At 50.6% G+C, this 137,944-nt stretch overlaps 8 protein-coding genes across 14 annotated transcripts; 4 read left to right on the forward strand and 4 right to left on the reverse strand.

Moving 5' to 3' along the window:
- Positions 1-4,226: 4,226 nt before the first annotated feature.
- ARF6 (ADP ribosylation factor 6) lies at positions 4,227-5,140 on the reverse strand. Its single transcript, XM_050336157.1, has one exon. It carries the CDS (start codon positions 4,807-4,809, stop codon positions 4,282-4,284), a length of 528 nt encoding a protein of 175 aa, XP_050192114.1. The 5' UTR covers positions 4,810-5,140; the 3' UTR covers positions 4,227-4,281.
- An 11,805-nt stretch (positions 5,141-16,945) lies between these two features.
- On the forward strand, positions 16,946-21,514 carry LRR1 (leucine rich repeat protein 1). The gene is made up of 4 exons (XM_050336133.1): positions 16,946-17,146; positions 17,221-17,319; positions 17,983-18,710; positions 20,632-21,514. Exons 1-4 carry the CDS (start codon positions 16,946-16,948, stop codon positions 20,882-20,884), a joined length of 1,281 nt encoding a protein of 426 aa, XP_050192090.1. The 3' UTR covers positions 20,885-21,514.
- A 1,649-nt stretch (positions 21,515-23,163) lies between these two features.
- MGAT2 (alpha-1,6-mannosyl-glycoprotein 2-beta-N-acetylglucosaminyltransferase) lies at positions 23,164-24,952 on the forward strand. The gene is given in 2 exon segments (XM_050336130.1): positions 23,164-23,334; positions 23,336-24,952. Coding segments are annotated over 2 exon segments (1,341 nt in total). The 3' UTR covers positions 24,506-24,952.
- An 891-nt stretch (positions 24,953-25,843) lies between these two features.
- Positions 25,844-39,363, reverse strand: DNAAF2 (dynein axonemal assembly factor 2). Its single transcript, XM_050336108.1, has 3 exons — positions 37,393-39,363; positions 28,947-29,093; positions 25,844-27,088 (listed from the first exon to the last, which is right to left on the reverse strand). Exons 1-3 carry the CDS (start codon positions 39,361-39,363, stop codon positions 26,591-26,593), a joined length of 2,616 nt encoding a protein of 871 aa, XP_050192065.1. The 3' UTR covers positions 25,844-26,590.
- A 647-nt stretch (positions 39,364-40,010) lies between these two features.
- POLE2 (DNA polymerase epsilon 2, accessory subunit) lies at positions 40,011-54,183 on the reverse strand. 4 transcript variants are annotated; one of them, XR_007631511.1, is made up of 19 exons: positions 54,087-54,182; positions 52,298-52,398; positions 50,809-50,884; positions 49,759-49,836; positions 48,911-49,004; positions 48,451-48,525; positions 48,116-48,199; positions 47,878-47,934; positions 47,427-47,475; positions 46,449-46,521; positions 45,808-45,980; positions 44,154-44,243; positions 43,910-43,964; positions 43,532-43,591; positions 43,372-43,449; positions 42,862-42,974; positions 41,287-41,463; positions 41,096-41,163; positions 40,011-40,291 (listed from the first exon to the last, which is right to left on the reverse strand). XR_007631511.1 is itself a non-coding variant. In XM_050336127.1 (19 exons), exons 1-19 carry the CDS (start codon positions 54,152-54,154, stop codon positions 40,273-40,275), a joined length of 1,584 nt encoding a protein of 527 aa, XP_050192084.1. In that variant the 5' UTR covers positions 54,155-54,183; the 3' UTR covers positions 40,011-40,272. The 4 variants fall into 4 exon arrangements, 3 of the variants coding, with proteins under 3 accessions (XP_050192084.1, XP_050192086.1, XP_050192085.1); XM_050336127.1 differs by having other exon boundaries at positions 42,866-42,974; positions 54,087-54,183; XM_050336129.1 differs by lacking the exon at positions 54,087-54,182 and having other exon boundaries at positions 42,866-42,974; positions 49,986-50,884; positions 52,298-52,370.
- A 3,397-nt stretch (positions 54,184-57,580) lies between these two features.
- On the forward strand, positions 57,581-76,221 carry KLHDC1 (kelch domain containing 1). Its single transcript, XM_050336137.1, has 13 exons — positions 57,581-57,830; positions 60,090-60,160; positions 61,114-61,231; positions 61,927-62,045; positions 62,944-63,022; positions 63,904-63,987; positions 64,782-64,865; positions 69,592-69,650; positions 71,100-71,212; positions 71,629-71,701; positions 74,265-74,349; positions 74,890-74,942; positions 75,299-76,221. The coding sequence occupies exons 1-13, from the start codon at positions 57,729-57,731 to the stop codon at positions 75,471-75,473; spliced, it is 1,215 nt and encodes a 404-aa protein (XP_050192094.1). The 5' UTR covers positions 57,581-57,728; the 3' UTR covers positions 75,474-76,221.
- A 921-nt stretch (positions 76,222-77,142) lies between these two features.
- Positions 77,143-87,237, forward strand: KLHDC2 (kelch domain containing 2). Of its 3 annotated transcripts, XM_050336135.1 has the most exons (15): positions 77,219-77,235; positions 78,276-78,369; positions 78,577-78,761; positions 79,462-79,541; positions 80,380-80,497; positions 81,510-81,625; positions 82,746-82,827; positions 82,916-82,999; positions 83,913-83,993; positions 84,070-84,128; positions 84,320-84,429; positions 84,879-84,951; positions 85,597-85,684; positions 86,049-86,101; positions 86,577-87,237. In XM_050336135.1, exons 3-15 carry the CDS (start codon positions 78,588-78,590, stop codon positions 86,698-86,700), a joined length of 1,242 nt encoding a protein of 413 aa, XP_050192092.1. In that variant the 5' UTR covers positions 77,219-77,235; positions 78,276-78,369; positions 78,577-78,587; the 3' UTR covers positions 86,701-87,237. The 3 variants fall into 3 exon arrangements, with proteins under 3 accessions (XP_050192093.1, XP_050192092.1, XP_050192091.1); XM_050336136.1 differs by lacking the exon at positions 78,276-78,369 and having other exon boundaries at positions 77,143-77,235; XM_050336134.1 differs by lacking the exon at positions 77,219-77,235 and having other exon boundaries at positions 77,910-78,369; positions 78,458-78,761.
- Positions 87,238-87,937: 700 nt separating this feature from the next.
- Positions 87,938-97,544, reverse strand: LOC126650829 (maestro heat-like repeat-containing protein family member 6). 2 transcript variants are annotated; one of them, XM_050336099.1, is made up of 8 exons: positions 97,250-97,544; positions 89,792-89,887; positions 89,364-89,543; positions 89,088-89,243; positions 88,829-88,930; positions 88,616-88,718; positions 88,423-88,479; positions 87,938-88,145 (listed from the first exon to the last, which is right to left on the reverse strand). In XM_050336099.1, the coding sequence occupies exons 1-8, from the start codon at positions 97,523-97,525 to the stop codon at positions 87,949-87,951; spliced, it is 1,167 nt and encodes a 388-aa protein (XP_050192056.1). In that variant the 5' UTR covers positions 97,526-97,544; the 3' UTR covers positions 87,938-87,948. The 2 variants fall into 2 exon arrangements, with proteins under 2 accessions (XP_050192056.1, XP_050192057.1); XM_050336100.1 differs by lacking the exon at positions 89,792-89,887 and adding an exon at positions 97,017-97,112.
- Positions 97,545-137,944: the final 40,400 nt, after the last annotated feature.

The raw sequence follows: 137,944 nt of genomic DNA on the forward strand, positions 1-137,944 counted from the left end.
CAGACCTCGAGTCCAGCCGTTCTGACAACGTTTTTAGAGCAAGACACATTCCTTCAGGAGGACTTGGATTAGCAGGGGTAATTTCACGTTAGGAAAGGCAGGCACACTTTCCCCAAGCCCTGTCCACGAGGAGCAGGGCCCTGGGAGTGGGGGCAGAGCCCTGAGTGAGTCAGGGCAGGGTTGGGAGTCACGCTCCCCGCGGCCCGATAAGCGCCGGCATTTTGAGATGTGACTCACTACTACAGCGAGAGAGAGACACGAGTTTCCTCCTCTGGAGCCCTGTCTCCCGACTCCGAGGAGCTTAATTAAGCCAGAGTAAGTTCATTTACACAGCCACACCCTGAGCTGACAGCCAGGTAGACACAGCCCCAACACCCTGGAAGGGGAAGGCTTGGCAGGGGATCCACCACCCCGAGCCAGGGACTCCCACCTGGCTGGATAACCATGGGATGCTTTGGGTGGGGAGGCACCTCAAAGGCCATCTATTCCCAACCCACTGCCCAGGTAACGATGCTTCCCGAGGATTCCCAACAAGGAGACAGTTCCCACACTCGGCCTCGCACCTGGAGCTGTGGGAGCCACCTGGGAGGCTCTGCCAGCAGAGCCCGAGCAGCCCAGCTCCAGGCTGTGACCCCGCTGCCTCTCCCATGGGATGGCAGCTGTCACAGGGTCCGTGTCCCACTGCGCACATCCCGGCCCCCCCACAGCCCCAGCACCTGCCCAGGTCCTTTCCTGGGCTCACTCGTGTCCCGCTCAGGCACCACAGAGCCCCAGCGTCACATCTGTCGCTCCACGAGCACCTCGAGTCACTCAGCAGCCCTTCTGTCCATCCCTGCATGTCCTGCACCGGCCTCCAATCCTCCCTTTCCAAGCAATCCCCTCCGTGGGACGTGGCAGTGACAGCCCTTCCCAATTTACGCGGGGCTGGATCACCCTGACACTGGAACTGGCTCCCGATTATCAAACGCCAAGTGGGAATATCAAAGAAGCACCATCCTCTTCCACTTTATAAAAACAGTCCCTCATCTAATTCTCCAAGGAAATCACAGCCAGGCTTCCAAGCTGGGAGATCCAGAACAGAGCCCTCTTTATCTCAGCACAACGCCACCAGATTGCCCCTCTCTGCTTCTCTCGTCATTAAATACAAGTGACATACCAGGAGAGCTCCGCTGGGTAATCGCTTTATTTTTCTGCTTATTAGTTCTTTACCAACACTACAGCCATATTGAGAACACAGAATTCCTGGTTACTCCAGTCGGGAAGGGGGGGGGGGTGTCACAGGCCACAGACTCAGTCACTGGTGGGACAGGATTTGACGCCACACTCAGAGCTCGCTCCACGGAACTCACACGGACACGACTCGACGCGCTTGGAACTCCGGACGGGTTTGGAAATCACCGGGTCTCGTCCCAGGATTCCACACTTTTATCCTGCCTGTGAGCCACTACCTCGTGGGGGAGGTCCAGCTCCGGCCTAGAAAGGACGTGTTGGGAGTGAAACCCGTGGGGTTCGTTCGGTACCGACGGCCCTTTATTTCTGACGTCTCCGCCACATCTTTCAAAAGGAGCTTTTTGCCCCCTTTCTCCCTCCCCATCCATTCCCCCCCTCCCCCAAAAAACCCTCAAACCGTCAAAAAAAATTCCAGAAGCAAAAGCAGTTTCCTTTCACCTACAAAAACAGAGTAACAAAGTCACCAAAGGGGATACAAAGTCGTGAAGTCAAACTCAACGCAAAGGGGGAACCAACTCGGACGAGAAACGAAGGGACTGAAGTTTTCGTGGTGACCCAGAACAGGTTTAAGAAAAGTTCAAGAACCATTAACAGAGCTTCAAGTTTTCCAGTTTAGGCATTTACTTTTGTGCTTGGCTATTTTTTATTTGATGCTCCAGAAGAAAACAGTAACCATACTCTTTGTTTTTGTTTTTTTTTAAAGTTTTTATACCACCACACTTGTTTTGTTAAGTTACAGCAACAGGAAAAAAGAAAAAAAAAAGAAAAAAAAAAAGAGAAAATAAAAGAAAAGCTGGAAAATAGAGCAATGATTTTTTTTTTCCAACGGCAAAAAAGCCTTGGATTAAAGTAAACTAATCCCACTTCCTCTTCTTTAGGGCTGAGATTGAAGAGTGATTTCTACCTTGAGCTTCTTCAGACTCCCTAACTCCCAAAGTCCATCAGTGCTCTATCTTCTAGCACCAAGAACCCATCCAGTCCCATTTGCAAACCCCACATCCAGACAAGTCTTTTTGGAACCACATTCGAAAAGGACTTTGAGCAAAGCATTGGATTTCAGAAGCGAAATTCAGGATTTTTTTTTGTTTGTTTGTCTTCCCACACACATCTTTGGTAAGAGCTCCATTAATACAACGTACTCTCCACGCAGAGTCACCACTGCAGCAGTGTAGTGTAATGCCCCCAATTCCATGTAAAACTGATATTCTTGGAAAAAAAAATAATAATAAAAAAACCAACAAAGAAATTAAGGAGAAGGAAAATAAGAAAAAAAAAAAAGGAAAATAAAAGCCATTTTCTTCTGGTTTAGTAGCATACATTCCTAGAATTCCCCACCGGAGTTTTAACTCCTTGAGGAAATCTGAAGTTAATCCTTAAGGCTGAATAAGAACCAGCTGCTTGAACAGTTTGTGCACCCAGCGTTAATTAACACTTGATTGAGTTCTCTATGCAAATACTCGCCCTGGGTGGGGTTTTGGATTGGCCAGTGGCCCCTGCGGGCTGTGCCGTGGCTAACGAGCTGCTTGCCCTTTAAGAACTAATGATGGAAGTTTACATTCAGCGTCGATTCTCTCTCTCTCTCTCTGTCTGTCTCTCCCCTCCCCGCTCTCTTCAGTAGTTCCTCAATGGGCTCCGCACACCCAGCACAGTTCCCTTCCCACAGGACCTCCGGCTGCCCCGCAGGAGCTCGGCCCGGGCTCGGGAAACGAAAAGCAGAGAAGCGATTTCCTCAAAATGGCCATAACTGGTGTCAAAAGCACCGGGCTCGAGCCTCGGAACTCGCCCCCTTTTCCTCGAGGCTCCAACACGGAAAAAGTAACAACAACAACAACGATTTCCTTCTTTCTGTTGGAGGGGATCAGGGATCCTTTTTAGGGTAGAGGCAAGTCAGGGCTGGATTTCTGCCTGAACAGCTGCGATTTACAGCAAAACTCGCCGCTGTAACGTTTGTATCTCGGCCTCGTCTGCTCGGAAGGAACTTCCCCGCTCGGGGGACCGAGGAGCGAAAAAAATCCTGCAGCTAAACGTCATTTTAACAGCCCAAAAAAAAAAAAAACCCCAAAACTGACCTGGAACTACGGGCCACGGTTCGCTCCGTGGTGTGGGGAGCTGCTCTGCATCCCTCCTGCCGCGGGATGTGCGGGGGCAGGGAGGGCTGCCCGGCTCACATCCCAAAAGCAGTTCCTACATTTCCCGGCGCCCGAAATGCACCTCGAAACGCGGAATTCCCACTCTCTCCGCCACTGCGGGCAAGAATTCCCCTCGTTAGCCCGAGCCGTGGAGCCAGACTGAGTCGCTGTTTAGTTACAGATTAACAGATCTTTAAAAAAAAAAAAAAAAGAAAAAGAAGAAGGAAAAACCAAAAAGTCCTTAATATAAAAAGACAGACTGCGGTTTGATTTTAAGCAATAATTTTCAGTTTACTAGATGAGGAGTCGACCTAGCAACATATCCTGCAGGAATGCAAAAAAGTAGCAATCTACAGCAAAGTGAGAGAGAGAGAGGACAAAAATAAAATAAAATAAAATATATATATAATCAAAAAAAAAAAGTAGACCCAGAAAGCATACACTGAAAAATGGACCCCCTCCCCCAACATCCCCCCGAAATAATTCAAACCAGCAAAGGGCTATCGAGAGGAAACAACGAAAAAAAAAACCAACAACAACAACAACAAAAAAAAGTTACTTAGCAAGTCTACAATGTGTCCTTCCCCTGTTTGCTGGAAGTCTGGCATAGCATCTAGTGCCTGTGTTCGTGTCCCATTCCGAAGTTAGAGCATCCTAACGCCAAGCAGGAGGAGTTAGAACAGGAATCCAGCCAAGGGTGCGGGAGGAAAGGGTGGCAGAAAGGTGATCGTAAATCCTATGGATGCTTTTTATTTTCATTTTTTTTTTTAATTTTTTTTAAAAATTTTTTTTTTACTTTTTCGGTAGAGAATCATTCTTCTGGAAAGCCACGTGGGTTATTTTTTTTTTCCGTTTGTTTTAAATTTGTGTTTTTTTGTTTGTTTCTTTAATTCTTTGTAGACTAAAGAGTTCCTCTCCCCCATTAGGATTTATAATTGGACGTTAACCACGTCAGCCCTTCGTAGAGTCCGTCCCCCGTGGTGGCACAGGAGGGCTGCACATACCAATTCCTATCCCTGATCCGGGTCAGGCCCAGTTTCTCCTGGATCTCGTGGGGTTTCATGGCGTCGGGCAGGTCCTGCTTGTTGGCGAAGATGAGGATGATGGCGTCCCGCATCTCCCGGTCGTTGATGATGCGGTGCAGCTCCTGCCGCGCCTCGTCGATGCGGTCGCGGTCGGCGCAGTCCACCACGAAGATGAGCCCCTGCGTGCCCGTGTAGTAGTGCCGCCAGAGGGGCCGGATCTTGTCCTGGCCGCCCACGTCCCACACGTTGAACTTGACGTTCTTGTAGGTGACGGTCTCCACGTTGAAGCCCACGGTGGGGATGGTGGTCACCGACTGGCCCAGCTTCAGCTTGTACAGGATCGTGGTCTTGCCGGCCGCGTCCAGCCCCAGCATCAGGATCCGCATCTCCTTGTTCCCGAAGATCTTGGACAGCACCTTGCCCATCGCGGCGGCATCCAAGGGCGGGCGGCAGGGCGAGCGCCGGGCCCCGGCGGCGAGAGAAGGGGGGCGGGCGGGGCTCAGCGCGGGCCGCGCATGGGGCGCCGGGGAGGCGGCTCCCGCTGCTCCGCCGGGCCCGGGGCGGCGGCCGTGCTGTGCTGGGTTGGGCGCAGGCAGGCCCGGCTCAGCTCATGGGTGCCCCGCGGGTGGCGGTGCCGGTGCCGGTGCCGGGGGGGTCGCTCCGGGCCGCGCTCCCTCAGCCGCCGCCGCCGGAACAGGGGCCGCGCGCGCCCGCGCCCGCTTCCGCCCCGCCGCCGCCGCCGCCGCCCCCGCGCATGCGCCCCGCGCGCCGCCGCGCCCCGCCCTGCCCGCCTTCCGCCCGCGCCTTCCCGCCCGCCCCGCCGCGCCTGCGCGGGAGGCGCCGCCACGCCCGCGCGGCGGGAAGAGGCAGGGGAGGGGCGGGGCCTCCGCGCTGATTGGCGGGGGAGAGCGGGGGGCGGGGCCGCGGTGGAGAGAGGGCGCCACGCGATCGCGCGTCAGCGCGGGGCGCGCGCGGGGGGCGGGGCGAGCCTTAAAGGGGCAGGAGCCGGCGGGGACCGCGCCCCGCACCGGCCCCGGGGAGCGGGAGAGAGCCGGGAACGGGCCGGGATGGATCCCTGTGCGGGAGCGGGGAGGCCCTGGCACAGCGTGCCCAGAGCAGCTGTGGCTGCCCCTGGATCCCTGGGAGTGTCCCAGGCCGGGCTGGACGGGGCTCGGAGCGAGCCGGGAGAGTGGGAGGTGTCCCTGCCCACGGCAGGGAGTGGGACGGGATGATCCTCACGGTCCCTTTCGACCCAAACCACTCCGGGATTCTGCGATGCACCATCGGGTTTACAGCCCCGCGTTCTCTCGGGGCGCTCCCTGTAATTCCAAGCGGGGAAACTCCAGCCCCGGACAGCCCCTGTGGAAGCGCCGCGCTCGCCCCCGTCCCTCCCCCGCGCTCCGGGAGCCGCGTCCCGGCACGCCCGGGTGACACAGAGAGCAGCTCCTGCTCGCACACGTCGGGCCGGTCCCGCAGCCGGGACCTGTCCCGGCCCTGCGCTCCCGGGAATGTGCCAGAGGGGCTGGCACTGGGATCACTGCGGGAATGGGACAGGGAACAGTGCGGGAATGGGACAGGGAACACTGCGTGGCTGGTCCTGCCAGCCCGGGCGCTGGAGCAGGGGGTGCCACACAAGATTCCTGCTGGCAGGAAAGGAATTCTGGCTCGGTGTCTCCTCCCGAGCTCGTGGAGCGGCCAAGGGAAGCGGCGTCCGGAACACAAAACCAGGATCGTGGAATGCCAGAATCCCAGAGCGGTTTGCACTGGAAGGGACCTCTCATTCCACCCCTCTGCCATGGGCAGGGACACCTCCCACTAGGACGGTGATCACTCCGGGGTCTCCAGGGGATGTGGTCCCTCTTCTCCCGGTGTTTGTTCCCCTCGGGATCGTGTGTGGGGCTCTGACTTCACCAGATCCCGCCATCCCATCAAAAATACCAGATTTTGAGTTGATTTTTATGGCGGGCATGTGGCACATGCAAAGGAACCCCTCCTCGGAACAGCCAAGGGAAATGGTTTGGTGTCTTTAGAGGAACAGGAGGTTTCCTGGACCACAGAATTATTAAGGGGTCAAGCTCTGAGCTCTGGTGACCACTGACAGGACCCGAGGGAACATCTGGAGCTGTGTCAGGGGAGGGTTAGGTTGGATTTTAGGGAAAAGTTCTTCCCCCAGAGGGTGGTTGGCACTGAACAGGCTCCCCAGGGCAGTGGGCACAGCCCCAAGGCTGCCAGAGCTCCAGGAGGGTTTGGACAATGCTCTGAGGGACAGGGGTGGGATTGGTGGGCCAGGAGATGGACTGGCTGATCCTCGTGGGTCCCTTCCAACTCAGGGAATTCTGTGATTCCACAATGTCAGTAGGAGTTCCCAAGGAAGCTTTTGCTCTTTCCAGCAACGAGCACAGAGGGAGGGTGCCAAGGAAAACACGCCATCCGTGGCCTCTCCTAATGAGAGGCAGCGCCAGGGGCACGTCCTGCCGACCCAGGGCTCAGGAGCGTCCCCGCTGTGCCAGAGTTCACGCTCTGGTGATTAAAACAGCAGATAAAACTGCTAATTGTTGAACTGGATCGGGATTTACAGCGAGCCCTGATCCCGCTGGATGCAGCTGGCTCAGCCTCCTCTCGCTGGCAAGGGATATTTATCTAAACACGGGGCTGGATACTTGCAGGGCTAAAATTACCCTCAGGATGTGGATGTCAGTGGGTTTCTGCTTGGCTCCGCTCCCCGTGGCCGTTTCCGTGCCGGAGAGCACCAGTTCAGTCAGTCAGGCAGCACGGGACCACAAGTGCTCCTCAAAATCCTCGGGAAAGGTGATGTCAGGAGCTTTAAGGTCCTGCCTTGCCCGTGTCGTGGCATGGACGGCCCTTCCCGCTGCCTCAGAGCAGCGTTTTGTGCTTTCAGGAAATGACTTTTTGGGGCTTTTGTTCTGACAGCGGGAGGCGTTGAGGGGAGGGTGTGACCGCGCCGAGGTCGTTCTGCTTTCTTTTTTTTTTTTTTTTTGAGTAGCTGGGAGTTTCCTCTGGGGCTTTCTTCTTCACCAGCTGGGAAAGGTGGATCTCAAGCACCCAGCCAGGGGAACGCGGGATGGGTTTGGGGATTCTCGGCTGTGGGAAGGGCTGGCTGTGCCTGTGTGGGTACCACGAGGCACAAACCCCAGCGAGGAACCAACGTGGGGAAGTGCCTTTTCCATCATCTTCTCCACGTTTTGCGCCCCGACATAATGTTCCTCAGGTCTCTCCTCTTGAATCGTGGCTTTTTGGGGTCTCCTGGAGTGGAGCGTTGTCCCTCGTCCTTCGGGATTGAGGGCAAACAGGGCTTGGGCCATTTCACAGCTTTCCAGAACTCCTCCTCTCCTTCTCCTCCTGCTAAACTGGGAGTGATGGAGCTCGTGGAATCCCTGCAGGTGTTCCAGTGGCAGCTGCTGCTGCGCTGGGGCTGCTGTGGGGCCGATCCCTGGGGACAGGCCCTTCCCATGACTCAGCGGGCGCTTCCTGCCCGGCTCCTGCCCCTGCAGGGATCCTGCCTGCCTGTGCTTGATATCAGCGAGGAGAGGCTGCTCCAATCTCTGCTGTCCCTTTGCCAGCTCAGACCTGCTCCTTTCCTGCTGCGTGTCCTGCCCTGGGTGGGCCCGTGGCCCAGAGTGTTTGCTCCGGGCTGTGGTGGCACTTCTGCCACCCTGTGACCTGCTGGAAGCGCCCAAAAATGGCCTTCCCATCGTCCGTGTCTCAGGTCCTGGCAAAGAGGAGCGATGGAGCTGCACATCTTCACACACACAGGAAAGCCCGAGCTTGGCTGAGGGTGTGGGGATGTGGCAGCGTGTGGTTGAATCCCAGGGTGGGTCAGGCTGGGAGGGACCACAGCGGGTCATCTGGTCCAACCTCCCTGCTCCGGGTCATCCCACAGGGCTGTGCCCAGGGGGTTCTGGAATATCTCCAGTGGGGGAGACTCCACACCGTCTCTGGGCAATCTGTTCCTGTGCATGGTCACCCACGTAAGGAGAGAAGTTTTTCCCTCAGAAAAAGAAATGGGATTCACTCAGGCAAATGCTTTTCCACCTGCACTGGGGTTTGTTTCCGAGTATCCTCCCTGCCCTTCAGGAAAACTTCCTGTCCTTACTGTCTGTGCACCAGAGGGGGGTTTTACACGGCCTGGCACGTGGTTTGAAAGTAAATTCTTCATGCTCCTTGGGACGATGGAGCAAGGAGACATCTGAGAACTCAGCACTTTCGGGAGTTAAGATCTCAGATTAGTCACTCATAAACCCTGTGGACGTCAATCCCTGCAGCTCACGGTTACCAACCCCGCAGGGAATGGGGGAGAAGCTGGAGAGAGAGCACCACCTACTTTTGGAACATTTTAGTGTCGAGTCCCGTGGGTTTCCGTGAACGAACAGGAAGGACGGGAAACAGGAAGCAGAATGGAAATGGCATCACTTTGGTGAGGCAAATAAAGGCTTCTCTCCGTGAGGAATCCCGGTGCTGTGTCCCTGCAGAGCCACTGCAGCTCCTCCTGGAGAGCCAACACAGCCCTTAAAATGGGAATTTTCAAGTGAGGATCCTTTAAACTGGGAGTTTGTCCCGGCATGGGGAGTTTTGAGAGACAAGTTCTTGTTTTTAAGGTAGCGACTGAATTCTCTGTGGGATGGGAATGTGGCTCCACAGATGAAGTGTGATGGTCTGAGCAAGACATTCTTCACCTCAGCGCTCAGCCTGAAGAAAATTGATATAAATCTGCTCCCTGTGACCACCCTCAGGGAAAGAAATGCATCTTTGGGCACTACATGCTCGATACAGCACAGGGTCTTATGATGCTGATTGATTTTTGAGGTCAAATACCCAACAAAAGCACTTAAAACACCTGAAGGTGTTCTGGGTTACCCAAAAAACATGAGCTCTTAGAAGGGGTTCCAGTTTCACCCACCTGCTTAAGAATTAAAACCCTTCTCGGGGCCTTGGTAACCCCCAGCCAGTTACTGGGTAGCCTGAAGAGGTTAAATATTTCAAAAGTGAGTTAAATATTTTAAAAGTGAGTTAAATGTTTTAAAGGTAAGCCCCGGCTGGCAGCGTGTGGCTGGATGGAGTGCCTGTTGCACGCTGTTGATTTACAGCCTGGTTATTAAGTAATTACGGTTATAAAGTGATTAGGGGTCAAACCTCGGGGGAAAAAAAAGATAAATATCTGTGGGACCTCACCTGGGCCTGGCTGCTCCTTATCTTTCATTATCCCTGAGGAACTTGTGGGCAGGGTAGGCAACAGGGTTTACATTTCTTGTTTTCCGTGGATTTGTCACGGTGAATTCATCAAGCCTGGAGGGAATGGATCGATACCCATCCATGTTTTTACCTCTTTGCATGGGAATCAAATTCCAATCAGTTTGGATCACCGGGCCAGACCTGTCTGAAGGAGGTGTAGCCCATCTTTGCCTGCTCTTTTGGCAGAGGGAGATGGGAAAAGCCTCTCCTGCACTGATCCTTCAAAAAGGCCTTTGTGGCTTTCCAAGGAAGGAAGAGGGAATATAATAAGGCTTTGGGCTTAGTATCTGTGCTAGATAAATTCTCCTGTGGTGAAAAAACAAATGATATCCTTGCTGTAACAATGGCATTCCAGGGGTAGATCTGTCATGGAGATATGGGACACAATGGGCCAAGTGTCCTCTGATGGGGTGAGTCAGGGTAAGAGGCACTTTCTGAGAGCACTTGGCTGTGGTCACTCCTGCCTGTGGACAGGGAGGGGTGGGAATTGTCCCCGTGGATGTCTCGACCCCGTTTCCTGCGATTCTGCAGCGCCTGTGTCTGTGCAACCTCAGCTGGGGGTGGCAGGAAACTAAACCTGCAGCCTCCAGAAGTGCCTGTTCTGCAGCAGAGTGGCATCAAACAGGTCCTTGGGATCTTCCCAGAAGGTCAATGGAACAGTTAGGGAAGGAGCAGAGGTGGGGAGGGAGTGTTGGAGGGTGTTCTGGCTGCAGCAGGTCTCTGTGAGTCTGTGTGTATGGAAATAATCCTGAAGAATCACTAGAAATCCCACATTTATCACCAGCCTGGACCTGGTCTCCCTGGTGTTCCTCCAGCCTCCTGTGGAAGGAGGGAAGAGCTCTTCCAAAGTGGCCTCCCAGCAGGAAAGACACCCTGGAGAAGCCTGGAAAAGGGAAGGCTTTTGGGAGACCTGACAGCCCCTTCCAGGGCCTGAAGGGGCTCCAAGAGAGCTGGAGAGGGATCTGGGACAAGGGATGGAGGGACAGGACACAGGGAATGGCTTCCCACTGCCAGAGGGCAGGGCTAGATGGGATATTGGGAAGGAATTCCTGGCTGGGAGGGTGGGCAGGCCCTGGCACAGGTTGCCCAGAGAAGCTGTGGCTGCCCCTGGATCCCTGGAAGTGTCCAAGGCCAGGTTGGATGGGGCTTGGAGCAACCTTGGATAGTGGAAGGTGTCCCTGCCCATGGCAAGGGGGTGGAACTGGATGGTCTTTAAGGTCCTTTCCACCCCAAACCATTCTGAGATTCTCTGATTCCAGGCTGTTTGGGGTTATTTTGTATCTGAAATACATCAGAATGTCTGAAGTTACTGGCAAACAAACTGGGCCCTGTTTCCCAGGGTATTTTCAGGAGGAGATAGAGGAAGTTTGGTGGGGGGGATGCTGCCTGACTAAATCTCTATAAGCCAAAATCCTGGATCACCCCTGTGGCAACATCAGCCTGAAAAATCCTGAAGCCTTAACAAGAGTAAAACTGATTTCTGAGGCACAGGTTGTGATTTTTGGGGTGTCCTGTGCAGGACCATGAGCTGCACTCGCTGATCCTCATGGGTCCCTTCCAACTCGGGGTATTCTGTGATTGCCTGGCCCTCACAGGGTGGGAGCTTTGGGGCTCAGTGGGGTCCCCAGGCCGGTTCTTTGGGAGGCTGGAGCTCAGCTTAGCCCTAACTCCCTGCACAAAGCCACAGCTCCTGCGAGCAGAGGCTCAGCAGGATCCTGGAGCAGCTGCTCCCGCAGGGCAGGACAAAGCAACCGGCTGTCAGAGCAGCTCCACGGGGCAGAGCTGAGCTCAAAACGAGCACCTGGGGTTTCCCCAGCTCTGAGTGGGCTCAGTTTTTATTGCAGGTGTTGCTTTGGTGCCTCACCAGCAGCCCAGCACCGCTGCCACACCTACACCTGCGTTGTCCTTGTCCCTCCTCAGTCTGCCCAGCTCCTTCCCACCGGATTTCCTCAGGGAAAACAGGGAGTTTCACGTCCCTGCTCTCCCAATTCCCTCCTGCTCTGTTTTTCACCTCATGTTAAATGTGTGTATTTGTGGCACAAAGAACAAACCCCGGGTGGGAGATGCCTGGGTGTGTTCAGTGTTATCTCCGTGTGGATGGCTCTCCTTTCCCCCTGGTTTGTGGATGCCGAGCCTCCACCTCCTCACACCCATGACCCCTCAGTCATTATCCTAATGCCTTTAACCAAAACTCCAGCTGTCACCCACAGCTCTCCCTTAAGGAGATAATGGGAACCCAGAACAGGATTTGGGATCTCTCCCGTGCAGCCCTGGAGCCCTGAAGGCTTCAGGCTTGTGCAGCACAGGGGGAAAATCTTGTTTTTCTTCTCTGCGATGGGATTGTCAGGTGTACTTTGGCCCTGGACTTTGCTCCACTGAGGAATGCTTAGACACCTCCCGAGTGGGTCCGGCAGGGCAGGAGGTGTCCCTGTGCCTTCAGGAGGAGGCGTGTCCGTGTCTGGAGCCGAGGCACGTCCTGCTCGGGCAGGACACCCTTGCCTTGACCTCTGCACTGGAGAAATGCGATGCAGACACCATCCTTCGAGCCCTTCCATGGAACCAGAGAGGGGAGGTGACCCGCAGCACCCCCACTCCTGACACAGTTATTCCCATGGGTTGCCTGGGGCAGGTCTCTTTGAGACCTCCGAGAGAGGCAAAACACCCAGTGAAGATCAAAAATACTCTGTGCAAGTGTTGCTAAACAGCTGCCTGTTGTGGCAGGGGATGGGTAAAAGCAGGAGGCTCCTGCATTTGACCCCTTTCGTTAGATTTTTGTTACTTTTATATCCTTCTCTGAGAATCAGTCAGCTCATTACACCTGCAGTGAACAGGCTGCCTCTCGGACCCTTTTCCTCAGATCCCTCCGAGCTTTCACTGGACACATCCAAAAGAAAGACCATGAATTTAAAGTTTTGGCTTAGAACAGCTTAACTTTTGCTTTCTAAACCGAACTATTGCATTGAATCTTCAGTTGGAAGAGCTGAATTTTGCCTCCCGTGTCCGATGCTCCTCCCCTGTGTTCCCACCGCGCTGCCGAAGCGTCAATTCATCCCGCTGCCCGTTCCCAGCTGCCGTGGTGAGGCCGGAGGAGCTGCAGGAGCTGCTCCTGGGGTGATGGAGAGCGGGGGCAGCGGCGCTGGCCAGCCGGGCACGGTGGCTTGTGCCTGTAATCCAAGCTCCGGGGAGGCTGAGGCTGGAGGACGGCGGGAGCCCGGGGGTTCTGGGCTGCAGGGGCTGTGCCGAGCGGGCGTCCAGGCTAAGGCCGGCATCGATATGGTGGCCCCGGGGGAGCCGGGGGCTACCAGGTCGCCTAAGGAGGGGTGAACCGGCCCAGGTCGGAGACGGAGCAGGTCAAAGCTCCCGTGGCGGTCAGTAGCGGGATCGCGCCTGTGAACGGGCCCTGCAGCACAGCCCGGGTGACAGAGCGGGACCCAGCCTCTTTTGGCACCTTTCTCCCCGGGATCCAGCCTCTTTTGACATCTTTCTCCCCGGAACCCAACCCCTTTTGGCAGCTCTCTGTGCCAGCGAGCAGCCACAGAAGGGCCAGGCAACGCCGGGGAAAGGCAGGAGCGTTCTGCGTTCCCAGGGATGCTCGACCCGGAGGCGCCGCCCCAGCCTCGCTCGCCCGGGCGCGCTCGTGTTTTTGTGGTGGGTCGCGTGATTTCAAAACGCGGCAGACTTGCAGGATCCCAGCAGATGGAACTCGTAAACTGGGAAATGCCAGGCAGCAGGATTTCCCACCGTGTTCCCGGCGCGGTTCACATCTCTCAAACAGCCGGCTTAGGCAGCCCGCTCCAGGCTGAGGCGGCATTCCAGCTCCTGGGCATGTCATTAGTCTGCTCCGCCGGGTATTTACTGTCACGGCTCATTTGTGTCCTCGGCTCTGAGCTTGACACTCTTAGGAGAACCCTAGCAAATCAGGAAGCTTTGCTCTCCGAGGAGCGTTTCAAAGCAGGGAGTGGGACATCCCTTATCTGCTCTCCTGCAGAGCTGTCCTGGAGATACAGCTCCGTGAGGTGCCTCACTTGGCTTAAAATGAAAATAAAGCGCCAGGATGTGCCTCTTCTGGCTTAAAATGAGAAATTTGCGCTTTCTCAGCATTTTAAACCTGCTCAGAAATGTTTCCTGCCTATCCATCCTCCCGTTTCTGAGCAGTGAACCACCGGCAGCCCAAGGACATTCCATCAGTTCCCCACTGCCACTGTGTGGCCGGGCAGAGCCTGCACAGGACGGATGCTGAGGATTCTGCAGAAGCCTGGAAAATAGCTGGATAGGGTTGTTTGTGCCTGTGATGTGAGTGCTGGGAGGGCTGAAGTTAAACCATGGCTTGACAGCAGGGATTTGGGGCTGCAAACAAGCTGTGCTGAGCGGTGCCCGTGTGAAGTTTGGATATGGTGATCCTGAGGGAACTGGGGGCCACCAGGTCACCTAAGGAAAGGGGAACTGCCCCAGGCTGAGGTGGAGTAGGTAAAAATTGATCCACATGATGGTGAAGGTGAATATTCCCTGTAGCACAGCCTGGGAATGAAAAAGAAACCCAGTCTCCTTTTCCGTAGGGAATGGATCAGCAAGGTATGGGGATCTGCTAATGCTGAGGCTTGAGCAGCAAGGACACACTGGGGAATTTCAGCCAGGACAGTGAGGAATCCCAGCCAGGAGAGTGGAGAATCCCATCCCAGAGAGGGGAGCAGGGATCTCACAGCGGGTCTGCAGGGGAAGAGAGGGAACCAGAAAATGAGATGTTCACAAAAGGGGAGGGGGAGGGCCTGAAGAATTTCTGAAGAAATTCCTTCATTGGAGAGATGCCCCTGATCCCAACTGTGAGGCTTTGGGAACAACCCCCAAAATATGTAAGAAAGGAGGAACTGGTATTTGTGCTGAGGCTTGGCTGCCTCCTCAGCTGGGAAAAGGGAGTGTGTGCTGAGGGTGAGAAAGGAAGGAGGAGAGGGGGAAACAGGAGGGAGAGGGAGAAGGGGTAAGGAGAAAGGGTAGGGAGGGGAAGAAGGGGAATGAGGGGAAGGAGAAAGGGGAAAGGAAATAGGGGAAGGAGGGGAAGAAGGAGAATGGGGAGGGGAAAAGGGAAAGGAGAAAGGGGAATGAAATGGGGAAAGGAGAAGGGGGAATAGGGATGGAGAAGGGAAATGAAAGGGAAAGGGGAAAGAAGAAGGAAAAGGTGGAAGGAGGAAGTGTGAGGGAAAACAGGAAGGGCAAAGGGAAAATAGACAGGTGGAAGGGGGAAGGAGAAAGAGGAAAGGAAAGGCAAAGGGAAAGGGAAAGGGAGAAGGAGGGGAAGGGGAAAAAGGTGAATGGGAAGGGGGGAATGAGAATGGGGAAAGGAAAAGGGCAAAAGGGGAGGGAGAAAGTTAAAAAGGGGGGGGAAGGGAAAAAGGGAAGGGGCGAAAGGGAAAAAGGGGAGGGGGAAAGGGATAAGGGAAAGAAGAAAGGAGGGGGAAAAGGGGAATGGAAAGGGGGAAGGAGAAGGGGGAAAAGAAGGAGAAAAGGATGGAAGGCGAAGGACAGGGAGAAGGGGCCGAAGGGAGAGGAGGAGCACGAGGAGGAGGAAGAGGAGGAGGAGCGGTGTCAGTGGGAGGGCCGGGGGCCGGGCCGGGGGCGGTACCGGGCGAGCGTCAGCTCTGTAAGGTCTCCGTTTCAGCCGCTCCATCGCCGGGCGCGGTGGCGCGCGCCTGTAGTCCCAGCTGCCGGGGAGGCTGAGCCCGACGGATCGCTTGAGCCCAGGAGTTCTGGGCTGCAGGGCGCTGTGCCGAGCGGGCGTCCAAGCTAAGGCCGCCATCAATATGGTGACCCGCGGGGAGCTGCGGGACACCAGGTTGACTAAGGAGGGGTGAACCGGCCCAGGTCGGAGACGGAGCAGGTCAAAGCTCCCGTGGCGGTCAGTAGCGGGATCGCGCCTGTGAACAGGCCCTGCAGCGTAGCCTGGGCAACACAGAGACACGCGGGCTCCCTTTTGCCCCGCACACCCCCTTTTACCCCACACACGCCCCGCTCTACCCCACAAACACCCCCTTTTACCCCCGCACACAGCGCCTCCCCCTGGGCCCGCGCGGCACCGCAGACACAGCGCTCGGGAAAAAACTCACAGCGCGACGCCAATCGCCAAGCCAGAATCCTGTCGTTAAATTATAAACGTGGTGAAACGGCGCCGAAAGGGGTCACCGGTTTATTTGTTTTCCCTCCCAGCCCTGGTTAGCGCGGTGGGAGCCGGCTCGGGGCGGGGCGATGGCCGCACCCTCCTCGTCCCCTCAGGGCGGACACGGCTACACTGACACCGCTCTCGCCGCTTCCTCCTGTCAAACCTGAGCTGTCAGCACACCCACTATCCCTCAGCTCCCCCGTGTCCCCTCACACCCCCTATATTCCTTCACACCACCCATATCCCCTCACACCACCCATATCCCATCACCCCCGTGTCTCTTCATAACCGCTGCCTGTCACAAACCTATTATATCCCCTCACCCCCCCCCTATTCCCTCACATACTCTATGTCCCCTCACACACCCTCATGTCCCCTCAAACCCATATCCCTCACAGCCCCCATATCTCCTCACAGCCCCCATGTCCCCTCACACCCTCCATGTCCCCTCAACTCCCCCATGTCCCCTCAGCTCCCCCATGTCCCCTCACACCCTCCATGTCCCCTCAGCTCCCCCATGTCCCCTCAGCTCCCCCATATCCCCTCAGCTCCCCCATGTCCCCTCACACTCTCCATGTCCCCTCACACCCTCCATGTCCCCTCAGCTCCCCCATGTCCCCTCACACCCCCGTATCCCCTCACACCCTGTATCCCCTCACACCCCCGTATCCCCTCACACCCTCCCGTGTCCCGTCCCCTCCCTCTCCCCTCCCCGAACGGTTCCCGCCAACCCGCGCCACCCGCCCCCGAGAGGGGGCGCCATCGCCCCGCACTGAGGGCTCCGCGCCGAGGGCCCCGCGGTCGGTCGGCCTCGCGCTGCCGGTGCTGCCGATGCCGCCGGTGCCGCCGGTGCTGCCGGTGCCGCCGCTCTTCCCTCCCGCCCCCCCGGCCCGCCCGCCGAGTGTCCCCGGCCCCTCAGCGGGAGCGGGGCGGCGATCCCGGCGGGCACACACCGCGGCGGGCGGCATCGCGGCGGGCGGGCAGGCAGAGCGGCGGGCAGCTGTGCGCGGACAGCGCGGGAGGGCCCCGCGGCTCCGCCCGCCCTGCGCGGGCCGGTGGCGGTGCCGGGACCGGGACCGGGGCCGGGATCGGGGCTGGGATCGGGGCCGGGGCTGGGATCGGGGCCGGGATCGGGACCGGGATCGGGGCCGGGATCGGGGATGCGGCTGCAGTGCGAGGTGGAGGTGCTGAGCCAGCTGCTGCCCAGCTGCGGGCTGCAGGGCCGCGGCCGCGCGGCGCGGGCGCTGGTGTCGCTGGGGCGGCCGCCGGGCGGTGCCGGTGGCGGTGCCGGTGGCGGTGGCGGTGCCGGTGTTTACCTGATGGTGTGCACGGCGCGGGACCGCTCCGGGGCCCGCTACAAGGTGGGCACGGCGGGGCCGGGCCGGGCGGGGCGCGGGGAGTGCCCGGGGCGGGCGCTGACCGGCTGTGCCCGCAGGTGCAGCAGAACGTGGAGCGGCTCTTCACCAGGTTCGTGGAGCAGGGAAAGGCCACGGTGCGGCTGCGGGAGCCCGCGGTGGATCTGCGCCTCAGCAAGGTGCGTGCGGGACCGGGGGGACCCGGGGGGCTCTGGCACCGCGGGACGGCGAGGGATATTAAATCCCATCTCCTTCCACCCCCTGCCGTGGGCAGGGACACCTTCCACTAGCCCAGGTGGCTGCTCCTGCATCCCTGGAAGTGTCCAAGGCCAGGTTGGACAGGGCTTGGAGTCAGTTATTCACAAATAATTTCCCTGCTGGCACAACCGGAGCTGTGTGTGGCCAGAAGCACTGATTTAACCTGCCTTGAAGCCTTCCACCTTCCTTTTGTTGGATTTAACCCCAGCTTCCATCCTTTTCCTTCCTAGCAACTTCCAGACACTCTCTTGGCTTTTAGTGCTCTGATTTCCCCGTGTGTGCTCACAACTGTCCCTGTATCCTGTTGCATTTTAGGGAGATCCCAGCGCGTCGGGTCTTTTTTCAGTGCTTTATTTTCAGCTGTGAATTCAGTGCTTTGTCCCTCTCCTGGGACAGGATCTCCAGTTTGATCTGGATTATTCCAAGAGGTCATGCTTGTTCTTAAACACTGCAAACAGGGCCGTTCCCTGTGCCGTTCCACTGCCTAGCTGAGTTAGCAGCTCCTGATGCACGCAGGGAAGTGTCAGGAACAAACCAGCCGGGGGATAATGAGCTTGTCCCTGCCCCTCTGTGTTCTCCTGCAGGCCAATGCCAGCGATCTGAAGACCTTCCTGGCAGCCCTGAGACTGGCTCACCAAGGCAGCGACGCCGGAGCTCTGCCCCTCTCCACCCTGGTCCCGGCAAAGAACTCGGAAGTGGAGAAACCCAAGACGAAAATGATCATAACTTCCAGGAGGGACTACCCCCTCACCAAGAGCTTCCCTCACTCCCTGGAGCACCTGCAGGCCTCCTACTGCAAGCTGGCCCGGGTGGACACGCGCGTGCTGTGCCTGAGGAAGCTGCGGAAGCTCGACCTGAGCCACAACCACCTCAAGCAGCTGCCGGCGACCCTGGGGGAGCTGGCGTGCCTGCAGGAGCTGGACCTGCACGACAACCACCTGGAGTCCTTCGGCGGGGCCCTGTGCCGCTCCGGCCTGCGGAGATCCCTGCAGAGCCTGGACCTGAGCCAGAACCGGCTGCGGGCGCTGCCGCTGGAGCTCTGCGAGCTGCGGGGGCTGCTCAGCCTCAAGCTGGACGACAACGAGCTGGAGCGCCTGCCCTGCAGGGTGGGGCAGCTCGGCCGCCTGCGCTTCCTGTCGGCCGCGCGCAACCGCCTGCCCTTCCTGCCCAGCGACTTCAGGAGGCTCTGCCTGGACAGCCTGGACCTCTTCGGGAACCCTTTCGAGCAGCCCAACCCGCTGGCGCCCAACATCCAGCTGAAAATCCCGCTGACCCTGTCGGAGTGTGCCGCCAGAGCCACCATCAATCACAGGTGAGGGGCACACCCTGCCCTGCTCCCTTCCCTCCTGGCCACTCCCACCTTTCCTCGCTTGGCTGTTCCTTTTCCCCTCGGTGCCTATTGCTCGTCACCTGTTCCGATTCACAAGGTTCGAGTTCCTCCGAATTCCACTTGGGAAATCGTCAGGGCAAGGCAGGAGGTTGGTGCTTTGGAAGCATTCAGACAAAGCTAGGGGTTGAAATGTTTTTACCCCACCAGAGGGGGATAAACAGAGTATTTTTGGCCAGCTCTGGGGAAGGGAATCAGTTCTCCAGCCCCGACCCACTTCTGCTGCTGGCTTCTCCCTGCCAGAGGTTCTCCTGAAGCTCCTGATTTCCTTTGGTGTCGGAGTGAGGGTGTTCTGGCTTATTCAGAGAATCCCAGGTCTGAGCTAATTGTGGAATTATTATTTCACCAAGTAAATATCACCCTGCTGGGCTGCTGTTTGTGATCAGCTCCCTCCTCTTCCCTCACACCACTTCCACAGCTCCACCCACGATCCTTGGCATACCGGGAACCTTCAGGTGCCATCTGCTGCTGCTCCCACCCTGTTCTGGGTGGAAAGGGAGCACAAAGACGGGAATTTGGCACAGAGGAGGGTGAGAGACAGGCTTGAAGTGTCCCTGATCTCCATCCTGTGCCCGCTCCTGCCTTGGGGGTGGGGAGTGCCCCACAAACTCGGGATGATTGCACAGAAATCTGCACCAAAGGCATCCACGGGCACACCCTGAAGGGAGCTGAGCCACCACATGTTCTGGGCCAAAAACACCCACTTCTGACCTTGCTGATTTTATAACTAACCCCCACGTGTCTCCTTTTCCCAAGGTTATATAAATTGCAGTGGGTTTGAAGTAAATGTTAAGGCTGTTTCAGAGGTTTTCTGGAGGATTCAATCCCTCAGCACTGGTCAGGTTTTAGTGCTCAGTTCCTGTGAAAACCTTGAGAAAGGGACAAAACAGAAGGAGGGAAGATGCAGAATAAATGTTTGGAAATCAGTTCTCCATTCTGGGAAAGTACCAAAGCTGTGATTATGCTCTTCCTGACGGGAAAAAAGGGTGTCCAGAAATTAAGGTGGTGAAAAAAACCCAAACCCTCAGGAGTCTTAGCTGGTATGGGGAGAGGATTGGGAATGTGGAGGTGTAGGCAGGATGTGAGTCAGTGGGATCTGAGCCTGGAGTGCCTGCTGGGCACTGCTGATACCCACACTCCAACTGAACTTGGCAAAATACTTGAGGGGAATCATTTCTTTTGCACCCCAAACTCGCCCCTGCTCTGCTGTGGATTTAGGAGGAAGCAATTCCTGCTCCTGACTGTGGATGTCATTGCTGACACGGCGGATGGAGAGAGCTGTGTGTGTCAGGAGATCCTTCCTTTAAGGCCTGCAGTGTAGCCCTGCTGCAAAAAGGCTCATTTTGTCTCCTCTTTTCTCTGAGTTGTGTTTTTTTCATGTTACTACCACGTTGTGGAAGAGAGGGAGGAGTAAACTGGGGGTGCTGTGTGAGGCCAAGGGTGGAACACAGTGAGCTCCCTGGGTGGTGTGAGGGAAGGACAGAATGTGCCCAGTTGTCTCATTGTTCTTAATCTCCTTTTAATTCCCTAATTCTCATTCCTAATCTTCTCTTTAATTCCCTGACTGGCTGCGCCCCAGGCTGTCAGGAGTGCTGTTGTCTCCCTGTTTGGTGTCTCCAGGGAGTTCAGTTCCTTGGCACTCAGGGCTGGGTAAAGGGGGTGCGTGTTTTCAGTGACTGTCCTGGGAAGTGGTATTTAATTCCTAACCAGTCCAAAGTCCCAGATTTTCCGTGTCTGTGCTCTCGGAATGTCGTCTCTGCCAGCTGGTGCCTGTGGCCTGTCACTGTTTTTGAGTGACACGGGTTCCTTTTGCAGTGAATTCACACCCGCTCCTCTCGTTCCACAGAATCCCTTACGGCTGCCACCTCCTCCCTTCCCACCTTTGTGAGGATCTGGCAGTGGCTAAAACCTGCCAGTGTGGAAGTGCCTGCCTGAGCAGCTTCATCCAGATCACGGTGACCATGAACCTGCACCACGTGGCTCACACCGTGGTGCTCGTGGACAACATGGGAGGGACGGACGCTCCCGTCCTCTGCTACTTCTGCTCCCTGCACTGCTATTCCCAGTTCCTGGACAGGCACCTCCAGAGCAACAGGTGACACTGCTGGGTGCCAGAGCCCTGCCCAGCAGAGATCCAAGCTCCCTCTGGCAGCGAGGGGACCCTGTGCCTGCCTCTCCCTCCCCCCGGGATGTCCGTGCGCTGGGAATGCCGAGCACGCGGAGCTCCAGCGCTCCTTCCCTGCAGCGTCATCTGCTTTCCTTCTCCCGTTCCCAGGCTTTGCTCGGAGCGTCCCGGCAGATTTCCCAGTTTTGTGGAGTAAGGGGTTCCTTGTCGGGAGCTCATCCCAGCCTTACTCCAGGGGATGCCCTGAGCTCTGCCCGTGCACAGTGACAGCGTTGGCTGCGGCGCTGGGCTCGGCTCTTCCCGACTTCTCTCTATGTGGAGGAGAAATTACGGCCCAAGCCGGTTACGTAATTCCAGGTGCTGCTTTTTTTTTAAAAGGTTCTCTTACAACATTCCCACTTCCAGCAGGGACCAGCATTGCTGGTTTTTTTACCAGAGCAAATGGTTTTGTTTTTTTTGGGGGGGGGTTATCTCTTTGTGATACGAGAAACGTCTTTTTTTCTAAGTACGTGCCAGAAACTTTGTTCCTTAACTCTTTTGTTTTAACAGTTCTTGAATTTGTTTCACTCTGTCGACTTATTAAATTTTGAAACCCTTCTACTGACTTGTGGTTTGTGATTTCTCTGAGGAGTTTTTATTCCGGGGATTTCCCTGGTGAAGTCACTGAAATAACTGGGAGTTTCCACAGGCCCTAATTTCGTGTCTGGTCCATGGCTGGGGTTGGAACAAAAGTCCCTTGAGGAGCTTTCAGGCATCCCCAGGAGTTGTGATGGCTTGGAGGGAGCAGGGTGCAGTTATTTTTGAAGTGGTGTTCAGTGCCTACCAGGGGAGGTTTAGATTGGATATTAGGGAAAATTCCTTCAGGGAGAGGGTGGTCAGCATTGGATCAGGCTGCCTCCATCAGGGAGGTGGTGGAGTCCCCACCCCTGGAGGGATTTCAGAGCCCTGTGGATGTGGCACTTGGGGACAGGGGTCAGTGGTGGCCTTGGCAGTGCTGGGGGAATGGTTGGAGTCAGTGATCTTAGTGGTTCTTCCCGATTTTAATGATTCCATGAATTACTTCCATCTAACCAGATGCCCACCAGAGCTAACCCCTGATGCTGCTGTGAAGGGAGAGAGCTCTGACTGCAGCAACCTGGAAATCACTCCGGTGGAAAAGCCCCTTTAAGGTGGAGCACGTGACTAAAGAGGAGGAAGGTGGAGGAGGCACAGAAATTCAGCCCCCCGTGGGACTCCTCAGGAGTTTCATTAGCAGATGTGGGGGGTCTGTGCAGAGGGCTGGAGCCTCCCGGGAAGCCAGGGGTGCTGGGAGAGGAGGAACCCACCCGTGGGACCCTCCCAAGGGAACCAGCTGTGCTCCCCTGAAGGGAATGTCATCCCCAAGCTGATCCCTGGCTCACAGCCCTCACTCCTTTTTATGTCATACATTATTCTTCCCGACCCAGGAGGATTTTCTCACCTTGTTCTTACAATTCCAGAGTTATTTTATTTTACTGTATATTATTCTTGCCAATCCAGGATGGTTTCCTTACCTTGTTCTTGCAATTCTGGAATTATTTTACTCTTGTGTGTTACTCTTGAAAGCTCTGGATCGTTTTATACTTGCGATTCTAGAATTAATTAATCTTAGCCTTGCAACCCTGGAGCGAATGTCTCAATTCTTGCCATGCTACAACGTTTTTATTCTCTTAATCTTTCAAACCTACAATTGTTTTACCTTATTCTTTCTGATCCCACAAGGATTTTAATCTTATTCTTTCAATCCTGCAGTGATTTTATCTTATTTTTAGAATCCCGGAATGATTTTATCTCGTTCCCGCTGTCCTGGAACCGTTTTCTCACCTTATGCTCGCCACTGCAGCACGATTTTTCCTGGGTTATTTTCCAAGCACAGAATGAACCGCTCTCGTGGATCCCTCTCTGTGTGCAGGCCGGTTTTTCCAGAGTTATTCCCGCTGTTCCCCCCCGATCCCTCAGGATTTCTCTCCCCCCCCTTCCAGCTCCGCCCTCACGGCCCTGGCCCCGCCCCCTTTTCCGGCGCCGCCCAATCGGAGCGCGGCGCGGCGGAAGCTCGCGCCGGGTTGATTGACGGCTGCGGCGGCCAATGGCGGGGCGGGGGCGGGCGCGGCGGCGGCCAACGGTGCGCGGGAACGTGTGCGCGCGGGGCGGCGGCGGCGCGCGCGCGCTGGGAGCGGGAGCGGCGGCGGCGGCGGCGGCGGGAGCGGCGGGAGCGGGGCCGCCGCCGCCGGGAACATGCGGCTGCGCGTCTACAAGCGCAAGGTGCTGCTGCTGGCCGCCGCGCTGGCGCTCTGCGCGCTGGCGCTCTGGGGCACCGGCGGCGGCGGCGGCCGGCGGCGGCAGCAGCAGCAGCAGCAGCAGCGGGGCGGTCCCGGTAGCACCGGGGAGCCGCCGCGGGTCAGCGAGCCCGGCCCCCCCGCCGGTGCCGCCGCGCCGCCCCGCCAACACCTCCGCCGCTGCCGCCGCGGTGGCGGCCGCGGTGCTGTCCGACAACGCGACGCTGAGTTACCGCTCGCTCGTGTACCGCCTCAACTTCGACCAGCCGGTGCGCAACGCCGAGCGCTTCCCGGCGCGGCCCGACCTGGTGCTCGTGGTGCAGGTGCACGACCGCGCCGAGCACCTGCGGCTGCTGCTCGAGTCGCTGCGGCGGGCGGCGGGCGTGGAGAACGTGCTGCTGGTGCTCAGCCACGACCTGTGGGCCGAGGAGCTCAACCGGCTGGCGGCCCGCGTGGACTTCTGCGCCGTGCTCCAGGTGTTCTTCCCGTTCAGCATCCAGCTGTACCCGCGCGAGTTCCCGGGCCACGACCCCCGCGACTGCCCCCGCGACGTGGGCAAGGCGGCGGCGCTGCGCCTGGGCTGCATCAACGCCGAGTTCCCGGACTCGTTCGGGCACTACCGCGAGGCGCGGTTCGCGCAGACCAAGCACCACTGGTGGTGGAAGCTGCACTTCGTGTGGGAGCGCGTGCGGGCGCTGCGGGAGCACGCGGGGCCCGTGCTCTTCCTGGAGGAGGATCATTACCTGGCCCCCGACTTCTACCACGTCCTCAAGCAGCTCTGGGCCCTGCGCCAGCGCGAGTGCCCCGAGTGCCAGGTGGTGTCCCTGGGCACCTACAGCCCCGTGCGGGGCGGCTTCGCCGGCCGCGCCGACAAGGTGGAGATGAAGACGTGGAAGTCCACGGAGCACAACATGGGCATGGCCTTCGGCAGAGACACCTACCAGAAGCTCATCGAGTGCACGGACGCCTTCTGCACCTACGATGACTACAACTGGGACTGGACTCTGCAGCACTTGACTGTCTCTTGTCTTCCAAAGTTCTGGAAAGTGCTGGTTCCCGAGATCCCCAGGGTTTTTCACACGGGGGACTGTGGCATGCACCACAAGAAATCCTGCAGACCGTCCACCCAGAGTGCCAAAATCGACTCTCTCTTGAACAGCAACCAACAGTACCTGTTTCCCGAGACGATGAGCGTCAGTAAAAGGTACTCCATGGCTCCCCTGTCCCCTCATGTCAAAAACGGAGGGTGGGGAGACATCAGGGACCACGAACTCTGTAAGAGTTACCGCAGACTCCAGTGAGGATCCTTCTCTTGCAGCCTTCTTTTCTTCTTGAGTTGTCCCATCGTGTCTTTTACAGGCACACACGTGTATAAACAGCATTTATGAGTTGGTTTCTGCTTTAATATGAATAAACATTCTTGTTTAAAGGTGTCCCAAAATAGTAATCTCTCATGTTTGGCAACCACGTTTTGGAAATGGGTGATGTGCTGCAGCCCCTACGCAAAAAGTGACCTGCTGCTGAGTTTGCTGGGAGGAGGAGGAGAAGGAGGAGAACACTTTTTAAGTGCATCTTTTTTGGTGCTGAAGCTCTGGTGGTGCCCGTGACACCGCGCCAGGGGGGCCCTCGCGTGCTGTCCCACCCGGGGTCACCTCATGCCCGATCCCCGTGTCCCGGCTCGGTTTGCGATGACGTGTCGATGAAATATATGAAGGATGGAAAAAATAAATTCATTGTTTTTACTACAATGTAGATAAATATATGATTTTTTTAGTTCTGCCGAAATAAAAAGTCAGTTTGTTTTGTAATTGCAGAGAAGTCCTTGATTGTCACCCAAAGGATGATGTCATCTCGTGTTCCTAAAAAGTCAGGATGGGGTGGGAGGGGAGTTTCTCTTTAATCCTGAGGGCTGAGCACATGCCATGACCCCTTCTAGCAGTGTGCATCTAACTTCATTACATTTTTAATGATACTCATTAATTGAGGCAGAAAAAAAGTAGCAAATTGGTGGCACAACGCTGCTTTTGTTTGGATTAAGAAAAATTTAAAAAAAAAAGTTGTTTTCAGATTAGCCGTGTAAAACCACGAGTGAAAAGTGCTGCTGTGATCTGGGCTGATCTGCAGTTGGGAGCTACAGAGCTGTTTGTTGTCACTCCAGCTGCTTTCGTGGTGCCGCTCTCTGAAGCACAGCTGGGAACAGGAGCATCTCGGCAGCTTTTTGTAGAACAGGGAAGTGTGTCAGAGAAACAAAATGTCTTTTTTTTTTTTTTTTTCCCAGGGTTATTTAACTACTGCAATTTTGCAGTGTACTTGCTCTGTGTTGTTTCCCCGGGTCAGGGGTGATGATGAAGCTGTGCTGATGCCTCAGCCATCAAGAGACCTCCCCAAAAAAAGCTGAGGGGGGTTCAACTTAACCCAGCAAAGCCCTCGCCCTCCTCCAGCGGATGTGCTACCCTGGAGGGCAGGGCAGGTGTTTTTGGCAGCTGTGGCTTCACTGAACTCAGAGCCACACTCACACCACACACCCCACTGCACACACTCGTGTTTCTCACAGAAATGTGACAGTAATTCCAGAGCAGCCCTGAAATGAGGCAGATTTAACTTTCCTCTCAAGCACCTCTGTGTCTTGTAGAGCTCAAACAAAAACAGAAGTTGGTTCAGCACCAGTGAGAAAGGGAACTGGAAGTTTATTATTAGACGTGTTCTTTCGGTTATGGCACTGTAGAGGTGAACCAGCAACAAGCACATGGAAACTCGAGGGAAACTGAACATAAATCTGGATAAAGGGAATCCATCTCCCAAACTGTAAATACTTCAGAGCACACGTGCACCCAGAGGATGTCGTTACTGTGCAGTGGAATTTGTTCAGCTGGGGGACGGCTGGGTGCTGCAAAGCACTGCACTAGGATGGAATACAGGGTGTAGATGTTGATTATTTCTAGGAGACTAATTAGAACTTCTCCGGGTAATTAGAAATTTCATTTGATTGCTAAAAATCACTGCGAGTCTAATCCTGCAGTTATCACAAAATGAAAGGTTTGAAAATGATGAATACGGCTCAATTCCCAAGGGAGCCATTAAACCAAGGATATATACAAATAATCCCTGAAATCTGGCAAGAGAATAAAAAAGTTATGTAAACAATGAAGATACATTTTCTTCCAGGAGCTCGGATTCACTTCCAACTGCATCTTTCCTGTAATAAAACTACTTCAGCCCATACATGTGATTAGAAAACAGATCTATTAACTGCAAAAACTGTAACAACGTAAGGTTTTGATGTTGAAAGGGTTCCAGTGGGGACCTCCGAGCCCTGAAGCCACCCACCAGCACGTGGAAGTCACAGTAAGCATCAAACAACAGAAGGAAATCCTAAAGCCATTAAGCTAATCCAACTCATACAGCAAGGAATTCTGAAACACGACGGGGCAGCGCGTTACGTGATCCCTGAGGACCCGCTCGCTCCCGTCCTCAAGGTTCACTTCTCGTAGGACAGGGGAGGCTGCCCTGCTGTCCAGCCCTGGGGGTGCAGCCTCCTCGTGCCCTTCCACTGCCTCCTGCCCCCCTGGCAGAAGCTCTCCTTGTTTTCCAGAGCCCGGGGCTGTGGCTGCGGCAGCGTTTTCCAAATCTGGTTCCCTTCTCCCAGATTCCCCAGTGATCACAGAACTGGTGTCAGGAGGTTGGTGCTCCAAACAATGGTGTGAACTACAACCTACTTTTCCTATTGTTTCAGCTGTGGGAGCCGTGTTGGCTCCTGCAGCACGTTCTCCATCAGCTGCGGGACAGTTTGTTTGTGCCTTTGTTTTGGGGTAGTCACCGTTGGTCTTTCCAGCAAGGTCTCCCCCTGAGCTGCCAAGTGTTCCTGCTCCATCACGGTCCTGTGGCTGTCAAGGAAATAAATGAGTTATTTTGCAGCTGAAACAAACCACGCACACAAAACTGCTGCAAAGGCAGCACAGACACTTGTTCCTCCAACAGCTCAGCAGCTTGGACTGGTGGAATGCCCGTGGCAGAGGGACACAACTGGATCATCTTTAAGGTCCCTTCCAACCCAAACCATCCTGTGATTCTGTGATTCTATCCCAGGGAGCCAAGCGAGCCCAGTGCTGGGGTGTTCCTGCTCTCGTGTGGCGCGTGGGAATGAGTGGCAGGGAGGTTGTCGGCTTCCCGAGGGTTTCCTCTGCTCTAGGAAAAGCTGCTGGGCAGCGGCCAAGCACCACAGCCACCCTGGCTGCAGGATTAGGAAAGGCCTCTCACCACACCCAGCCTGTTTTCCAGATCTCAGGGGCCACAAAATCAGCCAAGGGATCTGAACTCTCATTGCAGGAGTGTGTTTGAACCTTGCAATTAGGGAAATTACCGGCCTGTGGAGCTAATCCAGGAATTGCCGTGGTTTGCCTCAGGAGAGGAGGAGCTGAGAGAGGTGTTGTAAAAATGGCAGTTTTCCCCATTTTCAACATTACTGAGTGTTTTTGCAAAAAACTGCTGGTAGCTCATAGGTCCCTATCAGTGGGCAGTCAGGATCAGCAGGAATCTGTCCAGGAGCAGCTGGATTCATGGATTCAAAGACAGAGCTGCTCTCCCACACACCCAGCCCTCTCCAACCCCAAACCTCTGCTCACTCCAGCAAGAGACAAAAGCAAGAGCAGTAAGTCCTTCCATAAACTGGATGATTCTCCCACACAGACACAGAATAATGGAACACCCGGAGTTCGAAGGAACCCACAAGGCTCATCAACTCCCAGCCCGGCACAGGACCAGGAGTGTGATGATTTAAGATATCCCAGCTGCCTTTTCTTCGGCTCCAAAACACACAGATCTGCTCTCCAACACTTTGAATTTTAGATTTTTATGTACAATCCACACTAGCTGCACAAGTTAGGCCTGGCAAGTAAAGCCACTACCTTTGAAAAACTCCTGGGGCCTCCAGCCTGGTTCCAAAGGCCATGTGCTTTATCTGAACTTGTGTCCAAACATGCCACCTACACATTAACTCTGCCTGCAGAGGTCATGGCCACAGCAGTGACGTGACTGACTCTGCATTTCATGTTTCCTTTAAGAAAAGCTTAATCTGCATTTCTGATGCAGTAAATGCCAAGAAGTCACAGTTAATGTCGAGGGGGCTCTTTGCAAAACTAACATTTTGGTTTCTTCTTTTGTCCACCTGTTTTGCAGCAGGAGGACATTTGAATCCCGAGGCAGATCCCAGAAACAGCCCATCTTACATCCTCTATCTAGACAGGGTGGCTGAGGAAGAAGAGTGGCCTGAATGAGGCCTGAAACATTACAAATGTGAATTTGAGACCAGTGTTTAAGATTAATAGCCTCATGTTTAATTATCTACACAACAGGAACCCTGCAAGTATTCAAATACTTGGACTGAATAAAGATAAGGAGACATGATTCTTCCCAGATAAAATCCTCTAGGATTTCTCTACCTGTACAAGGCTGAGAGAGTGAAGTGTTCCTGCAAGGAGAAAGCACTCTCTTTAAAGACTGGAGCACAGTTCTCCTTCTTTCCAAGTGAAATATAGGAGGTTTCAATCACTTGGTGACGTTAAATGGCACAAACACAACTCGTGTTTCTGAAAATTGACATTTCTACTTGTAAATAACCCCACTCCCGGTTTTTCCCACTCTATGAAGACAAAAGAGGAACAGAGCGGTATCAGTGGGATTTGATAGCATCTTGCACAAGAACATAAATCAGTCAGAGCGTGTGCTGCTCCCAGAGATCCTCACCTCCACCCTGATTTGAATTCTGTCCTCAGAAACATCCAGCACTTCAATTAATGGCTGGCTTTCCAGTGCTGATTGGGAGCAAGAGGAAGGGCATAAAGCAGTGCCTAGAAATCCATCAACGTTCTCTTCAGTGACAAACAATCTTTCCTAGAGAAAAAAAAAAAAAAAGAGAGAGAAAGAGCAGGTTATGTTCTTTTTGTGCTAAACTTTAGTGATACTTGGGCTAAAAACTCCCTGCAAAGAAAGCCAGGACAGTTCACAAGTTTCACAACTCAGTCATGCCTTGACAGAGAAATCCTGAGCCAGACATTGAGAGTGAAGAGGTGAAATGAATGAAGAGCAGAGCTTACCTCACATGCATTGAAATCCCAGATCAGCATCACACCAAACAGAACAGGAAAATGCTTTCTCTCTCTGGACACATGATTAATATATAGATTTAGACTCTATCTGAGGGATAATCTGCACCAACATGGTTCCACTGTCCTCACCTGGCTGAACAGCAGGGAGGGGTGACACTGTTATGGGTTTGTTCCATGTGCTCAGGGAAACACAAACACCTCCTGGGAGCGGCCCTGCGGGGTGGGTGAACCCTCAGCTGCAGGATCAGATGTGGAACACGCAGGGCTGTATCCATTTCACACCCAGCCACGCGGGCTGCTCAGATCTCCACCAGACAAGGCAGTTGGAAAACACGGAGAGGTTTCTCCAGAGGCAGAGGGACAGCCCGGGGGGTGTTTCCAGGCTGTTGTATGCAGTTCATAAACAATGTGCAACGTGTTGCTACAGGTTTAAAGGTTTAAATCAGGTACAGGTAATTAAAGGTCCTAAAACACGTCCTGGAGGGGTTGTTTCATAAGAACTGCAGAGCTTTCCCTGTGCTTGTGTTGTTCCTAAATCAGCTGTGTGGGCTGAGGGTAAGGAGAGACTTTGGCACAGTAAAACTGATCTGACCGAGAGGAGTGGTTTATGCTCTGGGAATTACCCTTCCTGTTTAATTGGAAGTAACAGGGAGAAGTTGCAAACCTTCCACTTTAAGTCACACTTTTAAATTTCTCGGTCCAGTTCAACCCTCTTGTCAATCCAATGAAAGTTAAATTCAATTATCACTGACATCTTGCAGACTGAGAAGCAAAAAGGCAATTCTGCACATTTTTGGCCCCCTGTGGACGTAGCCTTATGCACAGCCAGATGTCACATTGTGTCTGAGGTACAAAATTTAACTGTCATCTTGGAAAACAAAAAAACAAACACTATAGGAAAAATAACCCAGCGTCCTATTTTTTCCACTCTTTAAATTAGAAATCACAATATGGAAAGTCATAACATAGATATTGTTGGTGTTCCAAGCCAGAGGATTGAATTCATTTTCTATCCAGAAAGATTACAATCCAGGCAAAGAGCCAGCTTTGGATGCTGAGACTGTTTGGGGGAAGATTAAAGTACAGCAGGGCTGCCCTGACACAAACCCCTCCCATAACCTACTCCTTGCATTTCTGCCTGCAAAGCCTAAAATACTTATTCCCTAATGTTATATCCTTTCCTACCTGCCAGAGAGGGACCTGCCAGCGCTCCAGGATTGTGGGAATACTCTGCAGAGTCCAAGAGAAGGTGTCAGAGTATAGAAACAGGGATGCCCTTCCACTAGACCAGCTTGTTCCAAGCCCCATCCATCCTACATTTCCTACACAAAATGGGGAAAACAGTCTATTTTCCCTCTGAAGCTGCATCTGGCACATGTGGTTGCCCGAGGGAGGGACAGCCGTTCCTCCTCCCCGACACAATCAGGACTTGGCATTTTGGCAACAAACCCAAGAAATCTTTCTGAAGATTTTCTCCCCCATTAAAAGCAAAAGAATTTGTTTTCTTCCCAGTAAATACTGTTAAAAACAAAAACCGAATGGAAGGTCTGTTATCAGGACAAGGTTCTCCCCCCAGAGGGTGGTTGGCACTGAACAGGCTCCCCAGGGCAGTGGGCACGAGCTCCAGGAGGATTTGGACAATGCTCTGAGGGACGGGGGATTGTTGGGGTGTCCTGGACAGGGCCAGGAGCTGGACTGGATGATTCTTGTGTGTCCCTTCCAGCTCAGGGTATTCTATGATCAATCAGTACCTAACACGAGGATAAAAAGTAACCACTCATGATGTTGTTCCGTGAATTCTGACCGATTGCTACAAACCAACTTTACCAAGTTCCATCCCAGCCCAACACCGCACTCCCATAAGCATTTAACATTTTATCCCAGTCCTACCCCATGGGCTGCCATAAATCACAGCCCCACGGATGTGTTTGTTGTCAATAAGGTGATTATCATTAGCCCGAGACTGTAACTCAGACTCTGCCTTCCCGTGGAGCACACGCCGAGGCATTTCTGTTACTGCAGATGTTATCCAAGCCTAGACCTTGGAAAAAAATTACTCAGGAATTTATTCTAAAGCCTGCTCTGCCTTCCAAGCCAGAGCAGAGGACAACCATCTGCAGATGATTTCAATGACCCTGTAAAATAATTCGTCAGTTCAAACTGTTTATTTTCTGGTATTTATGATCCTCTCTTAGCAACTTCCAATTTAATTTGTTTCTCCCTGCACATACTGTCATCTGCTGTTTGGTACACATTCATTTTTCCCTGTGACTAAACTGAGAGCAAATTAACATAAACGTTAGCAGGAAGGACTTGGGTTTGCAGAGCACTTCATCATTCAAAGGAATCCTTGTCTCTCTCAGCACCGCCGGTGCAAAGCTGGGCCCCTCACGGCTGCCCTCGGCAATCAGATGGGTTTATTCTGCCTTAATTTAGCCAAATTCGGAGCCAATTTCCATCCAGAGTTACCTCCCACGCAGGCTGCAACAGTTTTAAAAGCAGGTTTAAATTCTTTGTGTGCCTCCTGTAACGAGACGCTCAGAGAACCCCAGAATCATGGAATGCTTTGGGTGGGAAGGGATCTTAAAAACCATCTCATTCCAAACCCCTGCCATGGGCAGGGACACCTTCCACTGCACCAGGCTGCTCCAAGCTGGCCTTGAACACTTCCAGGGGTGGGGTAGACACATCCTGGATCTGTGGATCTCCTGGATTCTGGCTTTGTAGGGTCCCAGCACAAACCAGCTCGACGTGAGAACGTGGAGCTCAAAGTTTTGGTACCTGCAGTGGGGTGAAAACTTTTCCAAGGAGCTCGTGACTGCAAAGATTAAACAGCTCAAAAGGAGCTTTGATGAGCTTAATCAGTAGGTTAATAATGTTTCCTGACATAAATGTTTTGTGTAGACACGTTATTCCCAAAATGCAGCTACCAATTAAAGGCTATGCAGAAATTAGTTTGTTTTATAGCAGAAGCAAACTAATTATGGTTCTTAATGCAGCTTGGGAAGGGAGATTACTCTGAAAAATATGAAATAATAAGTTTGTTCTGTTCTCCTTCTCTGTCCTTCCTTGACCTCCCAAAAAACTTGCCAAGAGTCTTGAAATGATGAGCACAGAATTAACTGAACCAAAAATAAACCGTTGTCGGCTTACAAACAACAGCCTCATGTTCTTAGAAGTGACCCCTGACTATTGTATTAAGTCCTTATAGTAGCCTGGAAATTGGAAATTATAACCCTGCCTTTCAGAGAAAGCATGTAACAACTCCAAACAGCTTGGAAACGAGGGCAAAAGAGCTCTCTGGGATGGGTTTCTCCCTGAAAGGTGGCAAAGCTGTAAAACATCCCTGCCTTACACTTCCCAACGTGGCTCTCTGGGTTTCATGCTTGGTTAACTCTCAAACCAAAAAAAAAACATCCACAAGGGCCCAAATTCCGAGATCCCTGAGCACAGGGACAGCTCCAGCACAGCCCCAGGCAGTGAGCCCACAGGAGCACATCCAGCCCACAGCCTCTTCCACGTGTCCCCTGTGCTGGGAGCGACAGAACTCTGCCACCTGCAGCCACACACAGGTGATTTACATTTGGATGGGATACTGGGAGGAAATTCTTCCCTATGCAGGTGGTGAAGCCCTGGCACTGCTCTTGGACACTTCCAGGGATCCAGGAGCAGCCACAGCTTCTCTGGGCAACCTGTGCCAGGGTCTCACCACCCTCACAGCCAAGAATTCCTTCCCAATATCCCATCTAAATCTACACTTTTCCAGTGGGAAGCCATTCCCTGTGTCCTGTCCCTCCATCCCTTGTCCCCAGTCCCTCTCCAGCTCTCCTGGAGCCCCTTTAGGCCCTGGGAGGGGCTCTTGGGTCTCCCTGGAGCCTTCTCTTCTCCAGTGAACTTCCCCAGCTCTCCCAGCCTGGCTCCAGAGCAGAGGGGCTCCAGCCCTGGGATCAGTTTAGTGGCCTTTTCTGGACTCACTCCAATGGGTCCACATCTCAGTTTACCAGCACCAAGAGCTTCCAAAACATCTCCTTCACAAGACACTGGTGGCTGTGACAAGCAGAAAAAATCACACCCATCTAAAACATCCTCCATGGAGGCCTCAACACCCACAGAGAAGTTAAACAAAGCTTCCATGTTGCTGTGCAATTCCTGTTTGGATACCTCACAAACAGCATAACTCACGCTCAGCTCCAACCATGAACTCCTCAGGAATGTTCACTATTATATTTTTCAGACTGTAAATGTTAAAAAAACCATAATGCATAGGAAAGCAGAGGAAATATTTCTGTTTTCCTCTGCTCCCTTGCTGTTCTCTGGAGCCCTAGGGGGTTTACATGAGTTAAATTTTAATATTCTCCCTAAGAGGAGATGGGGGTTTATGAGGAAAGGGATGGTCTGGCTGGGATTCCCTCCCCAGTGAGGGGCTCCCAGGGGGAAGCACTGACCAGGGAATGAGCACACATCCTGTGAATTAATTCACTCCAGGCTGCTGTGAGGGGCAGGAAGGGTGTGGATCAGCATGAAAGGGAATTCCTACGTGACCCAATCTTTCTCTAATCCCATGAAAATGAGCACACCCGACCCCAAAAGTGTCGGCAGAATTAATTGGCTACCACACGTGTTTCACACGCTCTGATAACTGAGCCTCCAAGTCTCAGGAGTTCAATACACCCACTAGAAAACTGCTTTTTATTTCTGTTAAGAATTGAGCATTTAACCCCAGGAGGCCAAACATTCCAAGACAGTGCTTTCCTAAGGCACGATTTCCATCATTGCCCAACTCCTGCTCCGCTATTAACCAGGACACACTGGGACATGTTGTTCTCACAAACCTTGCCTGGCAGGCTTACAAATTTTATTAATGGTTATTTAGCTCTCAACCATTCTTTCTTCATCATTTACTCTCCAGGCTGTGTTGTCTTGAAATGAAGGGCAACTCTGTGATGCAGGAGTTTCCCGGGCCTGAATTTAAGGATTTAAGGAAAAGATGGAGGAGGTGTGAGTGGATGAACCGCAATGGAGGGAGCACAAGCAGACAGTGATTTTGGCAAGGGGGAAGCCAGGAAGCTTCCTCAGGTCATTCCCTGGGAAAACAGGGCCTGGAGCGAGCCCTGCAGAAGGATCAGTGCTGTGTGGTCTCTGGTGCAGTGACTGAGCACCAGGGCAGTGACAAAGGGTCACTTTTAAACCCCTGAACAACGTGACCCTGGTCCACGATGCCCAAAGTTGTGGAATCTTTATTCTCGTCAACAAGTCACAGAATCATTTAGGATGGGAAAGACTTCCACAATCATCAAATCCAACTGCTCATGGACATTATGGTTTGGCCAAGGAGTGAAACTACTCACAGTTAAAGTCCAGGGAAGACCAAGGCATTGTAAAGATTTCCTGAAAAGAAACAAGGGTGGGACATTCCAACTGTCCTTGCAATTCTGTTTCCAGCGTGGTGTCCCAAGGAGAGGCTCAACTCATTCTTCTCCCAGTGTCTGCATCAGACCAATTCCCAAGAAGAAACTGGCAGTTCATGGGAGAGAATTGGGAGCAGCCTCACAGGGGTGGAAGAGCCACTGTGGGACAGATTTCCAGTGAGGGGCAGGTTCTGAACTAACCCAGAGGAATTTGTTCCATGAAACAACACAGCAACCCTCGGTCTCCAGGAGGAAGCAACTTCCCAGACGATAGAGTAGGAATTCTATATCTGTTAAAAAAAACACTGGCCAAACTGGATGGAGCTCTGAGCAACCTGGATTAGTGGAAGGTGTCCCTGCCCATGGCAGGGGGTGGAATGAGATGTTAAGGTCCCTTCCAACCCAAACCATTCCGAGATTCTCTGATTCCATGGCTCACCTCTGCCATGCACTATCCTCTGGCAACCCTGCTGTGGGAGAGGAGATGATGAATAAGCACACTGAGGGGTGCAGGATAAAGTTCCTGCTCCCCTCAGCCATCAAAAGCTCCTTGAAGGGATCAAACAGGGCACAGCTTTGTGCACTCTGCAATGACTGATGCAAGTCCTCACAGGTCTCAGTGCAAGAACCACAGCTCTGATTTATAGAACAAAAGCCAAAGCAGAAAACCACCCAAAATTACATCAGACAAATTGAAGAAATCAACGTAAGTAGAAAAAAAGCGACCAGGAGCAAATAGTTAATGGCCAGAAAACATCATACAATAGTGGCTCTAATTAAATATTCATTTTTCTCCCTTCACTCTGAGTGAGTGCAGCTCTCAGTGCTGGCACAGGCACTTCGGGGAAACATCAGTCAAAAAAAAAGCAAACAGAACAAATGACTTCAGTTTTTTTCGCCTGCTTCAGTTTGCAGGCCCAGTGTCCAAAAGGACTCCGTTCCAGGAGAATCCTTTGGATGAATGAATGATTGGGAAGCCTGTGACTAATGCCCAATCTCATCCTCCTACTCCACCCAAAACATTTTGCAACATATACTAAAATCAGCACATTCAAGGGTTGGGTTTTTTTTTAACTCACAAAACCAAGCTGTCGTTACTGGGTGGCCTTTTAGCAACTCCCAATCCCAAGATGTTCCCCCGGTCGTAATAACAAACGCACACACACAAATCATTAGTGCAGCCACCAAGCCAGCAGCACCACCGTGTTCAGCACTAAACCACGGCCTCAAGTGCCACACCCACACGGTTTTTGATCACTTCCAGCGATGGGGACTCCACCACTGCCCTGGGCAGGCTCTGGACCTGTGCAGAAAACAGGCAGCAGTTTACACAGTGGCTTATTTGATGTGGTAGCAGCACCCAGTGCCCGATTCCAGCGACCGACAGCAGTGCTGAGGGCTCTGTGGCCCCACTTGCACAGACTTGCAAGGCTTCTGCTCCGCTAAAAGCAGAGGAAATGCTCTGCAAACAGCTCAGCGTGGGTGGTTCTCCATAAATTCATCATCTTTGATACTTCCCCGAAATGATCAGCTCCTCCTTCACAGGAATTGCTGTTACAAAAGGTGTGCAGCTGCTAAATGGGACATTAAATGTGATGTTTCAGCTGCACAAACACTAATTGGATAAATATATTTCAAAATCATGCACAAGCAATTTCTAGTGGTAGGGAAGGAGCAATTAAGCTGCTCCAAGGCAAGTCTATCCCAGTGGACATGCTTGAAGCCTGCCAGCTTTCTGGACTTGCACTCCCACAGCACATGATCCAAAATGCAAAGGATTTTATTGCTCTAAAATCGAGCCAAACTTCAAATCCCATGGCTGGAAGGTTACACAAGAGCTGTGCAGCCTTAATCCCTCCTCGTGAGAAGCTGTTTGAAACTCTGAGCTTACACAATAATGTGGTTTTCCACAAAATTTGCGTGAGTGCCTCTGGACAGTGGGAGTGCCACGAGGTGGGCATCCCTTTAGGGACACTGCCAGCTCCCAGATGGTACTGTCACCTGGATGCAGCCACCCCCATGGGAGCATCACTGCCAAACGACCCATAAAATCATAAACCACTAAACTGGAGTCATATCCAGTCAGGGAAGAAGAGAAGGTGAAGGTTTATCCCAGCAAAATGGACAGTTCACAGCTGCTGTTTGCTGTTCTGCTCTGGTCTAAATAATGGGTATTCCCATGGCTGTAAGTGGGAATTCTGTCCCAAAATACAGACACAGGGACCCTCCACCCACTCTTCATGACAGTGTATGCACACGAGTGTATGTCTAGTGTACCATAAACAACTCCTTTCTTTGTGTGAACAAGCTGCACAAGCAGTTTACTTGGGTTAAAAGTGAACGCTAAGGGACACAAAGGTCAGGGCAGGCTTTGTTTACACTTATCACCACAATTTCCCTTAGAAAAATAAGTCGGCGTGGGAGGCAGAAGTCATTCCAAACCCAAGGATGAAGGTGTCAGCTCCATGATGTGACCTGGTGACAGATCAGGTCACTCCACTCACATCTGGGAGCAGCTCTCGGAGGAAGCAACTTCTGTCTCCGTCAGCTCTGAACTCAACCTCGCACCTTCCCGAGCCATCACTCACCAGCGCAGCCAAACCCCAGCCACACCCGCAGCGGAGCAGGGCTCTCTGGGGAGGGGACACCCCAAACCTGCCCCTTTGAAGCCATTACCTGCAGAGCCGAGGGGTCGAGGCCGAAGCTGAACTTCTGCCAGGGCCCGGTGCTGCCGGGGGCCTTGGCCAGCTCCACAACCGCGTTGTGGGCAGAGACGCTGACTCCGGTCTCGGGGGACACGAGCCTGTTCGCGGGAGGGAACTGCAGGAACAGGGCAAAGGCCCCGCTGTCGCTGGAGAAGCGCAGGCTGTAGTGGTGGGTGCCCACGTCCCCGCAGAGGCTCCGGGGGTGGATGCCGGGCACTCTCAGGAGCAGGGTGAGGGACGCCTCGTCCTGCCGGGCCTGGAAGGGAGGGCACGTGGCGCCCATGCCGGGGCTGTGCTCTGCGGCCCGCTCGGGGCTGGCGGTGGGGGGAGCAGCGCCAGAGCCTGGTGGTGGGCTGGGGGGCTCAGGAGGTGGTTCAGGGGGTGGTCCAGAGGGGGGTTCAGCGGGCGGTTCAGTGTCGGCGAGGGGCTCGACAGGTGTTTTTTGGGGTTCAGCGAGTGGATCAGCGGGGGATTCAGTAGATGGTTCAGTGAGGGGTTCTGCGGGTGGTTCAGTAGGTGGGCCAACCAGGGGTTCAGCAGGCTCAGCGAGGAGTCCAGCGGGGGGCTCAGAGCGGAGTTCAGCGCGGGGCTCGGTGGGTGGGTCAGCGGGTGGACCACAAAGTGGTCCAGCGGGGCGTTCAGCGCGGGGTTCGGAAAGGGGTTCAGCAGGTGGATCTGCGGGGAGTTCAGCGTGGGAATCAGCGGATTGTTCTGCGGGTGGTTCAGCGGGGGGCTCGGTGGGCGGGTCCCGGGGTGGATCCCCGGTGTCCCCGCCGCCCCACGTGCTGCAGGCCGCGCCGCCGGGGCCCGGGGGAGGAGCGGCCCCGCCGCCCGGCCCAGCCTCCGCCGGCTCTCCCGGCCCCTGTGCCACGGGCTCGGCCCCTTCGCGGCGCTGGCCGGCGGGGGCCGGCGGCACCACGGGCAGCGTGACCTGCAGCTGCCGCTGGGCCCGGCTGAAAGAAGCGCGGCCGCCGCTCTCGTCCACGTCGTAGGGCAGGCGCAGACGCAGGCGGTAGGCGGGACGGAGCGAGTCGAGCCGCAGCTCCCGCCCGCGGATCTCCAGCTCCGCCTGCGCCGCCGAGCGCAGCAGCGGCAGCTCCACCGTCACCACCAGCTCCCGCGGCACCGGGCTGGGCGCCGAGTCGCGGCTGTGCCGGTAGTCCTGCAGGTCCACGTAGGAGCGGTGGCGGATGCTCCAGCGCGGCGTGGTGGGGCCGGCGGGCGGGGCGGCCTCGGCGGCGGGCGGGGCGGGGCAGGGCGGTGAATCCCCGTTGTCGGCCGGCGGCGGGGCGGGGTAGGGGAAGGGCGGCAGCGGGGACTCCTCGCCGTCGGGCGGCTTCGCGGCGCCGCCGGGCAGCGGGGAGCGGATGACGGGCGCCTGCGGGACGCCCTTGTAGCGGGTGCCCCGCAGCACGGCGGCGTTGGCGCGGTCCAGCCGCACCCCGCAGTGCCGCTCCACGGCGTCCAGGGCCGTGTCGCAGAGCAGGCGGCGGAACGGGGCGCTGCGGGCCGCCAGGCGCAGCGCGGCCGGGTGGAACACCACGTCGTAGAGCAGGCGGCGGCGGCCGGCGCGGCGCAGCTCCTCGCGGCCCGGCGCCAGGCTGTAGGGCAGGGCCCAGCGCTGCCCGCCGCGCTCGGCGTGGGCCCGCGGCTCCGCCAGCGTCGCGTTGCTGCACACGTTGATGTAGCAGCGGCGGGAGCCCTCCTGGCTGGTCCGCAGCACGAAGCCCGGCGAGGGGTGCACGAAGCGCACCTCCACGCCGCGCTCCCGCTCCAGCGCCGCCACCTCCTCCTCGTACAGGCGCCGCTGCTCCGGGTCGGTGAGCTCCGCCGCGTACTCGGCGAACAGCGCGCGGAACTTCTCGTCGCGGAAGGCGCGTCGGAGGCGCTCCGCTTCCTCGGCGCTGAGGTCCAGGTCGTGCAGCCGCCCCGCGCCCGCCATGGCCCCGCTCGGCCCGGGCGGGCGGACGGGGGAGGTGCTGAGCAAGATGGCGGCCGTTGCTGTGGTAACGGTAAACAATATGGAGGGCGTTGCTGTGGTGACGGTAAACAAGATGGCGGCGCCGGGCACTTCCGGCCAGTTGCTATGGAGACGGCAAACAACATGGCGGGCTCGCCTTCAGGGTAGAGGCCTCTCCAGCCCTGAGCTCTCCATCGGACCTTGCTGAGCCTTTCTCCGCCTCTCAGTGGCTCCCTGGTGGCTCTTGGCCCTCGTGGTTGTCTTCAAGAGGGCTGGTTTTCCACCATCACCTCCTCATCCCTCTGAAAAGCACATGCTCCCCACTGAGCTGGCAGTGCCATCCTCTCAGGGAGCACATTCAGAAGTGCCAGTGCAGCCTGTCCTGTGGTTTGGGTTTAAATCCTTGGCAAACCACTTCATGCCTCTTGTACCCAGCTGCCATCCCCACCCCGATGGCCCCTCAGAGCCCAGATCCTGCTGTCCCCTCTGGTCCTGCCCCTGAGCTGTTCCCAGGCCGGGCCAGCACAGTGGGAAGGGCTCTGCCAAACACAATTCCTTTCCCATCCCAAGACAAATCCTATTCCACATTCCCATTCTCCTGCAGATAACCAGCTCTCAGTCCATCTCAAAGTTCTCCCTGTCCTTAACTTCTTTTTTTAAAGACAGATCTTTCCTATTTTATACACAGTTGCCTTCTTTTATGCTTTGCCAATTCTCAACTCTTGACTCTACACTTTAAACTGACACCAGTGTCTTTTCCTGTAAAAGTTTATTTGTGTACAAAATTTGACATTATAAAAAGTCCATAATACATCATAAAATCAAGACACCTAAAAAGCAAGAGCTGGAGTTGGCTTCACATGGGCTCACTTTTTGCTGTCTTGCAGAAATTCAGAACCCCTGAAGCTTGCTGCAAATACCAAAGAGAAACAGTATTTAGGGTTTTTTTTTCCTAAAGATAGTTCACAATACTATTCTGTGTCTTGATCTATTGAAGATTTGATAATGTTTTAAAACTGTTTAAAGAGCTAAAGTATGGTATTTTTTTATATTCAAGTAAAGGTTACATGGGCTGATCCATTATCAATTCCCTTGGAAGGCTTCTGCAACAAGGGATGGAACAATCAGACAAGATAAATTTATGCTTTTCCTACTGGGTTATACCATCATCATTTCAAACAGGCAAATTTTCATCCACTGTAAGGCCTTTGATACTTTTAATACTTTTAATACTTTTTGGTGTGGCAGCTGGTCTTTTTCCAGTCAGTGGAATGCCACAGTTGGGATGAATGAGTACAGATTTAAAAACATGTGAAATAAAAGAATGAAAGTGGCTTCTGGGCTTGAAGATGATCATAAAACGAACGAATTTTGTTCCTAAATTTAATAAGTTATGTAACAAGCATCATCCCCAGAAACCAATCTGTTTCCCAATCAGGTTTCAGTCGTTGAAAATCATACAGTACAGTCATCTTTCCTTTTTACTTCTAGATTCTGCTTCCCCTCATTGATATTTGACTGCAATTTCTGAATTTATTACTTTAGTTCTGGGCATTTGGATTTCTTACCCTGCCTGAGTACGAACCATAAGTCAGTTAAACTGCTAGAACATCCACACTCTTCATATTATCAATTCTCTGTGTTCCTCCTGACAGGCAGGAAGTCAGAGCATATGAAAATATTTCATTTTTTATGAGAAAGTGAGTAGATTTACCTGTCTTCAACTGTCTTGTTGGAGGGGTAGAACACCTTGAATGAAAACCCGCTTCTTGGAAACGAACCCTGTGAAGAAAAATGCAGATTTTACCTACCACGCTCGTGTAAGTAAAACACCGAACAGATGGCAAGAGAGGCACTTTGGAACACTAGTTTTGATTTGGGAGGGGGCCCCAGGGAGGATCTTACAGGGTTGATGCAGAGGCAGTCGGTGTTGGTGACGGTGAAGGGGTCGTATTTATCGGCCACCACCAGCACGTCGGGCACGGGGTAAACGCGGAGGGCGAAGTCGTAGGCCCAGTACACGGGGCTGACGTACAGAGGGAGCGGGCTCAGGTGGGCCTGGGACAAAATGCTCCTGACAAACTGCAAGGGAAACACAAATCGCTGGTTTGAGCCCTTTGCTACAAGGGAAATTCGTCCCTGCAGGCGCCCATGATTGTTAATAAATAAAGCGGCTTTGAACGTGGAAAGGTGGTTTTTTTGTACCTGATTTTGTATCCTCTGAGTGTTAATAATTCCTGGAGTGAAGGAGCAGCTCCCCTACAGCATTCAGCTGCTCTTTCATTTTTGTGAAAAACCCCCATTGTGTTTTTTTGTTAATACACAGTGTCCTTTCTAAAGCATATCAGGCAATATCTGAAGATAGCAAAACTACTTGATTGTTCAGACTCCCCAAGAAAATCTACTTAACCTGTTCCTCCAGCCTAGGCAGTACCAAGAACGTCATAAATTTTCATTCTATAGGTTGGTTTTTTCCCCCCTCATGGCTTTCCTTACAGTATTAGTTAACGACAAAATCCACACTTTAAGTCTTTCCCCTGAACTGAGGAAATCATTTGATTCCCAAATGATTTCGATTCCTTTCTTAGCAACAACATTTCCCCTCTCATTTTCTAACACAGTTGAATTAAAAAAAAAAAAATAGTGGGAGGCCAAAAAAGGCAGAGAAAAAGTGGAGTATGCAAAAGCATCTGCAGAAAGGGTTGCAGTCCATAATCCTGCATTTGTTTTGTGATTCCCTCCTGGAAAGGAAGCCCTCTGGGAGCACAGGGAAGTGACAGGAATGCAAATGTGCACACCAGAGTCAAGGTACATCACTGTCCACTGTGGGTTCACAAAGACACCGAGCACTGTTGTGATGAGGGAAGAGAGAGCTAAAACAAGTTTCTGAGTCAAGCAAACAAAAAAACCACCCTGTGAAATAAATAAACCCAGGCTCCATCCATCACTGCAATGAGCCAGTACTGCCTGCTTCATTCTCATCCAATTATATCAGTAAATCCCATCCTGCTGAGGGTTCATTAACTAGAGCCATAATTTAATGTATAAAAAGCAGGATCAAGACTTCAAGTGAGAAGACAAAACAAGCAGATGAATTTCTGGAAAAGTGACAGGCTGCTTTACGGCAAATGGCACCAGATAACCAATCAAATCTTTTAAAAAATTATTTTGTGTTCAACTTTGCCTTTAGGAATCAATGTTTCTTGGTAGACATTCATGGCTGGTGCACAGAGTTGGCTGCTGGGAAGTTTGGTGTTCAAGGGCACCTGCAGTGTGACAGAATGACTCAATACCACCTGAAAGTACCATGGTTTGAGTTATTTTACTGCAAAAATACTAAATGTACAGATCCTCCTCCCAGGCCCTCTGGGTTCCTCTTGCAACATGTCATGAGAATGAGGATCAGAGCACCCGAAATCCAGACCTGCTGACCAACAAACAGGTCAAAAAGCTTGGCCAAAGGTGCTCAGCACGACTCACTCACGTGGTTGGGAATGTCCATGTTGCTGTTGGGGAATCTGACACAGTTTCTGCACATTTTGTTGACCAAATCTTCCCGAAAGATAATCATTTCTTGGGTGCAGTATTGAATCCTAAAGTGGAAAACAGTGATGAAATTAAATAAGATGAACCTAAAACCTAGGGAGCTGCATTATGAAGTTGATCTCCCTCTAATATAAAAAAAAGCACATTTGAATTAAAATAATATTTTCCCATCTTCCCCGCATTTCCTCCAGATTCAGAAAAAACATGATGCCTTTGAGCAGGATTTGTAAACCACTGTCAAACTTCTAGTTTTATTGCCTTTCATCACTGATTTATTTATGCCTTCATGTATTTAGAAGTAGTTACAATTCACGCATGTGAAGAATTCCATTGGTTTGACAAATTTAAGACCGACTTTTCCGAAATTTGTAGGTTTTGAAAATCACATAAAGCAGTCACTTGGTAAAATAAATAAAGAAATACAATTAGTACTTGCACTGTTACCTGCAAGGATTTGTGGTGAAAACTGAAAATGGCACCAGCTGTCTGAACTCCTGAGTAATGTTTTCAGCAAGGGGAGGTCTAAAATAAATAGCAGCAGATATATCAACAAAAACTCTTCCCTTCTTCCACTATTTAACTCCAAATTCCTGAGCAAACTGACCTTGGTAAGATAGGACCAGGACCAGGGTCTTCAGGGCCAGGGACAAACACAAATCGACTACTGTAAAAAGTTAAAAGGCATCACTTTTATGCAGATTCCAGAAAGGAGGTCTAATGCCAGGAATTCAAAGATCAGGAACCAGGAAAATATTCCAGGGAGAGACCTGGCCTCCCTCATTAGCAGTTTCCATGCCCCAGCTATTTGAGATAAAATCAAAGCCTCACGCTGCTCCCAAAACAAACTTGCAGGCCTGTTACAAAACCAGCTTGTTATCTGATCACAGCTGGCTCGCAGCAGAGAGAAAATACAAATATCTCTTACTTTCCTAAAGCAATTAAAAGGTTTCACAAAATAAACAGCTTTCCCTTTGCTCTGTACCTGTTATGAATGCTGGGGTGTTCACATATGATATCTGCCAGAGCCTTCAAAGAGCCTGGGGTCAGGAAAAAATACATCACCCGGTTAGATAATGAACACAAGCTGTATGAATCACCCCCCACACTCGGGTGCATTAACACGTGTCACTTGGAAAATAAGGGCTCATTTTCTGCTCCCCTCGTTTGTTTGCCATCGTTATTTTCATTCAGGGCACACGTGTGAGTGTTTACCAGGACTCCCCTACCTTTCAGGGACTGAATTTGATTTTTTCCGTACGGCGCCGACGAAAAATTTCCGCAGAAGAAAAAGCAGGTGGGAGGTGCCGAGGAATAACCTGGGAAAACAGAGGATCTGTGACTTTGTTCCACTCACTTGGGTGTCTCTCAGCACTCGGCTTCCAGCCCCTTCCATGAAAGGCAGGAACTGCAACGGCACTTGAAGCTCTGCTGCTATAAATACACATGAACTATTTTCTGGATACAGGCTGGTTTCAGCTCAAAAAGGGCCATGACAATGTACAAATGGCACTTCAAGGGAGCTCAGTTTCCACATTGTTTTTGTGCATCCAGCTGCTGTACCAGTCCAGAGAATAATACAGCATGCAATATAATAAATAATACCATTTTAAAATGTACTAGTTCCTTAAAGAGAAAAACCAGCAAGTAGGCAGCAATGGATTGCTATGAACCTCCATGATCACTCTAATTCAAGGCTCTACCAATATTTAATTCATTCTTTGGTATTATAAAGCAACAGTAACTGGGATTGCCTGAGCAGTTGAAGGATCTGATGAATCCTGACAATCTCACTGATCACCCCGAAACACAGGGCTTCATAGCAAAGGGTGAGAGAAGAAACCTGATTCCCATCCCTGAAATAAAAATAGAAACATCTACTCAGGCATTCATCTCACATCCCAGTTACTCTCCATTTTCCTCACATGCAGGACCAGACTTGGATTTACTTCAGTGGTTTTCAATCGGGTTGGTAAATAGAACAGAATTGCTTGTCCCAGAGGAACGGCTCATCGATATTTTCCTTGCTATTCCACTCAGCTATTCCTTTCAGGTTATAATTATGAAGGTAATCACTTGCCTATTAAAATCCCAAAATAGGAACTGCAGCGTCTGCACCTTTGCCGGGTGAGTTCAGCACACGAACCTCACCCACCCAAAGTCCCCCTGTCACCTCAGCACCTGAGATCTTGGATCAGGTCCAAGTTTGCTTCAAGGATTTGCCAGCTTTGATCCAGATTACTGGAACTGGATTTGTAACTTCTGGATGAGTGTGTTAATTTGTGTCCAGTTCTGCTCAGGTGAGGAGCAGTTTCCCACTCTTAAATTGTTTATTTTTAAAGCAGCCACCCTCTCACACTTCCATTCTATCTAAGGCTGACAGGACAAGCTGTTCCTAAACTGCTCTGGAATACAGAGAAGCAATTCACAGATGCTTTGTTATCCCAGTGTTGTCAACATTACTAACCACAGAATCCTGGAATGGTTTGGGTGGGAAGGGACCTTAAAGCTCATCCAGTTCCACCCCCTGCCATGGGCAGGGACACCTTCCACCAGCCCAGGTTGCTCCAGCCTGGCCTTGGACACTTCCAGGGATCCAGGGGCAGCCACAGCTTCTCTGGGCAACCTGTGCCAGGGCCTGCCCACCCTCCCAGCCAAGAATTCCTTCCTGAGATCCCATCTAACCCTGCCCTCTGGCAGTGGGAAGCAGTGCTCATCTCACTGAAATAAGAGGTTTTTTTAAACTAAGCCTAGGAACAACTTTGAGGAGAAAGAGAAACGTTCTTGTCACAGCAGATAAAGTGGCTGCTGGCCAAAGCAATGTCAGTACTATGAATTAGGGAAAACAAATGATGAAAACGAGTCAAAGCAATTCTCACCCACCTGAAAACATCATGTGAAGCTTTTCCAGCACTTCTGCTTGGTCCAGCCACACATCAGAGAGAAACACAAACATGGCATCTTCGTTTTCTTCCTCCAGCTGCTTTAGCTTGGCAGAAGCCTTTACTGACGATGAAGAAGGGCCTCCAAAGAAGTTTATATTCCCATAGAAGGCTCTACATCATTAAAATATTCAAGTTAGGATCATACAATCCCAGAATGGTTTGGGTTGGAAGGGATCTTAAAGCTCATCTCATTCCAACCCCCTGCCATGGGCAGGGACACCTTCCACCAGACCATTCTGAGATTCTATGATCCACTCTTCAAGCAACAAGGAATTTGTTATTCCCATGTTATTCCCTAGTTTTCCAACTGAGAAGGGCTTAGATCCCAATTTCAATTAATATGCAGAGCCCAAAGGCCTTTGGAAGGCTTTTTCTGCCAACACTCCAAGCTTTAGTGCTGGTCCAAGCAGAGCAACAAGTCCCAGAATTGCTTCCTTAAAACCGTATTTATTTTGAAGCATCTGGGGAGGAGGACGAACAACATACTTGAATGTCACAGAAATTTTAAAATAATAATGATCTTACTTAAGAAACTCTGAAGAAAATAAGGAGCGAGGCTGCCAAAAGCCAGTTTTATACCTCGTGGTAGCAGAAGGCTCAGTGGGCGGAAATCCAAAAGCATTCACATGAAAAACTCCATCTTCGTACCAACCTAAGGGATTTTGGAACAGCAAAACAACCTTGAGCCTTTCTAGCAGCACCACGTCCCAGACATTAGTCAGAGGGTTGGCAGCTGTGCTGCACAGCTATTCCCAGCCTCCATCAGTCCCTCCTGTGATCCCAGAACCAGGCCACGGCAGGATCTGGCTGGAAAACAGGCTGAGCAAGAAACCAAGCGTTTTGTTACCCCCCCCCCCACCACCACTTCTCGGGATGGATTTGCTGCACAGCCACAAAAACAACCTCCTCAACCCGAGGGGGAATGCAGGGGAACAGGAATCATTTCTGCCCTGGAAGGGTCCCCATCACATGCACTCTGTCTCAAGGACTGTCCCACTTTTTAGAAGGAAGGGGGTGATGCTTGTCCCCACTATCATTTGTGCTCCCCACTTCTATTCACTCCATGCATTTTAAACATAGAACACGCTAGAAAGCAGGCTGTGATTGTGCATATTGCACAGAGGGACATTCTGCAAACAGAAACAGCCGAGGCTCCCAAACTGCAAAGCCTGACATCATCTTGAGGAGAAGGCTCTTCAAAGCCCTTGAAGGACCAAGCTGTGCCAACACAAAGCAGGGTTTCCAGATTGTTGAATCACGCTGTTTGGATAGTCCAGTCTGTCCTCCCAATCCAGTCATAACTCCTGCAATGTTGGAGCCAGGCTGAGGTGAACCCTCAAAGCTGCTACAGGTACTCAACACCCTAAAACCCTCAAATTCCTGCTCTCTGCCTCCAGACCCCACAGAGCAACAGCTTTATGGCCCAAAATCTCAGCCACAGACACATTTTACGGTCAAGCCTTGTCAACACGAGACTTGTCTGCTCAGCCACATCTGGCAGTGACAGCCTGAACAGAAGAATTAATTACAAGCTAAAACCAATGCACTCTGCTTTACCTTCTGCCAGAACAAAGCAGGATTCGGTGTATAACCCACTGTGGAACTGGTGCAGGAGGGTTAAGGAATGGATTTCTCTTAGATCAGGACTCTTAAAGCAGGTTCTTTGGCCAAAATCTGCTTTCCAGCTGGTGGAATGCATTTGGATGCTACTGGAAGTTCACAGGCTGCCTGAAGAGCCTGGAAATTCCCTGGCATCTGAGCAGGTAAGTCCATAAAGAGCCCAGAACCAGGAACAGGCTCTGCTTCCACAAGAAGAAATACTGACCTTGTCCTAGGAGAAAGGGCAGGGAGCTGCAGCAGCCAAGGAATTTGAAACAAAGGAGAAAGAGAGCGCTGCAATTCTCAATATATATATTTTTTAGTGGTCAGTATTGATTTACTATTCAACTTAAAATTCTGCAGGTCTACAGAAAATTCCTTCAGCTCCTCCATCACAGAAAAAGGATATTGCTTTACTGAGGTCCAGCTGGACGACTCCTGTGGGGTCTTCTAGGAAATATTTCCCCTAAAAAACAGATTTAATAAAGCAAAATATACCCAAGAGAAGACAAAGGCACTTCCCCCTCTCACACTGGCACCAACTGCTCGTGGGAAAGCCCATCAGAATGGATCCAGTGGTGAGATGTTTAGGTGTTCTCCTTTCCTGCCATATTATAACTCACAAATAAAAGGAGGAAGGAACTCACCTCCTTAAGCTGAGTGATCATCCCAAGCACAATCACTTCTCCCACTCTGGCTGTATTGCCCAGGAGAGTTTCTACTGTCTTCAGCTGGAAACAAAGGCAAAGAATCAAATCAGAACTAAACCAAACCCTCCAGGGGCCTGTTCTTAGGCAAGACACTCAGCACATGTTTGACATAAATACACAAATGAGCTATGAGAGGGTACAGGCTTGTTAGAGAAATCAGGGGCATATGTCTGAATGTAGCACAGTTTAGGAAAAAGGTTTCCAGGAGTGGCTGCTGGGATTGTTTTGCTTGAAACAGGATTAAAACTGAAAAGAACACGATTTTTTTTTACCTGGAATTTGCTCTTGCTGTCATCAGGGTGAGCCACAATCGGTGAGGGGGTGAACAGCTCGTGTCTGTGAGTCCTCTGCACAAACCAAAATGGAAGTAACTCAGTTTGAAAACAAATGAGCAGTGTCAGGAAGCCAGTTCACCACAACCACTGTGCAAAACACTCCATAAAGTTCTTCCCCTGTTTTATCCAGCAACTTTTAATTAAGCACTTCTTTTGACAAGAATTTGCCTCTAAGAACTAGATGAACAATAACACTGGGTAACAAAACCAAGCCTAAAAAACGTACTCTGTGATGCTTTCAGAAAGAAGGGATTTCTGACTAGCAGGAGACAAGAGAGTTTATGTGAAACCACGAGGCAAAGAGGTGCAATAGCACAGTGTATTTTTGGAAAAGGAGGATTTAGGCTCTGTCCCTGAGGACAGCTCTGCTGCTCACAGAAAGGCAGCGTCTCCTGACCTGCTGTAGGATGGAGTAGCGTTCCCGGAACAGCTCCGCTTTATCTCTGGCACTTCCAAATAAATTAGGTGCAGGGAGGTTGGTCATTGACAGACTGCAAGAAGATCAAGACAGCCAAGGTTTAAAAAAAAAAAAAAAAAAAAGGCACATTTCACACACAAAAATTACTTATTGATCCAAAAGTTCTGGGAGGCCGCAAAAGCTACAAATGCTGCTGTGTGATTCAGTTACTCCACCAGGAACATTCCTGCTCTGGATCCCGTGTTTCTGCGTTTTGAAGGCTACATCCATTTCATTTCCTAACTCCCAGGCCTGGAGATTTATCTCTCCACCCAAATGGGCCTCTGCAGAAATCCATTTTTTATGAAAAGCAGTTATGCCTTTTAAGTGGCCATGAACAGGAGTATTATTCCCCCAGTTTCTCCAGCCTCCAGAATCACCAGCTGCTCCTAATTTTTCTTTTTTTTTTTTTTTTTAGCATTTGGAGTTCTCCTTAGAAATCCCCCAGGGCTTCAGGGAGCTGCAAGGTACAGACTAGAGAAATACAGTGCAACAGACAGAGCAAATTTATTAGAAAACAGAATTAAACAGCTAAATGTGAGAAAAAAACAAGCCCAAGCTACATTTAGTGATGTATGTCCTCAACCTTCCTGTCTTTTTTATTCACTGGATGGCATAAACATGGTTTGTGGTTTGAAACATTTACGATCATTCTCCCTCAGGCTTGAGGTGAACAGACCTGAGGGGGAAGGATCAAAACCAGACTTCAAACCTTATAGAAATAGAGGCTTTTTTTTTTTTTTTCTTAAAGCAAGAAGTACTTGAAACCTAAGCTATGGAAGGCTTACGGTAGAAACTTCTTCCTTTCTGCGTTATAAATATATCGGGGAACGTCGAAGGCTCCAATGACGTTGAAGACATTTTCTCTGAAACAACAATTCATTGACAGCGTTACTTCAACATTGCTTTCCAACCCAAACCATTCTGTGATTCCATGAAGTGGACGGAACAAACAGTAAAGGACATGCTGAATAAAATCACATTTGCTTTGTTCGCTGTCACCCTGTGTTACCACCTTTTCTCCTGCATTTGTCTGGTTTATATTCTATTTTGTGCTGCACCCACTGGATACAACTGCATCTTCTAACTAAATAATTGAAGAGAGTTGTGCCTGTGATCTGGAGAGCTTTTCCCTTCAGGACACTGAGAATCCACGCACACAGATTTCTCTGAAGTATGAAAAAGAACCACAAAGAAAAGCCACACTCAAACCAACCATCTGCATCATAAAGGTTCCAACAACAAGGAAGGAGAAAAGTTAAGCCCAAATTTGCTCCATCTTGGGATGGCTGTGGGATGACAGCATCCAACTGACGTGCCCAGCAAAACCAGTTCTTTTCATGCTTTGCATTGCAATGTCAATACAACATAAACACTAAAGGAAACACATTCATCACCACCACAAAGTTCTCAGGAACTGCAGTAATTGCTGCACAGCTTGTTATCAGAGGGGGAAAATCAGAAAACTTTTCAAAGTGCTCTCAGGCAAGAAAGGCCCCAAAATAACCCGGGATAATTTCCATCTAGAGAAAAGCAAATAAAGAACACGAACAGACGTGTGGGTTAATATTCAACCTGTAGCACACAGAACACACAACCACAGCATTTGAATTCCAGAATGTCAGATTATATTTAGAACCCCCCTCCAGAGGCCAATCCACGAGAACAAACTCTCTGGGGAGCAACGTTACAAACCTGCAAAAAGGCAGCACGAGGGGGGTGGGGGGTGAGACAAAAGCACAGAGCACCTCAGAAAATGCCTGCCATTTCTCTCCCGAGGAGAAAGAAGGAAATGCACCCCCAGGAACCCCAAATCAAACAGCCCAGTGTCACCATACGTGGCTTCATCGGGCGCCCGGCTGCATTCCTGCACCGCTGCTTCCACCGTGGGCCGTTCAATCATGTTGGATGACACTGGGAAGAAAAAATTCCAAGGATTGCAAGTGCAGCCTGCGGGATGCACCGAGGAAGTGGGTCTCAAATATTTTAAGATGAATGGTTGAGTCCTGTCAGAGGAATCTATTACACAAACAAGCAGGTTTTCTGTAAGCTCAGGACACGCGGTGTTTACAAATGGATCGCTTCACACTGTCACCCAAAAGGACACATTTGTAGCAAAAAGCACACTGTGCCCACCATCAATTCCCTAAACGTGGAGAACAAGACAATTATAGTCAAGGCAAAGCTGCCAAATATAACTACAAATGTGTTAAGAGCGGAGCTTTCACATCCTGGAGGTTAATTTTGTTCCAGAACATTATCACACGGATTGCTGCCATGAGGAAGCATTCCAGCACAATTTTGGAGACAGGCACGTTGTTGACTTCGTGGATTTGAACTGATAATTGAAATTAAAAGTATTTCTGAGCAGTAATAGAACAAGCATATGCCCCTCTGGATTTAAATAGGATAGGCTGGGAAGGTTTCCCGAACTCACCTAAGGCCTGGCTTTTACTTTAGAACATATTTATATGGATTTGAACCTCCTTGGCCAAAAACTGGAAGTGAGCCCATGTTTCCTAGTTCTCATAAGCTCTGATCAGTAAACACACTTCAGGCATCCTCTGTCAGTCACATCCTTTAACTAAAGCTGCTACAATTCCTGTTTTGTGCTGCCAGACCCCTCAGACCACACCTCTCAGTAACCCTTTTCTGGGCCCAGATTACTGACTAACAAGTGAATTAATTTCTCATTATTTCTTTGGTTTATTTTCTCACAGAATCCCAGAATGGTTTGGTTGGAAGGGACCTTAAAGCCCATCTCATTCCACCCCCTGCCATGGGCAGGGGCACCTTCCACTAGCCCAGGTTGCTCCAAGCCCCATCCAATCTGGCCTTGGACACTTCCAGGGATCCAGGGGCAGCCACAGCTTCTCTGGGCAACCTGTGCCAGGGCCTGCCCACCCTCCCAGTCAGGAATGTCTTCCCAATATCCAATCCAAACCTGTTCTCTTTCAGTTTGGAGCCATTCTCTCTTGTCCTGTCACTCCAAATAGTCTCTCTCCATTTTAATATTTAAAATGATGGTTTCAAGGACAAAGATGTCCAAGCAAACTTTTAGTAACTGGCACTGAAAAATGTTACCACTTTTGGAAAAGTCAGGAATGTACCGGGCTGCCAACTTTTTAAATGGCATAAATGTCTTCTGCTGACACTGCAAACTTCAGTATTTAACAAAACAAATTGTCAACAAACACATTTATCTCAATCAACCCGTTATACTACAATGACACCTTAGTGCCTCTACTGCCAGTAACTCTGTCTTTGTCTAAATAACATCCTAAGTGCCAGATAAACTCGCTTAAGAAAAAGAAATTGTTTACTCACATGGCTGTTTTTCAACGGCATCGATGACATTTTCAATTACATCCTCAAGTTCTACTTCACTGATGGACTGAAAAGTTTCAGCAAGATACTTCAGAGCATCCCTAATTCCAATGGAGAAAGAACAAAAAGCAATAATTATTCCAGAGTTTATACAAGCAGCACTGATTTTGGCAGCTGTGCACATCATCACTGTACGGCTTGTGGTTTACAAAAAGTAGAAATAATTAGAACTGGTAATAGTGTCCTAGTTTATGTCAAAGAAAAAAACTCATTGGGATTGAAAACATTGAGGACAAGAAGCGGATGTGGAGAATCTCAGCTCCATACATTTAAGTCCATGTTGGAAGTGACCTCTGGAGACCATCTGGTCCAACCTCCTCCTGAAAGCAGGACCCCATTGAGCCAAGCCTTGAGCATTTCCAGTGAGCCATTCCCTGTGTCCTGTCCCTCCATGCCTTGTCCCAAGTCCTCTCCAGCTCTCCTGGAGCCCCTTTAGGCCCTGCAAGGGGCTCTCAGGTCTCCCTGGAGCCTTCTCTTCTCCAGGGGAACCCCCCCAGCTCTCCCAGCCTGGCTCCAGAGCAGAGGGGCTCCAGCCCTGGAGCAGTTCCGTGGCCTCCTCTGGACTTGCTCCAGCAGCTCCACATCCTTCTGATGCTGGAAGCCCCAGACCTGGATGCAGCGCTGCTCTTCCTACTTCCCTTACCCACCACAGCTCCCAACTCATGACCACCTTAACAGCCTCTGCAGAACCCTTTCCACTTTATCAATATCTCTGGGACTGGAATTATTTTAATTCTAAATAACACAGGAATTAGAAATCTGTTTCTTCCCTTCTCCTTAGACTACAGTCTTGCAGTTAAAGATGACAATTTTCTTATCAATGTCATCTGCTGGCCAACCAAAGTGGTGTTTTGGTTATCAGCCTGATCTTCAAAATGTCTCAGTTCATGGAACCCTGGAGTCCGGAGTTCTGGACTTGGACTCCTCGCTAATGAAAGTGCCAGGACGCTGTCCAAAATAATCCCATCCCATCCACAACACAAACAAAACAGAACTAATATTAACACATGAGCTAGAAAGGGAAAATAGGAGCGATGGAGCCCCCGGCTGTCCTTTAAATCATGACACCTTCCACTGCAAGCAGGAACCACTTTTGATTGACTTGCCATCTCTAAATAATACACATTATTATATTTGAAAATATACCATTCCTGCCCTTGGAAATGCCATTTTCTCCTTTGGAAATACCATTTCTGTCTTTGAGAATGCCATTTTCTCCTTTGGAAGTACTATTTCTTCTTCTAGCAAGGGATGCTGAACACGGGACTGGCAAGTGCAACTTGGGAAAGAACTCCCAGAGTTGTCAGGCAGAGCATCGGAGAACACAACCCGACCACACACCCAGCGCCGGCATCAGGGAGGGCTCCGAGGGGGAACGCGGGCAGGTCTTTGGTGGAACCCACGGCGGGCGCTGCAGTGGGTCGGGTCACGGGTGGGAAACAGGGAGGGAGGGATGGAAGAGACCCACAGCAGCAGGAAAGGCAAAACAACAGGGCTTTGGAGGAGGTTCCAGAGTGGAGATGAAGAGGGCGGAAAGGCATCCTCCCGTCCCGAGGAGGGGACGCGGGGGGTGCGGAGCTGCCCCCACCCCATCCCATCCCACAGCCCCGGCCCCTGGGCCTGAGCCCCGCCGGGGGACGATCCCTGCGGGCGGAGCGGGCAGCGGAGCGGGCAGCGGAGGGGGCAGCGGAGCGGGCACGGGAGCTGCCCCGCTGCCCGCGGTACTCACGGGCGCAGCAGGAGCCCCCGCAGGCGGAACGCGGCGCTGAGGCGGCGCCGCAGCCGCTCCGGCTCCATGGCGGCCTTGGCGCCAAACCGGCCGGGGCCGCCCCCGCCGCCCTGGCCCGGCCCCGCCGGGAGGAGCCGCGGGACGGCCCCGCTGGGCTCGGGGGGAGAGCGGCCCCCGGGGGTGTCAGCGGCCGTGTGGGCACTGCACCAGCGGGGAGCGACCCCTGCGCGGGGCAGGGCTGAGGCACCAACAGTGCTGGGTCCAGTTCTGGGCCCCTCAGACAAGAGAGGCACTGCGGGGCTGGAGCGTGTGCAGGGACGGGAACGGAGCTGGGAAGGGGCTGGAGCAGCTGAGGGAGCGGGGGGGGCTCAGCCTGGAGAAAAGGAGGCTCAGGGGGGACCTTCTGGCTCTGCAACTCCCTGACAGGAGGGGGGAGCCGGGGTGGGTCGGGCTCTGCTCCCAGGGAACAGGGACAGGAGGAGAGGGAACGGCCTCAAGTTACACCGGGGAGATTTAGATTGGATACTGGGGAAAATTTCCTCACAGAAAGGGTTGTCCACCCCCGGCACAGCTGCCCAGGGCAGTGACGGAGTCCCCACCCCTGGAGGGATTTAAAAGCCTTGTGGATGTGACACCTGGGGACGTGGGTCAGTGGTGGCCTTGACAGTGCTGGATGAATTGATGATCTTAGACAGTTTTTTCAACTTCGTTATTCCATGAAATACACTTGCTGCAGCTTACACAAGTTACTCAATGCAATTACCCTCGGTATTATTATTTGTTGCCTCACAGGTGAAGTAGCTCACACCACTGCTGCCCCTTCCTCTTTCCCTGCAGGCCCAGCACAGCTTGCACTGCACCTCTGGTAGTTCAGATTTACCTGTCCAGTCTCTCCAGACTCAGATTTACCTGCCACAAAACATCCATCAAATACATCCAGCTGTGAACTGTACTCCTGGGATGGAGCCTTGTTTTCTCCTGTTCTCACCTTTAATCAGACATCAGCCAGAGACCCCTTCCACTGGGTCTGTCTTGGCTGACAAGCATGGGATAGTCTCCAGGGCTGTTTTTACACATATTCATGGAAAAGAATGGTCTAGGTTGGAAGGGAACTTAAAGCCCATCTCATTCCAACCCCTGCCATGGGCAGGGACACCTTCCACTAGCCCAGGTTGCTCCAAGCCCCGTCCAACCTGGCCTTGGACACTTCCAGGGATCCAGGGACAGCCACTTTTCCAGTCTTGTGGGGCAGCTGCTTTTTGCCCACATGAAAAACACACAGTGTTTCAGTCAAACACTCATCCCTATCTCTCAAAGTAAGTACAGCTTGATCTCACAGGAGGCTCACAAAGCAACTCCAAAAGTCCCTTGTTCAAAAGTCTGCAGGGATTTAAAGACAGACAAAAAATGTGAGCTATTTCCTATAGTCCGTTCTCAACTGCATAATCTACAACCACTCCTCATCAGGGAACAAGCTCATAGGTGAAGATCCAGCTCCTCTCTTCAGACAAAAAGCTGCCACCTGACAGGTCTCAGCTATTTAGGCAGGAAATATGATCCATTTTTCATCGCAGGCACACAGCTAGGTGCAAATTACGAACCCAATCCTTACATAAGTACTTCCATTTGCTAAAATTACTGCTTATTCTCCTTCTAAGAAAACCTGATTGTGCCGCTCAGCTCATGTCTCGCCTCAAGAAGGAAGGTGCACCTGGGGAAGGGATGTGCCTCTCACCCAGGAATAGTTTTCCTTAAAGCTCTTACCAAATAGGGAATATAAAGCACACTCCTACAACATCCTGCTGTATTTGGGATTCTCTTAGGTTGCCTGGAGCCTCCCACCAGAGATGTAAAAGTATTCCAGAGTGAGCTGCAGGCTTGTGTTTCACTGAGCCATCTGTCTGGAGCTCTGGAAGCCATTCCCAACTCCTTGTCTCCGTCACCTGCCATGGCTCTGTTGGACATCACAGGTGCTGGAGAGCAGCGACCCTGTAGAGAGATCCCAACGGTCCACAAACAGCCGGCACATCTCCCTGGATCCATGGGATTGTTTGGTTACACCAAACACGACAAACAGCTTCGTTTTCATGTCTGTCACTGCTCAAAACCTCTGTGCACATCTCCTGAGACAGCACATTGTAGCCCTACTGTCAGGTAGATCTACTGATCTAAAGATAAGTTTCCCTGGTACCCATGTTTTTCTTAACTCCAAATGCTGACTCCTGTATTTTAACCACCATCCCAATGCACTGCCAGTACATGGTTCATTTTAAAAGTTCAGGACAGGCACTAATCTCTCTATCACCAGTGACAGGACCCTTGGGAAGGGCTGGAACTGGGTCAGGAGAGTTTTAGGTTGGATCTCAGGAAAAGGTTCCTCCCCCCAGAGGGTTATGGCACTGAACAGGCTCCCTAGGGCAGTGGGCACGGCCCCAAGGCTGCCAGAGCTCCAGGAGGGTTGGGATGATCCTCTCAGGCACAGGGTGGGACTCTTGGGGTTGGTCCTGGGCAGGACTCAATGATCCTTGTGGATTCCTTCCAAATCAGAATGTTTCATGATTCTGTGATTAACATTATCAGTTGCTGCCAGCAAAAATTAGTCTTCCCTCCTAGATCCAACTGAGGATGTACATACCCCACTTCCACGAGAAAATCTTTACAATAATGTTTTGGTGCCCTTTTACAAGATGCTAAAGAAGTCATTTCTCACAAGCTCAACTCTACTACTCTTTCTGAAGCACTGTACCTGTTTTATTTTGGATTCCATTAATTCCACAGTTCAGCAGGAATTCACTGGGTTGTGGATGTAACAGTGTATAAGAACTGGAAGGGCAGTGTTTGAACTACTGTACAACTGCTTCATTAATAACAGCCTCTATTTCATAGGTGCTATTTCCCACAGGAGTGTAGCTTGTCTTACCTTCAGAAAGACAGGGAATTCTGCTGTGGTTGTCTTATCACAGAATTCTGGAATGGTTTGGGTTGGAAGGGACCTTAAAAGTCATCCCATTCCACCTCCTGCCACGGGCAGGGACACCTTCAACTGTCCCATAGTGCTCCAAGCCCCGTCCAACCTGGCCTTGGACACTTCCAGGGATCCAGGGGCAGCCACAGCTTCTCTGGGCAACCTGTGCCAGGGCCTCCCCACTCTCCCAGCCAGGAATGTCCTTCCCAATATTCCCATCTAACCCTACTCTGTCAGCGCTGAGCCATTCTCCCTTGTCCTGACTCAGGTGCTGAGACCCAGCCCTTCTTTCCCTTCTTACTCTGGGGTTTATGTTTATCCCTCCAATTCTCGCTGCCCTTTTCCTCCTCTCGTGGTCTTTACTCACATCCTCCCGGAGGCTTTATTAAGCCCCAGCCCTCCCCCGGTCCCCGATGCCCAGGGCAGCGGCAGCGCCGCGCTCCGGACCCGCGGCGGGGCTGAGCGGCGGGTGCCGCCCCACACTTTGGACCCTCCTCGCTTCCCGTCCGCCTGAGGGGAGCGACCGGCGGCGGAGCCGCAGCTTCTCCTGGAGGAGGCGGTGGCGGGACGCGAGCCGTGAGGCGGCCGAGCCGTGAGGCAGCCGGGCCGCTTCCTCCGCTTCCTCCCCTTCCCCTTCCTCCTCCTCCTCCTCCTCCTCCTCGCCCTCCTCCCCTAAGATGGCGGCGGACCCCGCGGAGCAGTTCTGCGTGGCCGAGGAGCGCAGCGGCCACTGCGCCGTGGTGGACGGGAACTTTCTCTACGTGTGGGGGGGATACGTGGTAAGGCGTGCGGGGGGCGCGGGGCCGGGCGGCGGCAGCGGGAGCGGGGCGGCGGCGCCGGGAGCCCCGGGCGGGGCAGGGTGAGGGGGGTCCCCCCCGCCGCCCCTCACGGCGCTCGGCGGGCGCTGATTGGCCGCGGCGGCCGCGCGCGCTTCGAGCGGCGGCGGGAGGCGCTGAGGGGCCGGGCGGGAATGGCGGGGGCTGCCCGGGCTGTCCCGGCCCTCGGCCCCTTCCCCGCGCCCGGGCTCCATGAGCGGCGCCCTCCTTCCCCCGCCTCCGGCCGCCCCCGGCACCCGGCACGTGCGGGGAAGGGCCGGTGGGGCCGGTTTGCCTCCGCTCCGCTCCGCTCCCCTCCCGTCCGCGCTCCGAGCGTGACCGCCGTGTCCCTCGGCGCGGTGACGGCTGTAATTTGTGCCGCTTGTTTTCCACTGTGTGTAATTCGCGTTCTTGTCCCCGAGTCCCCGCAATTTTTTTTTTTTTTTTTTGTTTTTGTTTACTAGTAGTTGAGTTGTGTATCCAGCGTGTTTTCCTCCCTCACAAAAGCGCTGCTGGTCGCCTCAAAGTGACGGTCACCCCAAGCTGGTGGCCGGCAAAACCCCACGTATTTTATTTATTTTTCATTTTTAATTTTGATCAGTTCTGGTTCTGCCAGGAGTAAATCCTTGTCTTTTAGCTCTGTGAATTCACTTGCATTAAATTCTACTACATTAAATACAGCCCCTTCATTTTATCTCCCGTGTCTGTGCACGTTTGCCATAAAATGTAAAAATACCTGTGCTTTGTGTTATTGTCTTGATCAGGTGGAAACCGTATTTCTATTAACATGTTTAATATTCTACCTATATTTTTCGTGGGCAACTTTAAAACGTGCAAAGCTTGTCCTGCCATACTCGAGCAAAGAATTCTAGTTGGGAACCCCTAGATTTAAACTCTGTAATACTCTGAATAACTATAAATATCAGTTAAAATCACTGGTAGTTCTTGTTAGTCTTCTATGCTCTGGTCTTTAGCACTGAGGGTGGACTGGTGAGCACAATGTTTTCAAAGGTTTTTGTAAAAAATTGTGGGTTTGTGGCACGTTCAAAACAGACAACGTGTGTTAAGCTTAGCAGAAAAACTTTGCAAATGTTTTTAGTAATATTATGTTTTTATTTGTTGAGAATATTATGAAAATCGCTGCTCTTTAAGCAGCACTTTACACAGCTAAACCATTTTTAACATGTTGGTGGTGCACTGCTGCCCAGCAAACTTATTTTTGGCATCGGTGCATTTGCTCAGAGCAGGTTCTGGAGCAAATGCTCGACCTCTGACATACCCAGATTAAATTGAGTCAACTTCTGCACGTTGCAGAAGCTGCCAGGAGTGAGGAACAGCGGAGCCTTCCCAGGAAAGGGAACTGGCAGGGTAAACGTGCCAAAAATAGGAGGTTGGCACCTTTCAAACTGAGAAAGTCATAATAAAGTGATCGATATCAGTAGCCAAATTGTTGAGAATTAAATTTCAGTTTTGTATTTCACTTCGTCACGTTCCTTTAATTTTGATCCGATTTTGATTTATTTGTTTATTTACTGGCTCTGGCTGCTTATTCCCTCCCAGTCTTTAATTCCTCTGTAATGCCAAGGCAATAATTAATGGTGTAGCTGTTACTCAGCATGAGCACTGAATGCTTTTGGGCTTCCTTCTCCTGTTTGTTGTTCTTCCTCATCATTGTTTCCTAAATTGTTTTTTCTCTGTTAATGACCTCTGTTGAGGAGTCTTTGTTTTTGTCCACGGAGAAATTAATTTTTCTCCTTTATATTTGACATTTTGTTCTTTCAAGTTCCTTCTTTCAGCCGCTGCGAGTAACTTTTGGTGCCTTTCAGTTCCACTTTTATATTCTATTTTTTTATTCTGCACTTCTCCATTATGCCAAGAATTGCCTCCTAATTAAAGGTTATCTCCCAAAACAAAAGATAATGAGTTTTAATTGGGGACCTCCAAATCTGGTTTATGTTGTTACACATCTTTTTTGGCAAATCGTTAAGTTGGTCAATCTGTGCCTTTAATAAGTGGTCGTGAGGAATTAAGTTCTTTATTTTTTTCAAATAAATTAGTTTTAAAATGGGGATGATCAGAGCAGTAATGACTTATGCTCTGGTAGATTATTTCCTTAAGATTATCCTGTGTTGCTTAGCAACTTGATTTGACATTTCATCTTAAAAATGTATGGGGTGTGAGGCATAATTGATTTAACATTTGCACATTTCTCTTCCATTTTAGTCAATTGAAGAAAATGAAGTTTATCTGCCTAATGATGAGCTCTGGATCTATGAAATGGACAGTGGGTTATGGCAAGTTCCATAATTTCTGTTTAATGAATGTATAAAGTTGATCTGTGCATAGATGACAATTAGCTGCAGTGAAAAGGCTTCAGTGACACGAGTTATTGGCCACGTTCCCTGAGTTTAAATAGCAGATGTTTTAATGTAAAGGCTGAAGAGCAGACCTGTGTGCTTGCAAATTAACTCCAGGAAACACATTCATTCCTGAAGTCTAATTATTATGTTCAAGGGAATGTGTGGAATGGTTGGCTGAAGGCTCTGTTGAAACAGGTGCATTTGTTTGGGAGTTTATTTTGGCTCAGTTCTTCACACACAAACTTCTGTGTTGGAATGAACAGTTGAACACTGGGTACTTGGGTTCTTCATCTATTTACAGTTACATACCTTTTTTGTCATTGCTTAATTGCATAATACTCAAAAACAACTCAGAACTTCACCTTTTTTCTCTTCTCCTTTTTAATTTTGCTCCCTTCTCGCTCCCTTTCCTCTTTCTCTCTTTTTTCCCCCCTTCCTCCCATTTTCCCCCTTTTTCCTTTGCTTTTCCCATTTTTTTCCCTGAAGTCCATGGCTCCCTGTTCCCTGTGCTAATGGAGAAGTGTTCCTACTTCTGCCTCAGTTTTCCACTTGCAAAATGACAGCAGTGCCACTTTCCCATTTCAGGAGGTTTTGGATTTAATAGTATTGCTCTTTTTTCAATAACCAGTGTTTCAGCTCTGCTAAAGCTCTTCCAATATGAATTTCACCTTCAGAAAAATCAAAATGCTTTATAAACACACACAATATTCACCTGGAAGTTCTCTTGCACCACAGGAGCCTGCCTTCATCAGCACTTCCCAGTGCTGCTCAGGGCCTAAATGTATTTTTACTTTGAAGTCTAAATACTATTAATAAATCTGGGCTGGGAATTGTTAATTTTTAGTATCTTTGAGAGGTCTTAATGTATTTTTTTTTTTTAATTTCAGGACAATGCACCTGATGGAAGGGGAGCTGCCCACCTCCATGTCAGGGAGCTGTGGGGCCAGCATCAATGGGAAGCTGTACATTTTTGGGGGATTTGATGATAAAGGATACAGTAATCGGGTATTGTGGTCATTTTTATCCCATAACATTTTATTTGAGTGACTAATAATGCTGACCTTGCTGTTTGTGGGGTGTGCTTTGCATGTTGGAACTAAGGAGAAATTGGAGGGAAAACTTAATTTGTGCAGAACTTTCTGTATTTATTTCTGAGAAGTGCCTGTGCTTTCCCAGTTGCTTTTTTTAAAAAATATTTTGACAGCCATGAATGAGACTGATCTCAGAATATCACTTTTATTTTTGCTGTCTGATAGCGATTACCTTATATAATCAGGTAATAATTAAAGGTAAAACAGAGCTACCAGTTCTGTCCTTGCAACTGAAGGCTGAATTAGCAGAGTAGATGAAATTAGGTTTTTATCATTTAATGAGAATGAAGTCAGAGTTCACTCCTGACTGGAAAAGAAGTAAAATGGAGCCTCTCATCGGGCAGGAAAACTTGTTACCAATTCTTACATTCTAACTGTGTTTTTGTGATAAATTTGGCTCTTCCTGTGTGTTGCTACATATTGTAAACTCCACTACCAAAAAGTTCTTTTTTTTGGTGTTTTTTTTTTTTTTTTTATTCAAACTAGTGTGTTTTGGGGGAGGTGAGTTATTCTTTCTGTTGGTGATTTCTGCTGGAAATTTTCTGCTGCTTTGATATCCTTTATACTGAAAACATTGTAATTTCCTTTTTTTTTTTTTTTCCTTTTAAGCTCTATTATGTTAATTTGAGAACAAAAACCGGAACCTACAGATGGAAAAAGATCACAAATTTTAAAGGTCAACCTCCTACCCCACGTGACAAACTTTCCTGCTGGGTCTATAAGGACAGGTAACACACTGAGAATATTTACTGTGTGTTAATTGCTGAGAGGGAGGGCCACAAAGTGAAGAGCACCCAGGTTTGGGATTCAGGGAACTCTCCTCTTAGCTTACCTGGCTGTGGGACTTTGTGTGACAACTTTCTACCAGAGTTTTCTCACATGTGAGAATTCCTAGGAAGTGAAAACCCACTTTAGGAGAGGGGTGGGAAGTTTAGGGGAAGTTTGTGGAATGCTTTGAGGCTGCAGGTAGAAAATCGTGATGCCTCTATTATTTATGGTTTTAACACATCAAAGTTGAACGCATTAAAAACCAGTATAAAATTGCTTTTTGTTGTATCAATCAGTGTAATTATTACCTGCGATAAAATGTATTTAATGTGTTTTTCAAGGGTTTTGACAGCTGACAATTGCAAAGGCATTTCAGGGGTGATCATCTTTATTTTTGTAAGGACTGAGACAGCCCAGATATCTGTTTTGTAAAAATGAGTGTGTTTAGGAAAAAAAATACTTGGCTAGAAATAAACACTCCAGGTTTTGTGTTTATTATGGGAAGTGCCTGGATATTGTGGCATGAGTGGTCACGAGAGTGCAGTGTCAGGGCTTTGTTACTGAGGTTGTTATAAACCAGGAGGAACATGATTTACAGGGAACATTTTCAAATGGAAAGGATTTTTCTGTGTGTGGACTCCACATCTGCAGATGTTGCCCTTGAGCTGCAGGATTGCTCTGGGTGCTACCTCTTGGTTTTGCAATTCTAACTGAACTGCAAGAGGTGGGGAAATCACAGGTGTTTGAACATTACTGTAATAATTGCAGTAGGCAACCCAAAATTTGAAACTAGTTATTATTACAGCTCACTGATTTGAAAGCTGTTTGCTGAGTGAACTTCTCTGGTTGTTCTTTTAGGCTGATATATTTTGGTGGCTATGGCTGCAGGAAGCACAATGAACTGAGCGACTGTTTCGATGTCCATGATGCGTTTTGGGTAAGAGCTTTGTCCTTTCTGATTGTCGGGAAAAAAGATCCTTTATACTCCACTCAAAGGGTATCAAAATCTGTCTGATTTTGCTTTCTATTTATAACATCAGCAGAAATGCAGATTGGAACCTGCCAAGATGTGAAATTCCAGATATTGCACATTGGGAGCAGTGGGTGCTCCACATATTCCAAGTCCCCAGTGCTGGGCTTTGAGTAAAACAAAACAAAATCCTGGGACAAAGAAAGCCCTGTTTTAATCTGAAGACATATTTTAAAGCTGAAACTCCCAGGAAATTTTAGAATTGATTTCTCAGAAGTAACCTTAGGGAATTTATAGCTTCCCAAGTCTTAACTGACAAATAATCTTAGTTAATTTATTTACTTTGTTATCCAGAAAGATGTACTACAAATATATTACAAAACTTTCCCATGATGATTTGTTACAGTTAATAGAAAGAAGGAGACTGGTCAGAGTATTTAGTGACAGGAATTAATAAGAAATACATGTGTGTTAAAGGGAATGTAGATCCTGACATCAAATTTCCTGACAGAAATTACTTTGTACAATTATTTCTCAGTGTGTTACAATAAAAAAATCAAAAGGTACAATTTGTCCTGTGCAGTGAGTGATGGTGGAGCATAAAACCCATTTCCAGGTGTCATCAGCCTTAACATCCCTGGGTGCTGATGACCTTCAACTAGATCTGAGCTGCTGCATTAAAATTACTAACGTATTTTAAAAGAAAATTCTGTATTTTAGTTTATTTTCTGGTTTGACAGATCACTTTTGGGTTTGTGTCCATCAATAAGCACAAAGGTTTTGAAATAAAATACGCTTATTTTTGATTTTTAAACCTCTTTTTGTTCTTTTTTTTTTTTTCTTTTTAGGAAGGACAGATATTCTGGGGCTGGCATAATGATGTTCATGTGTTTGATACAACCACACAGACTTGGTCTCAACCAGCAATTAGGGTGAGTGTTTTTTTAGTCTCATCTCTTGACACAACCCTCATTTCAGTGTGTTTTGAGTAGTTACTGTGCTCTAGAAATTGAGGGGGGGGAAGTAATTTGAAGATGCTTGACATTGCTCAGGCTTATAACATTAAACAGGACACTCCATGCCTCTGGAATGTGGGAAGTTCACAACTGATAGGAATTTTTTTTCCCCATGGGATGTTTTTAAGCTGATGTTTGTTCCGTGGTCTGGTTCTGATGCAAAAATTCTCCTAAATTTCAGGGAGGTGTTAGAAATCTGGGTACATTAGAGGGTGATAGAGCATTGTGTATCTGTGGGGTAGTTTTGAGATAAAGCTCAGGCTTTAATCCAGCTGTTGGGAATGTGAAATTCCTGTCAGTGAACCAGAACTGGAAAGACAAGGCACTGGGATATTCCAGAATTACTGGCATTGTACTCAAACATTCCATAAAGGTTCATAAAATCCAGGTGAGTTTACATAAGAAGTCAGTAGTGAGTTGTATGTTGTAAAGAGGGTCTGACAGGATTTTATGGTCTGTGCTAAAATTCCTATAAACTAAATGCAAAATAAAAAAGAAAAGAAAATTCCCATTGCCAAGTAAAAGCCAGTTTTGCACTTTTATTTCTGAGTTACACAGGGAAGACCTTTGGCACGCGGCTGTAACATCAAATTTTAAGGTGTGGTTTCCAGGGATTTTAGTGCCAGTTCCTGGTGGTTTTCCCCTTGGAAAAATAAAGCTGTCCAGGAGGTTGGAGGGTGTTCTGAAGGGTCTTGTTTTGGCTCTTTCAGGGTGGAGATCCCCCTCAGCCTCGAGCAGCTCACACGTGTGCTGTGCTGGGAAACAAAGGTTACATCTTTGGAGGACGAGTGCTGGTAATTGAACATTTTCTTGGCAGTGATGTTATTTTCTTGGCTGTTTTGTGGTTTTTTTCTTTTATAAAAAAAATCACTTTATAGCAGGAAAAAAAAAAAATCCCAAAATGTCTTGGCCTAACCTGGATGTTGAGGGCTCTGAATTCAGGATGCTGCTTGTCATCACCCTCTACAAAAAGAAGAGTCTGCCTTTAATATTAATGATGAAGCAGATACAGTCCCAAAAAGGGAAAACACAGGTGACTGTCTGGTAAAGAACGGATTCGAGTTGGCTTCATAATTCAACCTTTTGTCATTTTTTTGCATATAAGTGACTGAAACACAGACGTCTGGAAGAGGTGACAGTCAAAGAGCTGCCTGTGTAGGATGCAATCAGTGCATATTTAAATTAGGGCTGGATTGTGGCTGTATAATCTTAACTCTTCCTGACTCTTTTTAACTTAAAGTCATAGGAATCATCCCCCTGGTTATCTGTACCTAAAAAAACCACGAAGCCACCGTGGTAAGCAAGGAGATTTTAAACCTCTCAGCCACACATTTAATTTCTCTGGTACTGGCCAGAGGAGATTTTCTCTTCAGTTCTTCTCTGCTGAAGCTTTAATGTAAGGAACAGATTCTGTAAGGCAAGTAAAAACCCTCCCAGTTTAAGTCACTGTGTACTCTTGGGGGGTTTAATTTAAGTTTTTAGCTCTTTTAACCACAGCTGCTTTAGAGCCTTTCGTGCTGCTCAGCTAGAGGATGAGACTGGATGTTTTCTGTCTCTGCTCCTCTGAAAAGTAACAGTGAAGAAGCTTTGGAAAGCCCCCAGTGCCGTGTTTTTGTAGAAAAGAAGGAATTATCTGTTTGGGAATGCCCTACAGTGAACATGTGCCAACTTCATCTTGGAAAGCTGCCATAGCCTAACCCCTATATCCCAAGAACTGGCAAACAAAGGAGTGGAAAATTGCCCTTTATTCCATATTCCCTGTTTTTCCTGCCATAATGTTGTTCCCAGGGCATGTCTGCAGCTCTGTTACCGGTGGTTTCTACTCCTGTAGAAATGTCACACGTGTCCAACCAGTTTCCAGTTTGTAAAGTTTATTGATTAAGCACCTTCTGAGAGCAATCAGGAAAGAAAGTAACCAAAATGGATCCTGTTTGTTCTTGCCATGATGTGGCCTTTGGTACAGGCTCAGGATCTCTGGGATTGTTGCTCTCTGCCTGAGAGAGGTGCCCTCAGCAGCTTCCAGAGCTGTAGGTTTGGACAAACTTGGTTTGCAAATAACTCCAGGAACTAAAGGGATTTTGGAAGAGATTGAAAAGTGACCAAGTCTTGTGTGTCAGGGTAGTCCATGCCTGGCTGAGGGAGCCTCTGCCATGGAATTGCTTCTGCCCTGAACTACTGAACCACAGCCAAACCCTGCTCCTCGTTTAGGGAGCCCACAGGCCTGGGAGGGAAAGAAACCCAGAGGTGAAGAACTAAATGTGCAGCTTCAGGACCTGCTGCCCTCCCATTTCCTCCTGGTCACCTCCTCAGCCTCCAGAGCCTTGTGCCTTCAGGGTGAGGCCAGCACTGAGGGCTCAGGGTTGCTGCTCTGTGCCACTGAACTGCTCTGGAACTCCAGCTGGGATTTCCTGCAGCCTCTGCAAGGGATTATTATTATGATGATGATGTGGCTGCAGCTCACCTGTCATTTCTCCACTGTGCTGGTGCATGATTAGATCTGCCCTCAGAGGATTTGCCCTCGGGCTTCTCTTTAACTCTGTCTGGCCACAGGATTCAGAAGGCTCTGATCTGAAAAGGTTTTTGTCCTCCTCATGTAGCATCAGCTTCCTTAAAAACAGGCTAAATTGCAGTGAAACCACTTGGGAACCGTGTCAGAGTGGAATTGTGGAAAGCTGTGTTTAATTCTGTGGGAGAGCAGGAAGTGTAATTTTCACCTCAGTGATTGTTATTGATTCACTTTCTATCCCAGCAATAAATGGAAGGAAACTCAGAAAGGTTAGAGAACATCCAGTGGGGCTTGAGGAATTAATGTCAGTCACGAAACAGGAAAGCTATAAAGACATCAAAAACCCCTCTGCATTTCCTGACTACAGGAGTAGCTCCTCCCCAAAGGATGAAGTCTTGCTTTTCTCCATAAATTAAGGAGCAAATACGGGGTTGCTCTGCTCCTCCTTCTCCTTCTAGTTCACCATAATACAAATCTTCCCAGGGAAAAGGCTCTACAAGGAACCAGAAAGGGCCAGGAAGTGTCATGAGGCTTCTCCTATTCATCTTTCGGGGAGGAAAGGGCACCTTTTTCCAAAGTTGGAGCTAGAACTGGTAAAAGAAGATGATGATGATGATGATCAAAATCAATTGTACCAGGAATCATTTGAAAGCAGGCTCAGAAGTGTTATGTGGACTCTGTTCCTTCAGGTAAGCCCCTGGAAAAACAGAAATGGGAGACAGTGGGAAGGAAGGAGAGTTAGTCCAAAAGTTGATGCAAGTCTTATGTTTGATTTTAAGTGGCAAATTTTCATGTAAAGAATGAGGTAACAAACCAAAGTCTGTCCAGCAGCTCTTCACACATCTGATGCCTTAATGTAAGCATGTTTTATGTTCCCTGTCACTGAAGATCCATCGAGCTGCAGTCCTTCTCTTGGCAAAGATCGGAGCTGGAGTAGCTGTTTGGTTGTAATTCCAGAGTGCAGAGGTGCAGAATTCACTGTGAGAGCAGTGAGCTGAGAATAATGCCACCCTTAATGCCTTTCATCCTGCTGGAAAGTTAATCCTGAGACAAAGCAGATCCTGGTTAATGTTTACTGGGCTGCAAATAAATGAACATGCCAGAGATAAGCAGAATGTCTCAGGAGTCCCTGTAGCTCCAAGGGAAATGCAAACCCTCTTAGGAGGCTTGGTGCTTTAAAGCCAATTAAGGATCATTTTAGGATTGTCAGAATGATTAAATACTGTAGATACCAGTCAGAAATACATGAGAAACTGCAAGAAAACTCTGTATGGCAAGTGGTGATGCTGTGAACCTGTGTGCTTTCCAGCTTCCCAAATAAGGGTTGGGTAGAAAGGCTTTGTTAAAGGACTGAGTCTTGGGCAGAATTGTCCAGCTGATGGTGTTGTGAATTCCAGAGGAGGTTGCTGTAATTATGCATCTGTCAAGCTGTTGAATCATGAGAATGTAAAGATTATATAATACATTGATTTCCCAGGGACCAGGAAACTGGAAACTTCTCCATCTTCTGCCTAATGCCTAGGAAAGGAAAGTCAGCGAGGAGGTCTTGAACAGGATCTTCTTGAAACCTAAATTTCCAACAGAACAGCAACTTTCCTCCCTCTCTTTGATAGATGCCCTTCATATCAAATTGTGTTGTTCCGAGATGATTAAATATTTTTCAGTTGTAGAGGCCAGAGTGTTGGGCTTTGCCCAGCCTGCCCCGAGTTGTCTGGCTGTGCACAGAAGAGACCAACTGCATTTTGCTTTCTGCTGGGATAATTTGTTGCTCGTCTCCTTCATAGCCACCAGAAGGAGCAGGAAACTGGATAGACTTGTCGTGGAAGACAGATCTGTTGCGCTGGCTGTCAGCTGGACCACACTTGGTTGTTACATTCACCCCTTTTGAGGGAGAAAGTTTCTCAGGCAATGCCCCAAAGCCTCACCTGTAGCCTGGTGCCCTCTCTGAAGGCATCCCAGGATTGTGGTTGGCATTCCCTTCTCCAGGACAGCACAGTACCTGGGCAGAGGAGGCCGTAGCTATCCCGAAAAACCTTGCTGTTTCCTGAAACCCCCTGAGAGACTTCCCATAGCTCTGCTGGACAGCTTTGGAAGTCTCTCACTCTCGCTCCCTGGCTGAGCTCTCAGGGGTAAAACTCCTCCTGTCCTGACTTACATGACCAGCCTGGTTTCTGCCTCAGAGGATCTGCCAGCTGGAGAAAGGCTTATTCTAATAGATCTATGGACTGCCCTAGGAGAGAAGGAGTTGGAAGGTAAGGCAAGATCCATTTCCCTACTTCCCAGATATTTTGTGTAGCGCCCAGGGGGACCGCAGGTGTCATTGACAATGACCTAAAGCAGAGAAATTCCGGTTATCCTCTCCCCCAGCCCCAAGGCAGTCAGTCACCTCTCCATCTCACATCACAGGCAGACAGGGATTGATTTCCCGTTTTATCACCTTTGTGGCAAGTGCTAAAGGCTCACAAAACCTTGTCATTGCTGGGAGTAACTTTGTGAAAGGGGAAGAGAGAAAACCACACATGTGATGGACTTTTTGTGGGATGCACTGAGTGCTGCCAGGATATTCCAAGGAAGGAAGGCAGGAGGATACAGAGTTCTGATCAGGACAACTCAGAGTAAAATACCTCGTGCATTTCCCTCCCATGAATTCTGTGGATGGAAGTTAAATACTTTTGCAGGAACTGAATAAAATACCACACAGTTCTTCACTGCTAAAAGCTAAAATTGGCCCCATAGTGCCATTGCATGACTGCAAACATTCCTGACAGGCAGTTTCCTGAGAGGTGCATGTTTTGGTTTTGGTTTTTTTTTTTTTAGTTTTTGTTGTGTTGGTTTTTTTTAAAGAAATGCTTTTCATCTGCCACAGAAAACACATTTATATTAAGGCACATGGGTACAGATTTCTTCCAAATATTGTTCCTTGTAATGTTCTGTCCCAGGAAGGCCTCACTGAAATACTCTGCTTCTTTGTTTGCTTAATATAACACAAGTGGGATTTTATTTCTTTGTTGCAGCAAACCAGAATGAATGATTTGCACTGCCTCAATTTAGACACTTGGACTTGGTCTGGAAGGTGAGTTTTTCCCCCCCTAACACTTAAAACTGAATGTAGCAGTTTGAAACATATTGTTAAATAGATCCAGAGCTAATCCTGTAGCTTTTCCAGGAGGAGAATGAGAGTTTGGGGACTATTTTAACAGCTGCTGGATTGTGATTCCCATTTCATTTCATTTGGGAGTGGTTACTGAGCTTTTTCTGCTCTGCACCAAAGCACTGATGATGCTGTTTCAGGCACAGCATGTAGTGATTTACCATCCTCATTTTCAAGGTGGGTGCATTTATCCAGATGGAATTGCAGGCCTGATGTCTTTTCTGATGCTGTTTTTAGTGTCTGTAGTTGGGTATTTACAGCACAGACTGGGGAAGGGTCTCTGTCACAAAAGACCATGAAATCCTAAAACCTGAACATTTCTCCAAAAGCTCAGTTATTTCTTTATTGTGATCCAAGAAAGGCTCCCATGATTTAGTGTAGCCTTGGATCAGTGTAAATTTAAGAGCCTCCTCTCCAGCCATTCCAGCACCTCTGCAAAGAGTCTTTGGGAGAACTGAAAAAAAGAGGTTTGAAGATACTATGGGGAAAAAAAGAGCCTTTTCACAGTGTCTGCTGCTGTGGTGGCACCTCACTGGTGGAGGTATAAAGTGTCCATATTTATTCATTATTTATTTCATCTCCTGATCACCAAAGGGGAAAAAAAAAAATCAGTGTATCTTTCAGGACAATGTCAAATCAGTATTTACATTTTTGACTCCAGTTTACAGTCAGTCTTTGCACAAATTGTTTGAAAAGTTATTTCTGGTTGCACACTAAAATCAGCAGTGGTGTTAAAAACCAGGCATTTGTAAGGGATGATCACAATATAGAGAATTTTGTTCCAGAAGTGCCATGATTCCCCACACAAACACTGTGAAACCAGAGCAGAAAAGCTGCAAATGCAATAATGATTCTATTTAAAGCCCCACTAACCAGTCAAGTTTGTTTCTTACTCAACTCTACTCAGGTTTCTTAAGGAATTGCATCATATAAACCTACTAATCCAGGAATATCATCCAGCAGGAGATTGCAGGGTTTATTTTAGCTGCCCCTACCCAGATTTTGGCAATAATAACCCCACATCTGTTTTGTACTTGGGAAACCCCCTCTTCTTGCTAACATTTACCTCCAGATGTGGGTGACCACCACTGTGTTGCTCTGGTTGAAGAGGTGGTGGCTTTTGGAATGCTTGGATCATTTCCAGTCATTTTCCCAGGACTGGAGAGGATTCATTAAATTTAATCACAGTTAACTCTTGACCTACATGAACGTGCAGTTGATTTTCGTTATTTAGTCTTTGCTGTCTTTGCTTTTTCCCTGGGAAAATATCCAAGCCTTTTCTGGGACAAACTAAGAAGTTTTCTGCCAAGTTAATTTCCAGCATTCTTTGCAAATTTGTTTTTTTCTTTCTTGTTTCTTTGTTTCACCAAGGATTAATATCAGTGGAGAGAAACCAAAGGATCGCTCCTGGCACACGCTGACTCCCATAGGAGATGACAGACTTTTCCTTTTTGGTGGACTAAGTTCTGATAATGTTCCTTTAAGTAAGTAATTTAGAGGTGATAATTCTATTCTGTTCAGATCACAGTGAAAAATGGTAAATAGGAAGTGGGATGGTCTTCTATGAGTTCCTTTTTTTTTTAAAAAAGGGCAACTTGTTTTCATGAAAAGACCGTGAAATTACTGAAAATAATTTTAAGTTTCACAGATAAATCTGCTGGGAGGGGGTGATTTTTCTCAGCTTATCCAAAAGAAGAGAAATCAAGTGTATTTTGATTTCAGATTTCAGTGTGTTCAGTTAAATTACAGAGAGTGAGAAGATGCAGGTTAATGTAGTGATGATGTTACTGCTACCTTAATATAACCCGTGTTCTTGGAGCACAGAGCTGTTTGTGTAAATTAAAATAAAGGTGATTTTTGGCCCCCCAAAAAGGCCCTAATGCATGTTCTTGCCTCGCAGGTGATGGCTGGATCCACAGCATTACAACAAACGGATGGAAACAACTCACCCACTTGCCTAAGAGTAGGCCTAGGTATACACACACAGCCCATGTGTGCTGAAATGCAGGCATTTTAAAAAATTTACTGATTTTTAAATGCCCTGAACAGTCTTTTTAAACGGCATTATATGAGTATTTTAGAAAATTAATGCAGTGTGATTGAGAGGTTTGCTTGAATGCTTTATTTCCCTTCAGGCCCGATACAGCCTTTTGAGTTTCTGTATTTGTTGCACTGAAAGATGTTTTTGTGGTGAAGGATCTGGGTGTCCCAGCTAACCTGGTTTTCTACAGCCAAATTATTGTTCTATAAGGAAATACCTTTGAGGAATTAATAACCCAGGTGAATAACAAAAGTTGATTAGAAACAGAGGAGGAGAGGACCGTGAAAAAGTTGATGCATCTTTCGGGGTTCAAAAGTAAAACACCTTGTTTGTTAACGCAGTGTTCGAAGCAATATGTGTTTTTATAAGAGAATTACTGTTGAACTGATTTGCTGTAGGTAGTAAATATTCAGGTTTTCGTGGAATTAATTCTCTACATCCACCCAGGAACTTTCAGCACAATTTTCTGTTATTCTTTCATGATACAAATGTGTACAGTTCTGGTCTGGCATTTGCATGATTCCTGCCTTGTGTTCTGCTGCTGAAATATCTTTACCTCATTTAACTTTCTTCCTCTTTTATCCTATTCTAGGGTGTCTTTTAAACATAACAGCCACAGCTAGACCAAGTTTTCTGCTCTTTTGTGGTTCAGACTCTTTCAAAGCCAAATAAACCACCGTAATCCATAGAATATTTTCCTTTTAGGATTAGTGAGCTGCTGGAGGAAGGCACTGATGGCTGCCTTAAATAAAGCACAGCCAAGGATGTGTGTTCAGTCCTTTACACATGGCTGGTTTCCAACCTTCCCTGTGTCCTTATTTTCACTGGGGATGGTGGAAAAGGAGCAGGAAGGGCTGGGATGTGCTGTTTGTACAGGCAGCAGCCCCAGGAGCTGCAGCTCAGCCTCTCCTCTGCAGTAAAGCTGCAGTGACGTCTGTGCCTGGCTTGGCAGAGGGGCTGGATGGTGGGAACCAGTGACTCCTGAGCCCCAGGTGGTTTGCAGGTGATCCCAGGGCAGATCCCATGGTGGGATACAAGTGGAGCTGCTGTGCACACACAGCCCAGCCCGTCCTGGGGGAGCAGAGCCTTTGGATCCCATCCTGGCAGGACTCTCGGAGCTCCCTCAGTTCCAAACGTGGCCTGTGCTTCTCCACCACCTGAGGATTGTGGGTTGGAGGCTGAGGACCTTTCCCTGACCCAGCTCTTTATGGAAGGAAAGGACCTCCCCTCCTGAAACAACCAAACAACCCCCAAAAACTTCATTAACCTTTCTCAGGAAGTCACAGAATCCCGGAATAGCCGGACTGGGAAGGGCCCTCTGGAGCTCCTCCAGTCCAACCCCCCTGCCAAGGCAGGGCCACCTGGAGCAGGTGACACAGGAACACGTGCAGGTGGATTTGGAGCGGCTCCAGGAAACAGGGATAAAAGGAGCCCCACCAAAAGCCTGTCTGTGTAGTGAACTGCTTTGAGTGTGAAGTACTTCCTTGTGCCATAATTGTCTTCAGGATTGCTGCAGGATCTCTGCAGCTGGAAAAGGTTTAAGTCAGTTCAGTTGTTCCTCTGACTTAAAATACGGGGGCAATAATCCACATATGTGTACTTTTATAATATATATTTCTATTATTTTATGATAATACCCAGTATACCACACATTCATTAGTGTCTTTTCCAGATGCTTCTTCAAGTTTGATTCCCTCCCTAAATTCTGTAGAGAATAATTCCCTTCAACCTTCAATTTTAGTAATTTCTAAAAAAAAAAACTTGTCTTCCCAGGTGATTCTGTACTGGTAGAAAAAACCGCTGTTCTTCTTTCTGTCCAGCAGTTGCACTTCAGCCAACGTTTTGCACGCTGGGTTAAAACAGAGAACAAAGCCCAGTCTCACTCCTGGATTCCCAGTGTTTTCCTGCTGTTACTGTAGCTGCAAGAGCTGTGTCTGAAGGCTGTGTGTGATCTCAATAACGTGCTCTGTCAGAATGTTTAGGTGCTAAGTTAGAGCAGCCGTGGGAGGACAGAAACTCTTGTCAGGATGTAGGAAAAGCCAGATAGGATGGCAGCAGAGCCCAGGCAGGAAAGGCTTCCCACTGTTCTTCGTGACCAAGTCCAGGCCAGACTTTTCCTAATGCAGATCAGGCAGAGACAGATCTATCCACAGGTAGGAGGGAGGGAAAAGGTGGGATACAGTTTAGCCTAAGGATGTGAATGGAGTAAGAAAGTGGGAACGTTTACTTTTGCATGAAAATAAGACCAAGTTTCTGTAACCAGAGTACAGAAGAGTCAAATAATGACAAAATATATTGGTCTGCATGCAGATAATTCTCATGAGGAGGATAGTCACATTGCTCTCTCCTTTTATACTGTTAAACTAATGAGTAATGTATTTTAAGCTACTATTTTTTACCTCTGGAGAGTTCTGAAATAATGTGTTTGTCTTGCTGATAACACACAACTGATGTTGTTCCTTGGGCACTAATTGCATTTATGGTTTCATTTCTAGACTCTGGCACACAGCCTGCCTGGGAAAAGAGGGAGAAGTGATGGTGTTTGGTGGGAGCAAAGATGACCTGCTTTTCATGGACACAGTCAGTAAAGTGCATAATAAATCCTATCACTAGGATAATTATAATTGATATAAAATGATAGAGTTGTGGAATGGTTTGGGTTGGAAAGAACCTAAAAGCTCACTCAGTTCCACCCCCTGCCATGGGCAGGGACATCTTCCACTATCCCAGGTTTCTCCAAGCCCCATCCAGCCTGGCCTTGGACACTTCCAGGGATGGGGAGTCACAACCTCTCTGAGCAAATCAATTAATGTATTTATGGATGGGATTTAAATTAAAAACAAACAAACAACAACCAAACAAACAGATTGAGACATTGGCTCAAATTGGTAACTGAAACCATTAGAAATTATTCACCACTGAGGAATCCCCACCTGAAGCTTTCTTGACTGATGGAATAAAAAGGGATTTGTAATTCAGATTCTTCATAAGTAGTTATTTGGGTATTACCAGTTTTAAATCCTGCATGTGGTAATGAATGGGACATTAATCCAGAAAGCTGCACTACTGCTGAGATAAACTTTGCCATTTTAATGGTTCTTTTTTTTTTCTCTTGATCAGGGTCACTGCAGTGACTTGTTGATATTTCAGACTCAACCTTATTCCCTGCTCAGGTGAGTCGTGGTTACGGAATCACTGAATCCCAGACTGGTTTGGGTTGGGAGGGACCTTAAGGACCATCCAGTTCCACCCCCTGCCAGTTCCACCAGAGCCAGTTGCTCCAAGGGTTATTTTAGCCACGTGCTCCTGCACAGGCAGGTAAAATACCACACTACTTCCTCAGTAAATATTTGAACCATGCCATGTGTGATGATCCACAGCAGTTTAGTCCCTGCTGGTGAGTAATTCTGCACGTGCACCCACAACATCCGTAATTAATGCACAACACCAGCTTTAATAAGCTGTCACTTTGTCTTCGGATTACAGACCATTTACCTAAACATTTTTTTTTCCTGTTTTCCTTCTTCAGGCTGTGTCTTGACTGCATTGGGAAGAATGCAGCTCTCTTGAGGAACCAGATTCCCTGCCTGCCATCCAAACTTCTGCAGGAGGTGCTGAAAAAAATCACCTTCTGGGCCGCAGTGACCCACCGGCAGGAGAGGAAAGCCGAGACCGAGAGACAAAGTCAGCTCAACACCACATGAACAAGGGCAGGGCTACCCTGGGACACCTCCAAGTGTTTTGTTACTGCTGTTCCAGAGCAACTGTGTGTTAAGCTGAGTTTCTAAGTGAAGTTTGAGACGAAAAATCCTTTTTATGGGAAGTCTCTCTTGTTTTCTGCGCGTGGGAAACGGATGCGACATTCATTTGTATATATTGTTCATTTCTGTTGTGGTCTGAAGGAGACAGTCCATCCACCTTGTTCTGTTGGAAGGGGATACGATACAAAACGTTTTCAGTTGGATAAAAATACGGCTTAAAGTCTTAAAAAATCTTCCTCCAGCCTTATCACATCAGCCTAAATTAGTTCAACGCAGCGACCCGGTGGAGATCCACACTCGTCAGTCTTAAGAGGTAACAAATTCGGGAGCACCACCAGATCTTATTGTTTGATTCCACCAGCCTCTCCTCTCATCATCCACTCAAACAACGGAGCCCCACCTCGTGCTCCAAGTAGGAAAATCCATAAGGGAACCGTGGAACTTGAAGCAAAACCTGCAGCGAGCAGCGTGACCTGGTGTCGTGTAGGAAAACTCCTGCACACCACCTGGTTTTACTGTTTCTGTCATCACCAAGTCCTTTTGGAAATAAGTTGTATATTGTATTTTGGATGTGTAAAGTTTATATTTCATTCTTGTTTAAAAAAAAAAAAGCAAACAAAAAAAACCCACAAAAAGTTGCTTATTTATTGTTTACAAAGAGCAAACCTAGTACGGGCTATTTTTCTGTTTCAAATATTTAGTTAACAGGAGCACAGTCATTAAAATTTTATAGAGAGTTGAAACCAGGTCCATTTTGACCATTTTTTGGATGTTCTTACAATCTGTAAAACTTCACTACTTAGGGAAAGGATATTTGGAAGCAAATTTGTATCAAAGAGGGAAGTTTTGTGATTGGGATTTGTAACAGAGCTGTAATGTTGTGGTGTTAAACTCCTCCCCTCCTTTTTGGGGGTGTTCAGGTAATCCCCACCCCCAGGGTTTGATTTGGGAGGTTCAGGTGCCCTGTAAGCTTTGATTTTGGGGGTTCAGATGTCCCCCCACCCCCAGTTAATTTGGGAGACTCCCAAGATTAATTTTGGAAGGTTCAGGTGCCCCCTAAGATTTGATTTTTGGGGGTTCAGGTGCTCCCCACTATTAATTTTGGGGGATTCAGGTGCCCATCAGAGTTAATTCTGGGGGGGTCCAGGTGCCCCTAAGGTTAATTGGGGGGTTCAGGTCCCCTCCCTGATCAGTACTGGGGTCTCAGGTGCCCCCAGGGTTAATTCTGGGGGCTTCGTGTGCCCCTCCAGGTTAGTTTTACAAGGCTGGGGTGCCCATCCAGGGTAGTTTTGGAGGGCCCGGGTGCCCCCCGGGTAATTTTGGAGAGCCCGGTTAGTTTTGGAAGGCCCAGGTGCCCCCAGGGTGATTTTGGGAGGCTCAGATGCCCACCCAGGTTGGTTTTGGGAGGCTCGGATGCCCACCCAGGGTAATTTTGGGAGGCTCGGATGCCCATCCAGGGTAATTTTGGGAGGCTCAGATGCCCATCCAGGTTGGTTTTGGGAGGCTCGGATGCCCACCCAGGGTGATTTTGGGAGGCCCCGGTGCCGGGTGATTGGTGTCCCCACGCCTGCGCGGGCCGCCGGAAGGGGCCGGTTCCTGCGGGCCGGCGGATGTTGCGGGGCGGCCGCGGGGGAGGAGCGGCCGCGGAGGGGCAGCCCCGGAGCTGCGGAGGGGCCGGGGGGCTCGGGGGAGCCCCCACACCGCGGTAGGAGCGCGCCGGGGGCGCTGAGGGAGCCGGGGCGCGGGGCGGGCTCGGGCCGGGCCGGTAACGGCGGCGGGCAGCGCTGGGGCCGGGCATGTCGCGACAGGGGGACGTGTCGGGAGGAGCCCCCGCCTGGCCCGAAGCGTTCTGAGTGAGGTATGTCGCGACAGCGGGAGGTGGTGTCGGGAGGAGACCCCGCCGTCCCGTCGGGGTGTGGGGCGGCAGCGACCTGAGGGGGGCTCGGAGATGGCTGAGGGGGACGTGGCCCGGCGTGTCTGAGGGGTAACATCGGTAATGCACCTCGTATAAAATACATCTGTGTGTTATATAAATTATCTCCGTGAGGACAGGCACTGGGAACCCCGCTAGCCCAGAAGCAGGCGGGTCTCACGGAGCTGTGGGGCAGGGCTTTCTGATGGGAAGCGTAATTAAAGCTCAGAGACAACCCCCCCGAAGGTGGCGGGTTAATCGTGGGAGCAATTAAAATTAAACAGGAGCCCCTCAGGAGCGGTGTAGGGGAATATCAGACCCGGGATATCTGACCTGGAATATCCGACCCGGGAATATCTGACCTGGAATATCAGACCCGGGAATATCTGACCTGGAATGTCAAACCCGGGAGTGCAGGGTGTGGAGGTGCTGCTAAAGGACTAAAGGACCTTTTTGCCTGGCTTTGGTTGCACAAACTTGGGCTTTGGATCAGCGTCTTCCAGGGACACTGGGGTTTGGGAATTCGTCGTGCTGGTGGGATTGGGAGCAGGGAGGTTGATTTCGTGGAATTTTATGTGGGACAGGTGGTGTGTCCTGCACTGAACAGCTGTGGGAAGGTTTGCATGTGGGAGACTCTGCTTGGGACTTCGGGCCCAAAGGGACTTTATTGGGAAAGGTCTGTGAGTTTCCACTTTTGTGAAAACCATATTGGAGGCGAAGCTGTCAAATTTGTTCAGTTTTTGACATCCCAGAACGGTTTGGGTCGGAAGGGACCTTAAAGCCCATCTCATTCCATCCCCTGCCATGGGCAGGGACACCTTCCACTATCCCAGGTTGCTCCAAGCCCCGTCCAACCTGGCCTTGGACACTTCCAGGGATCCAGGGGCAGCCACAGCTTCTCTGGGCAAATCAATAACGTATTTATAGGTAAGATTTTGATTTTCTTAGAAATTTTTAATTCTTAATTTTTAAGATCCTTACGGGTAAGATTTTAATTCTTTTTTCAAAAACACAGACCTTGGCTCGAACCGGCAGCCGGAGCCGGGGCCGTTCACTTTCAGAGCCGGCCTGGACGATCCGTGCGGGTCCCTCCCGGCACATTCCCTGTAATCCCTGGGTTCTGTGTGCCCGCAGCACGTCCCGAGATGGCGGAGGAGAACGAGGAGCTGCAGGAGAACGAGGAGCTGCAGGCGGGCGAGGAGCTCCCGGCCCCGCCCGAGGACGGCTTCGAGCAGCTGGAGAACGACAGCCCCGCCGAGCGCAGCGGGCACGTGGCCGTCACCGACGGGCGCTGCATGTACGTCTGGGGAGGATACAAGGTACAGCTCCCCCTGGAATGACCCTGCTTTGGGAGCAACTCTCAAGAAGTCATCCCCCCCAGTTAACAAATTGGGACGTGGCACTGGGGTGTTTCGCAACGCCGAAATAAATCGCGAGGGTTCAACCTTGGCACGTAGAGGATTTTTGGGGGGGTGGGGGAGGACGGGGTGTTGTTTGGCAGCTCGTGCAGGGAGCGTTGTCTGGTTGGGATTGGGCGCCGTGGGAGGGGTGGCTTTGTCCCAGCGTTGTCAGCACAGCTGTGTGTCGGGTGCGCAGGATCCCGGGCTGGTGGCTGTCACGCTGGGGGGGTGCATGTGCTGCAGCACAGAATGATTTCACAGCTTTGACAGCAAGGTGAGTTGTCAGTGAGCTCAGTCGTAAATTGATGTCGTGCAGGGGGGTGGGGGAATTAAGAAGGAAGCTTTGGCTCATTTCTGCTCCCTGGCTTGGGCTGTAAAACAGAGGTTTAACTTCCATTTACCCACCTGGGAGCTTGTGTGGCCTCCAGCAGACACTGAATTAGGCTGATTCCTGCTCTCTATGCAGGTGGGAGGCCCAGGAGTGCAGCAGGCACTGCCCCTGCTGTGTTCTGTCCTGTGATTAGATCTCTGAGGGGGTGTGAACATTCCCAGGAGTCTGTAATTCCATGTGTCAAACATCCTTCTAAAGTTGCTTTTTCTCCTCTGTCCTGTTCTGCAGAATGCCCAAGTTCGGGGATTTTATGACTTCTACCTGCCTAGGGATGAAATATGGATCTACAACATGGAAACTGGAAGATGGTACAGTAAATAATTAATTTGGGAAAAAATCAGATAAATCCTTAAGTTGGTATAGAAACCATTCTGAGGGGCCGAGCAGGGAAAGAAATCCCTGAGCTCTTTGTTCCCACCTGTCAAACTGTTGCAAAAATGTGTAAACATCAAATATGATTTCCCAGAGTGAAGTAGGAGAGGCAGCTTGGACAGGCAGCCTGGACAGGGGTGTGTGATCACCAGTGTGAAGTGTTCTGGGATGCCTGGGATAGGATATAGCACGTGGGAATTGTATTTGCACCACTTTTGGTGGCAGTGGTGCTCAGGGAACCCCTGCTGAGTTTTCTAACTTGTTGTTCTCTTAAGGAGTTGTTTTTAAACACTGATGCAGCCAAAGAAACTCTGCAGTGCTTTGCAGAAAGTGGGATTTTAGCCGTGTTTCCAGCCCTCCCTGAGGTTGGGGACAGCCTTGGACACGGGCTGGAAGCTCCTCTTTGGGGTTGTGATATTTACAAACAGGAAAAATCCAGTAGCAGAATGGAAACCTGCAGTTTAGACAGGTGCTTCCTCTGTGCCTGAGGATTTGGAACATTCCAAACTCCTGAGCTGGGCAGACAGGATTCCCACCATCCTCCCCTCAAAAAAACCCCATGTATTAATTAAATTACATTTCCCCCACCCCCTCCATCCTAGACCAGCTTGATTTTGTAAATGGTTTCACCTGCAGAGGTGTGAAGAATCCATAACTGAGTGTCCACAGCTGGAACTCCAACCACACTTGGCAGTGATATAAAATTCCCCCCCCCCAGGTAAAACCATTCGTGTCTGTTTTGACCAGGTGAGATATTTTCCACCCTTCTTTTAGGAAGAAGAGCAAAACAGAAGGAGATGTTCCCCCCTCCATGTCTGGCAGCTGTGCCGTGTGTGTGGACAGGGTGGTGTATCTCTTCGGAGGGCACCACGCACGGGGCAACACAAACAAGGTCAGCAATCCGTTGATTCCATCATTTCCCATGAGGATTGTGCCCTGGAAGCTTTGCAGGAACACCCTGACCTGGCATCTGTTCTGTTCTTGTGCAATTCACCCTGCACTGTAAATTCACCCAGCGCCTCTTGAGTTTGCTGCTTTGGAAAGATGGGAATTTCAGGCCAGAGGTGCCTGAAATAATATCAGGAGGTGATCTGGAACTGCTCTGGGATGGGTTTAAATGTTTCTCTTTTCTCTGGAGTCTCTGATAATCCCAGAATCATTAAGGTTGGAAATGATCTCCAAGATCATCGACTCCAACCTGTGACCAATCCCCACCCCGTCAGCTACAATTAATTAATAATATTTTCTGATGTTGTGGCAATGTGCTTTAAATTAAATAGTTTGGGCCTGTATAAATATATAGTTTATATATTGAAATAGAGAGTTATATATTTAAATATAGACTTATATATTTAAATGTATCACTATAAACTGGAAGGAGCTTGATGCAATTTTTGCAGACAGTGTGCAACAAACTGCCTTTATAAAGTGTGACTTCCTTCCTGCTCTGGCATTCTTACATTTCAGTTCTTGTTTGTGTGTGTAGCAGCTATTTCTCTCCCTGTAAAAGGATGCAACGTGCAGAGGAGGGACAAAACTATAAAAACCCCCACTTTTTTCAATTTTTTCAACCATTTTTTAAATTATGAGACAGTTGTTACTCTGTGCACACCTTCAGCGTACCCCATGTCAGCTTTTGGATGGTGAAACTCGATGTTCATAACCTGCTACTTGTGTAAAAAGTGTTTGAGTCTGCAAAGGGCAAAGGATTTGTGAATCCATATTTTGTTCCAAATGTTTTCAGCGAAGAAAAGGACTTTTCATTGTTCCTCTTCCTTTGCCAATGCACGTTAATTAAAAGTTACTGTTTTAACACCCGTGGGACTGAAGCTTTGAACAAACTCAGATTGGAAAAAAATGAAAAGATTAAACAAATCTTTTTTGTTTTGTTTTTTTTCCTCCAGTTCTACATGCTGAATTCCAGATCCACGGACAAGGTGCTGCAGTGGGTGCGAGTGGAGTGTGAGGGGGTGCCCCCCTCGTCCAAGGACAAGCTCGGGGTGTGGGTCTACAGGAACAAGTAAGGGCCCCCCAGGGACTCCCTTTCCATCCCTCCAGCTCATGTCTTGGCTCTGCTTCCAGGGCCTAAAGGGGCTCCAGGAGAGCTGGAGAGGGACTTGGATGGAGGGACAGGACACAGGGAATGGCTTCCCACTGCCAGAGGGCAGGGATAGATGGGATATTGGGAAGGGATTACTGGCTGTGAGGGTGGGCAGGCCCTGGCACAGGTTGGGCAGAGAAGCTGTGGCTGCCCCTGGATCTCTGGAAGTGTCCAAGGCCAGGTTGGACGGGGCTTGGAGCAGCCTGGGCTAGGGGAAGGTGTCCCTGCCCGTGGCAGGGGGTGGAACTGGATGGGCTTTAAAGTCCCTTCCACCCCAAACCATTTTGTGCTTTTGTGGTGATTTTGGAGTAAACTCTAGAGCAGCTTGTGCTGCTTTGGCCATTCCATGGAGAGAGAGCTCACAGCTGGAATAATTGCTGTGGAACTTGTTGCAGAGACTCAGGAAAGATAGGAAAATCCTTGTGTGTCCCTTCCAACTCAGGCTATCCTGTGATTCCCTGGAATTGCCCATGGTGCTGGTTTTCAGGTTGTGGGTGTGGAGAGCGAGCTCATCATTACCATACCTGATGTGATCAGTTCAGATGTAAATCTGAGTTGTGGGTGTTTAATTAGGCGGTGCAGATTGTTTTCAGTCACTCCATAATCCCTTAGGAATTCCTGGCAAAGCCATGCCGTTGGTTCCTTAGAGAGGCTAAAACCCAAAGATCAAACTTGGAGGTAAATCCCATTTTAACACCAGGAGGAGCCTTGTGGGAGCCCTGCTGGCCAAGGCTGAAGTGCAGAGACCAGGCAGCACACCCTGGTGGCTTCCATATATTTGGAATTGGAGCAAAGCTTGGAAGCCTGGGATCTGGGAAGCAGCTCCAGAGGGATTTAGTGTGGGTGGTAGGATTGATTAGGCAAGAAAACTGGAAGTTTTCCACACCTGGAAAACTTGCACCGTGGATGCACCGAAAGTGGTGGAGCCAAAGGAGCTTCTCTGATTTTCCAGTTTGAGCACAGCCTTTACAGAACTTTTAATTTACACCAACAGATGTGACAGAGTTTCTCACAGATCTTGGTCCACGTTTTCTTTCAGGCTGATATTTTTTGGAGGTTATGGCTATTTTCCCGAAGGGAAGCAACGGGGAACGTTTGAATTCGATGAAACCTCTTTTTGGGTAGGTAACCCTGGAAGTCATTCCCGTTTCAACTTTAATATTGAATCAGTGCTTATTAAAACCTGTTGCTTATTTGTGATTTTCAAAGAATTCAGGTCTTCCTAGAGGGTGGAACGACCACGTGCACGTTCTGGACCTTGAAACCTTTACTTGGAGCCAGCCTATAACCACGGTAATCATTGCTCTTGTGTCAATTAATTAAGTCACAGCTCAGTAATGTTAGCCAGCAGTGCTCCTGGAGCCACTTAAACCATTCATTTACACAGATCCACTCTCCAAAACCAGGAAATTTGCCTTTTATTTTGATCTGTCTTCATCTTTTTTTTGTTTTTTCCCTGTGACTTGCTTCCTTTCACGCTTCAGTGGCCTTGTGCTCGTGGGGAGCTCAGGAGGACCAAGTGTGTGGTTTGCTGTCACCCTCACTGCAATGTGAGCCTTTGGGACGTGTCACTCGGGTGCTGAGTTGTGGCCAGGATAGAATTAAACACCCCTAATTTCAAATACACACATTTCAAGTGTCCCTGAAGTGTTCAGGAACAGGGAAAAGGGGTGATGTTGCCACAGAGCTGGAGGAAATGAAATTTGAGGCAAGTAACCCCAGACTGCCAAAGAACTGCTTTGTTTTACTGCACACAGGCCTCAAGGATTTCAGAAACCCAAGAAAAATAACATCTGATAGAACCATAGAATCTCAGAATGGTTTGGGCTGGAAGGAACCTTAAAGCCCATCCAGCTCCAAACCCCTGCTGTGGGCAGGGACACCTTCCACTATCCCAGGTGGCTCCAAGCCCCGTCCACATTGGCCTTGGACACTTAATGATTTATGCACATTATGATTTATTATGCCACTGTCTCATTTACAGTCTGTCTTTTGTGGCTAAAAGCAAAATTTACACACTTTGAGAAGGGAAAAAAATTAAACCCCGTTTTTAACGAGTTTGCTGATCCTCCATCCATCAAAAAGCACTCAGGATGACTTACTGGCTGGCTTTTTTTTTTCACTCTGTTCCTTATTGGCCTTAAATCTGAGTTCCTCTGAACCTTTTTTCCTCCTTGATTTGTGGTGTCACTGTTTCCTTTCCCAGGGCAAAACCCCGTCCCCTCGAGCCGCTCACGCCTGTGCCACGGTTGGGAACAGAGGTTACGTGTTCGGAGGCAGATACAGGGTAAGCCCAGCCCAGTTTAACCCTGGGATGCTCAAACCTAAGCTGAGTCTCTGAACCACCATCTGCTTTGTTGTAGGAGTCCAGAATGAACGACTTTTACTACCTGGACCTGGACACCTGGGAGTGGAACGAAATGTGGGTAACTCAAAGTAAAACTCTGTCGGCTAAAATCCTTTGCTGTGTCTAAAGACATTAAACTTGTTGGGTCAGGTGCACGGGGCGAAGCTGAGTCCTGCAGATCCCTGAAAAATAACCAGGGCAGAAAAGAGCAGCAGGGATTTCACTGTCCCTCCTGTGTAATTTGGGGTGTTTTCATTGCAATGCAGACTCACTCAAGGCATCTGCCCGGTCGGCCGCTCGTGGCATTCCTTAACCCCGATTTCCTCGGATCACCTCTTCCTCTTCGGAGGGTTCACCACTGACAAGCAGCCTCTGAGTAAGTCATTCCACCAAGGGATTTGGTGTTGTCTTTGTGCTCTTGGACAGCTGTGCACAGAAGCTTGACTTACTGCTTGAATTCCTTCTGAATTCCTGCTGTGCACTTGTGATGCAGCTCCTCGTGGCCTGCAGCTAATTCCACAGAGCAGGATGTGGACTGTGTGGAGACACTATTATTTATAGCAAATCATCTGCTCCACACGTGTATCTAATGCAAATTGCAGTTAGTGAGAGCTTTGCAGTTCTCCATCTTCACTCCCGTGAACCTCTGTTACATTAAACACCTGTTGTCCACCAGGAGCCAACGTTTTATAAGGTTTTTCCTAAAAGAATTGATTTATTTGGGAACAGACATGGGCTGTGCTCCACAGGAGTACGTGGTTATCACAGGAAATGTGACAGAACCAACACAATCCTGTTTATAGTTGGGGCTTTGCTTGTTTGCAGGTGATGCTTGGATTTATTGCATCAGCAAGAACGAGTGGATCCAGTTTGAGCATAACTACTCTGAAAAACCAAGGTATGGCAGACAATTTCCTGGAAACTTGTTATACAAGGAGTGTGGAGGCACTTAGTGGTGGCTGTGAGAGACAGGGCACACGTTGCTCTTCACACCTCTCATTTTCCATGTGTCCCAGAGGTTGTGGCTGTGTTGTGCTTCCAGAATTCCAGGTGAGTGCCACACAGGGCGGGTGCTGGAGGCAGCTTTTGGCTGTGAAATGGCAGGAAAGGTGGAATTTGGGGTTTGATCTGGGGATTTAGGGTTTGATTTGGCTGCAGAGGCCTGTGAGTGCCAGCACCAGAGCTAACTGGAACCAGTGTGTGTCCCTGCTGTCCCAGCAAACCGGGCATGGGCCGGTGTCACCGAGCTGGGGCTCATCCCCTGCACACCCACGATGGTTTTGGCTTCCTGCTGAGTAAATAAGAGTTGATGACCTGCAGTTTTAAAGCATCAAAACCTCTGTGATGTGCATGGAAAACACATCTTGGAGTTCCTGGGATCCATCTTGTTTGGGAAGTGCTCTGATCCAGGTTAATGAGTTCAAGCAGTGATGAATCCTGGCCTGGCTTGCAGTGCTCCTGGGGATAAAGAGGGGTCTTCCTGGGGCAGTGACAAGGCTGAGCTGGGTTTTTGGGTTAATGCAGTGCTGCCTTCTGTTTGCAGGCTGTGGCACACGGCCTGTGCCAGCGAGGAGGGAGAGGTGATTATCTTTGGGGGCTGTGCCAACAACCTGCTCGCCCACTCCAAAGCTGTAAGTTGACCTGGAGCGTTCCCTTCCCGGTGCCAGCTCACTCCAGCCAGCTGAGGTGGTTGTAGTTGGCACTGGGATCTGGTGGGGATCACAGAGGTGAGGAGGACATGGTTTGCTCGTGTCCAGAGTCCCTCAGTGCAGATGCCTGAAGGCTTGGAAACCTGCAGGCTTCCTCCAGTGGAAGTGTCCCTGCCCATGTCAAGGGGTGGAAGGATTTAAGATCTCTTCCAACCCAAACCATTCTGGGATTCCTTGATTCCATGATCTGTGAGCCTGGGCTGGGTTGGCTCCTGCTGTCACACTGTGAACTCATATAACCCAATTTCTTCTCTCTCTCTCTCTCTCTCTCTCTCCCCACCCCCAGGCTCACAGCAATGAAATCCTGGTGTTCTCCCTACAACCAAGATCTCTAGTAAGGTAAGAAAGCAAGACTTCAACATTAAACTCTCGTGTCCCCAGCTTAGATGGCAGGAAGAAATTCCTTGCTGGGAGGGTGGGCAGGCCCTGGCACAGGTTGCCCAGAGAAGCTGTGGCTGCCCCTGGATCCCTGGAAGTTTCCCAAGGTGGGAGCAACCTGGGCTAGTGGAAGGTGTCCCTGCCCATGGCAGGGGGTGGGACTGGATGAGGTTTAAGGTCCCTCCCAACCCAAACCATTCTGTGATTTTAGGACAGGTGGTGCAGGGTTACCACCAGACCTGTTCATGTTCCTAAAATCCTGGAAAACACTTCTTCCTTTAAGGAATGCTGCCAGAGCAGCAGCCAGTGGTGAGGATGGAGCAGGATTCCTCTCAGCACAGTGTTTGGCACTGCTGATGAGAACCATCTCCAAGGAACGAGCTTCCCTTGCAGCCTTCTCCCCGCTATAACAGCATCCCCGTCTCCCCTCTCCCAGGCTGTGCCTCGAGGCAGTGATCTGCTTCAAGGAGATGCTGGCCAGTTCCTGGAACTGCCTCCCCAAGCACCTGCTGCACAGCGTCAACCAGCGCTTCGGCAGCAACAACACCTCTGGCTCCTGAGCCCCGGGGCAGCCCCGGGGGGACGATCCCCACATTAAAGGTGTGTAGGTTAAACCTCTGTGTCGTCCTAGGTAGTCGCTTCTCGCCTTTCCGTTGCATGTGAATGGCCTAGAGAGAACCTATTTTTGTGTCGAGATGTTTGCAATAAATGTATTTAATGCAAGTGGAGATGCAGCCTGAGCTGAAGCTGGAACCAGTGCTGGGGTTGTGCACCTTGAGGCAGCTGTGAGGCCACCCTGAGCCCCTGGAGACACGTGTTGGAGAGTCCCCAGTCCAGGAGCTGGAGAATCATAGAATCATAGAATAGATTGGGTTGGAAAACACCTCCAAGATCATCAAGTCCAAGACTGTGCAGGGAATGCTGAGCACACCACGACCATGGAGCGTTGCTTTAGTCTAGGCTGCAGGTCCTGTTGTAATCCACAGCTTAACGTTTTGCCACAAATGCTTAAGGTCAGAGAAGCAGGATTGGGAAACTGTCCGTTGTCAGTCGATCAACTGTCGTAAACCTCGAGATGTTAAAGCGCCACTACTCTCTGCTTGGCTGTAGTTTGGTTTTTTGGAACTCTTTTATGTTGTGGAACTTGAATTGTGAACCTTGGGTAGCAGATATTCTGCCCTGAGAGTGTAACTGAAAGTGCTTGAGCCTGTTCCCGGCCGTGTCCGTACCTGTGGAACTCCCCTGGAGCAGCCCCGAGGCTGGAGGGACACGGAGAAGGGCAGGGCTGCCTTGGCTGCCCCAGCTCCCAGGGGACACGGGGGACAGGAAGGGGCTGTGCTGCTGTGGGGAAGGGGGGAATCATGTTTTAAACTGTCTTCAAACAAACAATTAAAAACTTGGACTCCTAGAACAATCCCTGTGCTGTAATTCCTGATGGAAATGGAGCATCAACACGTGTGGAGCAGCTCAGCCATGGACATACCAACCATGGCCCAGACATGGACAATGGGGTTATAACAGCTCCAGCTCTCCAGTTCTTAGAATCACAGAATCAGAATCAGATGGGTTGGAAGGGACCTCTGAGATGATCAAGTACAACCCTTGATCCACTACCACTCCAGTTAGTGCCATGGTCTAGTAAGTGCCACATCCATTTGCACCAAGATGCAGATAAGTGTGAAAAAGCCAAGTGTTTATTATCGTCAGGGGAAGGGGAGGGATGAAGTGGGGTCAGGAGAAGGGAAGGGAAGGGAGGGAGCCGTCCATGGGGCTGCAGAGCCAGGAGCTGCCTGGCCTTGCCGGCTGGCTCAGTTGGGCCCAGCATCAGCTGGAGCTGCAGCTGCGCTGGGAAGTGGTCCCTGGGCTGTCGTCCCGAGTGGTTGCAGGGACATTGGTCGCCTCAGCGGAGCACGTGGAGCTCTGACTGCACTCCTGTAGGTGGCCATGAGTGCATTCCTCAAGTTGGAGGTGGAGGGGCAGTCGTCCTCGCTCATGGCTCCAAGGGCTGGAAGAGAGAGGAAGGGAGCCGGGGTCAGAGCGTGGCTGTGCGGGGACCCGAGGAGCCCCTGGTGCCAGGGCCATGGCAGCAGCTCTTGGCACGGCCAGGAGGGAGCAGGGGCCAAGAGGAGGAGCGGGAAGGTGCCCCTGCAGTGTGTGTGTGCTCTGGGCACGCCGTGCAGGGAGCAGAGCCCTGTGCGGGCGGGGCGGGGATTGCAGCTCCCTGCCCAGGGTCTGTGCTCCTGCCCCGCAGCCCCCAGGGAGGCCCCGCTGCCCTCACTCACCCTTGAGGATGGGCCACAGGTCTTCCTGCTGCTCCCTCATGTGCCAGCCGGCGACCCCTGGGAACACAGAGGCTGTCAGGGCCCCAGCGGTGTCCCAGCTCCCCCCCAGCGGCGCTGCCAGCCTGGCCATGTGGCCCCTGTGGCTGGGGCCGAGCTGCAGCGGGGCGGGAGGGACCGCGGCCTTGGGGCTCACCCATGAACCTGACGGCCGCCTCTCGCAGGGGCTCCTGGGGGCTCTGCAGGAAGGGCAGGGCCTGGCGCAGGTGCTCGCCCCTTCGGCTCAGCTCCTTCTCCATCTGCAGAGAGCAGGGGGTGTCTGTGGGGGCAGCAGTGCCAGGGGCACAGGGCCAGCCCCGCACACTGCGCATCAGGGGCTGGGGCTTCTCCAGCCTGGGCTCGTCCTTACCAGGCAGTCGCAGAACCCAAAGTGCTGCTCGGTCTTCACCAGCTGCTCCAGGTCCCTCCTCTGCAGGAACCTTGCAGCCCAGAGCAGCGCTTCCCGAGCGGCCTGCAGAGCAGCAGAGAGCGGCACATGGCACCACAGCCCAGGGCACAGCACCTGCGTCCCTGCACCGAGGCCGGCAGGAGGATGGAGCCCTTGAGGCCCCAGGGCAGGAGGCAGCCCAGCCCCTGCCCCGGGGACACCAGAGCCCACCAGTGCTCACCTCTGCCACGCGCTGGTTCTCGTCCTGCCAGCGGAAGAACAGGGGGACCAGGCTCTGCCACGCCTGCTTCTCCCAGAGCCACGTTCCCTCTTCCGCCACCAACTCCATCACCTCTCGGAAGAGGCGAATGGAGAGCAGCTGCACGTGGCTGTTGTCCTGGGGCCAAAGAAGAGAAAACACCTCAGCACTGCCTGCTCCACGCCCACCAGGCCCAAAAATCTCCCCCGGGTTTCCTGGCAGCACCCAGCGCCTGTGGCTGGGGGCACAGAGCCTTACGTGGTCAAAGAGTGGCCGGAGCGCCTCAGCCAGCCTCGGGGCAATGGGGCTGAATCCCTCCCTGTCTTCCTCGTCCCGGAGCACATTCCGGAAAATGGAGAGGGTCATCCTGACCAGCTCTCCATCTCCATCACGCAGCAGCTCCAGGAGGTGCTCAGACAGGCTGCAGATGCTTTTGGCCTGTGTGGAACACAAGGCTGTGCTGTGAAGCCCTGAAGAGCTGCCCCACCAACACCACCCTGGCACTGCAGCCCCAGGCTGCTGCCCCAGGACACAGAGACCAAAGGCCTGTCCCACAGGGCCTGGGCAGCTGGAGAGGGAGGCAGGAGAGCTGGGAGCAGCTGCCACAGCTCCCCAAGCCCAGCCAAGGCCAAGCCTTGCCCAGCCCCAGGCTGCCCGTGTGGCTTCAGCCCCTGCCCCCTTCTCACCATGGAGGGATCCACGCTGAGCACCAGCAGCTCTCGCAGAGCCAGGTGCTGCCTCTCTGGGCACTGGCTCTGCAGGTGCCTTGCCAGGATCTGCACCTGGAGGGGAGAGGGGGACACTTGGAGAGCAGCCAGAGCCAGCAGGTAGCCCTCAATGGCTCAGGGGGCCCAGCAGAGCTGGCTTGAGGGACCACAAGAGCCCTGGAGGGCTCGAGCCCTGGCCACAGGGTGCTTACTTCATCTGTGCTGGGGACACCTTTCTGCTCCCAAAGATCCAGACTGGGAGCATCAGTCACACTCTGCATGGCTGTGCAGTCAGTGCTGGTGATGCCCTCAGTCGTGGCGTCAGCCTCAGCCCTGACATCAGTTGGAGCGGTGTCAGAGCTTGACTCGGTGTCAGCCAGCGTGGTGTCACAGGTGGCTGTGCCATCGACTGGTGCCATGTCAGAGGTGGCTGAGGTGTCATCCATGGGCGCTGTGTCGGTGGTTGCTGCGCCCTCAACCTCTGCCATGTCAGAGCTGTCTGTGCCATCAAGATCTTCTGTGACACAGTTGGCTCCGCAATCAGGGGCTGCCACGTCGGTGGTTTCTGTTCCATCAGTGGCTGCCCTGTCAGAGGTTGCTGTGCCATCAGCCAGTTCCACATCACCACTGGCTGCACAGTCCATGGGTGCAGAGCTGACATCAGGCTCCCCCTCGAGCTCGGCTGCGCTGGTCTCAGGCTGTGCCACGAGCTCGGGCGGTGCAGTCGTGGCCGTTCTGCGCCGAACTCCCACGAATTTCAGCAACCTCTGCAGGAGAAGAAAGGGCAGGGAGGAGAGGGAAGTGGCATGGAGTGCTGTGACAGCGGTGCCAGGCGGAGCAGGGACAGCAGTCCCAGCCCAGGGGGGATGGCTGCAGGTACCTGAACTGCCCTGCGGAAGCGGCCACGGGCGCGGTCCTGCTCTGCTGGGCGGTCCCGGCCTGGATCTGGCAAAGAGCGAGCGCAGTCAGAGCTGAGGGGCTGCGGGAGAGCCCAGAGAACACAGCCCAGCCCTGCGCTCCACAGGCAGGGCCAGCCCTGGGATGCCCAGGGGATGGAGCACGGATGCCGGGGGGATCAGCCTTGGCCCCTCTTCCCCCTCCCTTTCCCTGGCCATGTCCAGAGGGGACGGGAAGGGGCCCAGCTCCGGCAGCCCCATCCCTGTGGGCAGCTGCAGCACTCACCCTGCTGCAGTGGCTGGAAGTGCTGCACCTCCTCCTCGGGTTCCTGTGCTGGGCCAGCTCCAGGGCCTCTCCTGTTCTTCCTCTGCCTCCGGAGCAGCCCGCACAGGCCGAAGCATCCCCCCGCCATGGCACAGTCTGGCCTCGAGGGCAGCTGCGGGAGAGATGCCTGGGAAAAACCCCTGGTGGCCAAGTGTGACTCAATGGCCTCAGGGGCTCCTGCCACAGGGACTGCTGATGGCTTGGAAACGTCCCTGGTGGCAAAGTCTCAACAAATGGCCTCAAGGGCCACTGCCACAGGCACTGGTGACTCCTCGGAAAAGCTCCGGGGCACCAAGGCCCGTGGCCTGGCCTCGAGGGCCACTCCCACAGGGAGTGGGGATGGCTCGGAAACGCTCCGGGTCACCAACTCCTGTGGACTGGCCTCGAGGGATCTTGATCAAAAGAGAGCTCTCGGAAAAGCTTCTGGTCGGCAAAGACTGAGTTGGCTGCGAGGAGACTCCTCACAGCACCGCTCTGTCCCGTCCTGCCCAGTCGCGCGCTCCGAGCGCTGTGGCGTGGCCGCGTTGACGCCAACACCTTTATCCCCACGTGTCACAGAGGGCCCTTGGACACCCTGCCCGTCCCAGCCACCGTGTCACAAAGGGCCCTGTGACACACGGCCACGGGCCCTGGGGCCTCCCCCAGCCTGGCCCGGGGACTTCCCTGCCAGAGGGCGGCCAAAGCCCACGGGCACCGATGTCTGCGCTCCTGCAGGGCTGTTGGCAGGAGCAGCTGCAGCCACTGGGGGCAAGGCTTGGCATCCCTGCCAAGGCAGAAGCTGGGGCTCCTTCCTGAGTTCTTCATGGAACTCATGACCTGCAGCACAAAAACACCTTGGCTGGGATGGTTCAGAAGCATCTGGCATTTAATCCCCCTAAATTCGGGAAAGCATGGCTTCCCAGTCCTCAGCACAAGGAGCTGAAGGAATTTGCAAACTTCCCAAGGTCACTGAGTTGGGAGGACCCAAGAACATCAAGTATTTGGAAGTTTGCTTCCCAGCTCAAACCTGCAACTCCTTTGCCTTCATGTGGTACACTGAGAGTCAACTTCAGAACATGAACTGAGGCAAAAAATCTGGGCATTGATTGGTTTGAAAAAGGTTTTCTATTAAGGGATAATAATATGAACATTCAAACCTGAGAAAAATAAAACTACCCAAAATCAACACGGCTGAGGCTAAAATGCATTTCAGAAGGAACATCAACATCCCCATCCCACACACCCCCTCAGCACCTTCCCAGTCAGGAATTTCATCCCAAGCTCTAGGAGCAGAGGAAGTGAGGGCTTTGCTTGGCAGCCAGAGGATTCCACAGAACTAACACACAACCTGAGCTGGGGACAAAAGGGAACTCAAACACTGCTTGACAGGAGCAATATTCCAGCAGCTGTCAGCTGTGCACATCAGGAATTGTCAGGGATGCACTTGGGGCTGCCTGGGCTTGCAAGGAGTGAAGGACTTTCCGGACAATCCTGTCCCTCCCAGGCAGCCAAGTGGCTGCAGGGTGACAGTTTCACCAGGGGTTGTCACCGCAGAGTCGGTGCCTCCAGCTGTGCTTCAGTGGGATGCCCAGGGTGCTGGCTTTGTCCCTAAAGAGCCCATTTCTCATTTCTGCAGGAGAAAAGAGGTTTGTGGGCAGCACAGCTGCTGGGACAGCCTCCTTCTCCCAACAAGCTGGCTGGGAGCAAGCTGGATGCACTTGGGAAAGGCTTGGGGGGTGGTGAGGTGTGGATGGAGGGATCCACATGGATCTGCAGAGCAGAAGGCTGCAACAGAGATGTTTTCAGGGAGCTTTGCTGAGGGAGCTGGGGGGGTTCATCCTGGAGAAAAGGAGGCTCAGGGGGGACCTTCTGGCTCTGCAACTCCCTGACAGGAGGGGGAACAAGGGACAGGAGGAGAGGGAACGGCCTCAAGTTACAGCAGGGGAAGTTCAGGTGTGCTATTTGGGAGAACTGTTCATGGAAAGGGCGGTCCAGCCCTGGCACAGCTGCCCAGGGCAGGGCTGGAGTCATGTAAGTCTCCAAGCCCTTGGAGCTGCCAGCTCACAGGATGGGCTAGGAATTTTATTTTAATATATAGATACAGGGTTCTTTAATACCTCGGGATAGCAGCAAGAGAATAAGCCACGGGCTTGTTCCCAAGGGATTTCTTTTTATATTTAGGGGAGCAAATAAGGGCACTTGGCCAAAGTTCAAAAGGACACCACACAAAGCAGGACAAAAATGCTCCACCACAATACTGGCTCAGCATATCCCAGGAACTCACAACACTGCAGTCGAAATCCAGTAAACCAACAACACTGAAATCAAGATCCAATAAACCAACAACACTTAAGGCAACATCCAACCAACTGCACAACACTGAAATCAAGATCTGATCCCTCCAGCTCCAAACCACCCCAAACATCAAGAAACGAGCAGAGAAACAGAAGCAGAAGAAGAGGCAGCAAGAAGAGAGAAGGAGAAAGAGGGAGAGGCAGATCATGGAGCTACCCCCGCAGCCTCCTAGCACATCAGCTCTCCCCACTCCCACGGCAGGGCCAGCACACGAGGCAAACACGTGGCCCTGGTTTTCTTTGCTCCGGTCCCTCTGGCCGAGCCCCCAGGCGGGGTCTGTGCCCCAGCAGCCACTCCGGGGCTTCCAGGCCGGGCTGAGGGGCGGGTTCTGCCTGTCCCTGCCAGGGGGAGCTGGTGCGGGGCTGCAGGAGCTGTGGGCTGTTCCAGTTTGGGGCTGTTCCAGTTTGGGGCTGTTTGGCACTGACAGCGACTGCGGGGCTGTCCCAGGGGGGCTGCCCTGAGGGACACGCTCCGAGAGGTTCCACCCATCCCTTCCCCTTCCACACCCATCGGAGTGCACTGATGAGAAGATGGAGCGTGATGGCGAGGTGGAATCTGCTTCGCCACTGTCTGGAGCACGGAGTTAAAGCGCCCCGGTGCCCCAGCCGGGCTGCTGCAGGAGCCGAGCCTTGCCAAAGCTCCCGGAGGCACCGAGCGAGCCAGCAGAGCCGGGCAGAGGAGCGCAAGAGAGAAACAGCTGTGACAATCCAAAGGCGCAGGCAGGACTCGCTCTCCCCAGTCGGGTGTGCCCGGCAGATCTCGCTCGGAGCCCGGGGAAGCAGCCGGGGGACACTCAGGGCCCCTCTTGGTGCCAGGCGACCGTGGCTGGGATCCTGGTGAAGTGGCCCGTGGGCATCCGGGGGGAGCAGGGCGAGGGGATTTCGGGCCGTGCCCGGGGACTGGGGGGCTGTCGGAGCACTGCTGTGGGAGCTGCTGCCACTCTGTTCCCCTGCCGCTTGGGCTCCTTCCCCGCAGGATGCAGGGGGAGCAGGGAAGAAGCCCAGCAGGGATCTCCCAGCTCCCAAGCCAGCAGCACTTCCTGGGGGTATAAAAGTCCTGTCCTCTGCTTTTAGCAGTTCCCCTCAGCTTTTGCCACTTGTCTGTCTGCCTTCTTTCTCTCGGCTCTTCTGTGTTACAAAAGGAAGTTGAATTCTCGTTTTGGGATCCAACAGCTGCCTCCTTTGTGCCTTAATCTGGCTCCTGGGGATGAGCTCTGTTCTCAGGGGACACGCAGTGCCTGCTGTGCTTGCAGTTCCTGAGCTGCCCCAGCGTGGCTTTGCCCCACAGGCTGAGGAGTGCCCCTTGCCCTGCCCCTCTGCAAAGTGCAACAGGACAGAAACAGTGAAGCGGCCACAGAGAGCCAGAGTGAAAAATTTGTGCCTCCCTTGCCGGGAACTCTTTGGGAAGCACTTTCCTTGGGATGCAAGCCCCTTGCCTCCCCACGCATGGCCCCCAGGTCTTGGGTTTTCATGGGGAAACTCAGCACACCTTTCAGCAACATCTTGAAGTGCACAGTGCTGTGCAAGTGGCCCTTCAGGACAGGCCCCTTTGCAGCCTGAAGTGCCCGTGTCCCTCTGGGTGTGTGCCCACAGTGCAAGGGGCAAAAGAGAGGCAGGAGGGGCCCGTGAGCTGCAGGGCTGAGGGTTTGTGCCCTTTCAGTTGCACCAAGATGCAGATAACAAGAAAAAGACAATGTTTATTAATGTCAGGGTAAGGGGAGGGATGAAGTGGGGTCAGGAGAAGGGAAGGGAAGGGAGGGAGCCGTCCATGGGGCTGCAGAGCCAGGAGCTGCCTGGCCTTGCCGGCTGGCTCAGTTGGGCCCAGCATCAGCTGGAGCTGCAGCTGCGCTGGGAAGTGGTCCCTGGGCTGTCGTCCCGAGTGGTTGCAGGGACATTGGTCGCCTCAGCGGAGCACGTGGAGCTCTGACTGCACTCCTGTAGGTGGCCATGAGTGCATTCCTCAAGTTGGAGGTGGAGGGGCAGTCGTCCTCGCTCATGGCTCCAAGGGCTGGAAGAGAGAGGAAGGGAGCCGGGGTCAGAGCGTGGCTGTGCGGGGACCCGAGGAGCCCCTGGTGCCAGGGCCATGCCAGCAGCTCTTGGCACGGCCAGGAGGGAGCAGGGGCCAAGAGGAGGAGCGGGAAGGTGCCCCTGCAGTGTGTGTGTGCTCTGGGCACGCCGTGCAGGGAGCTGCAATCCCCGCCCCGCCCGCACAGGGCTCTGCTCCCTGCCCAGGGTCTGTGCTCCTGCCCCGCAGCCCCCAGGGAGGCCCCGCTGCCCTCACTCACCCTTGAGGATGGGCCACAGGTCTTCCTGCTGCTCCCTCATGTGCCAGCCGGCGACCCCTGGGAACACAGAGGCTGTCAGGGCCCCAGCGGTGTCCCAGCTCCCCCCCAGCGGCGCTGCCAGCCTGGCCATGTGGCCCCTGTGGCTGGGGCCGAGCTGCAGCGGGGCGGGAGGGACCGCGGCCTTGGGGCTCACCCATGAACCTGACGGCCGCCTCTCGCAGGGGCTCCTGGGGGCTCTGCAGGAAGGGCAGGGCCTGGCGCAGGTGCTCGCCCCTTCGGCTCAGCTCCTTCTCCATCTGCAGAGAGCAGGGGGTGTCTGTGGGGGCAGCAGTGCCAGGGGCACAGGGCCAGCCCCGCACACTGCGCATCAGGGGCTGGGGCTTCTCCAGCCTGGGCTCGTCCTTACCAGGCAGTCGCAGAACCCGAAGTGCTGCTCGGTCTTCACCAGCTGCTCCAGGTCCCTCCTCTGCAGGAACCTTGCAGCCCAGAGCAGCGCTTCCCGAGCGGCCTGCAGAGCAGCAGAGAGCGGCACATGGCACCACAGCCCAGGGCACAGCACCTGCGTCCCTGCACCGAGGCCGGCAGGAGGATGGAGCCCTTGAGGCCCCAGGGCAGGAGGCAGCCCAGCCCCTGCCCTGGGGACACCAGAGCCCACCAGTGCTCACCTCTGCCACGCGCTGGTTCTCGTCCTGCCAGCGGAAGAACAGGGGGACCAGGCTCTGCCACGCCTGCTTCTCCCAGAGCCACGTTCCCTCTTCCGCCACCAACTCCATCACCTCTCGGAAGAGGCGAATGGAGAGCAGCTGCACGTGGCTGTTGTCCTGGGGCCAAAGAAGAGAAAACACCTCAGCACTGCCTGCTCCAGGCCCACCAGGCCCAGGCCTGAATCTCCCCCGGGTTTCCTGGCAGCACCCAGCACCTGTGGCTGGGGGCACAGAGCCTTACGTGGTCAAAGAGTGGCCGGAGCGCCTCAACCAGCCTCGGGGCAGTGGGGCTGAATCCCTCCCTGTCTTCCTCGTCCCGGAGCACATTCCGGAAAATGGAGAGGGTCATCCTGACCAGCTCTCCATCTCCATCACGCAGCAGCTCCAGGAGGTGCTCAGACAGGCTGCAGATGCTTTTGGCCTGTGTGGAACACAAGGCTGTGCTGTGAAGCCCTGAAGAGCTGCCCCACCAACACCACCCTGGCACTGCAACCCCACGCTGCTGCCCCGGGACACAGAGACCAAAGGCCTGTCCCACAGGGCCTGGGCAGCTGGAGAGGGAGGCAGGAGAGCTGGGAGCAGCTGCCACAGCCAAGACCAAGCCACTGCCTTGCCCAGCCCCAGGCTGCCCGTGTGGCTTCAGCCCCTGCCCCCTTCTCACCATGGAGGGATCCACGCTGAGCACCAGCAGCTCTCGCAGAGCCAGGTGCTGCCTCTCTGGGCACTGGCTCTGCAGGTGCCTTGCCAGGATCTGCACCTGGAGGGGAGAGGGGGACACTTGGAGAGCAGCCAGAGCCAGCAGGTTGCCCTCAATGGCTCAGGGGGCCCAGCGGAGCTGGTTTGAGGGACCACAAGAGCCCTGGAGGGCTCGAGCCCTGGCCACAGGGTGCTTACTTCATCTGTGCTGGGGACACCTTCCTGCTCCCAAAGATCCAGACTGGGAGCATCAGTCACACTCTGCATGGCTGTGCAGTCAGTGCTGGTGATGCCCTCAGTCGTGGCGTCAGCCTCAGCCCTGACATCAGCTGGAGCGGTGTCAGAGCTTGACTCGGTGTCAGCCAGCGTGGTGTCACAGGTGGCTGTGCCATCGACTGGTGCCATGTCAGAGGTGGCTGAGGTGTCATCCATGGGCGCTGTGTCGGTGGTTGCTGCGCCCTCAACCTCTGCCATGTCAGAGCTGTCTGTGCCATCAAGATCTTCTGTGACACAGTTGGCTCCGCAATCAGGGGCTGCCACGTCGGTGGTTTCTGTTCCATCAGTGGCTGCCCTGTCAGAGGTTGCTGTGCCATCAGCCAGTTCCACATCACCACTGGCTGCACAGTCCATGGGTGCAGAGCTGACATCAGGCTGCCCCTCGAGCTCGGCTGCGCTGGTCTCAGGCTGTGCCACGAGCTCGGGCGGTGCAGTCGTGGTCGTTCTGCGCCGAACTCCCACGAATTTCAGCAACCTCTGCAGGAGAAGAAAGGGCAGGGAGGAGAGGGAAGTGGCATGGAGTGCTGTGACAGCGGTGCCAGGCGGAGCAGGGACAGCAGTCCCAGCCCAGGGGGGATGGCTGCAGGTACCTGAACTGCCCTGCGGAAGCGGCCACGGGCGCGGTCCTGCTCTGCTGGGCGGTCCCGGCCTGGATCTGGCAAAGAGCGAGCGCAGTCAGAGCTGAGGGGCTGCAGGAGAGCCCAGAGAACACAGCCCAGCCCTGCGCTCCACAGGCAGGGCCAGCCCTGGGATGCCCAGGGGATGGAGCACGGATGCCGGGGGGATCAGCCTTGGCCCCTCTTCCCCATCCCTTTCCCTGGCCATGTCCAGAGGGGATGGGAAGGGGCCCAGCTCCTGCAGCCCCATCCCTGTGGGCAGCTGCAGCACTCACCCTGCTGCAGTGGCTGGAAGTGCTGCACCTCCTCCTCGGGTTCCTGTGCTGGGCCAGCTCCAGGGCCTCTCCTGTTCTTCCTCTGCCTCCGGAGCAGCCCGCACAGGCCGAAGCATCCCCCCGCCATGGCACAGTCTGGCCTCGAGGGCAGCTGCGGGAGAGATGCCTGGGAAAAACCCCTGGTGGCCAAGTGTGACTCAGTGGCCTCAGGGGCTCCTGCCACAGGGACTGCTGATGGCTTGGAAACGTCCCTGGTGGCAAAGTCTCAACAAATGGCCTCAAGGGCCACTGCCACAGGCACTGGTGACTCCTCGGAAAAGCTCCGGGGCACCAAGGCCCGTGGCCTGGCCTCGAGGGCCACTCCCACAGGGAGTGGGGATGGCTCGGAAACGCTCCGGGTCACCAACTCCTGTGGACTGGCCTCGAGGGATCTTGATCGAAAGAGAACTCTCGGAAAAGCTTCTGGTCGGCAAAGACTGAGTTGGCTGCGAGGAGACTCCTCACAGCACCGCTCTGTCCCGTCCTGCCCAGTCGCGCGCTCCGAGCGCTGTGGCGTGGCCGCGTTGACGCCAACACCTTTATCCCCACGTGTCACAGAGGGCCCTTGGACACCCTGCCCGTCCCAGCCACCGTGTCACAAAGGGCCCTGTGACACACGGCCACGGGCCCTGGGGCCTCCCCCAGCCCGGCCCGGGGACTTCCCTGCCAGAGGGCGGCCAAAGCCCACGGGCACCGATGTCTGCGCTCCTGCAGGGCTGTTGGCAGGAGCAGCTGCAGCCACTGGGGCAAGGCTTGGCATCCCTGCCAAGGCAGAAGCTGGGGCTCCTTCCTACCACGATGTCTTCATGGAACTCATGACCTGCAGCACAAAAACACCTTGGCTGGGATGGTTCAGAAGGATCTGGCATTTAATCCTCCTAAATTCAGGAAAGCATGACTTCCCAGTCCTCAACACAAGAAATTGCAAACTTCCCAATGTCACTTAATTGGGAGGTCCCAAGAACTTGGAAGTTTGCTTCCCAGCTCAAACCTGAAACTCCTTTTTCTTCACGTGTTCCATAAACTTCAGTAAATGACCTGAGGCAAAAAATCTGGGCATTGATTGGTTTGCAAATGATTTTCTATGAAGGGATAATAATAGAAATATTAAAACTGGGAAAAAAATAGTACTACCCAGAATGATCATGGCTGAGGCTAAAATTCATTTCAGAAGGAACATCAACATCTCCACCCCACCCACCCCCTTCAACACCTTCTGGCTCTGCATCTCCCTGACAGGAGGGTGGAGCCCAGTGGGAGTTGGGCTCTGCTCCCAGGGAACAAGGGGCAGAAGGAGAGGAAACAGCCTCAAGTTGCAACAGGGGAGGTTTAGAGTGGATATTAGGGAAAATTGTTCATGAAAATGGTTGTCCAGCCCTGGCACAGCTGCACAGGGCAGTGGTGGATTCACCATCCCTGGAGGGATTTAAAAGCCATGTGGATGTTGTTGCACTTGGGGACATGGGTCAGTGGTGAACGCGGCAGTGCTGGGGGACAGGTTGGACTCGATGATCTTAGAGGGCTTTTCCAACCTTAATGATTCCATGATTCCCTCTTCACAGAGAGTCCTCACAGTTCACCAGCACCTCAGCCATGTATAAGTGTAGCTCAGATGTTGCTGGTCCTGTGGTAGTGGTTGGGAATCCCAGAAGGGGATGAGGTCTCAAGGCCAAAACCTATGGTAGAAGAAGAAATCCCAAAGGGCAGAACTGCCTTGCCAAATATTTTTGCAGATATTTTTTGTTTTGAAGCTCGTGCCTTCAGGTATTTTCCTGAAGACAAACTCACCAGCATTGTCATGAGGATTTATTTAGTCATTCCTGCAGCAAAATGCTGCTACAAACCTTGCTTACCTGGCAGCTGAGCTCCTTTCTTGCTGGTGATTCTTATCTCTGAGTTGAGCAAAGGATATGAAATATGCTTTCATCCGATTGGGAAGCAGGTAAGAAGGATAAGAAGAGATAAGAAGGGACTTGTTTGCCAGTGGGATGTGCAAAGATTATAGGAACATTGCTGCAGTCCTGCACAACAGAGAGGTGGCTGATGGAGCCTCTGAGAGGCAATAATCAGGACTCATCCCAAAATGTATGGTGCAGGTCGTGTGCATTTTGTTGTGACTGAGCCTCTGGTGTTTTTTGTGTGTGTGTATTTTGTTTATACACAAAACCCCAAACCAAAACCAACCAGTCAGCCAAAAAACAAAACAAAACAAAAACCCCAAACAAATCCAGACCTTAGTTTTACAGGGGAAAATGTTTGGATTTTATTGCTATCATATGCTGTGAAGGTTTAACTCAATATCTGCTCTAAATGAGAAAAGTGTATAAAAATAAAGTGGCCTTTTCTGATCTGAGGACCTTGCACAACACATGACCATTTTGTAACAGCAGCTGCTCCAAGGGTCCTCCTGGGACATGTGATCCTGGCTTTGCTTTTGAGAAGAAATTCTTGCTTGTGAGGGTGGTGAGGCCCTGGCACAGGTTGCCCAGAGAAGTCGTGGCTGCCCCATCCCTGGAAGTGTTGAAAGCCAGGCTGGACAGGACTTGGAGAAACCTGGGCTAGTGGAAGGTGTCCCTGCCCATGGCATGGGGTGGAATGAAATAGTGTTTAAGGTCCCTTCTAGATGTGCCTTATTTTATCCACAGAGCAGCCCCGTGAGCATCTGTAAGTCCTGCTGACACTCTGAATCACACTGAAAAAAAAAAAGCTTGGTTCTGCTTCAAAACCAGCCAAACTCCCATCATCTTCCCTGGGGTCAGGATGTTACCCTGGGACTCCGTGTACCACAAGCTGTTGCGTGCAGATGGACTCTGATCCTCTTCAAAGCTTCACTGGTTTTCCTGGGGCTGCAGATGGCTCGGGGATCTGCTGCACGGAGCAGGGCTGGAGCAAGTGCTCAGAGGAAAGAGACAACAGAGACACCAGCTCGGAGGGACTGCCACGTGCTGGAGTAGTTTTGCAGATCCTACAGCCTTCTGGAGCTTCCCTACTGGGGTGGTGGGCCAGAAGGTGTAACCAGGAGTCAGGGGAAGACAGCAGCAAAGTTCAAACCTGAGTGTGCTGCTAAACACTGCTTAAAATTCCCTGGAGATTTCAAGGACAACCAGCGATGTTCAACACCTCCCCTCCCTTGGAGTCCACCTTTTTCCTAATGTCACTCTTTTCCACACGATGGAAAACAAAGTCTAATGTGTGGTGAAAAGGTCAAACCCACTGCAATTTGGGAATATGATGCTTCCGACCAGGGCTTTCCTGAGGAAAACATTTCCCAGAAATTTTTGACATTACCAATTAATTACCAAGTACTGCGTGAGCCACGAACGGTGGTAACCAGAGGGGGAAAAAACCCAGGGAGATGTCTCGGATGACCACGAGATGGCAGCTGGAGCCTGGGAAGTTCTTTGTGGACACAGTAGCTCCCATGGAAAAGGGATTCATTTGCCAAGCCAGTCTGCACTTGGGAATATGCACCTGCACCGCGTTGGCTTTGAACGTTTTGCGTGCGTGCTCTGAGTGGGAGAGCTCTGGAATATCTGATTACCCCTTTCACTTCCCAGCTCCTCCGAGCCTTCCTCGATTAGTCGGTATCAAATAAATGGTTTTAACCAGTGTAATCCCTGTTGATAGGAAAACAGCAGTGCACCTGGTTTAACACGGCCGTTAGGATCCAGGCTGCTCCGACACCTAATTCAGCAGAGATCCAGAGCCAGATGCTCTGCCATCCCCATGCCATGACCTCTCCTGTCTGCAATTTCTCCTCGAGCTGGACTTTAAAAGGCTAACTATGCGTGTTGTTAATCAATGATTGTGCTTCATTCCAGGGGAGACCACATTTCAGCAGCAGTTTAAGCAAACCCTTGGATGCCCTTCATCCCTGCAGTGCAATTTGGATGGGCTCTGCAAAGCTCTGGCCCGTGGAGATGCCCCCTCCAAGGTTTGGGAGAGGATCCACAAGCAGTTAAACAGCTCTCGACGCAGGCAGAGTGAGGCCTGAGGCTTCTCGGCCTTGTTAAGATCCTCACAAGGACCAGAGAAATGTGAACTGGAAAGCGGCACTTTAGGGCAGAAATTAATTATCCCGGCACAATGAAGGAATGCTCATTTACATAGATGGATTTTAAGACCGTGGAAGAAGCACATGTGGTGGTCAAGGTAGTAATTTGGAAATCCTGCTGGGAAGCCATTTGGTTTGGGGCCAGCCTACATGAGAACTGTCAATGCATTTGGCTGCTTTCCCCAGAAGTGACAGCGTGGTACGTTCCATCCCCACCTTTCCCAGCTGCTCCGCATATGCCAGTGCTGCACGGGAATCCTGCCCTTTGCATCGTGGAAAATATGCTGTAATTTCCATATTCCTGCCTGTGGAGATCTTCACTTGATGTTCAGCCATCACTGCCCATCTTCCCTCTGTTACAGCTTTATAATTCCCCGTGGAACCATTTTTTTCCCAGTCGGAGAGCTGATAATCACGACACAAACTGCTGCAGCGCCGAGCCATTTTCTCAGCTGAGCCAGGTAACAGCACCTACCCCTTCAGAACCACCTTAAAGAACAAAAGAAGCCAGAGGAAGATGGAATGATTCCCCCCAAGCTAGGACAGACCCACCCCCCCTAAAGCCTGATACCCCTCAGGATGACCATGACATCTCATACCAGATGAAAACATACCTGCTCCTCTCCTACCTTGCTTTCACCTGCCATGAGGAGACAGTTGCTAGGAGCTGTCACACTTCTTGCAGCAGCAGGAGGGATTTCTTGGCGACTGGGAAGTGATAGGAAACAGTCACCGTGGGAATGTTGAGCAGAACAAGGAGAAAATTGTTATCAGCCCTGGAAAAAGGTGAAGCAACATCACAGTGATTTCTGTGCTTCTTGAACAGTTTGGTTTGTGGGAAGGAAACTGCCACCGCTCCGGGTCAATTTGTTTTCTCTTCCCAAAGCTGATTTTATAGGACAGGGGAACACAGCCAGTTCAGAGCTGTTGCCTTCTCTTTTCCCTGACCTATTGTGAGTTATTTACAAAGGTTTAGACCCAGTTAAAGCAAAGATGAATTTCGGAGCCTGTGGGTTAATATCTTGCAGCTGCTTTTCTGAGGCCTGATTCAAGGACCAGCAATGTTACCAGGCACCTTCCCTCTGACATCAGGGGGCATTAGGATGGGATTTATGCATTTGGCAGAGGTTTTCTAATAATTTATTTAAACACTGGAGAGAGCAGCAGTGATTCAAGTCAGGCTGAGGGTTCAAGATTAGCACTGGAGTGCCAAGTCTTGTGGGTTTGCATGTGTTTGGAAATGGGGCACTAACCTTGTGAATGATAGAGATCTCATGAGGGAGGGACAATTCCCACCCTATTCTCCCTTCATTTTCAAAGCTGTTGCATCCTGGTGACACTGTCTTGCTGTCCCTGGGGCTTTGTGGGTTCTCAGGAGCCAGGTCATAGAATCATAGAATGGTTTGGGTTAGAAGAGAACTTAAAGCTTATCTTATTCCACCCCCTGCCATGGGCAGGGACACCTTCCACTAGCCCAGGTTGCTCCAAGCCCCATCCAACCTGGCCTTGGACACTTCCAGGGATGAGGCAGCCACAGCTTCTCTGGGCAACCTGTGCCAGGGCCTCCCCACCCTCACAGGGAAGGATTTCTTCCTAATTGGGTCATGGATTCACACTGCTCCTGTCCCACTGCTTTTTGAGCATAATCTACAACCAGGAAGCCAAGTGTCCATGGAGGCAGGCAAACATCAGCTTCTGGAGACAATTCACCTGTGCAATGTGATGCACTGGGTCTGTGTGTCTCAATATGAAGCTGTTTCTGCAGCCAGGAGCTGGGATGCCAATTGATGCCCCATGCAGTATAAAGAGGGAATTGAAAAACCAGGAAAGATGATCTTACAGATCACATCAGGGATCATGGACTCCAAAGCCTGAAAGCCAGGAGGTGGGTAAGGAATCACAGAACCATTTAGATTGAAAAAGCCTTCTAAGATCGTGGACTCCAACCATTTTCCCTAGCACTGCCACTAACCCATCTCCCTAAGTGCCACATCTACAAGAAGATGAAAGGAGACATTGAGAAAAGTTAACCAACATCATCTCTTGGTCGTTGCAGAGGGCAGTGTCTCCCTGCAGCAGAGATGTTTGCAGGCTCCAGTGATGTCCCTGGGAATTGCTGGGCAGTGCCTGCTGTGGGATGGGGCACTGAAAAGGGAATGAACGTTTTCCCTGCTAAAACATACAGATCTTCTGAGCCTTTGGGGACTCCCTCAGCATCTCCTAAGCCCTCCCACAGTGCAGATGCAGTGCGAGGATCAGTGGGAAGAGGTGTGGGCTGTCATGTCCAATTATACCCTCTGCTAGAGAGGACCCAGTGTGAGACTGCTGGAGTTCTTAATGGAAGTGGAGTTGGAACTCGGTGATCTTTAAAGTCCCTTTCAAGCCAAACCATTCTATGATTCTATGATCCTTTTTGCTTTCCTGTCCTGGCAGCATGGATTTGGCAAACCAGTGGATGAAAACTTGGAAGATCTCCTGGTTTTAACGCTCCTTGAGCATGTAAAGAGCAGCTCCTTCATGCAACCTGCTCTCTTAAAGCTGTTGGGGCAGCTGAGTTCTTTTCTGCCATGAGCATCAGTCTCTTGTTGAGATGTTGCTTCTGCAGCCTGGCTAGGGGAAGCACTTGCACAATTGCCAGCCCATCCCTTGGCCTGGCTGGGCCACAGCTGGGCTGCCATGGGTCCTGCCTAACCAGGGGAGGGCTCACAGCTGTGCCCCAGTTGAGCAGAGAACTTGGGATCATAAACAGCTGAAAACTGGGACATCCCTGAGGGCTTCTTTCCACAGTCATCCCCAGCCACAAATACCAGGGCTGTGATTTCTAAATCCCAGCCTCCAGATTTCTTTCTGGCAGATGCCTGCATCCTTTTCTCACTGCACTCCTTCGGATTCACAGTGCCCCTTCCCAAGTTCCCGTGCACAGCATGGGATGACCTTGTAGATGCAGGGTCTGCAGTGAGCAGGCTTATGTCACCCAAAGCAAGAGGCCGCTGAAAGCAAGAGGTATAAAAGACCAGGCTGGATGGAGCTTGGAGCAAGCTGGTCTAGAGTATTGTCCCTGCCCTGGCAGGGGATTGGAATGAGATGAACTTCAAGGTTCCTTCCAATCTAAACCATTTTATGAAAGAGAGTCATTCCCATCCTCGGCAAACTGGACCAGTTGATTTCTTGTCTGAAGATGTGCCCATGCCACTTCCTTATCTCTTTCCAGCAGCAATAAATAGAAAGATAAATCAGTGTTTTCTCAGCAGTGCCCATATCCGGAGCGAGGAAACGGCACCGGTGTCACGGTCCCTTCAGCCTCCGGAGGAGAGTGCACTCCTGCCACCTCATGGACATCTCATGAACAAGGAGGAATTTCTCAACAGGAAGAGGGGATTATGATGAATTTTTCTTCAAATCTAGTTCAACAGTCGAGAATTTAGCTAAGTATTAAACAGATTAATTTTTTTTTTTTTGCCTTTTTTGCAGGCTTTTGATTATGCAGTTTTCATAATGAGCTCAATGTGGTTGTTTCCGATTTGGCCCCGTAGCATCTGGCAGGGAGCCCCCGCCTGAATGTGAGTCTTGCTGCATCCAGATTTGATTCCTTTTCCTTGGCACGGCTTTCCCTCCTGCTGATGGAAGCTTTAAAGAAAAAAAAAAAAATAAAAATACCATGACATCTGAAACACTGCCAAAAAACATCAACATGCTTTCTGGCTGCCATCTATTGTGCAATGCAAACCTCTTAAGATTTAATATTTCTAAAACTGCAGTGCACCTGCTTGCAAGAAACACTACCTTGTCACATGATGACATGTTTTGTTAAATCACTTTTTTTAAAAAAAATTATTTATTAGCTTTAGAATGTGAGTTCCCTCCCTTTGTCCTTTCTTTTTTCTTCTCCACCCTAAGATTTGTCCATGAAAAAATTCTTCCTCTTAGAATTGTGATTTGTAATTATATGATGCATTTCCCACTCTCTGGTTTTGACAGATCCTTGTCTTCTCTCTACAAAGAGTAGGTGCATTTGTCCTGAAGACACTAGTGCCTGCTAGACCCAAGCACCAGATAAACCCCAGTTTGTCCCAACTGGGAATTTGCCAGTGCCTGCAAGGTCACCTTGGTTCAACCAGCTTTTCACTACCCATCGCTGGACTGAAGAGGGCTCTGCTGTCTGGCCAAACCTCTCTGCCTGCCACAAAAGAAAGTTTCTTCTTCTGTTTTTTTTTTGATTTTTTTTTTTTCAGTTGCTTTTCAAGCTAGATTTCAGCTCCACAGGTGCTTTGCAGGGGTGGGAATCTGAGACGAGAGCTGGATGTCGCAGGTGAGCTCAGGTGGGCTGGGGGAGCTCAGAGCGGAGAAGTCTCCTGAGAAACAAGTGGCATCGCTTCATTTTGCTCCCACCTGGTAGATCAAAGTATTTCTCATCGATAACGACTCACAAGTCGCCTTCCAGGTGTCACAGAGATAAGGTGCCTCGCTCAGGTTACACTTACCTGTCGCTGCACGAACAAGGTGTGCTCACTTCACAGGGATTGCTCTTGAGAGACCTTCTCCTCGTTTTCAGAGGGGTGGCAGCATAGTCTCACTTCCATTTCCCTTTGTCCAATTGTCTTATGAGTCCCTTCATGCTTCTTCCACCTTCAGGAGATGTAACACCACTGGAGTTTTCCACAAATAACCAAAAGGCCGTGTTGTTTTGCTTCACCCAATATCTGTCTTGTGGGAGAGGGAGGACTAAGCCTGAGTCTGTGATCTCCATCACCTTTATGGTTACTGGTTTTTTTATTGCATTTGGTCTAGTGGAAGGTGTCCATGCCTGTGGGGGGTTTGGAATGAGGTAGTCTTTAAGGTCCCTTCCAACCCAAACCATTCTGTGATTCTGGGATTCTGTACCTGTTGCACAATTACAATGATCAGAAATCCCCCAGGAGACAAACCACAGCCTCATTTCTGTCGTGTTTGGGCCCTGTCTGGGATGTTTAAACACTCTGTTGAGACCATGGTGGGAGACTGTCAGAGGAGTAGTGTCAGAGCCCTGGGCATCTGGCCTCTGGCTGCTGAGCTCCTTGGCTTCCTCTGGCCTCTCAGCTCCTTCCTCCCACAACCCACAAACTGCTTTTGATTCTCCACAACTAGAAAGGCAAAAGTGCCTGTTCGGGTTTTCTCCCTCTCTGGCTCCCTTGCCTTTGAGGGAAGGATCATGGAGAGCTTTTGAGGTGGATGAATTTAGCTGCTCCATCCGAAGGAGAAAAAAAAAAAAAATTCAAACCCAAAGCTCCCTGTTGCTCAGAGGTGCTCCAGAGGGAGGATCTCAGCAGCTGGACATTGTAACTGTGGCTTCATTTGGGTGGGTCAGAAATAACAAGTCTCTCTCGCGCTCATTTTACAGGTGAGGAGCTGAGAAGGCCAAGGAGACCTTCTCAAAGTCCTTCAAGAACCCTGCAGTGAAATTCAGTGCTCCACACCCTTCAGAGCAGATGTCAGAACTTCCAGTGTCTGCCCTCTAGCAGCAAACAGAGGCGAGGAGGAGTTCACATCGCTGCTCCAAGCCTTGTGTCTGTGCTACCAGCCCCTGTGATGGTTAATTAGAAGAGGTGGACACAGGCAACCTTCTCCTCCTCTTGGCTGTGCGTTATTGCAAGGGCTGAGGGCAGCTTGCAGTGACAGACAGATGCACCAGGCTCCCGAAACACCCGGTGCTTTCAGCAGCTGCCGAATAAATGGAGGTCCCAGTGAAGTTTGTCCATGTTTATCTGAGCTGCATACAGCGCATGAGGGTCGGCCAATTACAGGCTGTACCACCACACGCAGAAATGATCCTGGAACAGTTCATCGGAGCAACAGGAAAGCAGGTTCAGGATGGCCAGGGATAAATGCACTAACTACAGAGTGTTAATATATGTGGTGCCATTTTGGGGCAGGCTGTGGGTCAGTCCGCCATTTTGGGGCAGGCTGTGGGTCAGTCCGCCATTTTGGGGCAGGGTGTGGGTCAAGCTGCCATTTTGGGGCAGGCTGTGGGTCAAGCCGCCATTTTGGGGCAGGGTGTGGGTCAAGCCGCCATTTTGGGGCAGGCTGTGGGTCAAGCTGCCATTTTGGGGCAGGCCGTGGGTCACGCCATTTTGGGGCAGGGTGTGGGTCAAGCTGCCATTTTGGGGCAGGCTGTGGGTCAAGCCGCCATTTTGGGGCAGGGTGTGGGTCAAGCTGCCATTTTGGGGCAGGCTGTGGGTCAAGCCACCATTTTGGGGCAGGCTGTGGGTCAAGCCGCCATTTTGGGGCAGGGTGTGGGTCAAGCCGCTATTTTGGGGCAGGCTGTGGGTCAAGCCGCCATTTTGGGGCAGGCCACGGGTTCAGCCACCGCCATTTCGGTGTGGGCCACAGGCTGACCAAGGCTCCAGGGGCAGAGGCTGGAGCTGTGGCCGTCCCACCTACACAGAGCTTGCCCTGTTCCTCCTCACTTCCTACCTGATCGTTTTGTGCCAGTCAGCCATTCCGTGGGTCTTCTATACCCTCCCTGGGTGCACCCTCAGGTGCAGCAATTGTCGAAGCACCACATTTATGGGCAGCTTTGTACCAAGTGCAGCTCCCAGAGCGAATGGACTCTGTGGAAAAGGGAGGGCAGTCAGTGTCCAGGTGGTACTGGGAGTCTCTGGTTTCAGGCTCTTTCCACAGCCCCTTCAGCTGTGCAGGAAAGGTGCAGCATCAATTCCCACTGCTGACAGAGCAGCCCCTCCTCTGTATCCAGAGCTCCCAGGGAGGTGGCATCATATCCCTGGGGAGGGTTTAGGGTGTGAGATGCATTAAAGGGATAGAAATTGGCCAGAAAAGAAACACCCCTGAGTTCCAGCTTGTCATTCAAGATAAAAATAAGCTGGGTGCCAATAGGCTTAATTTCTGATTAGAACCAATTCACGCTGTCGGTCTGTTTGAGTACAGTAAGAAGTTGCACAATCCAGATTCTGGAATGGTATGTTTTATTGAAATAACAGGAAAGCAGGTTCAGGATTGCTGGGGATCAATGCACTAACTGCAGGTTAACTACTCATAGATGTGTTGGGGATAAATGCACTAACTACATATCAACTACTTATAAATTTGTTGGGCATACATGCACATACAAGCTGTGTGCATGAAGCATCTTGTTGCCTGTGTCAAAGCTGTCAGGGCATTTCTTCTCCACAGAGGGAGAAGAAATGGCTCAGCTTTGCGTGCCTGACTTTTCCTGTATCGTGTCTGTTCCTCACGTTTGCTTCACCTCATGCCTCTGTCTCTCACCCGCGCCTTGCCAGACTCCCAGGGGAAGCTTCAGCAGTGCCACCAGCACCTGGTTCAAGAGTCTCCTGCAGAAATACAAAGACATGTTCCCCTGGGAGGTGGTGCTTTGGCCAGAATTTCCCCTCAGAAGATACCAGTGCCCTCAGGCCCCTAGTGCTGTGGCAACTTTGTAGAGCACCACGAGGGGTGTTGCTGTATCGTGCTTGCCCAGGGAGCAATTGGAGCCCCAGTGGTTGCACTCAGGCCAGGATTCAGCTCCCACATGCTTGCTCTACCTACTCTAACCCATACATTTCCTGCTAAAACAGTCTGAAACCAAATGATGCAGCTTGAAATCTTAAGGACCCATGGAGGATGAATATGTTACCATGAGATGAGCTAATGGGACTTGAGCATAAGAATGCTGTTGGAGTGCAAAATAAAAGCCAGTAAAGGCAACCTTGGCCTACCAAATCCTTAGGAAGATGTCTGAGGGACCTTTTCTGCCTGCCTGATGTCAATACAGTGACAAAGTGCTCTTGAAGGTGACACCTGGTCAGAGTTTGCAGCAGTGGAAGGAGGGCAGCACTGTGACCTGGGAGGGGGTGATCGGGGCATCCTCAGGGTAGTGGAAGAAGCACAGTGTGAGCAAGGTGGAAGGTGTGTCCCAAAGACAGGATGCAGGGAAGCAAAGAGGGGGCAGAGAGCACAGTCCATGTGAAGGCTCCGTCTTTCAAGGGCACTGCTCATCCTGATGGCTGTGGCAGCACCGGGGAGAAATCATTCCAGAAGAGCTCCCTGGAAACATGGAGGAAGTGGCCACCAGCACCTCCACCGCCGTGCATTTGTTGTGCAGGTCCTGTACTGAACTCTAGAGGCGCTTTTCAAAAACCACGCCAAAATTGCCATCATCATAGAGGCCTCCTTCAGTTCCTTCCTCCTCCTTCGCTCAGCATTTCCTCCTCTTCCTCCTCCACCTCCATGTCACTGCTGGAGCTCTCCTTCTAACTGCTGCTGACATCCTGGCAGCTCCTTTTCTGGAGGCACCAGCAGAGCCCAAAGAGCAGGACAAGGACTAGAGGAAGGGCCCAGAGCTGCCACAGTTGCTATGACATTCCTGAGCACGGCTCCGCAGGTCGCGCAGCTCTCGGACAGGATTGTCTGCTCCATGTGCTGTGCGGAACAATTCATCTCCTCGTCCCCACAGCTCTGCAGCGGGACCAGTTTTAACAATTGCCCCCAAGGCAGGAGGACAGACACGTGGGGGAGCCTTAGTTCCAGCGTCAGAGAAAGCAGAGCCCACCAGAGCAGCGATTCTGCTGCAAAATTCTCCCCGACTCCGCAGCAGCTGCAGAGCCTCACCCTCCGCCCGCGATCCCGACAAAGGGATGCTCAGACACTCACAGACACAGCGCTTGCTCTGAGCTTGGTACCAAGTGCAGCTCCCAGAGGGAATGGACGGCTGGGAGCCGGGTTCAGGGTGGGGGGGCTTTGTCTGCAGACCGGACAGAGCGGCAGCCCGGTTTCGGCATCTTTTTTTCTTTCTCTTTTCCTAAGAGGAAGTTTCCTTCCCCTCCCCCCCCCCCAAGGGACACCTCGCCCAGAACGACCGAAGAGAGAGAGACCGACCCATCTCAGAGCGAGGTATTCTGCTTCCAAGACTGCCTGTGGGAAAAAAGGACTTTTTTTTTTCATTGTTGGCAGCGAGCAGCTTTTGAACTGCCGGGACCGTCCTGCCTTTCCACCTCCCCCCTCCCCAGGTTGCCGCGGGTTTCTCCCCTCCACCTGGGGAACTGGGACTTTGTTTTGTTTCTCCTGAAAGTTTTTGACTGCGCCATTTGTTGCTTATTCAGATTTTGTTAATAAGAAGCTGTTCCTTTTCCTTTTCCGCACTTCCACCTGAAGTCCCTTAATTTCTAAGTTGTAAATGTTATTAAACTAACACAACTACTTATAAATTAACTCCCATTAATATAGACAGTGCTTGAGTTCTGCTGTGTCAGGGCCCTGGAGAGTGTCTGGAACAAGAAGAGTCTTCATTGTTTCCCCAGGGAACACAGGGAGTCTCCCCAGTGAACACGCAGCCACAGCAGTGGTGCCTCTTTCCTGGCTCCTGTCTGTTCCTCTGAATTGTCCAGTCTCAGACCACTGCATCTGGTTGCTCCGAGCCAGGCTTGCCAAGTGCCCTCAGTGATGTTGCCTTCATCAGCTGTGCTTGCCAGCAAATCAGCCACTTCAGCTTGCTGTGGAGGGGCTGGGAATTACCTCAGTTTGCTGCAGATGCAGTGCTCATGCAATCCAGAACAGTGTGGTGATAACACAGATCACTGGGGTAGAATGCAAATTCCTCTCTAGCAGTCCAAAAACCACAGTGGACCTGCAGAGAAATGGAGCCTTTCCTTCTGCATGAGGCTGTTTCTTTGAGCTGGCCAAATTCTGTTCACAGGCTGAAGTTATGAAGAACCCTATGAAGACTGGCTAAGAAAGTTGGGGTTGTTCAGCTTGAGAAGCAAAGGTGGACACCTTAAAGCAGCCTTCCAGTATCTGAAGGGGCCTACAGGGAAGCTGGAGAGGCACTGGAGGGACAGGACAAGGGGGAATGGCTTTAAACTGAAAAGAGAGTAGGTTTAGATTAGATGTTAGGAAGAAATTCTTCCCTGGGAGGGTGGTGAGGCCCTGGCAGAGGTTGCCCAGAGAAGCTGTGGCTGCCCCATCTCTGGAAGTGTTCCAGGCCAGGCTGGATGGGACTTTGAGTACACCTGGTCTAGTGGAAGGTGTCCCTGCCCACAGCAGGGGATTGGAATGAGATGGTTTTAAAGGTTTCTTCCAACTCCAGCCATTCTAGGATTCTATGATTTGCCCATGACCACCCTCTGGTCCCTTCAAAAGACCTCCCATCTCCTCTCTTCCCCCCACTTGTGGAGAGCACATTCTGGTGCTGCTAGTGCTGTTGGGACAGGTTGGTGGATGCTCTACCTGCCATCCCATGGGCATGACTCCCCCCTGAACTCTTTGGCCCTGAATCAGTGCCTTCAAAGGCAGTTATCTCCCCTCCTTCCCTTTCCATTCTACACTTGAGTAGACCAACATTTCTCTTCGTTTGCCACAGAACAGCCCAGGTCCCAGTTCCCATATTGTGGAGCCTTCTGCCATAAATCAGCTTGATAGGTTTATTCTCTACGTAATGGGAAATTATGACAAATGCAGCTGTATAATCTAGTTAGTAACTCACCATAATGACTGCTTCTGGGGTGATTTATGGGTTTTGTCATATGTGAGCTTTCAGAACATTAGAGATTACATTTTTCACACTTTTTTTTTGTTGGAATCTCAGTTTATTAGGCTTCACTGCGGCATTAATCACTTGCAGTACAACCCTGGACTTCACAAATGTATCAGATCAGCATGAAAAAGGCAGAGAAAACAAGAACTGTTGTGAATTAATGAGCCGGGTAACACATGTCTCACAACCAGTGATGAAACAACCTGTGTTCTTCTTCAAGCCTCAACAGAAAGCCCCAAAAGTCTGGCTTTTTTATTTTATTTTTTTTTTTTCCACACAACACAGGCAGCAGCAAAGAACTGAATCAACAGAGCCACGCTTGAAACCTGAAAGATCTGTGAGGCTGAGTCTCTTCTAGCTAATGGTAAAATGATGTGTGAATCTGTCCTAAATGTTCAAATAAAGAAGATTGATTCACAGTTATAATATGACTTATAAGCATAACACTGGGATTCTATAGGAGAAGTGCATGTGTTGTGCAACAGCCGATAAATCAGAGAGACAGTTCCAAGGTCTACTGTGAAGGTCTGGGAAATGTTCAGAGTTGCCATCTCTGGAGTTTGATGCAGGATAAACTGGAACAAAAGGCCATCATTACCCAAATTGCTTTGGTTTAGACTAGGCTTTTTTTTTTTTTTTTTCTCAGATAATACTTTGTAATACTCCAGAAAATATGTTGTAAAGGTCACCATGAGCCATGAGACACAAACAGGGGGGCTGGGGTTGATGCAACATGTTCCCTGCACTGGGAGGGTGGACAGAGGGAAGGCCTTTTTCAGGGTAAATCAGGAAGCTTCAGGGTCAGACCCCACCTCAAACCTTGTCTGGACAAAGCCTTGGAATCGCAGAATATCCTCAGCTGGAAGAGACCCACGTGGGTGATGGAGTCTAACTCCAGGCCCTGCATAGGATACCCCAATAATGGCACCATGTGCCATGGCATGTCCTGGTGGGCAGCAGCACACAGCTGATTGTGGTTTTGGGTGGTGAGTGGGTAAGATGATCCACAGGTGGTGAGGATTATCCCTGTTCCCTGAGCACCTGGAGAGTTGCAGACGCTGATAACTGGTAAGGACACCAGCCAGGGAGGTGACCTGGGGCTGGTGAACTGGTGTCTCCTTTCAACTGCTGCTTTCTGCTAAAGATAACACAGCTCTGATACCAAGCTCTTGTTGCTGAGGTGATAAATGAGTGGTGAGATTCCGTGCTGCATGTCCCTGTTTTTTTCTGCACTACTTTTACTCTCAGCACCAGGGAGGATTGGGCCAGAATGGAGGGGTTTGGGGTCACAGTGCTGGAGCTGGGATGGGCAGCCAGGCAGAGCAGCTGGAGGTATCACAAACCCTCTGCCAAAATACACTGCTGCTCTGTTAACGCAAGATGGGGATGCTGAGCCCAACTGCGAGTACTGATGGGATGCCACAGTGCTCAGGGCACTTCAGAGGAGAGGTCCTGCTCCAGGCTGAGCTTTTTGGATACTCAGGGAGCAGCTCAGGCACAAACCTTTGCATCTTTCGTGAGCCACTGCTGCCTTCTTAACCCCCTTACTTGGCTGTGCATGGACAATTGTCTGTGGAAACTTGGACATGAAGGACCATGCATGGGCATGAAATGTGGCTTCCCACTAGAAACAGCTGGGCTGAACTTTATAGCCCTTTCCAGCTATGAATCTTTGCTCTCAGGAGCAGCAGATTCTATCCTTCATTAAAACAGAGCCTTTTTTTTTAGTTACTGTTTTGAGGAACAAAAAGGACCTTTCTTGTTTATTTTACTAGCATTTTGGGTTACTCTTGTTTGGGTAGTGCACTCATTGCACGAGAAGCATGAAACATTAGATATTGCCAGAGTGGGGCATCTGCAGTGAGATGTGAATATTGAATCTCCTTTTGGAGATTTGGGACTCAGAGGCTCAGGTCCTTCAGTGACCACCAGCAGATGGGAGACAGACACAGAACATAACATAAATCATGGCCAGATTTTCCCTGCCAGGTAATAGCAACTCTGTTTGTATGTGTTATTTTGACTTTAAAAACACAAAAAGGAGACAAAAACATGGACCTAAGTTTTCTTCTTCTTCAGCTTGATGCAGGCTGGGAAAGACCGTTTCCCTGAGTTTGTTGCATCCATTCCAGACTTCAGGCACTGATGCTGATCCTGAGCAGGAGGCATTGACAGATTGGATGAAATTTGGTGCATAAGGGTTTTGGTTTTGGAGTACCTGCAGAGGGGCTGGGCAGAGGCAGCCAGGGGTTGTAGGCAGGGCTGGGAGAATCGCTTGTGTCCTCCTGGGAAGATGTGATAGCAAGAGGGTGAAGGCAAGTAAAGAAACAAATCCAGTTTTTGGCACCTCTTCAGTCATCCAGGCTGAAGTGACCAATGTGGAAAATGTGGAGGCTTCCACAGGTAAACCCCAGCAAGTGCCATTCTCTGCAGGTCTTGGATGATGCCAGCAGTGTCTCCATGGGAACCCAGGGAGGAGGAGAAGCATCCCAGTGATCACAGAATTGCAGGTGGTTGATTCAGTATCACCTTGAGCCCAGGTGATGCTGCTGCTCTGCACAGCCAGGGACGGGGGCTGGACAAAGCTCTGCACCAGCTGTACCAGGCCAAAAATACGGTCAGATCCCAGGCTCAGCCTCTGTGATGTGGGAGAGATTTTAGCCTTGATCACAAGCATGTGATGGGCAGTTACCTACCCTCAGGGAGCCTGCAGGCTTTACATCCAAAACCAATTTACGGGTGGAGTGTGCAATGCATGGACATGGGAGAAAACCCAAAAAACTCACCTTGCAGCATCAGATCTTCAGGTCTAAGCAGTGTGGCAGGGGATAAATCGAGCTGAGAGCTTCTCAACCTGTGCCTGTTGGTCTTCAGGAGGAGAATCAGAGCAAGGATGGGGAGCAGGAGAATATCCCAGTGTGCTGCCCTGGTGGCTGCTGGTGCTGGATGAACATCCCCAGCCCTGCCTCACTGGCAGGAGCCCACTGGTTTTCTAGCCCTCCAGCCCAGACAGGGAGGCCCAGGCTGCTTTGGGCAGCTGCCTGATTTTCTTGTGCCTCAAGCTGGCCCGGCTGGATGCTCTCAGCTGCAAGACAGTGGTCCGGAGGAGAGAAGACAAGAGGCATTCCTGCCGTGTGAGGGAGCTGACAGATACTGGCTGCAGCAAAGAGGCTGGAAACCGAAAATAGCCCCTTCCCTACACATGAAATAAATAGATGGGAAGGCGTACGTGCACTCCAGCCTCCGTGTCCTGTGCTGTGCCCCAGCAGAGAAGCTCAGCATTGGCAAGGGGGTGCTCTTGCCTGCTCCCCGGGAATGGGGTGAGTGTGGCATGGCTGGTGCACAGATGCCAGCCTGGCCTGACCCTGCATCTCCTGGCTCTTGGACTGTAGTACCATGTGCATCTCCAAACTTCCACCACCTCTTGGGCCTGTCCCCATCATCTCAGACAGTTTCTCCTCCTGACAGGTGTGGCTAATAAGTCCCATGTGATTTTTTTTTTTTACCTCTGTATTTGGCTTCACACTGACAGAGGGCAGGGTTGGATTAGATTTTGGGAAGAAATTCTTCCCTGTGAGGGTGGTGAGTCATTGGTGCAGGTTGTGGCTGCCACATCCCTGGAAGTGTTCAGAGCCAGGTTGGACGGTGCTTGGAGCAACTTGGTCTAGTGGAAGGTGTCCCTGCCCATGGCAAGGGATTGGAACAAGATGATCTTTAAGGTTCCTTCCAACCCAAACCGTTCACTAATTGTGATTTTAAGATGTTAACGATTTTCTATGCAGCACAGAGCAAAATGTCCCCATTAGGCTGGCTGGCATCTTCCTTTTGCTCTGCTGAGAGTCTGTTTCTCCTTCTTGTCTTCATCTGAGGAAAACTGTCTTTTATTTCATGCTAGAAAAAATGTAGACCACTCCTTATCTCCAGCCCTGAACTGAGGAGCAGGGAGTAAAACTAGGGAGTAAACACAGGTGGTGGACCAATGCCATTAAAACTGCTTTCTCCCCATGGCTCCATGTCTCTTGTCTGCTCCCAGGGTGCTGGTTTTCCTCCTGGGGACCAGTGCCCAAAGGGTGGAAAATCGGGGTTGAATTGTTGAAAAGGCTCCGTTTGGAGCTTAAGCCGATGGCTCTGCTCTGAGGTCAAGGAACTGCTGCTTTCGCCAGCAAAAAGAGCCCAGATGTTTTTCAATTTACACAGGCGAGCTCTCCAAAAGCAGGTTAGCACTGTCATGCTGCACGTTTGGGAAGGACCCCCTCTTTCCAGAGTCCCTGGCATAAAATATATGCTGTGAAACAGGAGGTCGGAGTGCTGAAGTGATTTAAGAGCCTTTGCTCCGACTCAAGGATTTTGAAGGGGTCTTCGTGTTTGTTGTGTTTCTGGGCTCTAATATCAATGAGAGAATTAAATCATTATATTGAAACATCAAAACACTAATGCTTTGTTTTCATTGGCATGAACCAAAATGATCTAACTCAAAAGCCATGAAATATCAGCCTTTTTTTTTTTCTTTCTCCTGACGATGAATAATAAGATCTCTGGCTGCTTGTGATAGTAAATTTAATAATGTCAGTGATTTGAAAGGTTTGAGTCCTAAACGTGAAGAAATGTGTTTTACCCCCTCCACCCTCTGCCTTTTTCTTCTCTCCCCCCTCCACTACTGTCAGGAAGTTTTGTGGTAAATAAGCCAAAATGTGTAGATTAAAACCCATCGGTCTCATGTACCAGGTGAGTGCCAAACTCTGCATACCCGGTGCAAAACCTCCATCTCCCAGGTGGTCTGAATTTGCTTATAGCTGGGTCCTGTAAGCAGATTTAATATTTCATAAGCACTGCTCCATCTCATGCCTATATTATTGACACCACATGGAAGTCAGGAAATTGGTTCTTTCTGGGAACAGTTTGCAGAAATATGCAGCCTGTCAGCTCCTTTCTCATGGGGTGCATTAACAGAGGGGCTCGCAATTACAAGTAATGAACCTTCTCCAGATGTCTGCAGTGACTCAGCTCCAACTTTATCTTCGACGGACGAGATGGACTTGACAAGATGGATTATTTGTGGATATAATGTAATGGCTTTGCAAAACGTGGAATTCCCAATTATTGCAGGGCAGGCAGAGCATTCGGTAGGAGCGGGAACGCCAAGGTTTATCCACTGGATAAACAACAACAACCCAAAAGGAAATAAGCTGTGCCATTTCCCCCCACTCTTGAAACTACCAGTGTTCCCATGCTGTTTTAATTCTTCCTCTTTATGATACTGTTTATGTTACACACATTAAAGTTAAGTCATGTCTTTAATAAGATGGAAACTGGAAGTGAGATTTTGAAGGAGAAGGAGCTCGGAGTCCTAAATTTACTCTGCGCTTGGAGAGCTCAGAAAAAAAAACAACAGAAAGGATGGGATATACCAAAGAAAGCAATTTTAATTGTCATCTTCCATGGAAAATTGAATCCAGTCATTCCCCACCGCTGTGAGTGCCAGCGTGCTGTGCTATATATGGCTGGGCGCTTATTTTAGCCCTTCAGCTGTACAGAAAAAGTGTAACCAAAGTGAAATTTCTTGGGTAAAGCTCTGCCTGCAAACGGTGCGTAGGGTTCTCCGGGTTATAAATTTCCAAACAGGTATTTCAAGGCCCGCGTCGAATAATTGAAACAAATCTCTCTTACTTTGGGTTTGATTAAGAGCGATAATTTCGTGCTAATGCCCTCCGAAGGAATACTTGTCAGGTGCGGATAAAGAGATGCTGAATTACCTTGCTTTTAAATCACAGGTCTCCTGGCACCCCAGTGGTAAGGCTGGGGTCTCCTTGGGGAAGTATTTGTACATCTTCTTGGGCCGAGCTGCAGGTTTGTTTGATGTGGATCTTCGAGATAAAATTACTGCGCTCCAGATGTTCCAGTTTAAATGTTTGTACATAGGGATTTCCTTGGTTGTTGAAGAGAGGAGACTCAAAACAGACTCGAGCGTTCATGCATCTATTTCTAGCACATGTTTTGCCATGTTTGAGGAGGCGAATGTCAAGAGGAGCTTTTATAAACAGGCCTTTCTTTCTCAGAGCACGGTTTGTTTACCAGGTAACGTGCAGGGCAGGTTTCTGCAGTGCTGTAACAGCAAACTGTTGATTTAAACTGTCACACCTCCCTCACCAGCTCCAAAAATCTTCCTTTCTCATTGGGAAGAGAAAAGAAAGGGGGAATTCTGCTCCCTGCCTGTTGCCTGCATCCCCACTGTGAGATTGTTGCACCTTCTGCAGTGGCTGTTTCCAGGCATGGGAAAGGCTGAGTTCTGGGGATGCTGGACCCAGCCCGGCGCCAGTTGGTGTTGATCCATGAAACCCTGCTCCCATCCCTGCTGCAATCAGGCTCTTGGCCCCCCTCAGGGTCTCCTTGGGCTGAGGACATTAAGAGTTTCTCTACAAGAAGAGCCCACTCAGTATCACACCTGCAGGAGACAAGCTCTGCTGGCACTTGGGGGTTTAGTCCCATCTGGGAAAGAGCAGAGACCTTTCCTGTGTGCTTTTGTGCCAGGGACGAGGCAGCAGGATTGCCTCCCTACCATGATTCTTCATGGGTGTCCTCAGCAGTTTGGGACAAAAACATGTCTCAAAGCAGCAGCAAACATGTGTGGAGACAAATGACTTCAAAGCGTGGTTGATAATTATCAGAAGGAAAAGCCAGCCCTTTGTAAATAGGAACAAAAGAGAGCCCACTGCAGGACGGGGTCTATCCTGACGCCAGTTTTGGTGGCATTGAATGCAGCAGTGTGGGAGAAGGGCTGGCTCCCCTATTTTGGGTGTCTGTAGAAGTCAGTGTAGAGGGTTGTGCTGCTTATGTGGGGAGCAGGGGCTGATTCAGCAGTTGTTACCCTTTTGTGGTCATTTGGGGCGGCCTGGACGTCTCAAGTGGTGGCTTTGTTATCATGGAGATGCACAGGAGGCGTTTAATTCTTCACTTCCCTGCATCCACAAACCCTGCTTTTGACAGTAATTCAGAAATTTGGGGAAGAATAGACAACCTTATTAAAAAGTACAAGAGAGAAGAGGCAGGGGAATGAGGAACAAGGTGGGGGAAAGGAGACCTGCCCGGGGGTTGGTGCCAATCCTCAGTGCCCCACAGTAAAGCCGTGTTTGAAGTGAAAGCACGAAGCAACTGCACTTCTTCTCGGGAAAGAGGGAAGCGAGCACCACGCGGAAATGCGAAACACGCTCCTGCAGCGACGCACTCCCCTCTGCCTCCTTTTCCAGGCCCTGCAGCCGAGCAGCTCCGAGCTCCAGGCAAGGTGAGCCCGCTGCGGTGCAGCCACCTGCTGCCAGCGCATTTCCAGCCGGAGCATCTGGGGCTCAGGCTGCCTCTTTCCGGGCACCTCATCCCTCTCCATCGCTGGTGGTGGTCTCGGATGAGCCTGCGGCTCCGCGGCGCAGCATCTGCCGGGGAGGATGGGGCGGGGGGGGGGAAGCGGGACCGTCCCTGCCGGCCCCAGGGTGTGAGCGGGCGGCCCTGTCGGATGTTTCCCAAGTGGCCCAAGGCGTTTGTAGTGAGAAAGGAATGTTCTTCCTGTCCCGCCCCATCCCCTTTTCAAAGCCCTGCAATTCCCAGCCAGCCATATGATTCCATTCCCAATATATTCTTCCCTTCAGCTGTATTTTACTGTTTTAGTGGGTTTGCTAGCCCCTAGTAATATGTAGTAATATGTCCCCCCTTTATGCTTGAGGGAAGTATTTCCCTGCAAAACCCCATGGAGGAGAGCTCCTATCCTTGCCCAAGTGAGGGTTTCACCTGCACAGTGCATGCAGACACCTCTCTGACCCTTTGGGATACAGACCTTGGAACAGGTTGCCCAGAGAAGCTATGGATGCCCCATCCCTGGAAGTGTTCAAGGCCAGGTTGGACAGGACTTGGAGCAACCTGGGCTAGTGGAAGGTGTCCCTGCCCATGGCAGGGTGTTGGAACGAGATGAGCTTTAAGGTCTCTTCCAACCCAAGCCATTCTGGGACTCTGTGGTTCATCCCCACTCAGCCATATCCATGCAGACATCTGAGACTTGGGCTTTCGTACCACCATTTCCCACCAGAGTGGTAAAAAATCTGATGGTTTGATGGTATTTTAAACGGTGCTGCAAACTAGGTACAAGATGCCTTCATCCTGAGGAGGAAGGCAAGTTGAGAATATTTGGTTTTGTTGTTACTGCTGCCAAATTTTGCACCCTCATTCTTGCACCCAGTTGTGAGGACAGCACCGAGGGCAAGGACAGCATCTGAGTGCTGGGGACTGTCCTCTCCAAGGTAACCTGCTGTGCATCATGACAACCCTGCTCCAGTCCTTACAAACCAGTGCCTGGAGAGCTGGTCTGGCCATTGCTATGAGCTCCTGGAGTTTTCTCTGGGGTTTGTTGCAGTGCTACAGATGGCAAGTCCTGGCTGGCCAGAGATGACTTGATAATCTAAAGTTCTGAGGAGGGTAATAAGCCAATAAAGAAGAATTAAGAAGCACAAGAAGGGTTGTAGCCCAGAGGTGTGATCTTTCCAGAGCTAAGCAAGGAAATCTCCCTGATGCTGCAGGACCTTAGACTTAGTTGTGAATGACAACAGGATGCACTTTTGTTTGGTCTAATTCTGCCTTTTGCTTCCAGCTTGTGATGATTTTTGAAGCAAAATGCGCAAGAAACTGAGCTGCACTTTTGCTGTTCTGCACAAGTTCCCCCCAAACCCCCAACATCACTCTCCAGTTCTCAGTAATTGTGGTTTTGGGCACAGAAACATTTGGTGTGTGCAGGTGCTGACAATAACAGTGGGAAAGTCACAGCCTAGGCTCAAAAAACTTGAAGGCTCTGGTTTACAGTGGTGTCAGTGACCTTACATGTGTGTGAGGGAGGAGGTTTGAACCTCTTCACAGTATTAGTATGGGAAGATGTATCTCAGGATTGCCTCTTTCCCACAGCCTGAGCAGAGGGGAGTACTTTGAAGAGAATGGGCTTTGCATTTTTTACACCTCTTGAAGCACAGGTAAAGGGGAATATACCTGCCCTGGCTCCATCCATACTGACTGCTCAGTCATTCCTGGCATTGCCACGTCTTACCTTGGCCAAGTGGGGATGTCTGCAGCTTGTAGATCCTAAAGAGGACAGTCCTCCATTCCATCTCCATGTTTTCTTCTTTGAGTGGATTATCTGCTTCACTCCTGAGGTGAAAACCAGCTTATGTACAAAAATGGGCAAAAATGGTTTTAGGGATAAAATCAGCCAGGGGTGGAAAAATGGCAAGACAGGGGGAAAAAGAGCCTGGCAGTATAAATGTAAATCTCAGGGGTTAGAACCAGCATGTGACAAACAGGTGCAATTTTCCAGGGATAAAAGGAGCCGTGCCACTTCAAAGAGGTTAAACAATTGTTCGTGGTCGTGCAGGCGCCCCAGTGCTGTGCAGTTCTCCCTTTAAACCACCCACACCGCAGCACAGAGCGTCATCCCAGGTGGCCCTGCAGCTCCTGTCGCTGTCCCTGGATGGCCAGAGGTCCCCCTTGTTCCCTGGGGGAGCAGCCCTCGGGCACAGCCGGAGCAGCAGGACTCCCACTGTCCCATCCCGGAACGCTTTGTCCTTGGATGCCGCTCGCGGCGAGGACAAGGACCTGCGAGCCAACATAAATCATCGTTTGAAGTCTGCAATGACAACATGGAGAAACACTAATGGGATCACTTAATAAAACCCACATTGTCTCCATTGGGAAGCTGTACAAACAGCACTATCAGGAGCTGCCCAAGGCCCGTTGCTGTTCGGATCACGCTCCTTGCATGCGGAGGGAGGCAGGGAGCTGGATCGAAGGACCGATTAATCAAACAGTAGTTTGGCTCTGGGATGGTTCATGTGGGAGCTGGGATGCTGCACTAACACACCCTTCCTGTCAGTGGCAAGCTGGACACCTCCTCCCCGAGCCCAGCTGTAGGTGAGGGATGCACAGAAGAATGTGTGACGCCTCTTGTCTGCATTTACCCTCTCGTCCGGACAGCACCCCCTGTGGCTGGTCCTGGCTGAGAGATCGCCCTCGCTGCTCTTTCTGGGAAAATCAGCTCAGTTAATCAAAGACAGCTTCATCTCTTCCTGTCTGTTGTTGTGTTGGGACTGCCAACCCCCTGTGCCAACTTGCCATGCTTGGAATAAGGCTGGGTGTGGAAATCATAGAATCATGGAATCCCAAAATGGTTTGTGTTGGAAGGGACCTTACACACCATCTAATTCGGGCACCTTCCACTAGACCCATCCCACCTGACCTTGAACACTTCCAGGGATGGGGCAGCCACAACATTACATCCACAAATATTAATGCATTTTGGCCTTGAGCCAGCACCTAAATCCATTTTATCTTTATTAATCTGATAATGAGCTGTATTATGATCCAGGGGGAATCAAGGAGCTCTCCACCCATGGCAGACATCACCCAGGGCAGTTGTCTCACCTTGCTGCCAAAATTCCCTTCGGGATTATTTCAGGTGCACACCTTGGCAGAAGGCCCTTGCTGGAAGTTTTGCTGATGCTGATGTGCCAGCTGCTGCCTTGGCAGAGAGGGCTTTTCCACAGAGGAGCAGAGGAGCACAGGCTGGAGAAAGCACGGACTGTCTTGTCCATATTTTGCAGAAGGATGAAGCATTTCCTCCTAAAGTCACTTGAGGAGTACTTTACTTTTCTGATATTACTGGGAATTCAGATCTGATATGGGCTGCTCTGAGTAAAGCCTAAAGAGGGGCAGAACTGCCAACTCACAGGATTTTACTGCAAGCTTTTTGCTATTTCTTATATCCCAGTTCTTGGAGTCAGGTGACTGAGAATTTCAGTGTTGAAAAGCTTTCCTCAAATGAGGTGTTAAACCTGAAATCACCTTCAAGACTCAGAAAATATCAAGAATAGAAAATAGGTTTCTAAAAAATATTGGGGTTTGAGTGAGTGTCACAGTTTCGGGGAGCTGGACTTGATTTTGAATATGGTAGTTTATGCTGAGGAAGTCTAATTTTAGTAGCAAAGTAACATCCAGTCCTCTCAGGCTGCCTATGGAGCTGGTGGGCAGAAGTAAGTGATCCCAGGGCTGCATCCAAACAACATTTCTGCTGCAAAAGGGGAAAAGGTACCTTTGATTTGCCCATCTCTGTCTGATGGTTGTACAGGGAGCCTGTGAGGACCACCACAGATGCAGTTCAGAGATACCTGTGCTGGTCAGAGGGGTGGGAAAGGTGGCCCTCCTGGCCTGACAGAGGTGACAGTCTGGTCCCCCTGGCTGGCAGGACACTTGTTACAGGTTTCAGTGTGCCCTGTAATGCAGGTGACTGCAGAGCTGTGTCACAAGTGTGGCCAGCAGAGATAAAAATTATCCAGGTCATTTCACACCTGTAAGGGGTGCAAGTCTGAGAGATGGGGTGGGCCTCGGCTCTGGATCCATCTAAAAAGAGTCCTCAGACATTATCAGGCCAAGTTCCTACACCCCCACTGCTCCACCTGCTGCAATAAAACCTGAGGAGTCCACAGCCCCTTCAGTGCCAAGCCTTCCCTTCTTCTGAGGACAATCTTCCCTCCCTTTTCCTCCTTTGCCATCTTAAAGAAGTAGCTGAGGGAGCTGGAGCCAGCGCTGGTGTTGCCATCACTGCTCCTGGAATTTCCTTGTCAAGGCTGGCTTCTCTCCCCTTTCTGTCCCTGCTGGCTTCATCCTTTCAGCCCCACTCCTGCCTCTGGAGGTCTTGATGGGCTCCCTTCTCCAAAACCTCAGCTGGCCTTTCAGCAAATGTAACATTTCTTCCTGTGAGTCCTCAGGTGAAACCCTGTGGCTGTTGCACTTCTCAGTGAGACCAAGAAGCTCAATTTCTGTCACTTCAACTTGTTCCTGCCTCCCATAATTAGTTTATCTTGCATTGATGGCCACCATCCCTGCTGAATTATGGATCTAGCTTGGACAGCTATTGTTGTGGCATTCAGGGTACAAAGCAACCCTCTGGCTCCCAAGGGCTGTCCTCACTTTCCTCAGCATTTGGCTTTGGGTTCTGTTCTGGTGCAGTTTGCAAACAGATCTGACCAGAAAGTGGTTGTTCACTGGAACAGGACCCACAGGGAAGTGGTCACAAAAACCTGACAGAGCTCAAGGAGCTTTTGGACAAGACTTAGGCACATGGTGGGATTTTTGGTGTGTCCTGTGCAGGGCCAGGAGTTGGACTTGATGGTCCTTGTGTGTCCCTTCCAACTCAGGATATTCTCTGATTTGTTGGAGTCAGTCATGGGTATGGACAGGACACCTCAGGGTGGATCCCTTTGTCTGGTATTCTGCAGTTTCCTGGCTCTCTCCAAGAAAATTGCTCTGCACTAATCTTTTTTTATCAGTTGCAGCAACTTGCTGTGTTTGCTTCTAAAGCTTCCAGATGTCTTTGATCAGCTACAGCAAAACACTGAGGTGTTTTTTATTTTATCCTGAACTTTGCTTTTCTCTTGAGTACCGAGTTCAGCCACGCTTGCTTGAGAGGCTTTCTTGAGACAGTACCACCTTCCTTCCTATCTTATGGACAACATTTTGTTTGCCGGTTTACACCATAGTCTGTCAGAGCAAGGTGGTTTCTGCATTTGGATTCAGTGGGACTGGGATTTCCAGCCCTATACTCCTTGGACTCTGGTACCAAAACCAGATAATAATATCACTTAGCAGTGTGTTACTGAAAAAAACAAACAATCCCAAGTAATTCACCAGCTCCCCTGCACTGTCAGAGCTGTGGTTTTCCTGGGTCCATCATTAAGTCTGGATACAGTCCAGCTGTTTCTGTCCCCCCTCCACCTCCCCAGTGCACTGGGAACAGCACGTGGCAGAATAAGATGATCTCTCTGAGAATTTGCTGGTTAGTTTGTTAGCTGCTTGGCAGCCTTCACCCACCCAAAATAACACTGTAACTTGAAAGACCATAGAGGAAAACAGAAGAGAGAAAGAAAAACCTTTGCTGAATCTAATTAGTTGAATCTAATCAAGGGCTACAAACATAACCATGCTCGAGTTATAACTGCGTCATTATTTCTTGACTGTAGGGCAGAGTTAAAGAAAGAATATCCTGAATGAACACACCCTGGACTGGTTTGGATTTCTTTCCCATTTCAATTTAATTCTGAATTTTCTGACCCTAGCTCCTGGGGCTTGGGACGGGTCCAACATCCCTGTAATGGTGTTACTCCACCTGCAACTTCCACTTCAGCCTGGATCTCTGTTTGAGACTGCATATTTTCTGAAATCTCAGCAATATCACAGAATCCCAGAATGGCTGGCTTGGAAGGGATGATAAATATCACCTCGTTTCAATCCCCCCCACCATGGTCAGGATGTCATCCAGTAGATTAAGTTGCTCACCAGATTAAGCTGCTCAGGGCCCCAATATCTGAGGACCCCCCTCCAGGACCAGGCCCCACTGTGCAAGAATGTGCACCAACATCCACCAACGAGGTGGCTTCAGCTCCAAAGGCACAAGGCTGCGTTTGTGGGGTAGCCCCACACAGTAGCTGAGGTTCACCAGCTGCCTTCAGTGCACTGTCTTTGCTTCATCCTTCTGCTTGTCCTGGGTCCTACTGCACCATGCACATCCCCATCCCTCACTAAATCAAACTCTGGCTCTGCTCTGGATAGAAGTGACAGCAGAAGGAGCAGTAGAGTTATAACTAAGGTCTTAGGATTGGTTTAGGCTTGTGTCTGGGTTTTAGGACTGGACAAATGCACACAGAGAATACACCAGGTGTAATCTGTAACTGTGATTTATGGATACATAGAAAAACCTTTTTGTTGGTGAAGACAGTCAACCACTGGAACAGGTGACCCAAAAAGGCTGGGTGGTCTCCATCCTTGGAAGTTTCTGAGAATGACTAGCTAAAGCTCTGAGCAACCTGAGCTGAGCTCAGAGGTTGGATTAGAGACCTCCTAATAATGCTCCTTCCAGCCCAAGTTACCTTGTGATTTTATTACACTTCTTTTTACCAGATCATGGGTTGGACTCAATGATCTTAGAGGTATTTTCCAACCTAAAGGATTCTATGATTCTGTGATTTTCTAGATGATGTGTTCACCTACAGCTGATGCACCCTGTCCCACCTTCAGCCTAAAAACAGGCACAGCATGAACTTCCTTGTGTCTCCTGATCCCAGCTGGGAACTCGCCCAGGCATCTGGGCCTTGAGATCAGGGTTTTTACCCACTGGTGACCATCCCATCACTCCTCTTTCCATGTTCTATTATTGACAGATGTCTGAGGCAAGGACAAGCCTGCAAGGAAGAGCAAGCAGGATCCAAGGGGTCTTCACATCCCAGGGTTGAAGGCAACCCTTAAGATGTGTTGGCATGGTGTGGAAAATGGGCTGGATGAGCATGACCTCAAAAATCCAGTTAACACGGCATCCATAGCACCTCTCTGGCATTAGGGTACAGCTGCACCTGGGAAGGAGACAAGGCCTGGGAGAATTCTTACCTTCTTGCGCCAAAACATTTTGGGTTTTGAAGCAAAATCGTAGAATCTCAGACTTGTTTGGGTTGGAAGGGACCTTAAAGACCATCTTATTCCAACCCCCTGCCATTGACAGGGATGCCCTCCACTAGACCAAGCTGCTCCAAGGAATGTGAGAATGTGAATCTGTGACATTATGCTCAAAGAGCTACAGGTTGCCTTCCTTCCCCTCATCAGGAACATGGTCCTGGGGCACTCAAACCTCAAGGGGTTGCTCCTACCTTGCTAAAGGTGCCAAAACTCAGCACGAGCAGCAAAAAGAGCCATAAAGCAAAGCCAAATAACCTTCAGTCGGAGAGGACCCTGCTGATAAAACCCTGCTGATAAGATCCTGTCTGGGGCTGGGGGCACTGGAGGAGGGCACGGTGCTGAAGAGGAGTCAGCAGTGCTCTGCCTTTTTATGAGAGCAGAACAGACATCAGGCTTGCAGTGCTGTGCAGGAAGGACATGCCATGTTATCCATCTGCTCCACACAGCTCCAGGAAGGCCTGGGCTGGATATTGGATCCAGCTTTTGGCACCACACTTGAGAAAAGATGCGGAGCCCTTGGAGGGGGTCCAGAGGAGAAGAACAAAGAGGAATAGAGCTCTAGAAAACACGACCTGCAAGGAGACACTGAAAAATTTGGGGTTGTTTAGTCTAGAGAGGAGAAAACGGAGGGAAGACATGATAACAGCCTTCAAGTATTTTGGATTTCTCCGCTGGACAGGAGATAGGAAGCAATCCTCCGTGTCTGCTGGGGCAAGCACATAAAATGATTAGGCTAAGGGCAAGGGTGACTGAGGTCAGACTTTGGGAAACATTTTCCAAGGGTGAGAACTGGGATTCCTTGTGTGGGAGGAGTATCACTGGAGGCTTTCAAGAACGAGTTGGTTAGCTGTGTGTCTGGACAGATTAGGTGGATGAGGAGACCTGAAGAGATTAGACCTCTACAGGTCTCCCTGGCCAACCTTGCTGTGTGTGAATTCCCTCTAGCTCTGTCCACGTGGACTTTTAAAAGTGCCAGGGAACCATCCTCTCTGCTGGAAATCACATCAACTGCTTCTTCTGCTTCTTAAAGCAGTGCTACCCCAGCAGCTCTGAAAAAGGAGCAAGGACAGGGCTTTCCAAAGCACCAGTCCTTGGGCCACCTGCAGTCGACATCTCCACGCAGGAATGCTGAGGCGTGTGGAGAAGCTGGACACTGGAGGAAAGCAGCCGTGTCAGCGGCGGGAGGTACCGTGGGTGGTTTCATTGTAGTTGTTTTTGTAATTTATGGCTGGTGAGCCTGGAGTCTGGGAGGAGTGTTCCTTTTTATGCTCTTTTGTATAAATCCAAATAAATAAATTCAGGGAGAATCTCTTAGGCAACCAGGGCCCGGCCAGCATATAGCTGTTAAGATTAATATCTGCCTCTTGGACCGTGCCAAGAGACCAGAGAGGGAGCTGGCAGGGATCTCAAAGCACTTTTTGGAGTGTGTTGGAAAGTCTGGCGAGTTATATGGTGCTCCAGTGGGAACTGAGTCGCTGGGCAAAACCGGTCCCAGCGGAGGGTGAAATACGGGATGTTCCAGCCCGGAGTGTTTACCTTGAGCAAAAGCTGTGAGCATTTTTAACAGGAGGGCACGTCCCAGCTGTGGAACTCACGCTGCTTTGCTCAGCCCTGAAAATGCCACCAGCACGTGGGGTTGTGGGCACACCATCCCTCCCTGTCCCCTGGGATGTGCTGGGAAGGGGAGTGAGAGATAAACCAGGCTCATGGCATCCCCACCATGGTTTTAGCAGACGGAGGAGGACACCAAGGGAGCAGAGTGCTGGTTTAACAGAACAGCCAAAAGGCCAATTTCTTTCGGAGGGGAACAGGGTGCCGCCAGTAAAGTGTCACCGCCCAGTTGAAGCAGCGACAGAATAATGGATAGGGGTGAGCCCCGAGGAAATTCTGGATCCTGGGCGCTCTCAGACACTGTGTTCAATAATTTTATGACACGGGTGTTCAGGGGAGTTTCTCCCGGAAACATTTGTTTTATAAATGGCTCATTTTCTAATTACATTCTGCAGGGCTGAGCAGCAACAAGAAAAAGGAAGGGAAAAAAAAGAGGGGAAGGGGTGGGGGGGGAAAGGGAGTGCCATGAGATTCGCCAAAGCTGACTTGACGCACACTTGCTGCAGCTTCCCCTTTGATGTGAATCAGAAACATGCACTGAACGCAAGTGATAGCCCTTGAGGGAGATCTCCCACTCGGGAACCCTGCACCTGTGGGACCAGGAGCAGTGGGGTGGCTGGGATGGCTTTAACAGGGAGTATCCGTGGTAGGGGGTCCTCCGCTGCGGGCGGTCGTGGCCATCCTCCACAGGCTTCCCACCGAGCCCGGCTCCCTCCCACACAAGCCATCTCTGTGGTCTCCTTGCTCTTGATTGAAGAGTGCATTTTGCAAATGAATCCCATCGTGGGGCGGTGAAGGAAGAGTTAACCACTTCCTTCCAAAAAAAAAAAAAAAAAGAAGGAAAAGGCCCCCGTTTCCTGACAGTGGGCAAGATGAGCCGAGTAGCGGGGGGCTCGCTGGGTGACCCTCGCCCATGCCCTTCAAAGAGGGGCAGGGAGAGGTTAGAGCATTGCTGGCCCCAGCAGTCTCCTTTTGGCATGTGCCCTTATTTAGAGGAGTTCCTTGGCTCGGCGCTGTGATTCCAGGTATCCCATGAAGCCGGGAAAGAGCGGCTTTAAAGCGTGGCCCGTAACGGGGGAAAGGGGGAGTTAAAGGATGCGGCCCGTCTTCACGCCGGAGGGGAATCTGGTGGCCACATGTATCTGAGAGCCCTCCGGCTTGATGATGATGATGAAAGATGTCATGCTAGGAAACTCTGGAGATCAGAGCCACGCGGACCACATACCGGCATTTCAACACGAGAACACAGCTCCCAGCGCCTGCCGAACCTCGGAATTTGCACCTTGTAACACTAGGAACGGACATCTGTAGAAGAAAGAAAACCCCTTGTGTACACAACGGGTTTTATGGAGCAAAGGGGAGGCGGGGTGGGGGAGGGGCTCTTTCATCCCTCCAGCGCTGCGAGGGCAGCCCTTGCTGCCAGCTCTTCCCTTTGGGATGAGAAGTGCAAGTTTAGCAGTGCTCGTGTGTGTGTGAGTGTGTTTGTGTGTTTGTGTGTGTGTGTTTGTGTGTGTGCCTACGTGCATGGGTGCATGCCTGCGTTATTCTGGGATTAGAAATCTTTTCCAGGCTCAACAACAAAGGGTGGCACATGGCAGCTATTGTCCTCGCTCAGCCAGGGTGAAGTCGGGGGAGGTCACAGATGTCCTGACCATATTTAGCTCTCAGAACAGGATTCATTTAGTTTAGCTTTTTTTTTCTTCTTCTTCTTCTTCTTTTCTTCTTTTTTTTTTTTTTTTTCTCTCTCTAAGGGAGAAATTGCTGGCTGGCTGGCAGGAATGGAAGTCACAAGTTTCAGGACCAGCAGAGTTGTTACTTATCCTGGAGAAAGTCTCAAAAAAACAGGCAATTTTTTCAGGGGAAAAGCAAGATCCTGGTGCTCTCCAGAGCCAGGGTCCTGGCAGTCTGGTTCACTGGTCACCTTTGATAATCAGGGAGCTGTTTCATACAAAATCAGGAATTTTGGCTGAAATTCTGAGCAAGCACTGCCATCTTCTCCTGACCCTTTCCCCTACATCTATTAATGTGGGGCACAACATTTCCCCTGAGCGGTTCCTTCTACCAGCTGCTTGCAAGTCTTTCCCCCTTAATGAAAATAAGAGAGAGGAAAAAAAAAAACCAAAAAAACCAAGCCCCAACCCAGTGACCCTCCTTCTTCTTGCCAGATGAGCTGTTCCTCAGAAACACCTGTCTGGTAAATTAGAGTGGGAATTGTAAACGCCAAGCACAGCATATTTTCCTTCGCCACTAATATATTGAAGTTGCATATGGTGCCCTGGGGGAAAGGCGATTGTTTCAAGTCAGATTTTCAAATCGTGAGCAAATCCTTGGGAGAGAGATTCGCTGATTTACAGTGGGTCTTGAGAACATATCACCACCCCATGCTGCCAGGAAGGAAAAGCTAGAGCAGGAGCTGGGGGTGGGTATTCACCAGGACCAAGACCAGCACCACCTTCCTGGCCAGGCTGGTGCAGAGCAGGACGGTGCCATAAGCACAGAGGCTGGAAGCAGAACTGGGGTGATTTCCAATTAAAACACATTTCGTGAATTTTGACCATTATAAATTAAAAACCAGGAGGGGTCCCCTCTGCATTCAGATGTTCAGGACAATGCCAGGGAATTGCTTTAAGCACAAGCAAATTGCCAGCTCTGGTGCGAAGGGAAGAGAAGTAGCAGAGAAACCAAGGGGCACATGGGGTGGTTTTATGCCCTTTTTATACCCCCTTTTTCATGTCCCCATAAGGAATTAGTCTGATTAACCCCACCACCCCAGAGATGGGAATTCCCACCCAGGAGCCGTGCAGGAGCCCTTAGGATACACACATGTAAAGGCAAAGTGGCTGAGGCTTTCGGATCATTCCTGAGTAAATGTTAATGCAAATAAAAAGCATTTAGGTAAGTGTTTTGTCGTTTGGTCCCTTCATGGCTGGAATAAGTGATTGTTCCAGATTTATGCTCTACGTGTTGTTTTTCTTGGCAGATTGTGGAGTGCCGTGGTCTCCCAAGGCTTGCAATTTCAGGGATACTTTCGGATATTTAAAGAGAGCCTTTTGGCTGAAGTCCACACACTGCCTATAGTCACAGATACTAAAACTTCTTTCCAGTGACTGCCACTAATCATGCAACACTTTTGTGCTTAACATCTTGCCCCGGAGTTGACCCGGGGACTAACGGATCCCCATTCCTGCGCGCTGAGGCCGCGGCTTCCCCAAAAAACGGTGTGAGGATGAGCCCGGTGAGGCTGGAACAGCTTGGAAAGTCGCTGCCTCTAACAGGTACTGCCTGCAAGGCTTCGATAAAACGTAATAATTATTCAATAAAAAAGAAAAATTAAAAAATTTATGGAGGTGGTTCACTGAAAAAAAGAGAAAATACATACATATATATATATATATAATGAGAAAATTGTGTTTTTTCAGAGTATGGGACATCAAGGGAACTCAGCTACTAGTTGAAGGGAATAAATGAAAGGTAAGAAGGAGTCGTGGAATAATAGAATCCTTTAGGTTGGAAAAGGCCTCTAAGATCAGTGAGCCCAACCATTAACCCAGCACTGCCAAGTTCCCCGCTAAACCATATCCCTAAGTAATGATATAATACCACAAAACCAGAATATATTATAATGCATTATAATAATATACATTAATATAATATATAATAACATAATAAACAGTAATATAATATATAATAATATACAGCATGGTAAAGTAAAGAGGAATAGAGGGAAGGGCAGGTGTTTTTCCATGTTATTACCAAAAATGGTGCAACGGATTATTTTTTAAAATTTTAGTTTAGATGTCAAGTTCAGGCATTTATAGCTCAGCCAAAGGCACCAAAGAGAAGGAGCAAACGTGGATGCTGCTCCCACCTGTCCCTGCCCCCGGGAACTGGGGCCAGGCCACGCTGCCCCATCCGCTCATTACCAATCCTGCTAATTTTATTCCAGATTATTTATGCTTTTTCATGAGCGGCCATTAAATGTTCATTTGTTAAAGGCTTAACACATTCCATTACACCACAAAATTTATATTTGCAACAAAACGATGTCTCAGAGTGATTCAGAATTAAATTAATGTGACACGGACTATTTATCAATGTGGCAGCTTGGCTGCTCGGGAACAGGGGATGATTTAGTGGCGTGGATGTGTGCAAACCTACGGGCTCTGCCCTGGTATTTCTCTCGCACTGCAGAGGAACTGATAAAATAATCCTCCAAAGTACCTCGACATATGGTTTAGATCATCAAAGAGAAAAATACTTGTAAGAGCACAAAGAAGGAAACCAATAAACATGTACATCTTACCAGTTAACTCCCTCCGTAGGAAATGTAAACCATGGAGGGTGGTGGGGTTTGAGTCAAATTCTGTCATTTGTGTATTTTTTTAATTACAGTGACATGCTGGGTCGGATTACAGCCTGTCCACTCAGACAATGGCAGCGCAGGAAGGAGGCAGGAGCTGGTGCAGATCAGCAGCTTTGCCCTGATTTACACCAGCAAAAGGCTGAGCCCATTTCGGTCACTGCCCCTCTGAACTGAGAATAGAATGCTTTGGGTTGGAAGGCATTTTTTAGGTCATCTAGTCCAAACCTTCGTGGGTTTGTCCCCGTTCCAGGCCTCGCTGGGTTGTTTTTCCTAAAGGAAGAAATTTATGGTGCAGTGCTAAGTTTTGCAGCCTTTTTTGTTTTTAAATAAGCGCCGTGTCCTTGTATAAAAGATTTAATGTTTCTTTTTAGAGAGGAGCAAGGCTGAAATCAACCTGTGTTTTTGCAGATTCACTGCAACACGCTTACCACAATTTTTATCAATTTCCTACTTTTTTAAGCAAATTGAAAATTTTTGTGTACTTGGGTTTTACTCTACCATGTATCTTATCAACTTGCTATTTTTTTGAGGAAATTGAAATCTCCCTATATTTGGGATTTGTTCTACCATATACCAGAGTTTAGGCAGTGATCCTGTAGCAGACTAAGCATGTGGAGGTTATTTTTTAAAAATATGTCCACTTTGGCTCCATTTAGTCATCAACCGATTTCAAGCATAAAATTACCTAAAAAATAAAACTCCCCTTGCATTTATTTGCACATTCCAGCACCAAATTCAAGCAGTAAATGAAATTAAATACATTGAGTCACCTGAGACACTACTATAGCACACCCGAATTAATAATTTCCTAAATTCTCCGAAATAAACTGGATGATTTTTAAACATTTACCAAAGAATCAGACAACGCTTATAACACAAATGAGTTCAGGAAAAGATGACTCTTTCCTCTGGTGGAGTTCTCTTTATTTTCCCTTATCTTGTTAGCCCCGTGGAAATGAATCTCACTTTTGAATTCCCAGCAATGCATTGGAAGATCTGCTCTGCCACGATGTGTTTCAAATACTTTCTACTCCTTTGAAGGAGTATCTAACATTCTTCATGGGTAAATCAGCCATTTCCCAACGATTTTCTCTGGATTCTTTTATATTTTGCCACGTCAAACTTCGTGGTTACAGCAGTGCAGGAGTTATTTATGGCTTCCTTGAGCATCCTCCATTTCCTAGAAGACATTGTCTGTCACCTGCAGTAACCAGGGAAATTTATGAAGCGCATCACCAGCTCCATTTGTGATGATGTCACTCTCGTTAAAGGGAATGACTCCTCCACTTATTGCCAATATTTCAAGTGGGAAGTACCAAAGGTAACCTTAAGTGGATTCCACTTGGGTTTCTTTCTCATCGATCACATAGATAAGCTCCATCGTTTTGTTATTCCACGGTCTCGGTTTTATAAAATAAAGAAATGGGTCCAGGTGGGGGTCGGGCTCTGCTCCCAGGGAACAGAGACAGGATGAAACAGCCTCAAGTTGCAACAGGGGAGGTTTGGATTGGATATTAGGGAAAAATTCTTCATGGAAAGGGATGTAAAACACTGAAACAGACTGCCCAGGGCAGTATCTGAATCACCATCCCTGGAAGTGTTCAAAAACTGTGCGGATGTGGCAGTTGAGGACATGGTTTAATTGTGAACACAGTGGTGGTGCTGCAACAATGGTTGGACTTGATTATCTTAAAAGTCTTTTCCAGTCTAAACAATTCTGTGATTCTGTCTCTTGTCTGCTCATTTTGCAACAGGTTTAATTTTATCTGGGAGCTAAAGATGCTGCTTTGAGATCACCCTTGTCTTTGAATTTTATTATCATAGAATCCCAGAATGGTTTAGGTTGTAAGGGACCTTAAAGCTCATCTCATTCCACCCCCTGCCATGGGCAGGGACACCTTCCACTGTCCCAGGTTGCTCCAAGCCCCATCCAACTTGGCCTTGAACACTTCCAGGGATCCAGGGGCAGCCACAGCTTCTCTGGGCAACCTGTGCCAGGGCCTGCCCACCCTCACAGTGGTGCTGGTAACCATCTGGTCTCTGAAGGAGATGGGAAATTCTCAGGCAATGAAAGGAAATACAACTGACAAAGGTGTTTTTTTTTTTTTTTTAGCAGGAATTTACAGATTTGCCACCAAATCTCCTGAAAAAACACAGCTTTTCTTTACCCAGAATAACATTTACCAAAAGATCCCAGACCGAGGCAGGCCTCGGAGTTTAGCAGCACAGTTTCTACCCTTACTGATTTCACACCGAAATGAGGAAAATGCATTAGCAGCTGGAAATCCTCCTGACCCGGGAATTCCACCTACAATTAGAGAAAACCGACAACTGTGTTGACCATCTGCTACATTTCTTTCCTGAAGACGATCAAACGCTCGAGAAAAATGCTCCTTTTGTGAAGTGTTGTCGGGGGAACAAGTGCAATGACGTGGGTCCAATATTTATCTAGGAAAGCAAATAAACCGCTCGCCCTGCAAAGGGAATTAAATGGAAACTCCTGAGGACACAGATCATGTGTGAAGTCAGCCACAAGGCCCTTTTTTGGGGGGATATTCGCGGCCTCAGCGTGTTTCTGTCGTGTTTTTCTTCGCCACACACCTGATGTGAGTAACGTCATTCAAACGCTCCGCAGTTTCTCTCTCCCCAGCCAAGGCCACCACGTCAGGACGTGCACCTTGAAGTCTTTAAAGCCTCAGACTCCCCCCTTTCATGTTTTAACTTTCGTTCTGGGCAATAATCTTGGAAGGAGATTATTTGTTTTGTAACATATTTTTCTGGACAAAATTCGTGCCGACACTTTAACACGCTGAAGGCCACTGTGCTGTAAGAAAACTGATGGACACTTGATGGAAGGAAAAAGGTAGAATATATATATATATATATATATTTTTTACCCAAACACCAGATTTTTCATACATTTTTGCTTTTTAGTTATCTTTTTGATTGCAGATAATTTTTTATTCCTTGGGGCTGGCTCTCCTTCCCCCCAGAACTCTTCTCAGTGCCTTCTCCTCCCACCGTCCCTCACCTGCCAGATGCTCCAGACAACCCCAGCTTCAAACAACGCAGTTGTGCAGCCTTAGTGTTTTCAGTCTGCTGTGGAGGAAGCCCTTGTGATGGTGCCTGAGGTCATTCTGGCTCAGGTTTTCCGTGAGATGAAGGTTTTGGGCTTGGTTTTCTACCATTTCAGGTCCCTCCTGCCAAGGAGCTGATCACCCTCTGTGGCTCAAGGATGGTCGCCCTGCCCTCAGGTTTGGAAAGGGGCTGATTTCCTGCAAACATGATCTCTTAATGATTTTCCTGGAGACCCTGCAGGCTTCACATGCTTCCACACCCAGGCACAATCCGGGAGGCCTTTGCCATGCAGGCTGGTGATTTGGAGCTGTGCTGAAGGTAGCGAGGGCACGGGGTCACCTCTCCAGCCATCAGGAATTGCTTGAGCAGTGGGTGCCTCTCTACCTGCCAGCTGCTCCGTGGGGCATCACATCTCGTCGGGGAAGGATCCTACAACCCAAACATGCCCCTCCTTGGGGTGCAGTGGGGTGCTGGGCTGGGAGATGCCATGGGCAGGTGGCCAAGGGGCACCCCGTGGAACCCCAGCTGTGTCCACACCGCATGGAGGTGAGTCTGGGCGTGTGTCTGGCCAAGCCAGAGGAGCACAGATGAAACCTCTTTCCAATACATAATAAAAGGAGAGTGGAGCCAGCTGGAATATCCTGTACATTAAGTGTGATGACTAACTATAGCAGATGTTGGTGCATTTGTTAAAGTTTCCACCAGAGAAGGAGGGACTGGAATATGAGCATTTGAAAATCAAAGGTAGCCCATGAGGGAGGAGAAACGGGAGATGAAAGGGAACAGGGCTGTGGGGAGGGCCAGGAAGATGAGGGGGGAAATTGTGGTCTGGGATAAGGGGCCAGGGGAAGTTTGCAAGGGCTGGGCAGGGGCTGTGATGTTGGGCTCCTTCCTCCAGAGGGAAGGGCTGTGGAGCCTTCTGCAGCAACAGGATAAATGGCTCCATTCCCAAGGGTGAAAGAGATGGAAAATCAGACACACGGCCCTGGGCAGACATGGAAAGCAGTGCTCAGGAGCTGTGCACACATCTCCCACCCTGAGCCACCACCAGGGGAAACTCTGAGGGCCCTTATCACACCTCCACCCCTGGTTATGCTGCACCAGGATGCCAGGAACCAGGAACCTCTCTGGCCAGGCATCTCCTTTGCCTGTTGTGGAATAATTAGATCTTCCTCCCTGACAAGATCTTCCTCCTTAACAAGGTGAAACTCGGTGTAGTCAAACTATTCAAAAAAGTCACAACATCTTATTTACAGGAGAAAGGATAAATGTATTTAATTCACTTTATTGCAATGCAAAGGTAATGAATGTCCTTTCTTGTCAGTACAGTTTTCAGGGGAGTGTCTGTCCAGAGGATCCTGCTTCTCAGAAACATGATGTGAGATTTCCTGACTGGTCTCTCTTTCTGACAAAAAAAAAAAAGAAAACCAAGTTGTAATATTAGTAATAAAATATGTAAATGTAATAAAAGTAAAACCTGTTTTAAAAAAAGGGTTAAACCCCATAATTTTTGTGTCTTTAAAAAGACTTGT

Source organism: Myiozetetes cayanensis, unplaced genomic scaffold (genome assembly GCF_022539395.1).
Source record: "Myiozetetes cayanensis isolate MyiCay16 unplaced genomic scaffold, myiCay2020 scf6-25, whole genome shotgun sequence".
NCBI lineage: Eukaryota > Metazoa > Chordata > Aves > Passeriformes > Tyrannidae > Myiozetetes > Myiozetetes cayanensis.

Coding starts and splice junctions, on each gene's coding strand:
- LOC126650829 (XM_050336099.1), bottom strand. CDS start 97,525: ATGGCAGAGGTTGAGGGCGCAGCAACCACCGACACAGCGCCCATGGAT. Junction 88,719..88,828: donor TTGGGTTCTGCGACTGCCTG/GTAAGGACGAGC, acceptor TGCTCTCTGCAG/ATGGAGAAGGAGCTGAGCCG. Junction 88,480..88,615: donor GGCGGCCGTCAGGTTCATGG/GTGAGCCCCAAG, acceptor CTGTGTTCCCAG/GGGTCGCCGGCTGGCACATG.
- DNAAF2 (XM_050336108.1), bottom strand. CDS start 39,363: ATGGCGGGCGCGGGGCGGCTGCACGACCTGGACCTCAGCGCCGAGGAA. Junction 29,094..37,392: donor TCGACCCCTCGGCTCTGCAG/GTAATGGCTTCA, acceptor TTTTTTCTCTAG/GAAAGATTGTTTGTCACTGA. Junction 27,089..28,946: donor GAATTCAAATCAGGGTGGAG/GTGAGGATCTCT, acceptor TTTCCTTGACAG/CCACAGGACCGTGATGGAGC.
- LRR1 (XM_050336133.1), top strand. CDS start 16,946: ATGCGGCTGCAGTGCGAGGTGGAGGTGCTGAGCCAGCTGCTGCCCAGC. Junction 17,147..17,220: donor GCTCCGGGGCCCGCTACAAG/GTGGGCACGGCG, acceptor CTGTGCCCGCAG/GTGCAGCAGAACGTGGAGCG. Junction 17,320..17,982: donor TGGATCTGCGCCTCAGCAAG/GTGCGTGCGGGA, acceptor GTTCTCCTGCAG/GCCAATGCCAGCGATCTGAA.
- ARF6 (XM_050336157.1), bottom strand. CDS start 4,809: ATGGGCAAGGTGCTGTCCAAGATCTTCGGGAACAAGGAGATGCGGATC.
- KLHDC1 (XM_050336137.1), top strand. CDS start 57,729: ATGGCGGCGGACCCCGCGGAGCAGTTCTGCGTGGCCGAGGAGCGCAGC. Junction 63,988..64,781: donor GGTCTCAACCAGCAATTAGG/GTGAGTGTTTTT, acceptor TGGCTCTTTCAG/GGTGGAGATCCCCCTCAGCC. Junction 64,866..69,591: donor TCTTTGGAGGACGAGTGCTG/GTAATTGAACAT, acceptor TCTTTGTTGCAG/CAAACCAGAATGAATGATTT.
- KLHDC2 (XM_050336136.1), top strand. CDS start 78,588: ATGGCGGAGGAGAACGAGGAGCTGCAGGAGAACGAGGAGCTGCAGGCG. Junction 84,129..84,319: donor ACCTGGGAGTGGAACGAAAT/GTGGGTAACTCA, acceptor ATTGCAATGCAG/ACTCACTCAAGGCATCTGCC. Junction 86,102..86,576: donor CAACCAAGATCTCTAGTAAG/GTAAGAAAGCAA, acceptor CCCCTCTCCCAG/GCTGTGCCTCGAGGCAGTGA.
- POLE2 (XM_050336127.1), bottom strand. CDS start 54,154: ATGGAGCCGGAGCGGCTGCGGCGCCGCCTCAGCGCCGCGTTCCGCCTG. Junction 50,885..52,297: donor TGCCGTTGAAAAACAGCCAT/GTGAGTAAACAA, acceptor TTTTCTTCCCAG/TGTCATCCAACATGATTGAA. Junction 47,476..47,877: donor AGCTGGACCTCAGTAAAGCA/ATATCCTTTTTC, acceptor ACCCTCCTGCAC/CAGTTCCACAGTGGGTTATA.